General features: G+C 47.5%; 9 protein-coding genes and 1 long non-coding RNA gene across 30 annotated transcripts; 6 read left to right on the top strand and 4 right to left on the bottom strand.

The window, feature by feature from the left end:
* Nucleotides 1-3780: 3780 nt before the first annotated feature.
* METTL17 (methyltransferase like 17) lies at nucleotides 3781-10870 on the top strand. Of its 2 annotated transcripts, XM_047795426.1 has the most exons (14): nucleotides 3782-3900; nucleotides 4052-4205; nucleotides 4293-4427; nucleotides 6041-6122; nucleotides 6399-6480; nucleotides 7347-7420; nucleotides 7881-7975; nucleotides 8335-8405; nucleotides 8583-8690; nucleotides 8961-9029; nucleotides 9739-9789; nucleotides 10053-10145; nucleotides 10367-10551; nucleotides 10627-10870. In XM_047795426.1, exons 1-14 carry the CDS (start codon nucleotides 3820-3822, stop codon nucleotides 10730-10732), a joined length of 1386 nt encoding a protein of 461 aa, XP_047651382.1. In that variant the 5' UTR covers nucleotides 3782-3819; the 3' UTR covers nucleotides 10733-10870. The 2 variants fall into 2 exon arrangements, with proteins under 2 accessions (XP_047651383.1, XP_047651382.1); XM_047795427.1 differs by lacking the exon at nucleotides 10053-10145 and having other exon boundaries at nucleotides 3781-3900.
* A 6195-nt stretch (nucleotides 10871-17065) lies between these two features.
* On the top strand, nucleotides 17066-21474 carry SLC39A2 (solute carrier family 39 member 2). 10 transcript variants are annotated; one of them, XM_047795421.1, is made up of 6 exons: nucleotides 17118-17574; nucleotides 17767-17897; nucleotides 18422-18472; nucleotides 18919-19045; nucleotides 20322-20378; nucleotides 21256-21301. In XM_047795421.1, the coding sequence occupies exons 1-5, from the start codon at nucleotides 17460-17462 to the stop codon at nucleotides 20333-20335; spliced, it is 438 nt and encodes a 145-aa protein (XP_047651377.1). In that variant the 5' UTR covers nucleotides 17118-17459; the 3' UTR covers nucleotides 20336-20378; nucleotides 21256-21301. The 10 variants fall into 10 exon arrangements, with proteins under 10 accessions (XP_047651373.1, XP_047651374.1, XP_047651378.1 ...); XM_047795420.1 differs by lacking the exon at nucleotides 21256-21301 and adding an exon at nucleotides 20733-21250; XM_047795419.1 differs by lacking the exon at nucleotides 21256-21301 and adding an exon at nucleotides 21321-21474 and having other exon boundaries at nucleotides 17120-17574.
* Nucleotides 21475-27864: 6390 nt separating this feature from the next.
* NDRG2 (NDRG family member 2) lies at nucleotides 27865-37248 on the bottom strand. Of its 6 annotated transcripts, none has more exons than XM_047795083.1 (17): nucleotides 37109-37248; nucleotides 35428-35494; nucleotides 34619-34699; nucleotides 34241-34282; nucleotides 33742-33847; nucleotides 33365-33485; nucleotides 33122-33184; nucleotides 32113-32173; nucleotides 31790-31876; nucleotides 31538-31594; nucleotides 31258-31361; nucleotides 30470-30514; nucleotides 29854-29905; nucleotides 29550-29597; nucleotides 29266-29301; nucleotides 29066-29117; nucleotides 27865-28855 (listed from the first exon to the last, which is right to left on the bottom strand). In XM_047795083.1, the coding sequence occupies exons 3-17, from the start codon at nucleotides 34691-34693 to the stop codon at nucleotides 28689-28691; spliced, it is 1116 nt and encodes a 371-aa protein (XP_047651039.1). In that variant the 5' UTR covers nucleotides 34694-34699; nucleotides 35428-35494; nucleotides 37109-37248; the 3' UTR covers nucleotides 27865-28688. The 6 variants fall into 6 exon arrangements, with proteins under 6 accessions (XP_047651039.1, XP_047651038.1, XP_047651040.1 ...); XM_047795082.1 differs by lacking the exon at nucleotides 37109-37248 and adding an exon at nucleotides 36438-36518; XM_047795084.1 differs by lacking the exon at nucleotides 37109-37248 and adding an exon at nucleotides 35608-35678.
* Nucleotides 37249-41235: 3987 nt separating this feature from the next.
* On the top strand, nucleotides 41236-42839 carry TPPP2 (tubulin polymerization promoting protein family member 2). Its single transcript, XM_047797146.1, is given in 5 exon segments — nucleotides 41236-41340; nucleotides 41342-41409; nucleotides 41661-41814; nucleotides 42595-42685; nucleotides 42688-42839. Coding segments are annotated over 5 exon segments (513 nt in total). The 3' UTR covers nucleotides 42783-42839.
* A 974-nt stretch (nucleotides 42840-43813) lies between these two features.
* RNASE13 (ribonuclease A family member 13 (inactive)) lies at nucleotides 43814-46352 on the bottom strand. Its single transcript, XM_047795561.1, has one exon. It carries the CDS (start codon nucleotides 45440-45442, stop codon nucleotides 44855-44857), a length of 588 nt encoding a protein of 195 aa, XP_047651517.1. The 5' UTR covers nucleotides 45443-46352; the 3' UTR covers nucleotides 43814-44854.
* An 8287-nt stretch (nucleotides 46353-54639) lies between these two features.
* Nucleotides 54640-55939, top strand: LOC125136044 (ribonuclease 7-like). Its single transcript, XM_047796639.1, has one exon. It carries the CDS (start codon nucleotides 54728-54730, stop codon nucleotides 55196-55198), a length of 471 nt encoding a protein of 156 aa, XP_047652595.1. The 5' UTR covers nucleotides 54640-54727; the 3' UTR covers nucleotides 55199-55939.
* An 8980-nt stretch (nucleotides 55940-64919) lies between these two features.
* LOC125135694 (uncharacterized) lies at nucleotides 64920-72887 on the bottom strand. Its single transcript, XR_007137031.1, has 3 exons — nucleotides 72847-72887; nucleotides 65872-65943; nucleotides 64920-64951 (listed from the first exon to the last, which is right to left on the bottom strand). It is a non-coding gene; the product is annotated as an uncharacterized LOC125135694 (long non-coding RNA).
* Nucleotides 72888-81681: 8794 nt separating this feature from the next.
* On the top strand, nucleotides 81682-104990 carry ARHGEF40 (Rho guanine nucleotide exchange factor 40). Of its 6 annotated transcripts, XM_047797191.1 has the most exons (24): nucleotides 81683-81830; nucleotides 84390-84587; nucleotides 85212-86457; nucleotides 86605-86772; nucleotides 86909-87029; nucleotides 87652-87748; nucleotides 87876-87956; nucleotides 88086-88202; nucleotides 92590-92685; nucleotides 92780-92895; nucleotides 93590-93716; nucleotides 95694-95816; nucleotides 95922-96065; nucleotides 96796-97406; nucleotides 97537-97771; nucleotides 98134-98220; nucleotides 99346-99561; nucleotides 100259-100429; nucleotides 101795-101972; nucleotides 102710-102814; nucleotides 103055-103198; nucleotides 103692-103834; nucleotides 104256-104301; nucleotides 104567-104990. In XM_047797191.1, exons 1-23 carry the CDS (start codon nucleotides 81828-81830, stop codon nucleotides 104295-104297), a joined length of 4569 nt encoding a protein of 1522 aa, XP_047653147.1. In that variant the 5' UTR covers nucleotides 81683-81827; the 3' UTR covers nucleotides 104298-104301; nucleotides 104567-104990. The 6 variants fall into 6 exon arrangements, with proteins under 6 accessions (XP_047653149.1, XP_047653152.1, XP_047653147.1 ...); XM_047797193.1 differs by having other exon boundaries at nucleotides 81682-81830; nucleotides 103704-103834; nucleotides 104256-104990; XM_047797190.1 differs by having other exon boundaries at nucleotides 104256-104990.
* A 522-nt stretch (nucleotides 104991-105512) lies between these two features.
* On the bottom strand, nucleotides 105513-113821 carry ZNF219 (zinc finger protein 219). The gene is given in 7 exon segments (XM_047797197.1): nucleotides 105513-106336; nucleotides 106338-106582; nucleotides 106860-106991; nucleotides 107299-107966; nucleotides 107968-108707; nucleotides 108992-109083; nucleotides 113729-113821. Coding segments are annotated over 6 exon segments (2151 nt in total). The 5' UTR covers nucleotides 108998-109083; nucleotides 113729-113821; the 3' UTR covers nucleotides 105513-105976.
* Nucleotides 113822-115930: 2109 nt separating this feature from the next.
* Nucleotides 115931-118677, top strand: TMEM253 (transmembrane protein 253). Its single transcript, XM_047797198.1, is given in 7 exon segments — nucleotides 115931-116600; nucleotides 116719-116835; nucleotides 117231-117341; nucleotides 117420-117476; nucleotides 117739-117849; nucleotides 117963-118109; nucleotides 118449-118677. Coding segments are annotated over 6 exon segments (696 nt in total). The 5' UTR covers nucleotides 115931-116600; nucleotides 116719-116754; the 3' UTR covers nucleotides 118638-118677.
* The last annotated feature ends 20515 nt before the right edge of the window (nucleotides 118678-139192 follow it).

The following is a 139192-nucleotide window of genomic DNA, read 5'->3' as shown; positions in this document are numbered from 1 at the left end:
CCTCCCTCTTTCACAGAGGTCAGACCTGCATCAGTCTGACAGATCTTCCTGCCTCTTCTGGCTTCCTCTCTCTTTCCCCTTCATAGGCATTCTTCCAATAAATCTCTTATGGATCTAATTCCATCCCAATATCTGCTTCTCTAAGAACCTAAACTGACACAAATGTGCCCATAAAACAATTTAAAACTGTAAACTATGATTTCAGAACAAGATAAGAAAATAATCCAAGACATGAAAGAACAACATGTATCAAAATTAGAAAAAATTCAGAAAAAAAAGGTGACATATTCGGGAAAGCTACAAATAAAAATAAAAAAAATTTTTTAATGATAAAGACTAACCAAGAAGACCCATGAATGCAAGCAAACACAACGAAAAATGTCTTAAGAGAACAGAAAATTAAAAGGGGGAGAAAGAGTTCCTGTCGTGGCTTACTGGTTAGCGAATCCGACTAGGAACATGAGGTTGGAGGTTCGGTCCCTGGCCTTGCTCAGTGGGTTAAGGATCCAGCGTTGCTGTGAGCTGTGGTGTGGGTCGCAGAAACGGCTCGGATCCTGCGTTGCTGTGGCTCTGGCCTAGGCTGCGGCTACAGCTCCAATTCGACCCCTAGCCTGGGAATCGCCATATGCTGAGGGAGTGGCCCAAGAAATGGCAAAAAGACAAAAGGGGTGGGGGAGAAAGAAACAAAAAGAAACAAAGAAAAAGATAAAAAGGGGTACTATTTGGGTCCTTTGGTGGAAGAATTTCTTTAATTTCCCCAAATACTACTCCAGCTGCTTTATACCTTCATTACTGAGTGTCTCTAAATCTAATTACTATTTCCCTTTTTCACAAACTCATTGAAGACCAGTTGGTCATCATTCATCTCCAACAAAACTATACAAACATTCCTCAAAGAATCTTTATTTTCCTTTACTTAGCTTGAGGGATGGGCTGGGGAGGATTTATCTCTAATATTGTCTAATTCCTGCACATTTATATCTGTTTTTAAAATGTAGAGCCACTAATTGGAAATATTACCTAGGTGTGATCAAAGTGTGATCACTGTTAACATGAAATAATTCATGGGTTAGGTATGAAATGGGTTCATCTATGCTTTATGAATTTGTGACCTGGTCAAATGATGATACTTGGATCCTAATCCTAGTATATCCTGTTGAGATTTTTCCAAGCATGGAAACAAAGAGGTCACATGATTAACATCAAAAAAGTTGATTAAGCATTTTCAGTGTACAAAGAATTGTGTTCACTGTTTTATATATGTTAAAGACATCCCTGATCTGTGAGGAGCTGGTATGGTGGGTTTTGTTTTGTTTTTGTTTTTTTTTTACCACCCACAGCATATGGAGGTTCCTAGGCTAGGGGTCAAATCAGAGCTACAGCTGCTGACCTATGCCACAGCCACAGCAATGCTAGGTTCAAGCCACATCTGCAACCTACACCAAAGCTCATGACAACACCAGATCCTTTAACCCACTGAGCAGGGCCAGGGATTGAACCCACATCCTCATGGATACTAGTTGGGTTTATTTCTGCTGAGCCACAATGGAAACTCTGATGTGTGGAGGGTTTTTTGTTTTGTTTTTATGAAAAATACTTTGGATTAAGAACAGGGACACACAGGAGTTCCCTGGTAGCCTAGTGGTTAAGGATCCAGTGTTGTCACTGCTGAGGCTCAAGTTACTGCTGTGGTGTGGGTTTGATCCCTGGCCCAGGAACTTCTACATGCCATGGGCAAAGACAAAAAAAACAAACAAACATAAATTTAGGACTAAGTCAGCTTTTGAGGTGTTATATTACCAAAAGAAGGGAACAATTCTAAATAGACCAGTGTCAGAATAAAGGAAGTCATATCTATATATTGGTGGTTCAAAAGGAAAAGCAGGAGGGACATTTAGAGGCACCGCCAACCTCTCCGGCTCATTACTTCTCTGTTTCCAGTGCTTTGACTTACTTGGCCCCACGTTAAAGCCTGTCTTAGAAATGAGACCTGAATTCATAATAAAAATTAAAATGTAACTATTCCCGCTTTAAGGTCCCAAAATACATGTGATAACACTTATGATAATAATGGGAACATATTGAGCATTTATTTGGGGCAGACATTATCTCATTACATCCTCACTCCAATAACCCTGTAAGGTAGCAATTGCTATGGTCTTTTTTTTTGGCTATGCCCATGGCATGTAGAAATACCTGGGCCGGGGATCAAACCCATGTCACAGCAGCGACCCAAGCCACTGCAGTGATAACATCAGATCCTTAGTCCACCGACCACAGGAGAACTCCAACAACTATTATTGTCTTGCTGCTCTAGAATTCAAATTCAGACTGCCAGACTCCAGATGCCAAACACTTTATCTCTCTGTTTCGCTACCTCCCTGTGTCAAAAAATAACAGCCAATCTTATGCTAACCTACAGTGAGAGGGATATTTTATCTTGCTAACATTTGAGTCAGAGATCTAAAGTTAAACAAAGTGACACAGGAGATAAGACACAAGAGATGAGAAGTGACAAGAGATGAGAGTGTGGCAGTATGAATCAAAGGGGGGGATGAGGGGTAGAGGAAGTGAACCTGAAAGGAAGGAGAGGGGTGAGTGAGGCACTTACCAAAGCTGTCCTAAGTGCCCCTTAAGTCTTACTCCAGAGTATTCAGATTATTGAAAGGCCTCCATTACTAGAAGCAAAGTTTAATAACCCAAATGAAAATCAGACATTTAACTGTCCAACTGATATAGTTCCCCATATTTTATCCCATAATCACCATATTTGGACTCTGACAGTTACACCACAGACAATACTTCTACACATTCAGTCACCAGATTTCTATCCCAAAAGGTTAATAATATACACCATAGCTGATTAATGAGTGTGCCATAGGAATCACGAGGTTAGAACACAGTAAGTTCTTTTTAATGCTACATGTTAACACTTCAGACCATTGTTCTTAACTAACCTGCTAACTTGCATTCTAAGTGCATTATGAAGTAGGGCATATGTTTAAAGGTGAATCTCAGACTTAGACTGCCATGGTTTAAATCTAGTTGTCACCTAACAAGCTTTGTGATCTTGTGCATAATATTTAAACACCTGAAGACTCAGTTTCCTCAAGTGCAAAATGGGGTTAAAATAATCTACCCCACAGAATTGTGGGAGCTAAATGAGGTAGCATTATGTAAAAGTGCTTGCCACACTATCTGGCACATATGTTCTAATGCTGGCTATTTATCTAAGCCACTTATTTATATTAATATGAAGAGAAACTAACATGCAAAAGAGATTAAATCTATTAACTATAAACTTCTGCTATCTTCAGTCGCCTAAATCTGGCTTTTCTTATTTCCTTTTTTTTTAACGCTTTTTTTTTTTTTTAAGAAATTAAGGTATAGTTGATTTACAGTGTTGTGCTGGTTTTTATTTCATCTCTTCTTTTCACAGTAGGTAAGGACTCCAAGGCTCCAGAGTTCTCCAGAGAGAAAAACGAGCAACACAGGTAGCTAATACACACAGAAACTCCTCGACTTCCCAAAAAAGTGCCCGCCCCTACCTCATCCAGCCTTCTCTATTTCTGGACCTGAGGACAAATCCTAAAGAGTTGAGGCCACCTGTCTTCCGGCTGGTTACTTCTGAACCGAGGGACCTGTGCAGTCTCCAAGGTGATTTACATATCGATTTGTTATTGGCTCCTAGTAACCACTCGCCCTCCTCATTGGCTGATTCTGCCCCGCGTCGACGTTCCACGGAGGGTGCTCACTGGGGCGAGTGAAAGGGCGGGTTATCGGCACCCACATTTCCGCTTCCGGTTTATCTCTGGCACCATGGCGACCGCAGCAGGAGCCGGGTGTCTGCTGACATTACGCGGATGGCGCCTTGGCCTTGGAGTTGCTCCCCGGTGCCGGGTGAGTGCTTACTTTCCCTGCCCTCGGAGAGGCTGTGGATCTTGATAACAGCTCTGCGCCGAGGAGGAGCGCTCTCGGCAACGCCTCCCTTAGCAAGTGCCGGCAACCATCCTTTCTGTCCCCCAGTCAGCTTTTCTTTCCCGGCCTACAGGCGCTCGCTGCCCTCGTACCCGGCGTCTCCCAGGTGGATAACAAGTCCGATTTCCTGGGGAAGAAGTCCCATCGCCGGCACCCTGGCATCCTGCAGTTGTCGCGCGTGCGGCTGCCGCAAGCATTGGTCGATGCAGCGACATTACTACTGCTGGGTGAGTAACGGTGGGAAATGGAAGCTAGAGGAGAAACGTAGACTGGTCTTACATGTAAGTGATTCCGCTTTTCATTTTGGTCCATAGAGAGCTCTATGCCCAATATGGAGAAGCAGGTGCAAGCACTGACCAATTATCTCTGGAGCCGGCATTTACCCATAGAGCCAGAGGAGTTGCAAAGACGGGCTGTACATTTGGAGAAAAAATTCTTGGAAAACGCAGGTAGGGCTCAAGTATTTAATTAACGAGTAGACCAAGTTGAAAAAGTAGTGGGAATTGAAGTGCAAGAAATAATTTCACAGTCTCTTAAATAGATACTGCAGTTTCTATTTTGACTTTCTGACCAGTGCAATTATTACAATAATGCTTTACTAAGAGAAGATAATTTCAGGGATTGCCCTTGGGGCTTGAGTAAAAGTCAGTTAGTGCTTCAGTATCCTGTCAAAATTTAAATCTTTGGGGTTTTAAAAATTATATATTTAAAGCACTCTAATATGTAATAAAATAACAAATATTGAAATATTTTGGATTTCTTTTTGTGTAGATAAGAGAAGAATCTGGGGCATATTTTCCACTGATAGCACACACCAATTAGAATGTTAAATTGTTACACAAAATAATATTTGGATTTTATAACATTGAAAAAGTAAATTTTCCAAAAAGTAAATATCCAGAATGTCTCAACCATGCTTAATGTTTTCCAATATGGAAGTAAATATTAGTTTAATATAAAATAATTATATTTATTATTTCAATTAAGCTAAGTAAAATAACATTTCAGGTCTCCAGTTCTACTAGCCATGTTGCAGGTACACATAGATCTTTATTTTTTTTCCTACAAGTCCATTGGATTAAGATGATCTAAGTTTTTATTCAAGTAAAATAAAGTCCTTGTTCAGTACTGAAACACTCTTCAGGGAAAGAAGAGTACGTATAGTTTGCCAAGTTATTTTCATGATGTGAGTTCCCTCATATTGAAGACCTGCCTTTTATTATCTTGTATTTCCTGAACTTCCTGTAGTACCTTGTTCATAATATTTGCTTGGTAGATAAAATAGTGCTGAACTGAATGCAATCATGAGACTTACGATTTTTCAAGCCCCGTTCCTCCCTATAGGAACATCGGAGACATCACAATATTAAGTTTTGGGGAAATGAGGAAATCCACAAAATACTGTCTTTATTCTATTCCTTAAATCTTTATTACACTTTTTAATATAGATAAAACCTGTTGGGTAGGTTTGGTTGAATTGAATAAACTGCTATTAGAGGCAAAATTCTATCTGCTACACTTTGATGATGGTGGTGGTGGTGTTTGTTATTTTTTTTTTTTAATTACATGATGAATTTATTACATTTATAGTTGTACAATGATCATCACAATCCAATTTTAATAGGATTTCCATCCCACAACCCCAGTGCATCCCCCCACCCCCCGAACTGTCTCCTTTGGAAATCATTGTTTTTCAAAGTCTGTGAGTCAGTATCTGTTCTGCAAAGAAGTTCATTCTGTCCTTTTTTCAGATTCTACATGTCAGTGAAAGCCTTTGATGTTGGTGTCTCATTGTCTGACTGACTTCACTTAGCACGATAATTTCTAGGTCCATCTGTGTTGCTAAAAATGCCAGCATTTCATTCCTTTTAATGGCTGAGTAATATTCCAGGTGTTTGTTATGCTTACTTGAAATTTTTCTCTATGTTTTGGCTTTTCCCTTAAGCATCGGGGCTTTTCCCAGGTGGGAACTGGGGAGAAATAGGCAGGCAGTATACTCAGATATTGGATCTGAGCCCTGTTCTTCCTAGGTCCTTACTTCCAGTCCTTGTTCTCACCCCAGACTCATGTCAGATGGAGGAAAAACTTCATGGAGATGTGCTGCGTGCTCTGCGCAGAACTACCTATCATTGGCAAGAACTGAGGTAAGGGGGACTAGAAGAGCTGCAGAAGAAGGAAAGTTTGACTTTAGAAGGAAAGTTGGGAAAGTTTTAGTAATATTTAGTCATAAATGTTTTTCAAACATTTTAGCTTTTGAATAAGCGACCTGGTTTGTAAGCCTCCCTAGGACTCTTCTGTGTTAAGAAGTGAAAGTGTTGACTGGAGGAGCTGTTTCCAAAGATTTCATTTCCTAAAAGTCTAGAGGGTAGCTATGGGGTAGAGGTTATTTCCCAGTGGTATGATTCTGATTTTTCTGGCAGCTACAATGAGGGACTGAGCCTGTTGTATATGGCAGCAAGACTGGATGGTGGCTTTGCAGCAGTCTCCAGGGCATTCCATGAGGTGAATTTCCATCAACTTTCAACCTGAACCCTTTTAGTATCCCTTTTTATAAAGGAATCTTCTGGATTAGGTTACTTGGGGAATTGCATGTGCATTTTTTTTAAAAACAGACTCTCTTTATCCTCTGAAAGGATTTTTGTGACCCAAGAAAGTTTCTTTGGTTTTTTTTTTTTTGGTTTTTCTTTTTCTTTGTTTTCCTTTTTCTTTTTTTCCTTTTTTTGTCTTTTTCTAGGGCCGCACCTGTGGCATATGGAGGTTCCCAGGCAGGGGTCTGATGGGAGCTGTAGCTGCTGGCCTATACCACAGCCACAGCAACACGGGATCTAAGCCTCGTCTGCTACCTATACCACAGCTCACGGCAACGCCGGATCCTTAACCCACTGAGCGAGGCCAGGATGGAACCTGCAACCTCATGATTCCTAGTCAGATTCATTAACCACTGAGCCACGACAGGAACTCTTTGTTTTTCTTTTTGTAGCCACACCTGCAGCATGTGGAAGTTCCCAGGCTAGGGGTAGAATTGGAGCTGCAGCTGCTAGCCTATACCATAGCCATAGTAACACCAGATCTGAGCTGCATCTGCAACTACAATGCAGCTTGCCGCAGTGCCAGATCCTTAACCCATTAAGGGAGGCTAGGGATCCAGCCCGCATCCTCAGGGACACTGTTGGGTTCTTAACCTGCTGAGCCACAATGGATCTCCTAGACTAGAATCAGTTTTAAAAGGTTTCTATTCTATAAAGCATTTACATTGAATCTTAAAGACATTTGTATTCTCATTTTCTCTTTTGTGGTCCCCTAGCTCATATTTACCAAGATGCTAAATATCTACTTTCCCCACTGTGGGATGTTGTGTATTTCTTCAGATCCAAGCTCGATTTCCAGAGTTCCAGCCACAAACCTTGATGGACTTTGGCTCAGGTACTGGGTCTGTCACCTGGTGAGTATCTTTCTATGTCTCTGTCAGTTGTAACTCTAGGAACCATGCTTACACCATTCCATTATCAAGAGGATGGAGAACCAGAGGGAGAGTAGGAAAGTTGGGGACTGGAATGTTTTTTTCCTCAGATCAGACAAGGCATGAGAAGGTATATGGATTAGGGGCAGAACTTAAAGAAATGTCATGTGACAAAAAGACCCATGTTTAGAAGGATAAAAGGGAAAGGAATTTAGTCCAGGGCATAGGTTTTACCTATCACCAAAACTTTTTTGTGTACAAACAGTTTTTTGAGTCTGCCTTTTTTTAAGAAGTAGTAAAGGAAATAAGAAAATAACATTGTTAGTTTTTCCAACTATTTTTAACATAGCAGTCTATTTCTCCAAGGGTGGGTTGGGGACAGGGGTTTCTTGGAATGACTCTTTGTCATGAGAACTGGCAGTTTATTTTTTTGCCATCTTAGGGCTGCTCATAGTACTTGGGGCCAGAGCCTACGTGAATACATGTGTGTGGACAGCTCAGCTGCCATGTTGGATCTGGCAGAAAAGCTACTGAAAGGTAAGGAAAAAGTATATGGAAGGGCTATTCCAACATCAAAGGGGTTAAAAAAAAGCAAAGGAGTACTAGAAAGAGTCTTTTATTGGGGAAAAGTAGAGAGGGTTAAAAGTTAAAGGTGAGTCTGATCCAGTACTGTGGTCAAGCAGAAGGTGCTAGAGGCCTTTGTTGGACTGTGGGTGGGTTAAGCTTAATAGGACAGGTGACCCAGTATTCTTTCTGCCCTTTTTTATAGTTGTTTATTGGATCCTGCCCTCAGCTGGCATTTTTCTTTATTCTCAGGGCCATGTTTTCTTATTAGGATGTCACTTCATTTTATACTTGTATACTCATAGTTGCCACATCTCTGCTTTCCTCCACAGGTGGTTCAGAATCTGGGCTGCCTTATGTTCCAGGGGTCTTTTTCAGACAGTTTCTACCTGTATCACCCAAGGCAAGTGGCAGCATTTAAAGTATGGTAAATGTGGAGTGTGTAATTTGAAAACTGTGGTCACAGCTTTTAAACCTAGCATCAAACGTTAGAAAATGAAAGCAGAAGAAATTTCCTGGAATAGACCTTTGTTGTACTCTTAGAAGAAGATGCCAGGTTTTTCCCTGTCTTGTGCCCTAGGTACAATTCGATGTAGTGGTATCAGCCTTTTCTCTAAGCGAACTACCCAGCAAGGCTGACCGCAATGATATAGTCCAAACTTTGTGGCGCAAAACAAGTCATTTTCTGGTGAGTGGAAACACCTTTTTCCCTTCAAGTTGTCAAATACTTCCTAGGTTTCTCTGTTTTTCCTTCTCCCCATTGGAGCTTGTCTTCATTTTTGACCATTTTTCTCTTGTATAGATCACTTTGTCCCATTTTTAGGGACTCCATCCTCATGTTATATATAATGCCCACTTCCTTTAGGACCCTGCTCCATCTGGGAATGTTCTTTAAGTGCTCTTGACATTTATATTTTGATGTAATTTAGGGCTTCTTATTTTCCTCTTTTGTAATCAGATATTGGTGGAGAATGGAACAAAAGCTGGACACTCCCTTCTCATGGATGCCAGGGACCTGGTCCTTAATGTAAGGTTCTTTCTGCTTCTTTCATCCTGCCCTCCATCCCTCACCTGTTCTCACCAGTTCTTGGCACTCCCTTGAAAATTGAAGGAACTTTGTCATACAATGGTGAGGACGACTCTCAAGTTGGTAGACATACGAAGTCATCATGATATAGAGTAGTAGTTGGCAAACTACTGCTCAAATCCAGCCTGCCACCTGCAGCTCAAATCCAGCCTGCCACCTGTTTTTGTCTGAGCCACGCTTATTTATGTGTTTATAGTCGTATATCTATTGTCTGTGGCTGTTTTCACATTACAAATAGAAGTTGAATAGTTTCTAAGAAACAGACTTTGCCTACTCTCTGGGCCTTTGAAAAATTTTTTTGCTAATACCTAATCCCGGGCACTGCTGAGCCAAGAACGTTCTGTCTTTGGAATAGTATAAGTCAGTATATAATCGTAAATTTAGTTATCTTGGATGTTTTTGAGAGTGGATGTTGCTGACAATGGAGAGCACCATACTATCTGCCAAGTTCCTGCCTTTCCCCTGCTGCAAAGTGAAAGTTCTTTGTTTGGAGTCTTAGAGAAGTAAGCAGCCAGCCTAACTCAAAGAACTTAGTTAATTACCAGAATTGAATGTTTGAAGAGTCCTCAGTTTATTGAGTGCAGAAATTAAGTTATGAGAATAGACCCCTCAGGCCTAGCCTTATTTTCTTGATTTCCTTTGATTTCAGGAAAAAGAAAAGTCACCTTTGGACCCTCGACCTGGTTTTGTCTTTGCCCCAGTGAGTATTACTTCTACCTTTCCCAGCATGCAAAGAACTGAACTCACCTGTGGCCAGGAAAAGTATGAGGGTAAAGCTAAGCCACCCTCCACTACTTTGCGTCCCTTTCCAGTTTCTTTCTTAGTGATTGCCCTGGCTTTCTCTACCCTCTTCTCTTGTGTTCCTTTATCCCTAAACCTTATGGGCCCAGTCACTCTCAGCTTTTCAGTTTTATGATCTGAGGTTCTTTTATCTTAACTCATGTGTTTTATTTGTGTTCACAGTGTCCCCATGAACTTCAGTGTCCCCAGTTGTCAGCCCCTAAGCCCCTGGCCTGTAGCTTTTCCCAGGCTTACCATCCTATCCCCTTCAGCTGGGTATGTACTCTGGAAATATTGTGACAGGGAGAAAATAGCCTGGGAAAGTACAATGAAAAAGAATCAGAAATGGGAGGAGTTGGAAAATTCAGGGAATGCTTGGAGACTTTAGGGCCTGAATGTGTATGACTTGTGAATATGAAAGGGCTTCAGGAATGAGGTTCAAAAAAATTTTTTCCCATAACTTTTTCTCCCAAACCTCCTCTTTATCCTTATCTTAGAACAAGAAGCCAAAAGAGGAAAAGTTCTCTATGGTAATCCTTGCCCGAGGGTATCCAGAGGAGGCAAGTCGCTGGCCCCGTATTACTCAGCCTGTCCTTAAACGGCCACGCCACGTGCATTGTCACCTGTGCTGTCCAGATGGGCATATGCAGCATGCTGTGATCACAGCCCGCCGACATGGCAGGTATAGAAGGTGTAACCAAAATTAGTGGGAGGTGGCAAGAACCTGCAGCCCTCATTGACCCTCTCTTTTATGTAGGGATTTGTATCGCTGTGCCCGTGTCAGCTCCTGGGGAGATCTTTTACCTGTGACCACGCCGTCTGAGCTTCCTCCATCCTCTGCTCAAGATCCCCCTGAGAGTTGAGAAGGATGTGTAACAAGTGTGTTCTGTCATGCCTGCCAAGGCTGAAACCACCTGGTATCCAGGATGGGAATGCTGGTACCCCTCTATATCTGTGTTTGCATGATGTTTTAATAATAGAAAGTTTTCAAAGACTGGAAATGGATCTTGTGATTCTTAAAGGGTATAGAGGTCTGTTGTCATGGCCTATTCTATAATGAACAGAATCCTCAGATTTTCAGTGCCTATTTTGTAACCAAGCAGGGCCCTGTGGGGCTCCTGGGCACAAAAGCCTTTCTGGGTTCCCCATTTCCCATCTGTTGGGAAATGGGCCTCATTCAGCCTCCCTGGCCTTCCCTGAGTTCCAAGGGGCAGGTTCAGACAGTTGCTGAGCAGGGAAGGAAGGGGATGCAGAGCCAAGGGAGGAACAGTCAAGAAACAATAGTACAGCCTTGGGGCAGGATCCTGGTTCCCTCTCAAGGGATACACACAGTGACACAGGCAACTTACACATCTAAGAGAAAAGTTATATTCCTTATGCCTCTTTTAGAAATGAATACTTAAAAACTGAACAGCTTAGAGCCCTTCCTTGAGCTTCTCCCTAGCTTAATTGCACCCTAAACACAATCGCTCATAAGCTAAAGATTAAGCACCCTGAGCACAATTGTTTGTGGGTTAAAGATTATTAGCACGTGATGTTTTTCAGGAACTTTCCTAGTTTGTCCTAATCTCTGGTCAGTATGCCCTTTTGCAAGTACTGTTATTCTAGGCAGTAACCCAGGAGACCACCACCACGATCATGCCAAGATCTCCCGACACCAGCTTCAATGACTAAGATTCCCCCAAAGAAAGAAGAATGCATGTTTGCCCTAATCCTGATACCTATCTGAAAGCCTGTTTTTCTCCTTTTTGCTATAAAACTCCCTGCAGTTCTTCCCAGTGAAAAATTAAAACAATCTTTAAGGCATTAGCCTTCCATGGCCTGCTTTGCCTGGCAAAGCAAAAAAAGCTGATTTTTTTTTCTCCTTCATCCAAAACTCTGTCTCCACATTTCTATTCAGGCCTGGTGAACAGAGGCTGAGTTTCAGCCACAAATTTTGGGGACTCATCCGAGTTCAACTCATGGGCAGCTGGCCCCATGGGGCCCCTAGGCTTGATCAGATGCTTTGGGGTTTCTCTCTGCCAGCCTCCTGTGGGAATGAAGGGTTGGAGGATGCCTCCAGAGGCCAGATCGCTAGGGATCCCCACCTTAAGGCCTTGAGTTTGTGGCCAGTTACCTAGGTCTAGTGCTTTTGGGTTACCTTGGTGGATTTCTCCTCTCCAAGGCTCTGACTGTGTAGCCCTTAAGAAATTTATTTTATTACTGGGTGGGATTTTCTCACCTGGCCAATTAATAATACCTGCTCTGACCCTGACCATAAATAAGAATTTTCTTTTAGGATCACTCAAAGTCAGAACAGCAAGCTTGGTCTCAATCAAAAACTGTAACCTGTTTTTTAGAAGGGAACATCCCACAATTGTAGGATAGATTTATATAGTTATATATTTATATATTTTTATATTTATATATTAACACCACACTATGGCCGTTTAAGTTTAAAGGCTCCTCTATGTTGGGAACAATTAAATCATACTAAGAATGATCAGCCTAGCCTAGTAACATTAGGAAATTAGACTGGAAATTTTCTGGGTCTCATCTAATGGAACTCAGTGGATTTGTGGTACTAACTTATGGCCTTGGCTTCCACAAAGATGGCTAGAATGTACTCTAGGATTCCGTTGCACTCAAGGCCATATATGTAACAATTTAAAGATGACCCCAATCAATCTACCATTGGTATGAGCCCAATGGTTCAAGAGAGCTATATTCTGCTAGTATGAAAATTTAGCAGGTATTTTTGTACCTTCAGTAGGATTGGAGCTTGTAATCAGCCATATTGAAGACAGGGAAATTCACGCAACAGATTTTAAATGATAGTAACCAAGCTATTAGCCTACTGAATTCTGAGGTCTCTGCTGCTTTTAGTGACCCACTCCCTAGTCCTGACAACATCTTCAAAAAATTGGTTTGACACGGGAAGCTATTGGCTTAAGTATTTACTTATAGTTATTAGCCATATCATGCCCATTACAGATTATTATTTCCTGTATTATCAAATGTGTGACAATCTCCAAAAATAATTATGACTAGATGACTTGTAACAATTGATCAAATATATAGTTGTTTACCAGATCAGTGATGGTAATAGTGTAACTCTTGATATAGGAAGGTGCAATAAGAGGGAATATTTTCCTGGACAATAACAGATTAGTAAGATGGGTGGTCCAGAGACTTTTGGCTACTATTAATAAGGCCTAGTCCAGTAATAGCACATTCAGTGGCCTATCAATGAAATCTTTGCCAGACCTGGGAATGAGCATTCCTAGCAGTGTGGGACAAAATGGTTGTGAGATGCCACCCAAAACTATGGTCGAATATATGACCATGGGGGAGCCCTGCAACTGGAGATGGGCACTTGTCATCTGCCTCTACATGGACTGAATCATAAGCCACTGTAGCTGCTGACCCTCAACACCCCCTGTAAGAGCTCAGGGCAGAGATCAGGAGTGAGGCGCTCTGTGCTCTGGGAAAACTGGCAAAACAGATCTTCAGATAGTTAGATATTTTTAGGAAACAATTTTATGAGCCTAGTTCTTGTACCTCCTTGTATCTAGAAAAGCAGTAAATTCATTAACAGTAATATATGCCTTGAACATTAAGGAAAAATACTATTAAGAGTCAAAACGGAGTAGCTCTGGTTCAGACATCCAAAGTAATGCTAAGTGCTGCTGTATAGCACAGTGAACTATATCTAGTCACTTCTAATGGAACATGATGGAGGATAATGTAAGGAAAAAGAATGTGTATTTGTGTGTGTGTATGACTGAGTCATTTTGCTGTATGTCAGAAATTGACAGAACATTGTAAATCAACTATAATAGAAAAAATAAAAATCTTTTTTATAAAAAGTAGTGCTAAATGGCATTATGATTGTGATTTCAGGCAAGTCCTTCTATTGCTGGGAACTTGAGTTTTCTGAGCTGTGTCAGACTTAGGATGCCAACAGCCATTCTTAAAGAAATGTCTGGAGTTCCTGTCGTGGTGCAGTGGTTAGCGAATCCGACTAGGAACCATGAGGTTGTGGGTTCGATCCCTGGCCTTGCTCAGTGGGTTAAGGATCTGGCGTTGCCTTGAGCTGTGGTGTAGGTTGCAGACGTGGCTCGGATCCTGCGTTGCTATCACTCTGGCGTAGGCTAGCAGCTACAGCTCCGATTGGACCCCTAGCCTGGGAACCTCCATATGCCGTGGGAGTGGCCCAAGAAATGGCAAAAAGACAAAAAAAAAAAAAAAAGTGCTGGCAGCTGGTAGCTGCAACCTCATGGTTTCAAGGTATCCTCTTGTAACTATTAAATTTTCAGACAATGAAATTGTTTTAGATCAGACATTAGCAGAAAAAAGGAGATATGTAATGGCCAGTGGCTCCTGTTACGTATGTGTTAATACCACATTGGAAATTAAAACCTACTTAGATAAAAGTAGACAACTAGCTTCCCATAAGGTCTCCCCAAAGTGAAAGTTCCAGACTGGGTGTCTGGCTAATTCTCCTGAATTCCTCAGGGAATGAGGTCTATTTTGTCTATTAAAGTTCCAGTTGTCATTCCTACTTCTAACTGGGTCTGCTGCATCAAAATGGTCAAGGGATTGAAGTCTTAATCGTAGAAGATTTGGATCCAAGACTTGGAACTCTGGAATATTTTTTTGTTTGTTTGCTTGTTTTTGCGTTTTAGGGCCGCATCATGGCATGTGGAGATTCCCAGGCTAGGGGTCAAATTGGAGCTGTAGCTGCCAGCCTATGCCACAGCCACAGACATGTGGGAGCCAAGCCGAGTCTGCAACCTACACCACAGCTCACGGCAACACTGGATCTTTAACCCACTGAGCAAGGCCAGGGATCGAATCTGCATCCTCATGGATATTAGTCAGATTCGTTAACCACTGAGCCACGATGGGAACTCCTCTGGAATATTTCTACTTCCGTGTCCATTCCCCAAGTTGAGGTAGGACTCTGTCCAGTTTCAGCAGGAAGTAGCAAGAGCAGTTATCACCCTGTTCCCTGGAAAACTTGGGGAAAGATAAAATGAAGTGGGGATTTAAGACCAAGTCCACCTAAAACTGAGTTCCTTTGTTGAGTTTATGATTAACGTCTCTACCCGAAATGCTTATTCACTTTCTTGCCCAAAACCTGTTCTCTTCAAGATTGAGGAGTATCAAAGAAAACGGGGAATCTAACCAAGCAGGGCCCTGTGGGGCTCCTGGGCACAAAAGCCTTTCTGGGTCCCCCATTTCCCATCTGTTGGGAAATGGGCCTCATTCAGCCTCCCTGGCCTTCCCTGAGTTCCAAGGGGCAGGTTCAGACAGTTGCTGAGCAGGGAAGGAAAGGGATGCAGAGCCAAGGGAGGAACAGTCAAGAAACAATAGTACAGCCTTGGGGCAGGATCCTGGTTCCCTCTCAAGGGATACACACAGTGACACAGGCAACTTACACATCTAAGAGAAAAGTTATATTCCTTATGCCTCTTTTAGAAATGAATACTTAAAAACTGAACAGCTTAGAGCCCTTCCTTGAGCTTCTCCCTAGCTTAATTGCACCCTAAACACAATCGCTCATAAGCTAAAGATTAAGCACCCTGAGCACAATTGTTTGTGGGTTAAAGATTATTAGCACGTGATGTTTTTCAGGAACTTTCCTAGTTTGTCCTAATCTCTGGTCAGTATGCCCTTTTGCAAGTACTGTTATTCTAGGCAGTAACCCAGGAGACCACCACCACGATCATGCCAAGATCTCCCGACACCAGCTTCAATGACTAAGATTCCCCCAAAGAAAGAAGAATGCATGTTTGCCCTAATCCTGATACCTATCTGAAAGCCTGTTTTTCTCCTTTTTGCTATAAAACTCCCTGCAATTCTTCCCAGTGGGAAAAAAAAAAAAAAAAAAAAAACAATCTTTAAGGCATTAGCCTTCCATGGCTTAATTGCAGCCTTAATTGCACCCTAAACACAATCGCTCATAAGCTAAAGATTAAGCACCCTGAGCACAATTGCCTGTGGGTTAAAGATTATTAGCACGTGATTTTTTCAGGAACTTTCCTAGTTTGTTCTAATCTCTGGTCAGTATGCCCTTTTGCAAGTACTGTTATTCTAGGCAGTAACCCAGGAGACCACCACCACGATCATGCCAAGATCTCCCGACACCAGCTTCAATGACTAAGATTCCCCCAAAGAAAGAAGAATGCATGTTTGCCCTAATCCTGATACCTATCTGAAAGCCTGTTTTTCTCCTTTTTGCTATAAAACTCCCTGCAGTTCTTCCCAGTGAAAAATTAAAACAATCTTTAAGGCATTAGCCTTCCATGGCCTGCTTTGCCTGGCAAAGCAAAAAAAGCTGATTTTTTTTTCTCCTTCATCCAAAACTCTGTCTCCACATTTCTATTCGGGCCTGGTGGACAGAGGCCGAGTTTCAGTAACAATCTTCCCACATAAATCTCCAGCTCACCCTCTTCTGTGAGAATACTGTAGCTTCTGCTAGAGCCCCCCACTTCCCAGGAAGTCCTGGAGATAATCTGGGGAAGTGAAGAAGGCCTCCCCCAGCTCCCTGAGAACTGGCTCAACAGGTCTCAGGATTGTTATGCAGGCCACCTGAATAGGGGAATCTGCAGCTGCTTGGCTTCTATTTTTTTCTCCCTCCTTCCCCTCCAACTTTCTCAGCTCCCTCAGTTTGTCTTATACATTTCCCTCAAGAATTGGTTCTCCTCAGGCCTGAATCTTCCATCTCCACCCTTGTGGCAGGAGGCAGGAGCCTTCAGTTTACTTGGTTCATTTCTCAGTTTTCCCCTAGATCTTGCTGTTTCAGAGATAGAACAACTTTCTCCATCTTAAAACTCTCAGTCCCTCTCCTAAGATTTATATCAGGGAACAGGCATAGTCAAAAGTCATAACAGTATCAGTGTTGTAATACTAGAAATCTCAATTTTCTTCTAGACATTTCCATGCCTGGAGCTATTTTTCTGGGGTTACCGGAAAGGGGAGTCCTCTCATCTACAGGTTCCCACAGAGTGGTAGCAGCTCCACTTTCCAGCCCCACCTCCTCCTTACCCCAAGTGGCCCCAAATCCCCTCTGAAAGAGTGCAGTTCAGGTATCAGCATGTCAACCTATAAGACTTGAGGTGGGGTAGAGAGGGTACGGAAGGTTTAGATCAAATGTCCTGAGTGAGACAGGACCAGATTGTCCCCGACACAAAATAGCTGTGAAGTAGCTGCCGTAGGCGCCCATTTTGGATTAGAACAGCCCCAGGCGTGAACTAAGACTGTCCGTAGCTCTTGGATTAGTCAGAGCATTGAAGAGGAGAAGACAGAGCACCAGGCTGTGCCTGACAGGGAGTCTGGAGTTTCCGGTTTCTAAATTCTGGGAGGCGTCAGCCAGGGGAGGGGCCTTCATGTAGGGGAAGGATGGGAAGCTGGGGCTGGGCCTCAGTCAGCTATGCAAGGCTGTGCAAGAAGAGGCAACACGGAATAGAAAGAGGATCCCAATAGCTTCCTTGAAACTCAGGAGAGTGGATACTCCGGCTTTGACCACCTAAGACGCCCCTCTTGCTCCAAAGAGTATAACTCCATTCCTTATTCTGAGGCCTCTATTTATCCTGTTCCCCAAGGATGGAGCCACTACTAGGAGTAAAAATTGGCTGCCTGTTTGCCCTGCTGGTTCTCACTCTAATCTGTGGTCTTATTCCCATCTGCTTCAAGTGGTTCCAGACTGATAGAGCCACAGGTACAGCCCTACCACATCTTTGTCCCCATAATTTAAGTCTGACTTCAGCCCTTCACCCTCTCCTGGTATCTTGCTCTGATTCTCTCACCATCCCCAAGCTTGTGATATTAGGTGCTGCCTGTGGCTCTTTAATCACCTGTGTGTATCTCCTCATTGCCAACTGTATTGTAACTCCTGTTTTTTATTTATTAGGTCGTCACCGCCGGATCCTCAGCCTCCTGGGCTGCACTTCTGCAGGTGTTTTCCTGGGAGCAGGGTTCATGCACATGACTGCTGAAGCCTTGGAGGGAATTGAGTCAGAGATCCAGAAGTTGGTGATACAGGTGAGCAGCAGAGTTGCTGAGCTGCATGGTTGTGAAGTCAGAATGATGAACAGAACTAGAGGAAGAAAGCGGGGAAAGGAATGACACGAATGACACGGGTGGAAGGACAAGGAAGATGACAGCTCTTTGTTGTGTGGAATGATGGAAACAAGTCAGACTAAGAATTCCCATTTTGGCTCAGTGGGTTAAGAACCTGACTAGCATCCATGAGGATGTTGGTTTGGTGCCTGGCCTTGATCAGTGGGTTAAGAATCCGGCATTGCCATGAGCTGTGGTGTAGGTTACAGACATGGCTGAGATCCCACGTTGCTGTGGCTGTGACGTAGGCCGGCAGCTGTAGCTCTGATTCAACCCCTAGCCTGGGAACCTCCATATGCCGTGGGTGTAACCCTAAAAAGAAAACAAACAAAAAACAAAAACAGGTTAGATTGGGTTTTAATAAGGAAAGTGGTGGAGCTGGAGGCATAGGACAGGGAGCTGAGCTATTTTTTCTCTTATCTAATTTGTGATTTTTGTCTCCTTAGAACAGGACAAAAAGTAAGGGAAATTCTTCTGATGATGCTGATTCATCTAATGTAAGTATCCTGCCATTCCCTTCTGGAGAGTAGGGAGAACCAGTGACTCCCTTTCATACCTAGACCTTTTTGAAAGGAGTGTTTTTGGAATTCCAGGAACGCTTTCTGTTCCTCAGCTCAGTCATTGCAGAGGAAAGGAGGAGACAGCCCAATCCTTTTGGGCTTATGAGACCCCAGAAGGAGCCCTTGCTTAACTTCCCTTCTTTCTCTGGACCCTTTGACGTGCTTCATATCATTTCCCCATATTTCTAACTCTATTTGTATTGTTTCCCTTAGTCCCTCTGATATTCGTCTTGTTGTATGTCCATGTCCACTCTTGGCTTCATTCCCCTTTTATATGTTCTATTACCACACTTCCCATTCTCTTCAGTCTCCCAAATCTGTGTCCATCCAATGGCATTTCTTCCCTTCCTCTTCATTCTCACAGCCCCTCTTTCTGTTCCTAGGTGGAGTATCCCTATGGAGAGCTCATCATCTCCCTAGGCTTCTTCTTTGTCTTCTTTTTGGAGTCACTGGTATTGCAGTGCTGTCCTGGGGCTTCTGGAAGATCAACAGTGGAGGAGCAAGAATGGGGTATGGGTCCTGGCCTTGAACTCCACAGCCATGGACCTCTACCCTCACCCTCACAGAGTCCCCTTCGAGCCCTCATCCTCTTGCTCTCACTCTCCTTTCACTCCGTGTTTGAAGGTCTAGCAGTGGGGCTGCAGCTAACAGTCGCAGCTACTGTGCAGCTCTGTCTTGCTGTCTTGGCTCACAAGGGGCTCGTGGTGTTTGGTGTGGGACTGAGGCTGATAAAGATAGGCACTGGGTCACGCTGGGCCATTCTCTCCATATTGTCACTAGCTCTCATGTCCCCCCTGGGCCTAGCCCTAGGGCTGGTGGTGTTTCAAGGAGACTCTGAAGGGGGGAAAGGCTTGGCCCAGGCTGTGTTAGAAGGTGTGGCAGCAGGCACCTTCCTATATGTCACCTTCCTAGAAATTCTGCCCCGAGAGCTAGCAAGTCCTGAAGCCCCTCTGGCCAAGTGGGGCTGTGTAGCTGCTGGTTTTGCCTTCATGGCCTTTATTGCCTTGTGGGCCTGAGAGATTCCTAACTTTTCTCATAGACCTAAGATGACCTCCCTACCTCCAAGAGGTGCCTCCCAAATGATTTGAACCCTCAGACGTTTCTTCCCTGAGACAAAGTGACTTTCACCGGGCATCTTTCCCACAAACTGGATCCCAGTTTCTCACTACACAAGATGCCATTTCTCATGCAGGACTGAGAAAATGGATGTTTAGGTTGAGTGCCTTTTAAATGCAGGATTGATATAAAGACCATCACTCCAGATTTGATTCTGGTCCCATTTGTGCTACTGTGTGTAATAAAACGTCCATTTTATCCTTCCCCTTCGGCCATGCTATACTTCATTTCTCCCAGTTACCTAGGAGATGCCTCAGACAGGAGATGGTGGAGTGGGGAATGGGAAGAATGAGTGTGGGATGCAGTCTCATCTTCTGAAACTGGGCCCCTAGCCATTCTCTCAGGGGCAGGCCATGCTCCTCGAGACTTGGGAGCACTGCTGAAGTCCCAACAACCCGCTACCACTTTATGCACAGGTATTGAGAAACAGCGCCAGAATTCTCAGCATTTAGGGAGAAGAGGTTTAAAAACAGAAACCATGGGGATCTAGATTTTATTTTTCTATACTAACCACACCCACTCTACTCCTAGTACCTATTTTCAGCCTCCCACAGACTCTTGAGATAAGGCTAAGTGGAACCTATTTCCACCTGGTTCCTATGTATTGGGCTGAGCCCTGAATGGCTTCAGGGACACTCCAGCTCTTCTCTGAATCTCTGTCTCTTTCCAGCTGCCTCGGGCTGAGGGATTAAGAAGCAGTGTGTTTGAAGAGGAGGAAAGGCGCCAGGTAAATGCCTGGGGTGATTACTTGGCTCTTTCACCACTTGGCGGCTTTCCTTCTGCCTTCCTCACCTGTGGAGGTGGCTCCAGCCCCTCCCCAAGAGACCATCCTTTCTCCTTCTGCTCCTTCTCCTTCATTAGGAGTTTAAGTAACTCATACAAAGTGTTGCTTCTCTTAAAAACTGCTAAGGACAAATAGGAAAACTGGTTATCTGGAGTTGAGGAGAAGCAGGAGGGCTATTGCCTAGCCCCTGACCCATGAGATGGAGGAATATTTCAGACTTAGTGGAGAAATGGGGAAAGAGAAGTTATACCCCATGAGCTCAACCACTCACCAGTTTGCCTCTTCTCATATTTTCAGTGTGGAAGCTCCAGCAACCTTAACAAAGTCAAGGTCTCCTGAGTTTCATTCCTGTCTCAGTTTGTCTTCTGTCCATCCCGTTCCCCTCCCCATCAGTTGAGCTACACCAACCTCCTCAAAAACCCAGCTTGTGCAGGGTTCAGTGAGAAGGTAATAGTATTTCTTAGGCAGGTTAGTAGGTAGCCCAGAGGCCCTTCCAGTTGAGGTTGACTTTTGAAAGGACACGTAGTCATGTACTTATTAATCTTGCTGACGCTGCTAAGACTGCTTGCGGACATTCCATAAACCATAAACAGGGACTATTCTCCTCTGGCTAGTTTCAAGCTGATTGTATCTCAGATGTCTGCCTTGGGAAACCTGAGTTAAAGAGTGTTTAAGGTTTGATTTATCTTTAGAAACCATGAAAAATGTGTATAAAAACTTGCTTTCTGACTCTTGGGGGGTATCTTCCTACCCCTTCTGGTGTCTGTGCCAGGAGCTGTCTCTGTTGCTACCATAAAATTCTCTTTTCCTGGGAACCTAGAGTGGTTCAGGCTGTTTGATTCTGAGAGTGAGAAGATTCCTGAGAAGATTTCATCTCCTCTGCAGGAATCCTGAACTCAGAGTACACCTGCCATGCCTGGCTTCAAAGGCAAACTTCAAGAAAAACTAAATAAAAATATCTGACACAGGAAATAATTTCCCTGAAGCACCACCCCGTTCTGCTTTCTCTTCTGCATTAAATGCCCTCATGTGGAATATACTCATATGTAGTAATAATTGAATTTCTACATTGAGCACCTGGCACCGTGGTACTGCTTTCACATATATTCTCTCACCTTCCCAGTCCTGCCAGGTAGATATTATCCCTATGGTAAGTCTAGGAAAGTGAATTTAGAAAAGTTAATTAACTTTATCACATAGCTAGCTAGGTTTCAAACCCATGTGTCTATGATTCTAAGAAAAAGTACAAGACGTAGATTCTCTTCTCTTCCTTACCTTTCCCTCCCCGTCTTATGTTAGGGTCTTAGAAGAAAGCAGAGGGCACACTGGATAAGTAAGGCAAGTTTAATAAAGGGATTGTATGGAAAGCTGTGGGCAGGCTTAAGACAGAGCAGCAAGGGATGGCGCAATCCCTGGGGCTGAATAATACCAATGCAGGGGAGTTCCCGTCGTGGTGCAGTGGTTAATGAATCCGACTAGGAACCATGAGGTTGTGGGTTCAGTCCCTGGCCTTGCTCAGTGGGTTGAGGATCCGGCGTTGCCATGAGCTGTGGTGTAGGTTGCAGACGTGGCTCAGATCCTGAATTGCTGTGGCTCTGGCCTAAGCCATAGGCTACAGCTCCGATTCGACCCCTAGCCTGGGAACCTCCATAAGCTGTGGGAGTGGCCCTAGAAAAGGCAAAAAGACCAAAAAAAAAATTATATATATATAGCAATGCAGTTACCTAGGAGCAGTCACCAGAAACTAGAGGGCCGACCAATAAGAGCTGTGGCCTTAGTAGAGGGATACAACCAACCTGCAGGGACTCAATCAGGAGGAAGCCAGAGGAGCATCCTCACTCTCCTCTTCTACTCATTGACCTACTGCCAGTGTCTCTTGTTGGCCATTCCCAAAGAGAAGCCAAGAACGAAAATGTCTGCTGGTGCATTACAGATAGCTCAGCCTCATTTGGCATGAGTCAGAAAGAAATCTGGAATTCCTAATGTGGCTCAGCAGGTTAAAAACCCAGCTAGTATCCCCATGAGGATGCAGGTTCGATTCCTGGCCTCGCTCAGTGGGTTAACCTTCTGTCATTGCCTCAAGCCATGGCGTAGGTTGCAGATGTGGCATTGCTGTGGCTGCGGTGTAGCCCCAGCTGCATCTCCAATTCATCCCCTAGCCTGGGAACTTCTATATGCCACAGGCATGGCCCTAAAAAAAGAGAGAGAGAGGAAGGAAGGGAAAGAAAGAGAAAGAAGGAAGGAAGGAAAAGAAAGAAAGAAATCTATAGGGCAAACAGAAGACTTCCCCCACACATTGATTCTCTTCTGCTTTCAGCTCAGGTGACCTTGCCCGGACTTTGGAAGAGGGAATTGGAAGGGACATGATTATATGGAAGTGAGGGAGCTATTTCTGATACAGAGGATTTGTACTATAGGAAGGAGGCTTGAGAAGAAGCACATTAGACTCCAAGGCTCCTCATGTTTCTGGGTCACTGATGCTATCAGCATTTGAGGTCAATGAGGAGAGGCTGGAGATTTCAAGCATGGGTGGGTCATGTACTTTTTATCTCCTCCCACCCCAGGAGCCTTTAGATTCCCCTTTAGCCTACTCTGCTTTCAGCCATCCTTCCAACCACCATTTCTGTTTCTTTTCCCAAGAACCTTACTGACTAGGACAGGAACCATGTTTAGTTTGAACCATGCTGTATCGGTTTAAGAAAGCTAGAGAATGCTGCATAGAGAGAACACTGGGATCAGGGAGAAGAACAATCTTGATCATTTTCAAAAGCTATGAATGCCCATTGAGAAACTTGGGAGGTCTCTAAGGGAGCAGACAGTGAGTGTGATTTCTGAGAGCTTGAAATGGGGAAGAATGGAATAAGACAGGAGCGAGAGCTGAGTTAGCTGGGGCATGGCAACTAGAAGCCAGATTCAGAACTGAACCTTGATTAGCCTTGAGAGATAGGTTGTAACAGAAGAAAATTAGAGTCACGAGAGTTGAAAGATAATAATGGGAGTAAAGATACACAGGTTGGGAAAATGAATAAGAGGAGAAGCAAGTTGGAATAGTCCAAGAGAATGTACATGGAACGGTTTTCAAGTCTTCTAAACTCCTGGGCCTCTTTCCCACCCCTCATTCTCCATCCTACACATGTGTGTATATATATATATATATATATATATATATATATATATATATATATATATATTTGAACAGAAAAAAAAAACAGCAACAAAAATGAGACTTCCATCTGCCTTCCCTCTTTGAGCCGGCTTTCCATTTTTGCACCAATAAATGATTCTCTGAAGCAACATTCTGGAGCTCCACACTTTTCTTTGCTTACAAGCTAGGGATTGGGTTTGGCTATTGCAATTATAAGGTGATAATTTGTGAAGAAAGGCAGATGGGGAACAGCATCAAAGAGAAACCGGAGTTCAGTGAATACCCTAGAATAGGGTGGGAGGCCAGTCAGAGACCAACACACATGAACAAGATATGCTCAGGAACAAAAACCAAAGAGCTCCAGATTAATTTGTGAGAAAATTCATGCCACTTGGCCTTCCCCCGAAGGACAGTTTTCCAGTGTATTACCTCTTTCTCCAGAGGAAATGGTCCCTTGGTCCTGACTCTAGGTGATAGAGTACAAGAAACAGCTGCCAGGGAGTTCCTGTTGCGGTTCAGTGGATTAAGAACCTGACATAGTATCCATGAGGATGCGGGTTTGATCCCTGGCCTCACTCAGTGGGTTAAGGATCTCGCCATTGCCATGAGCTGTGGCATAGGTCACAGATGCAGCTCGGACCCCTCGTTGCTGTGGCTGTGACATAGGCCGGGAGCTGCAGCTCTGATTCAACTCCCTAGCCTGGGAAAAAAGAAAGAAACAAAACAAAACAAAAAGAGTGAAAAGGAGTTCCCATCATGGCTTGGTGGTTAACAAACCCAAGTAGCATCCATGAGGATGCAGGTTGGATCCCTGGCCTTGCTCAGTGGGTTAAGGATCTGGCGCTGTTGTGAGCTGTGGTGTAGGTCGCAGACACAGCTCAGATCCGGCATTGCTATGGCTGTGGCATGAGCCAGCAGCTACAGCTCTGATTCGACCCCTAACCTGGGAACCTCCATATGCCGTGGGTGCAGCCCTAGAAAGACAAAAGACCAAAAATAAAATAAAATTTAAAAAGTGAAAAAAAGAAAGAAATGGTTGTCAGAATTGGAGTGGGTTGGTACATGTTAGTGTCCCAACTAAACAGACACTCTCACATTCCCCCCACTGACCTGAGGGAGGAACCCACAGCCACTAGGAAAAGTGAAGCAAAAGGGGTACATACAGGGTTTACACGCACATCCCAGTCTGAGGAGATGCTTAAAGACACCAGTTGTCAATTATTTCTTTTTCATTTCAATCTTGTTCTGAGTTACTATCTTTAGACTTGTTGAATATCAAAAACAGAAAGCATTCTACTCTTACTGTATGTTTATCCAACTTGGGGAATTCCGATGCTGGTGAGGAGAGAGGGTGTAAACGCCTTAAACTCCAGAAACCGTTTACCCTGACCACACCCCTGGCCTCTGCTCAGAATTGACTCTCATTTTCCAGTTAGTCCAGAAATCTCTCTAGAAAAGTGGCGCCTCCCACTCTGGCGTTTTCCTTTCAGAGGAGGACTCTCTGAAACTTACCATCTAACCCTCCTACTGCAGTTTTGCTGTTTTGAATGCTCCTTTAGAGAATCACCCTTTCATGTCTTTTTACCAGTTCCAGAATTTTCAGACTGACACCACAAGGCTCTCATCACTTCTAGTTGGTGTTTTGTTTTGTTTGTTTGTTTTGCTTTTTAGGACCGCACCCATGGCATATGGAGGTTCCCAGGCTAGGGACAGAATAGAACCTGCAGCTGCCAGCTTACACCACAGCCACAGCAACTCGGGATCGAGATCCGAGTAGGATCTGCAATGTATGCCACAGCTCATGGCAATGCCTGATCCTTAACCCACTAAGCGAGGCCAGGAATTGAACCCACATCCTCATCGGTACTAGTCGGATTCTTAATCTGCTGAGCTACAACGGGAACTCCTGTTCTTCTAGTTTTAATTCACCTCCCATGGCTTGTTTGCTCAGCTATCTTGGGCTTCTGTCCCTAAAGTTAGGGAAATATTCCCTGAGAATGAAAGGAAGAGAGAAACAGAGTCCAAAGCCTGAAGCAGAGACAAAAAGGAGGTCATTTGCGGTTGAGCTTCTGTGAAGTCACCCCACTTCGCCTCCAATCCTCTGAGTTCCAATCTCGAGAATGGGCGGGAGCCACAGATCACTGCTGACACAGATCACTGCTGATGGTGGTATCAGGCCCTTCTACATAGCTACAGCTAGAATCACAAAGAACAATGAGGGGTTTAGGAAGGGACTTGGAGCTGGGAAAAGTTAGGAAGAACCATATCCACCACAGGAGGGCACTATGTCCCCATGGGCTAACCCAGAGTGTGCAGGACCAACAAAGCAGAGAGGTCAGTCAAGGACAGCAAAGCCCTTCTCCCTTGCTCCCAGCAGACAGCATCTCTCCCTCTACCTAACTCTTGGGTTTCTTATAGATACAGAGACATCTGTTGGAGAGGAACACACACAGCCACCATTCACTTCACACACCACCTCCATGACAGATACATGCACAAGCTCTCTCATGAGTACACACAGATATAATTTGCTCCCACTTCCGAAGATCACCCTGCCAACAGTATTATCTTTGTAGGTAAATGTACTGAGACGACCTGCCCTCCTTTCTGTAACAAACATCAGCAGAAATTGCCAGTCAAGGCTGACACGGGTTAGAATTCTTTGCCTTTTCCTCACATTTTGTTTATCTAGGAGCTGATTGGTCCAATGATTCCCATTATGCTATTTCTTTTCTTTAGCATGGCATTTAAGCACTCTTTGCTACCTGCCCTGTGTGTGGTTACCCAATACCTTGCCATCAGTAGCTAGCTCTGTAACCCAGCTGGTCACCTAATACTGCCCTCTTCTGATCCTGGCCTAGGGCATTTAAAATAGACTTGGTCCTGGGAGAGAGAGTGAGGAACTGCTCAAGATGCAGGAACACATTCGATGCCCCAGTTCTATGCCACTGTGTCAGCACCAGACACCAACCTGCATTTGTCCTCAGCTCAGTTCCGCAGAGGGAAGTATAATTGCCTGAGGGGGTTCTATAATCTAGCAAATGACCTTGGAATACTCCATCGACAGTCCTCTTGCCAGTAACACTATATGGTGCCTTCTCATTTGGACTTCCTATGCCCCAAGAGCCCCAAGAATCAGCCTACAACAGCCACAAAATATCTAAAGTCCTCTTGATGATTATTGCTCATACTTGTTGAAAAGCTTCCCAGAGAACCACAAACATAATCTAATTAACTCCCTGAATTCTTGGATTCATAGGGGAGGAGAAATTCCAGAGAGGAAATCCTTTTTGCTGTGATTCTTCTGAAGGCACAGAATTTGTATCAACTATAAGCAACCCAAACATTCTAGTAACTGCATGAGGGTCTGGTCCACGGACTGTATTCAACCATCTAAAATGGCATCTATGGGAGTCCCTGCTGTGGCCCATTGGGCTAAGAATCTGACCCTAGCCACTAGGGTTGCTGCCGAAATGCGGGTTTGATCCCCTGCCCACCACAGTGGGTTAAAGGATCTGGCATCGCTGCAGCTGTGGCTCAGATTCAGTCCGTAGGCGAAATTCCATAGATCATGGGTTTGACCTTAAAAAAAAAAATGTTATCTAGGTGACCCTAAGGAGGGTCCTGCCAGAAAATGGTTCTAAGTTGTGCTTGGACATGTTAGTCAGCTTTCTGCACTTCCTCCTTTGAGATCATGATGTTGATGCCATCTCTGAAATGCCATATGGCGTTTCTCAATGGTCCATTCCGCTGATACAGAAATCTCCTAAGGAAGTCTTCCTAAGGAACATCTGAGTAGCTCCTCCCTTCCCAAACTTGAAAATACTATCAATATCAAGGATAATACCATTCTTTTTTTTTTTTTTTTTGGTTTTGCTTTTTAGGGATGCACCCACAGTATATGGAAGTTCCCAGGCTAGGGGTCAAATTGGAGCTACAGCTGCTGGTGTATGCCACAACCACAGCAATGCAGAATCTGAGCCACATCTGCAACTTACACCACAGCAACACCAGATCCTTAACCCACTGAGCGAGGCCAGGGATCAAACCCACAACCTCATGGTTCCTAGTCAGATTTGTTTCTGCTGCAACACAATGGGAACTCTCAAAGATAATACCATTCTACTGGGGACCAGTGACCATGTAGTCTCATTCTGTGACATGTCTATGCTATATAAACCCTCTCCTGTAGTTTTTGTTACTTCGAGAGGAGAATGTGAGAGCTGGGCAGGGAGAGGGCAAGAAAGGAGGCGGGCACACTCAGACAAAGAAGAAGAATAGTGCTCAGATTCCGCTACAGTTTATTGTTACAGCAGACACTGTGGGAGACAGGAGGGCACCCCCCACACATAACACACTGTGGTCAGAGCCCCAAGGCAGCCCTTCCCACCCCTATGCCAAGCCCCAAGCAGCACTGCCCAGCTTGGCTCCCTCCCCCCTCCCACTCTAGACACACACTGTCTAGGCAGCTACCAAAGTTAGTGCAGCCAATGGCCCCAGGCCCCTTCCTACTGCCCAGCTCCAATCCTTCCCTCACACTTGTTCACTGCCCACCACCTCCCATTCCAACTTCCATTTCCACACCGAATGTTTCTGTCACATCCTGAGGACCACTAAGCCAGCAGCAAGTCTCCCCGGCACACATTCGTGTAGGCCCATACCCTTCAGAGGTCTGAAGGGTTCATGAGAAGCCCTATCAGCTTTGGTGAGTGGTGCCAGCCCCAAGCCCCCTACCCTTGCGATATGGGATAAGGAGAGAGCGTCCAGTGGAGGCACCACGGACAACTACAGCAACCCCTTATCCCTTAGCGACAGACACCTAGATTAGGGAGAAGAGATACGTGCCTTCTCCGCCTTAACACCAAGATGAAGGAGAGGGATCATTTAGGGGCCTGGGTCCCTAAGAAATATTAGGACATCTCTCCCAGGAGCTGAGGGGAATCACAGGTTAGAGGTCAAGGTTAGGGTAGCAATCAGAGATCAAGGTCATCTCCCCACATGATTTGCCCATCTTCCCTTGCTCCCTCTGGCCCAGCGCCCTAGGCACCTCCCAGGTTAGTGCTGGGGGAGGTGAGGGCTGGGTCCCACACCAGGGCAACAAGGGTCATTCAACAGGAGACCTCCATGGTGTGCCCCGGGGGCCCTGAAGGAAGAGTCCCAGACTCGCTGCTCTGGGACAAGGTGCGAGAGCGGGACCGGTTGCCATCAATGGAGGCTGCGCTGGTCAGGGAGGCTGTGCGAGACCGGGATAGGCGAGTCATGCAGGAGGAGGCCACTGTGAAGACAGAGGACAAGCAGACAGTCAGAGAGGTGGGGGGAAGAGCGGCTCGCAACTCAAAGTGGGGCCAGGGGTCAATGAGCTTGATTTAGCAGATGGTGGTAAGTCTAGGAATTCGCCTAAAATGGTTCCTCCCCTTGCGGTGCCCATCCCTCCTCCTTGCAGCAACCCCTGGTCCTCGTGGCATCCTCTGACCCCCATACTCACTATAGCCCATGCCCTGCAGGAAGTACTTGAAGGCCTCGGTCAGTTTGCCTGGCTGTGGAAGTAAAATGAAGAGAGGGAGACAGCAGGATGAGGTGAGAAGCTGAGCTGGAGCCTAAGGCCATGGCAGATGGAGTGTGTGGCAAAGGGGATATAGTTCAGAGCCACTAGCATCCCATCCCGCGGATGACAGAGGTACTCACCTGAGTCAGCTGCGGCTGACCTCCAGAATCAGCCATCTGTTCAGGAGAGAACCATGCAGACAAAGTGATGCACACATTAAAAAATGAGCCATGCTGAGAGGTAGAAAAGGATCTCTCTTCCCTAGGTTCCCCACTCCAGGCCTGTAAGGTGTTTCTTGTTTTTTTCACTCCACCTGCCCACTTGCTTCCATGCAGGTCCCTGGAAGACTTGCATCTGAATCTAAAGAATATGGCTCTGGACAGGGGGCCAGGAATCAGGCTTCGTGTGGAGTAGGGTTACTGACCTTGAGGAAAGAAGTCTGGGTGGGGTCCAGTTTTGAGTTGCATTCCACCTGCAGTAAGTAGGAGACTGAATGAATAAGATCACATTCCCTTCGGCCCCTCCTAACTAAGGGACTCAGAGACCCAGTCCCCAGTTTCCTCTCTTATCAGCCCCCTATCCATTTCTTTCTTACTAGGAATCAACCTCTTGGGTCCCAAAGTTGCTCTTCCTGTCCCAAACAGAGCTTGCCTCTTGCCAAGCTAGCCCTCTGACTGCCCCCCTAGAACTCCAACCCTCCCTCTTCCACCCCCAAATTCTCTACTGACCACTGCATCTTCATGGGGTGCTTGGTCTCCTACCACCAGCATCACAGGGCACCTAGAGGCACAGTGTTGGGGAGCAGGCGGTGAGCCCCTCGCAGTCCCTCCCCCACCTCTTCCCAGAAGAATACCTGGAAAATGTTGGCTCCAAAGAGGAAACAGCCTTCTGAACCCCGCCAATCCCAAGAGGGTTCAAACAGGGAAGACCTAATGGGTGGTGATGTGCTAAATAGGATAAGGTGGGAGGTGACAAGAAAACCCCTTGGCAAAAGACTCCCCTTCTTTTGGGGGGATTTTTTTTTTTCTTTTTAGGGCTGCACCTGCGGCATATGGAAGTTCCCAGACCAGGGGCTGAATCGGAGCTGCAGAGCTGCCGGCCTATGCCACAGCCACAGCATTGTTGGATCTTTAACCCACTGAGCCACATCGGGAACTCCAGATTTCTTTCTGACTCATGCCGAATGAGGCTGACCTATCTGCAGTGCACCAGCAGACATTTTCAGTCTTGGCTTCTCTGTGGGAATGGCCAACAAGAGACACTGGCAGTGGGTCAGTGAATAGAACATAAGCACCTGGGGAAGATCCAGGGAAAGAGGCCAAGCTTTACCCCTTAAAGTCTTACTTGAGAGTGACATCACCTCCGCGCTCAAAGTTCAGGTCTCGGCGGCTAAAGAGGGTTTAAAAAGAGTAGGAGTTTTAGGTGAGCAGTGTTATCCATCCAGATAGAATCCAGCTGCCCTATGAGGAGCCATCTCCCTCCCCAAAATTAGAATCGAATATTGGTGATTTTTAAGTGGGGACTGAAGGAGAAGGTGGCAGGCAGGCCTGAAGCATGAGCCCTGTGGTCATTTGTGCCTGAGGTCCCTGGTCAGGGGGCAGTAAAGGGGACGAAGGGCACAAGGGCACGAGATCATCTTACTCCTGGGAATGCAAAAATCTAAGGAGGTAACAGGAGAGAGGGGGCTGGCTCCTCACGTTTCCCACTGGGTCTGCACCACAGCTGCCCCAGCTGCACAGCAAAGCCTCCACCTTGCATGGCCTGCTTCCCATCTTTCTCTCCTCCCCGGCGACTCCCCGTGACTCCTCCACCCCTCGCTGCTTCTATATTTCTTTTACAAGCCCACACACTAAGGGGTTTTTTAGTTGTTTGTTGAATTTTCTTTTTAGGGCTGCACTTGCAGCACAGGGAAATTCCCAGGCTAGGGGTCAAACTGGAGCTACACCACAGCACATCTACACCACAGCCCCAGCAATGTGGGATCCGAGCCGAGTCTGCGCCCTACACCACAGCTCACAGCAACACCGGATCCTTAACCCACGAAGCAAAGCCAGGGGATCGAACCCCCATTCTCATGGATACTGGTTGGGTTCTTAACCTGCTGAGCCACAACAGGAACTCCAACCACTCACTTGTTGTAGCTGTTCCAGTACAATTCAATGTTTGCCAGGTTGGGGGCATGTGTAATGATATTTCTATACTTTTGTATTAACTCGGAATTTCCAGACAGCTCTTCCTGAAGGAAAGAAGAGGGAAAAAAATTAGGGCGGGGACGAGAAGTCGTCAGTTACTAGATGTGAAGAGTCAAGCCTCCTTCCCTCCCCAGATGCTGGACCAGGTAAGGAAGTCATCCCCAAGTATTCCAGGCCCTGCTGGTCACCTCTACTTCTTTTGTTTTCCACAACCACTTACCTGGCTGAAAAGATGCCCAAGGATCATCTCCGAAATGGAAGAGGTGAGGCCTGTTAGCTAAGAGGAAAAGGCAGGTGAGAAAGCTCAGGACATTATCAGGAGAAGAGACCCAAGCAAAGGGACACAGCTTCTTTCCTGTTCCGTCCCCCGCCTCTTGAAGCTCACAGGCTGATCCATTCTGCTGGTAGGGCCTAAATGGACCCATATAAGGGGAAGCCCGCCCTGGATCTCAGCACACAGGCCCCTCCAAACCTTGTGGGCTGCCCAGTCCATCCAGCCCTTGGCATTGGGATCGATGTTGATGAGGACGAGACCCTCCACAGTATCCGGGTGACTAAGCTGGGGGGCAGCAGAAGGGAGGGTAGTCAAAGGCAGGCATGGCTTTATCCCCTCTGGGCTAAGCTCCACCCACTCCAGGCTGAGCTCCACCCACTCCACGGTCCATGGGGCCTGTCTGCCCCTCCCATTACCCCCCAACTTCCCCCCAAGCACACGCTGATAAATAATACTCTCCTACTTGCTCTGCCTAGGTCTTGGACCCGTCTTTCCCTCGTCTGGGGGTTTTTATTTCTTACAGCATATCGAGAGAGGACGTAGGCTCCAGCTCCAACACCAATTCCAATTATTGAGGAGAAACTGTGAAAGGAAATGGGGGCCTAATGGGTCCTGGTGTCCCAAACTCTGACTCTCCAAACTCCTCACCCTCCTTCCTAAGGCCTCGGACACAAAGGACAGAAAGGGACCTTCCTTTGGGGGATGCCTCAAAAGAAGGTGCCAAGAAGCTAAAAATGGACGCTGGTGGTCCGTGTAGGTCTCCAAAGTCTTTCCCCTCTAGGAGAGTGAGTGTCCCGAAAATGAATATCCATCCGCTGACCAATCAGACACTGTTTCCTACATAGTTCTTTGTCCATTCTCAACTTTCAGGAGCTAGTTCAACTTGTTCTCTTTTAGTTCCTGATTCCTCTAGAGGAACTGGGAAGAAGGGAACTTGAAGCAAGATGTTAAAAACAGATACAACTTAGTGAACAACAGGAAGCATAGTGGGGAAGAGAGCCAAAGAGGTGAACCAGAGCTGCCCAGGGCCCCGGTGCCCAGAAAAAGCCAAGCCAAAGACAGAGCCCAGGCATCGTGCAACACTCAGTGTGCACAACCGAGGCCTCGCCCAGCTTTCTCTTCCTTCTCCCACTCCTCTTAGATGCAGGGCGGGCACCCAGTGCACCAGGTGTGTGTTTGGAGGAGGTAGAGGGAGTGGGAGGGAAAGACAGGTCTGTCTGGTCCCTCCCGGACCATGTCGCCCCCCTCCTCTTCTCTAGCTTCCAGATCAGAGAAGTCCCTCCTCAGCCTAAGGCAGGGCCACGCACCCAGCTTCCTCTTCCTCTCCTCTGTCCCTTAGGGCTACTCCGCTGACTCAAGAGTTTTCCAAATCCACCTGCTTCCTCTGACAATCAGGTGGGGGCATGGAGGAGGGAGGGTATATCTAGGCCAGACAGAATTCACCCAGAGCCTGGGTGGGCACAGGAGTTCTAAGGGCCACCCTGTGCTAGAGAGAGAACTCTGGCTTGGAGGGGCCCCCAAGCCTCTCACTTTAAGTACTGTAGGATGCACGGGATCATGTCTGCAAGCTGGTCCAGAGACGGGTACTGATATCTGGGGAGGAAAGCAATGTTAAGGAAAATACCAACCTTCCCCCAGGCCCCCACCTCAGTGTCCTCCTCATCCTCTCCCAGAATCACCACCACTCCCTTCCCTCCTCCCCTGGTCCAACCCCCAGGTCACACCTGTCGTGGGCCTCACAGTCTGAAGAGGAGGGAAGGAGCTAGTTCTCACCCCAAAGGGAACACGGGAGCCCCCTCTTCCATCCCAGGGGCATCCACATGGACCCGCACAAAGTTCTGAATGATTTCTTGCATATCCCCAAACTGAAACAGCGGCTGGAAACAGGATTTATCTAAAGAGAATCCCCATGACCCCAATAGTAGAATCAGACAGGAGAAATGTCCCCAAGTCACAACCCACCCTCTTCCTCTCCCACCACAGTCAGACTAGGAGAGAACTTGACATGCCACGTGGCTCCCTTCCTGACCCTTCTTCTCACACCAGGGTTGTTTGCTTTAGTTTTTTTTTTTTTCCACACCAGGGTTAACCGCACCCCCCTCCAGGCCTCTTCCCAGAAAGAAATGGAAGGGGAAGGTGAAGGCCCTTACAGTTGAGTCCCACATCATGGTAGGTGAGTATCGCTGGGCGTTTGGGCTTGGGGGTGCCATAGACAGTAAAAGTGACAGAGCCATAAGGTGTCTCCACACTGTGAGTCTGCAGGAAAAGAGGTCACCATCAGGTAGGATTTAGGCTGAGAAGAAAAGAGGCAGAAGAGGAACCTCCACAAAAGTTGGGGCTTTAAGGTGGGGGAGGGGCAAAGAGAGGCGATGGGACCCAAGATTTAGAAATAGCATCAGCAAGAATTTAGTTTAGGTAGATATGACACTGGAGGATGATTTTGAGGGTGGAAAAGCATAATGAAAGATTGGAGAGCATCAGGGAACTCTGCGTAGGGAGGAGAAAGGAAGGTAAGGGGAGCGACGGGGACAGGAGAGGACTGGAAAAGGAGAGGAAGCGAAGAGATGGAAAAGCCAAGAGCCGGGTAGGGGCCCTCTCCTTCCTGGGGAGAGCCCCTCCTCCCACCTGGAGCTGCCCCAAGCTGGTTACCTGTCCCTGGTCCAGGAGGATTCGGGCAGCTAACTCAGCCTCCTGGAGAGAGACACACAGATACACACAGAGACACACAGCCACGTAGGGTCACAGATGGAGAGACAGATACAGATAAAGAGAGGTAGGTAGAGAGACCAAAAGAGACCAAAGACAGAAAAAGGTTGACAAAAAGAGACATGGAGAGGATGAAAGTTAGTGTAGTGACAGGACGAAAGCCTGGGCTCTCGGTGTGGTGTATGGGGAGAGAAACACAGGTAGATGTGGAGAAAGTAGGGGTGCGGGTTAGAATGAGGTCATGAATTTGGGAAGGCAAGAAGTGGGGGGATGCCTGGAGTTCTGGAATTCGGGCCTGGGAGTCAGAGGGTCTCGGATAACCTTGGCCAACTCGGGTGTCTGCCCTGGCAACAGCGGTTTCTCCTCCGTGATCTGCACCTCCTGCAGCTCCGCCATGGTGGCCTGGCAGGGTGAGGAAACACGGAGACTGCGGAGGCTGCCCCCACACTGCCACACCTCCTCCAACGCCTGGCTTCCTCTCTCAGCACTGGACAAAGCAGTGTGCAGAGGGCCCCGGGAGCCAAGGACCTCTCCAGGACACACCGAGAGGCTTGCCTGCCCCCAGCGCTGGAACCAGGCTGCTGGGGGAGAGGGCTTGTGGAAGAGAAATCAGGGTACCACTTCCCCTCAGATTGGCCATCCCCAGCACCCCTCAACACCCACACCTCCAGAGCCTCCTCCCCATCCTGGATGGAAATAATGGGGGTTGGGCAGCAATGCAGCTGTGTGTGGGGGTTTTCAGACTATATTTAGGGGCCACCCCATACTTCTAGTTTGGTAGGGGGTGAAAATAGTGACTGGGTACTCTAAAGATACTAAGGGATGAGTAGTAAAAGTTCACCATTGAATGTGACCTTCAACTAAAGTCCCAAGGTCAGCAGCTCAAAGGAGAGGGGCTAAAAATGATCTGAGAAACATGATTAAGAGGGGGAGGGGGGAAGACAAGAAAAGTAGGACAAGGTACGTCTGTGTCTAGCTGATCCAATGCCTCCCTTCCTCCCAAGATGCTTCCTCTTGACTGCAAAGAAGTTAACATATGTTCAATTTTTGGCGGTTGCCGGGTGAGGAGGGGAGCACCTGTGCAGACCAGCACAGTGAAGGGCCTGCAGCCTGGGGGTGGGGTCACTTACTGGACTCCTATTGGCTGGACGCAGTGGGGTTAGGGGTCAGGGTTCTCACTCCTCCTGGCTCAGGGGTCTGAGAAAACAAGGCAATGAGGTGAATGACATGGGAGACAGACTCTGGGTCTTTTAGGGACAGAAAGCCAAGATCTGGACGACTGGGTCACCAACCCTTGCCCGGTCACTAACCTGCCCTAATCTGTACCCCTGAGTCCAGTGAACAAGCCTTCTCTAGGCTTTCACTAGAATCAATAGCTGGAGGGGCCTACGGGGCAACACAGAGAGCAGGTATCAGTTCAGGCTGGAAGGGGTTGGGGGGCGGGGAGGAGAAAAGGAAGTGCTGATGTGGAGGAAAGAGCATGGCTAGTGTCAGAACCTCTGGATTCTAGTCCCGGCTCTGCCTCTACCAGTGTGACCTTGGCTCAATCTGTCACTGTTCTTGCCCTCAATTTCTTATTTGCAAACTAGTCTGGACTAGGAGATCCCCAAGTTTTGACAGCTCTCAAGCAAAATGAGGGTAGCAGAGCACGACTGGTTCCACCATTAAAATTTTTGTTTGTTTAAACCTTATGCGGTCGCTTTTCTCCGCCGCCCAGTCTCGGTGTGGGTCCCACCAGTTTAGTTTAAGGGGGTGTGGGGAGAGGGATATTCCCACAATCTTTTCCCAGCCTCCCCCAACGACAAGGGTCGAGCACCAGCTGGGAAGGGATGGGCAGGTCGGATGGGACTGCCTGGGCCCAGCCCTCAGGGACCTGTCCCTTCCGTGCTCGTCCGCGTGGGGACTGACACGCTCGCGCGCCTGGCGCTGAGCGCCCTGTACCCTGGACACAGTCTCGCGCACGCCCCAAACACGCCCTGCAGCCCGCGGAGCCTCCGCCTTTGTGCGCAGCGGCCCAGCGGCCCTCCTCGCGGGCCCCTTCCCGCGAGCCTTCAGCTCCAAGGGATTGGGATCAAACTGTCCCAAGGTCCCCGCTGGCGCCAGCCAGGCCCCGAGGCCCCTCGCCGGCCCTTCCCCCTACCTGCTGCCGCAGCGGCCGCTTCCACCTTCACTTGCCTTTGACTCTCTGGCCCGCCCCGGCTTGGGCTCCCCACAGACCCGCCCCCTGCCCGCCCCAGCCCGCCCACGGGCCGCCAGCTCCCCGCGGATCCGCCCCAGACCCCCTGTAAACGCGCCCTCCCACCCCGCCCGAGGCTGCCTGCTGCCCAGGGAGGGACTGTGCTGGGGGCCCGAGGGACGCTCCGAAGAAAGCAATCTGCTGGGTGCTTCCAAGCTCCTCCCGCGCTCCCCATAACATCCGCCCCCCCCCACCCCCTGCAACGCAGCGGCTGTAGGGTGTGCGGGGATCCCTAAGTCCCGAGGGGGATCCCCACGCCTCCTCTCAACACTGCCCCCACCGGTGCCCTGAGTCTGCCTGTGGCACCCTGGCGCCTTCCTTCGCCCCCAGACTCAGTGGTGGGCACGGGTAGAAGTGAGACGAATCCAGGGTGCTGGCACCCATGATTTCGACTCCACCCGCCCGGAAACAGAGCTAGGTTAAGGAGGGATTGCTGCTGAGGAGGCGGAGGTCTAGCTCGCTGGGAGGGGAAAGTGTGACTGCACGGACTGAGGGGTGGGGTGGGGTACGGTGGGGTGGGGCGGGGGGTGGAGGGCCCAGGAGTTCCAGCTCTGGGGCGCCCAAGGTCCTGGTACCTCCTCTCTTTGCTGTGTCCCGACGCCTGCTCTCCGGCTGCTCCCTGAGAAGTTGGAAAACAAGGCGGAGGGGGGGGGGGGCAGGGAATGCGGGGGGCCGCTATAAATAGAGGGAGATCTCAGGAGGGAGGGGAGAGGATGACCAACGGGGACTCCCGGGTCAAGGCCCGGAGGGGGGGGGCGGAGGAGGGGCCAGGGACCCCCAGGGGTTCTGACTCTTGGGTAAACAGGCTCGGGGTGGAGTTAACTCAGTGGAGGTGGAGTAGGGGCTTGGGGAGGACGCAGTGTCCCGGGCCGGGACCCAAGAGACCCTGTGGCTTCAGTGCTAACCCCTTCTAGTCTGGCCCAGAGAAGGAGAGTGAGACCAGCTGGGCCAGGCAGAATCGCATTGCCCAGGGGATGGTTTTTCAGCGACTGACTGCTGCTTGTCTCAGGGACTGGGTGGGTTTGACTTCCCGGACCCCTCACTTGCCGTGCCCTCCTCCCACTTAGATGCACCCTCCCCATGCTCCTAAGAGGGAAGCCACCCGGAATGGGATAATTATGTGGCTAAAGGGATTCAAAGTTGTCTTGAACAATAGGAAATCCAGACTGGATTTCTCCCCACCTGCACCCCTTCCAGCTCTCCTCCCCCTTGGGGTCCCCACCACATCCTCCTTCAGCTCGGTTCCTGAGTTGCCTTTTTGGGGGCTGGGCACCAGGCCATTTGGGAACAATGGCCAATGGAACTGGAGCTGCCAACTACAACACCAGCTCAGACTACCCCCCCCAAGACCCCCAAATTGCCTTCCCCCCTTCTGCCTGAGAACCACCCCCACCCCCACCCCCTCACCACCCACAAACCCCTCCCATCCCAGGAACATCAATGCCCCTTTCATCCCCACTTGGCAGAGTCAATTGGAAAGGAGGGGCCAAGAGGGAGGAGGTGACCCAGAGTAGAACTGGTCAGGACCAAACCCAGTTTTCAATACCCCCAAATCTAAAGGACCCCCCCTATATCCGCCAGTTTGGAGCACCCAAGTTTTCCTCCATTCCCTTCCCCCACACCCTTCATAAATATTTACCCAGAAACTGGCACAGAAGCAAGGCACCCTGGCTCCTCGCCTAGTCCCCTCTCCCCTCTGGATGCCAGAGTTTAACACTCTCCCAGACAAGGAAAAGCCTGGTGGAATTAGGACCATGGATAAAGATGTATAGGACAGGAGAGAGATCTCCCTACCCCCACTGGAGTTGGGGAAGAAAAAGAGACTAGAGCGGGGAACTTCTGCCTGCATCCTCCTCTGATGTGTCTAAAGTAGCCTTACTTGGAGTGGGGGAGGGAAGGACCTGGAGGTTCCAGCATCTAAATTCGTCTCTGGGTCAGGATGACTCAGGGGGAACCTGATAAGGGGCCTACGCAGGGGCGTGGGGCGGGCAGAAGGTGGGAAATTTCCACTGGGATCTGTTTGCTTCCTAGGGTGAAGGCCTAGGGGTCTCAGTCTGCTGCAGGCAGGCTGCTTCTGCTCTAAGATGGGGTTCCTCCTCCCTGTCAGGGAAGGGCTCAGCCTGGCGCAGATGTCTTGGGCCAGAAGCAGCTTCAAACTATACTTCCCAGTAAGCAACAGTTTTAAGTACCTGCTCTGTGCAAGCCACTGTATAGATGGAATTCAAAGAAGTGTGAGGTCTAGTCATACCCTCTCTAGAAGCCTGGGATCCAATCTTTGAGAGAACGTATAAAGATAGAACAAGTTAAGAAGAATGGTGTGTGTAAGATTGATTGTTTAGACAGTAAGTACTTTGGCAATAATTTCCCATTCTTTTCAAGTGGGAGATCAGAGATTTCCACTCCCAAATGATGGTTTGAATATCCCCTGCTAGAGACAAAGCGTAAATTAAAACATACTTTCAAATAAGTATGTATAGTATTCTGATATTCACATATATACCAAATGGGCAAAGCTTATTATTTATTTTTATGTACATATAGATTGCAAGAGGCCCTTGCAGTAATTCAGAAACCCTTGCCCCAGGAGGCTGCAGCCCGCAGGCTGGGAACCGTTATCTTAATATAATTCAGAAGAAGAAAAAAGTTTTGTTTCTAGGGCAAACCATACTATCAGGAGTACAACAATGGAGTACTTGGGTGGAAAGGAGGGGCGTTCTATCCATTAAGAGAGAGATCATGAGGGAAAGTTTGGGGGCAGAAATATCCATGTTACTCTAAAGAATTGAATAGTAGCTACTATGTGCAAGGTAACTGCCATATATTTTCCCCTAATACTATAATGTAAGTATTTTTGTCCTCACTATAGAGATGATGAAATTGAAGCTCAGGGATGTTTAGTGACTTTCACAAGACCACTCAGCTAGTAAATGACCTATCTGGGACTTAAATCTCCAGCCAGATACATTCCACTCCAAGGTTATTCTCTCTCCACTAGGCTTCAGGTACCCTATGAAGCATATAGTTATCAGACCAATGTGGCCCCAGATGAAGAGTAATATTAATGCAAGGTGGGTGATGTTCGGTAAGGTAGGTTGGAGCCAGGTGTGAAGGTCCTTGAGTGACAAGCAAAAAGGTGTGGCATTTCAAAAAGGTTTGAAGACCCATAGAGTGTTCTTGAGCAGGAGAAACTGATAAAAAAAAATTGCTTTGTGAGAATTAATCTGATGGGGAAGGGTGGTAATTAAAAATGGATTAGAGGGTGGGTGAAGGTAAAGCATTTGACTTAGGAAAGAAGTCATTTAGAAGGCAGGATAATCAGCTAGCTAAGACATAACAAGGACTTGCATAAAGTGTGAGAGCAATAGGAGTGGAAAGACAGGAATGGATTTGTAAGACAAGGGAAAGTATAGGAGTTGGTGACAGTTAGATGGGAAGGGGCAGGAAGTCACCAACCCAGCTGCTTTATTTTAGGGGCCCTGAAGTTCATCCATCTATACGGTTTCCAGCTAGAGAAAAGGCCAAAGTGAAACCCCTGAGGAACATCTTTGACCTGTGTTGAAACTTATCTGGAAGATTTTCAGAGTCTGGGGCTCAACCTCACCCTGACCCACTCAGATCTATGACCCTCCAAGAGTCATATTCTTCCCATGTTGGGTCCAACAATGGAAGCCATTTAAGTTCCTGTTGATGAGTTCCCATCGCGGTTCAGTGGCTAAGAAACCCAACTAGCATGCATGAGGATGCAGGTTGGATTCCTGGCCTCATTCAGTGGGTTAAGGATCCGATGTTGCCATGAGCTGTGGTGTAGGTCACAGATGAGGCTTGGATCTGGTGTTGCTGTGGCTCTGGCATGGGCCAATGGCTACAGCTCCAATTGGACCCCTAGCCTGGGAACCTCCATATGCCACAGGTGCGGCCCTAAAAATACAAAATAAAAATAAAGTTCCTGTTGAACTTGGTCTGCCAAAGCCAATGGGATTATCCATGTTGGTCATTAACCTGGGCCTGGAGACAGAAAAAAAGCTCAATGTTGGACTGATGTCAACTTGTTTTCATTAACCCATCCCCTGAGCTCTCCTCAGCTTTTGTTGAAGGGCAGAGTGTAAAACAGTTTGACCAAGACACAGAGGACTGGGTCAAGCAGGGATGAAATGATGAAGGAAGCTTGATCATCTGGAGAGATCAGGAGACTGGTCAGGTCTCAAAGTGACATGCAAGGTAGGGACTTAAGGACCCCTCCCCCAAAGATTAGGGCTATAGATGGGGCTGCAAATGAGTGTCACATAAACACTGCTGAGGTCATAGAAGTTTCCCTCTCCTCCCCTGTCTCCCCACTGCCACACAGTCTCCCAGGCCAGCGGGCTCCCACACATCTGCACACACTTACATCAAAGGCTGGGAAGGGTCAGGACACCATCCAGGCAATTTCAGGTACACAGACATGATGGGGAAGTGGGTGGTGGTGGTGATTACTTCCATATGCAGGTTCACACTAGTAGTTCTCATACTGGGAACAGTAAGATGGGAGGTCAGAGGGAAGGGGAAGAGAGGACAGGGATAGGGGGTTCGTTCCTGTTGCTGATTGGGATTTTATTTTAACCACCATCCTTATTGTTCTTCAGTCCCCTCCCTTCCCCTCCTCCCTTCCCCCTTGAGTCTCTACCCTACCACCCTGCAGTGTCCTCCCTCACCTTGGTTGACCATGGCATCAGAAGCGGAAGGAGAGGAAACGTTCCAGCGGTTTGCTGTCTTTGGAGAATCGTCAAGCAGTGGCACTGAAATGAACAACAAGAACTTCTCCAAGTTGTTGCAAAGACTGTGGCATCATGGACGGCAAGATGGTCACCTCCACTGATGGTGGAATTGTGTTCAGCAAGTCAAGTAAGGGACCTGAGACGGGAGCAGGGGTGGTGAGTGTAACAACAAGGTCATGGGACATGGAAGGGTTTATGTGGCAGAACATTTGTAATGGGTCTCCTGAGCACCTACTGGGTGTCTGGCACTGTGCTAGTCCTTGTCCCCAAGACACTCAGGGTCAAGAGGCCACATCTGAGTAAGGGAAGGGTTGGCCTTGGAAGGTGATGAGTTCATGTTCCAGAGTTTTCTGGATTTCTGTCTGACTACCAGGGCCAAGAATGCCCGAACCATCACCTTCCAGCAGTTCCAGGAGGCAATGAAGGAACTGGGCCAGAAGCGATTCAAGGGGAAGAGCCCAGATGAAGCCTTGGAGAACATTTATAAACTCATGGAGGGCAAGGACCCAGCTACCACCGGTGTTACTGTGAGTGACAGTCTTCATTCCTAACCCTTAACCCTACTTCCCTAAGCCCCCACTGCTCCTGTCTCCCCTCATACATGCCAGGGTTCCTGTCAACAGTAGCACTATGGGGAGACAGGGCACAAAGCCTCTGGCCACTGTTGAGATTGAAATAGACTTTAGAGATCACCTAGTCATTTCACAGGTGAGGAAACTCTGAGAGGAAGTGATTGCCCAAGGTCCACAGCTATTTTAATAGTAAAACTTAGACTCATGCCCAAGTGTCCAGGATCTGAAGGCAACAAGGGCCTGGTGGCTTTTAGAAGACACTGAGTGCAGAGGACTTGGTACCTGATCCCCGTTCCTCTTCCCACTTTTACATAAAATCTAATATCTGGCTTTCTGCCTGTCACCATCCCCTGTTACCCTATTTGTCCCCTGTCTACTAAGAGGTGTCTACTCTAGATTTCAAATAGGGTCTTCCCAGTAGGACTGACCTTGCATTTGAGGTCTAGGGTTGAAGTTCTTTGGTTGCAGCTTAGTCAAAATAGCACCCTGGAAACAGAGAAATACACACACACATACACAGACCCCACTCATTCCCATACACCAGACTCCTTCTTCACAAGTGGATGGCTCAGAGCTCCTGCCCACAGTGCAGCTGGGCCCTAAGCAAGCAGCACCATGCCAAGGGTTGAACAAGAGCTCAGAGAACTAGAGGAATCAAAGGCCACCTTTAGAGAAGGGAAGTGACAGTGGAGGGGAAGGGAAGAGCAGTCAGGTTCACCATCCTCTGACTTTCAGAAAGCAACGACCGTGGGCGGGGTGAGCCGGCTGACGGACACCAGCAAGTACACTGGCACCCACAAGGAGCGCTTTGATGAGAGTGGCAAAGGCAAGGCATTGCAGGACGGGAAGACGTGACAGACAACTCTGGCTATGTGAGTGGCTACAAGGGTGCTGGCACCTATGATAAGAAGGGCAGCACCTAGGGAGTAGGCTCACCTTAGCCTGCCAGCCCTTGACCTTGCATCTTTAACACCAGGGAGCTTGTGAGACAATAAACATCTGTGTGTGCAGCAGCTCACGAGCTCTTTCTTCCACCAGGGTGAGGGACAAGGGGCCCCTTGGTGCAGAGGACAGAGAGGAGCCCAGAAACCCAAGGATGGGTGGTTCCCAGGTCTACCACCCTTTGCTCTACTTGGTCCTCCCCTCCATTAGGTAGCAGCCCCCTCAGTGCCTGCTTCTAAGAACATGGCTGAGGAATATATTTGGAGATAAGATAAACTAGATACAGAGGTAAAAGTTTTACTATGTATGTTGCCCATTATTGGTATTATTCCCCTCAGCCTCCCAAAGGAGAGTAGCAATTCCTGATCTGACATGGTAGGACCCAGACACTAGCAACCTAGACCCTTCCCTGTCCCCCCCACCTTCCTCATCTGTTGCAATCCATATTTTGTTGGGGGAGAAATAGACGCCAGAGAGGGTGAGTCAAGGAATCTACTTAGCCTAACTTCCTCTTATGCATTTGTTCTAGAGCCAAGGGGGAGGGAGAATCCATTTTCAGCACCCAGCCTGGAACTGAGTTTTATCCCACCCCACCTCCATCACAGTAGACATGGAACAGAAGAGCCTACTGATTGTTAAGGTCACCCAGGAAAATGGTGGGAGGTGGATGGCCTTCAGGACTCTGAGAGGAGAAGTTCTGGGACACAGAAATGAGTGAAATCAGGAGTTCCCGTCGTGGCGCAGTGATTAATGAATCCGACTAGGAACCATGAGGTTGCAGGTTCGATCCCCTGGCCTTGCTCAGTGGGTTAAGGATCCGGTGTTGCCGTGAGCTGTGGTGTAGGTTGCAGACGCAGCTCGGATCCCACGTTGCTGTGGCTCTGGCGTAGGCTGGCAGCTACAGCTCCCATTAGGCCCCTAGCCTGGGAACCTCCATATGCCAAGGGAGTGGCCGAAGAAATGGCAAAAAAAAGACAAAAAAAAAAAAAGAAATGAGTGAAATCAGAACTGATTTAGACCGGTTTTTATCTTTTTATTTTGAAATGATTCTTGATTTACAGGAAGATGCAAAAAGCACAGGGAGGTCCCATGTACCCTTCACCCAGTTTCATCCCATGGTTATCTTTTACCTAATTCTCATATGGATTTAAAACCTTCTGTGACTCTGGGTGGTCTACTCCACCCCAGGCTTGTCAGAGGCAGATCTGGAGTTTGGAAGATGTCAGGAGGAGCTTTGGGAAGGAAAGGGATCCAAGAATCTTTGGAGGAACAGGTCAGAGAAGATGACTTGAAACTCCAGTGAGTCAAGGTGAGAAGGATGGAAGGAGAAGAGGTTTAGAGAAAGAATACAGAGTGATTGAAGAGGTTGGAGTATGGGGGGAGAGACCGCACTGGGCTTCATGGTAGAAGAAGGGCGGAAAGGACACGTTATGTGAAGAAGAAATAAATGATTCCATCGAGAAGAGTGCTGGGAACTGAGGGAGTCCCTGGGAAAATGATGCTAATGTGAGTCTGACTCCCAGGGAAGTTCCTATAGCTAGAAATACCTATCTGTGGGTGGGTGAGTAGAGGGGATCATAAGGGAAATGGGGAAGACTGAGAAGGGAAGGGTGATAGGGATGGGGATTTGAGACACAGAACTGGTGCCTGTTGCCATGGTGTGAGCTGAGGCTCTGGGACTCCATCCAGGATTCAGGATCTGGCCCAGCAGATGGACAACTGCTGCCAACTGGACACAGTCAGCTTCTTGGGTGGGTAAAACTGTCTGTGGGAGAGGGAGGATGGTGGCGAGGTGTGTGTGGGGGGTCGGCAGAAGGCAACAAGTTAGAAAGAGGCTACAAGACAGTATGACTTTGCATGGTGGCCAAAGCTCGAGACATTTTTCCTACCTCCCTGGTCTCTTGGGAGGGGACCCTGCCTGCCTTCAAAGTCAGGGAGGAAACCTTGTACCCACGATCAGAGCTTCGGGAGTGGGGACAGGCTGGTCTGTAGCGACAGTAGGGAGAGTCGTTCAAAGTGCAAGCCTCTGTTCTCTAGTAGAGGCCAATGATGTCTATCGGTTCAGCATCATACTTTTGGAGCAGAGCAGATAGAGCCTTTGGTTGGTTAGGGTACTATTGTAGTTGCAACTGGTGGGCGGCTGTTTGGAGTTCAGGGAGCAGATCGTGAGGGGGACAGAGTCCTGGGTGAGTGTACAGTATTCGTTGTAATTCTCACAGAAGCTCTCACTGTTCTTGCAGAACTTCCGGACGACTGTCCAAGGGGCATGCAATACATAATGGATCTTTGGGCAATACCAGCTTTGTTTTTTGCCCCGTACATAGGCCATCAGACCATTACAGTAGCCGTGGAAACCCTTTTCGAAGTCAACCTTGGGAAAGTCGATGTGTAAGGTACGGAAATTCTTGATGGCAAGCTGGAGCTTGAAGTTTTCAACCAAAGCTGGCCCTAGAACAAGCTGGAGGAGCAGGAGCTGGGCCATGGCTGGTGCCATTCCTCCTGCTGGCAGAGTTAAGGTGATTGGCGGCAGAAGTGCACCTGGACTGGCTGGCTGCCCCTTCCCAGAGCCTCCAGTGTGCCCCAGCCTTCCCCGTGTACTTTCCCCTATGCTCTCAAAACCAGACTGTCCCTCAGAGATCATCCAGCCCAGGTCCTCATGCCTCAGAGAGAAGAGACATTTGCCCCAAGGTCACCCAGCTGGTCAGCACCTCCAGCCATCCCTCCTCTCGCTTGGTTACCTTATGGTCTCAGCCTCACCCAGTCCAGGAACTGTAACACTCACAGAATAAGAGGTCCAACTGGCCCTTGGGTGCAAGGCCTTTCCTGGTTATCCCTGGCCAGGTTAATCCTCCTGGTGAAAATGCAGATGATCCAGAAGGAACGGCTCAGCTACACTTCTCTGACTGAGGCTGAGGAAGGACAGTAGCTGGACGGTGGCAGGGCAGGGGTAGGGACTCTTCTTGCTTGAGGCCAAGGATGGCCCAAAGGTGAGAGGAGGGAGTGTCACCTGTGCTGAGGGGGTTGGATGAGGGGGAGGAAAGAGACATTGCTTTCTGGTCTCCTCCCTTCTGGTGTCATCAGAACATTTAGTTCCAACCTCCCCGCCAGAAGTCCCGAAGTTCTTGGGATTCCTTTGATGTCTTCTCTGGTTCAGAGGCCCTGCACCCTCAGAAAGGTGACAAGGAAAGCACTGTCTTGTTTCCAAGGAACAAAGTGCTGCTTATTCCTGACCCTCAGAGAATGGAGGGTCTGCCGCTCTCTCATCCCAGTCACAGGAGCCCAGGAGGCCATGTAGACGAGGGCCTCCCACCTGAGTGCTGGGCTGACAATCAAAGACCGCCATGTGGCCCTCCAGCCCAACCATCCACATCATCAACTTCACTCTAATCATGATCACACCAACACACTCACGTGAAACCTCAGGCCCTCTCAGAGTCAGAGCACTCCTGGGAAATCTGTGCATGACCCCAAAGCCTCAAACTTGTCAGGTTAAGATTAGACAGCATAGGAGTTCCTGTCGTGGCTCATCAGAAACAAATCTGACTAGCATCCATGAGGACATAGGTTCAGTCCCTGGCCTGCCTCAGTGGGTTAAGGATCTAGCATTGCCTCAAGCTCTGGTGTAGGTGGAAGATGGGGCTCAGATCTCACATTGCTGTGGCTGTGGCGTAGGCCAGCTCTACAACTCTGATTCAACCCCTAGCCTGGGAACTTCCACATGCCAAAAAAAAAGCATAGCCTGGACCTGAGGGCTGTCTGAACCCAGCATATCAGATTCTTGTAGTGTGTCATGTTGGGAAAAGGGCTAAGTTCCTAACCCTTTTTCATCAACACCTGCCCCTTCATCAGAACCAAAGAGCTAGCTCCCTAGAGCCTACCAGCCACAGTCCTTGATTTCTTGGCTGCCTCCTCCTTGCAGATGTTGTCCAGGCTGTGGGCTTAGGACAGCTTACCACTGTCTCCCTGGAGAGCTGCAGAGGGGAGTCAGACCAGAGAACCCTGCGTGTGTAGTTCCAAGGCCAGTGTGTAGTTCAGGAGGGGTAGAGGGGAGCAGAGAGAAACACATGAGTGCTCCTCATTCGCAGCCCCCTTAAACTTGTTCTTTCTGAGGCACAAACTAAAGTCCCAAACTGAACCCACCCTTCCCCATCTTGCTTTCCCTTTTGTGTTGTCTGTTTCTTCAGTTACCTATGCAAGAAATCCAAGAGTGGTCATCCACCCTGCCCTGTGCCTAACCTCACTTGTTCCAGGTCTGTACTACATGATGGTTAAGAGCAAACTTTGGGGAGTTCTCAGGTGGCACAGCAGGTCAAGGAGCCAGCGTTGTTACTGTTGTAGCTTGCGTGGCTACTGTGGCACAGGTTTGATCCCTGGCCCTAGAATTTCTGCAATTAAAAAGAAAGAAAGTTTTGAGGAGTTCCCGTCGTGGCGCAGTGGTTAATGAATCCGACTAGGAACCATGAGGATGCAGGTTCAATCCCTGGCCTTGCTCAGTGGGTTAAGGATCTGGCGTTGCCACGAACTGTGGTGTAGGTTGCAGACACGGCTTGAATCCCACGTTGCTGTGGCTCTGGCGTAGGCCGGCAGCTACAGCTCTGATTCAACCCCTAGCCTGGGAACCTCCATATGCCATGGGAGCGGCTCTAGAAAAGGCAAAAAGACAAAAAAAAAAAAAAGTTTTGAGTAAAGCAGACTGGGAATTGGATTCTGGCTTTGCCGCTTCCAGGCTGTGCACCATTGGTCCAAGTTTACTAAACCAGCACAAGCTTCAATTTCTTCATCTTAATGGGGATAATATTCTGTATCTCACAGCAGTATTAAGATTCATTAAGATGTATATCAAGACTCTTAGCCCAGGGCCTGGCACATGGTGAGTACTCATGAGTCCATCAGTCATGCAGCCCTGAAATCATAACTAAAACTTTTTCTGAAACTGTCTCTTCCATTCCTATTTCTTCCCCTGCTCAAGCTCTCCCCTCTCCTGGACACCACACACCCTCCAATTCCAGCAGGACTCTACACCTTATAGGTCAGGCAGCCTCTATGACCTGGCCCCCACCATATCTCCACCTACATCTCCATCCCTGCCTGCTTTCCCCCTTGGTGCCCCACCCACCTCTCACTCATGTTGTCTCCTCTACCCAGAATGCTGCTCTCTCCTCCCACTCTCACCGCCACCAATCTGCTGAGCTAACTCACGCGAAGATCACCCCAGAAGTCCTGTTTAAGAAGTTTCACCTTGGAGAACCTCCCCAGGGAAATATGCATAGCCAAGCAAGAGAAGTTAAAGCCTACACAGGCAGGTGGCTCATCTGTATCCTTCAGGCTAGTCTGTAAGCCAACACCCAGGGTGGTGCCCGAACCTGGCTGACTCAAGTCTTTGTTTTGAGGAAGCCACCACTTTGTGGTCCCAGTCTCAGAGCGTGCTACTTCTTCCCTATTTGCTCAACGTTGCAGCTTCCCTGAGAAGAGGAAAGGGCTTTTTGTCCTCTTCCTTCACTCACTACCCAACCACCACCAGTTGGCTTCCACACACACAATTACAGAAATGGAACAGCACATTGTGGAGGAAAGAGTTTAGGACTTGATGTCAGATAACCCACTGAGCTTCTCTTTTCTCCTCCATAAAATGGGATGATTGCCTTCCTTATGAAGCTGCAAGACTAAATGATGGTATGGAAGGGGCTTTCAGCCATTAAACAATATATAAATGGATAATCGGATATGGGCTTTTAGATACTATACTAACTCACTTTTTTCCCCAACTCATTTACCACCTGCAAAGTCTTATATTTCCCAAATGAGCCAAAAGTCCCCCCACTTCCCCACTCTGCCAATCTAGAACCCTCTTTAACCCCTTACAAATTCTTCTTTACCAAGTTCTCTACTCTTAGTCATGCCCCTTTTTGATGACTTTAAAATTCTGCAATTGTTAAATACTATGTGAAAAGCACTGTGAGGAGTGTTGGGGGAAAATTGAAAAGTAAATAAGATAATTCCAGTCCATATGAAATTTACGATTCAGTAGGAATGACACACATATGTTACAAATGTAACACACATGTTACAAAGGCATGAGCATGGGACCAGGAAAAGTGCTTAGTGTGCGATGGGACTTGGAGTTCCAACCTACGATCCTAGTGGTCTGGTCTTTAAAATCCTGTATCAGAGGAGCTGATCCTTAGGGTTGTTTCATCTGTTCTGACGCCCTTGTTATGGTTTCATTTGCTCCCTAGTCTTGAGATTTGTGGAATTGTTATCCCATTACACTGGACTTTACATATATAAGAATCACCCTGGAGATGAAGTAACTAAGTCAGAGGGAGGAACAGTAGTTGCTTGAGCTCCTATGTCTTGTTCAGTGGTTCTCAATGGGGAGAAATTGGATCACCTCTAGAGACTCATTTTGGTTGTCATACTGGGGGGTGCTGTTATCTAGTGGGTAGAGGCCAGAGATGCTGCTAAACATTCTGCACTGCACAGGACAGCTCCCACAGCAAAGAAGTATCCAGGCAAAAATGTAGATTGTGCTGAGGTTGATAAATTTTGGTCTAATAGAGAATCAGATGTCCTAAAAAGAGCAGAATTATACTCTATATATTGAAAAGGGTAACTATCTAAGACTTGGAAATATTTTTGTTAGACTTTGCTTGTGATGGTGCTGGTCCTTTTACCAGCAAAACGATTCCTGATAGTTCATCGCCGAAACAACTTTTTATTTTTCCTGTGAAAGTGACTCTCCGCACGTAGCCATCTACACATTCTCTTCCTCCTCCCCTCCCCAACAGTAAGCATTTCTAGAACCACCGACTAGAGTGACAGGTGCAAGGATGATTCCCTAAGACTGGGAGAGAGGAGCCCCAAGATTTTGCCTCAAGGGAGCTTACTGCAATCTCAGTGGCATCCCTTTTGTCCCGTCCAGCTCAGATTGTTCAAATAGCATGTGTTCTGGGTTGCCCTTGAACCTAAAGGACTGCTTCAGCCGTTTAAACCTTTTTGTCATAGGTTCACCTCCACATCAGGGTTCAAGTTCAGGAGCTGCGTGGTCTGTTCCTCAACTGGGACTGGGATCATTCAGGTGAGAGCACCTGGGACTGGGATCATTCAAGGGCAGAGGAAATGCCTTCTAGCCTAGAAGTTGAATCACTTAGGGTCATTTACATGCTAGGCACTATGCTACATCCTGTGGGAGGTGCAGAAGAAGTATAACAGATGATCTTTGTCTTCTGGGAATTGACAGTCTAAACTGGAGGAAAACAAATATATATGAAGAAATAACCAGCAATTCAAGGCAGAAAATTATACATCTTGAAGACAGTAAGTACTGTAGGAATTTAGTGGTGAAAGAGATCCCTCTGAATGAGGAGGGTCAGAGAAGGATTTCTGGGGGAAGAGGGGGTCACCTAGGACCTTAGGATGGGTCTAAAAAACAGTGAAGAGTTAAGTGGAGAAAAAGAGGATTATGAAAGTTATGTTTGAAGAAGGAGAAAACCAACCTGGCTGGGGTTGAGGCAATCAGTGGGAGAAAAGTCAGAGATAAAGTTAGAAAGACAGGTTTGCCAGATTGTGGCAGAACTTGACTATCAGGCTAAGGAATGTGTATTTTATTCTGTAGGTAAGTGGGGAGCTGGCAGTGGTATAGGAGGCAGAGTGACCTGATGAGGCCTCTCAACCCCAGACCAGGTTCCCCCACTCCTGCATCCTGGCCTCTCTAAAGCCATTGGTCTGGAAGCCAAGGATTCCAACCTTCCGTCACTGCTGCCTCCTCCAGACCCACAGCTGTTCCAGGAAAGGTCATGAGAATTCAAAGACCCAAACCGAGTCCCACATCTGACCCCAGCTTGGTGTTTGTTTCACTTTCCCCCCATCTACAAAAATGAGCCCATTACCTTTATTTACCCTCGAAGCAACAAAATGAGGATAGCAGAACTTGGATCTGCTCCTGCTTGGAGGGAAACTCTCACGGGCTTTCCATCGGTATCCAGAGGCTGTGTGGAACTCCGGAAGAGAGAGAGGCTGGGCTCTGAAGGGTGGGCACCAATCCAGGCCCTCCTCTCTCCCAACCCCCCCACCCCCTCCCAACGCAGGCTACAGGAAGCAGCAGCTGTTGTCCTGTGGGGAAGACAGGCAGAGGTCCACCTGGCACTGCTGGGATTTTCGCAACACCCACTCCAACAACTTCAAACACCACACACATACACACACACACACACACACACACACACACACACACACACACACACACACACACGCACAGCAGCGGCCTGGGGAGAGCAGATGACTGACACCAAGAGCAGGGACTACGACCCTCCCCTCAAAGGGGAAGGAGGCTGGGCTACCTTATGTCCCTGGATAGAGGCTGCCCTGTGAGGGGCTTTCTTCCTTCCCATCTTCTCTCCCACCATTTTGTCTTCTGCTCTCTCTTCTTTCATTTTTCTCTTCTCCCTTCTGCCAGACTCCCTGGCCTGTTGCCTGACTCCTTTTTGTTCTTCTAACCTTGTTCCCCTTCCTCCAGCCTTTCCTCTCCCCCTGTGAACGCAGTGAAGGAAAAAAGGCTTAATTATCCTACCAAGGGCAAAGCGAAGCAGATCCTAGAAGCTGGATAATTTTGCTGAATAAACAAAATAAATCACCTGCCTTCTCCAAACAGTGGAGATGAAGTAAGGGTTTCAGGTTGACTTGTGCAAATAACAGATTTGTCTTTTCAGTGTTCCCCTGCAACCCTAAACCTTCACTCCCTCTTCCCTTTGACCTGAGACAGCATGGCTGGCTGTCTTTACTTTCACAGAGCACTAAGGCAGCCTTCTGGAGGACCCGGCATAATGAAGTTGAAGAGCAAACTGGGCTAATTATAATGACAGAAAAACACAAGAGCAGAGGGCAGTGCAAGTCGTGGTTTGGAAACATCTCACTCTAGAATAATGAGAAGTGAGGAGGAGTCTGGGCTAGGAATTCAAATGAGCTCTCAGCCTCCCACCCCCCTCCTCTAACCCCAGCCTTGAGGCCAGGGCTGCACTGGACTGGGCTGATCCACATTCTGTCCACAGTCTGCTTTAAACCATAGATTTTATCTCCAAACATTTGCATTTCTACTGCAGCAGAGGCATAATTCTCTACCCACAAGTTCAAACTACAAAGACTCAGGCACCTGAACAAAGCAGTGAATACTGTGCCCACAGCCAAGGCCTCACCCCCAGGGAAAGCAGAGGAGCCAGAGGCCTGTGTGAAACTCTCTCCTGGTTCTCTGTTGCCGCCTAGTGGTGCTTCTCACTCCCACATCACTTTATTCTTCCAGAGATCCTTCATCCTAACCCACAGCTATGCTCTCTCTCTACTAAAATGAAGTCTCCTGACCTCAAAACAACCACCCCACCTTCCTGACTCAGAACTGTAACTTCTGGACCAGAACACAAACTGTGTGACCCAGATAGTTTGCATGACCTCTCTGTAGCCACATCCACCCCAAAGCCAGGGCATCTTTAAACAGCTACTCTTTTACTCCTCTGCTTAGAACCCTTCCAGTGCTCCCCACTGTGTGCACGGCAAAACTCTCAGTCCTTCTAATGGCCTCTGAGGCATCCTGTGATCTGGCCTCTGGTCCCTCTCGGATTCCATCACTCACCTGCTCCAACCATGCAGAACTCCTTACTGTCCCTCCAACGCTGGTGGCATCCATCAGCTTTAGGGCTGTCCTCTCTACTTGGAGCATTCTTCTCTAGACAAGTATAGTTCAGTGTCTCACCTTCAAGTCTTTACTTGAAGGTCACCAGTGTCACATACTCAAAAATTGGAGGAATTCCCACCGTGGCTCAGCGGAAACGAATCCGACTAGGAACCATGAGGTTGCGGGTTTGATCCTTGGCCTCACTCAGTGGGTTAAGGATCCGGCGTTGCCGTGAGCTGTGGTGTAGTTTGCAGATGAGGCTCGGATCTGGCATTTCTGTGGCTCTGGCATAGGCCAGCAGCTGTAGCTCCGATTTGACCCCTAGACTAGGAACCTCCATATGCCACAGGTGCGGCCCTTAAAAAAAAATAAAAATAAAAATGGCTACCCACCAACAAGTCTTGTTCTTTTTTCCTTAGCAATTATCACTTTGAGCAAAGTCTTTTTTACTATCTTTCTGTCAGTGGAATGTAAGGATTCTAAAAGTAAGGATTTTTGTCTCTTTTATTCACTGATATATCCCAAGGACCTTGGCACATAGTACATGCTCAATAAATATTTGTTTGACTATGTTAAAGAACCTGACCCCCCTATTCCAAGAACACCACCTACTTACAGGTGATTCCTGAAAACAAAAACACTGACTCAGTTTTCCAGGGCTTCCCACCCACAGTTAGTGATGCTTCACTTCCTTAATGTCTCAGTTCTTCTGAGTCTCATATGCCAAGCTCACTGGAGCCCCAAGAGCAGCTCTCACCCAGGCTCTCCACTCAGCCATAATTGCCACAACGAACAGGGACTACAAGGGAGAGGAAGGTCTAGGCCGCATGTGGAGCAGCACCACTACCAAATTTTCCAATTTGGACAATGGTCAAGCATTACAATTTTTTGGCCACATCCATGGCATGTTGAAGTTCCCGGGCCAGGGATGAACCCATGCCACAGCAGTGACAATGCCAGATCCTTAAGCTGCTGCGCCACCAGCCATCCTTACTCTTAGTAAAGGAAAGAGTGAAGGATGAGAGGTGCTGGGTGTCATCTCCAGGTAAAGCCAGGTGACCTTGCTTGTCCCCTGGAACTACAGGAACCCAGAGGGATCATTATGAAATAGCTGAGTTATGAATCATGACTGTGATGACTCGTCCACTTCCTTGTTTCCTCCAGCTCCTTCAAGAAATGAGCAGTAAGTCCTGATAACAAGAAGCCATACAAAGTAACTTTCTAGGTTATTCCTGCTATAGCTCAGGCCAGAAAAAAGCAGTCCTTACCACCACAGTGATTGGCTCTTCCCAGAATCAGAACTAGAGGTGTATCTAAGAGATAATAAATGACAACTCCCCCTGAAATTCATTTTGGGTTTATATGTGGGTTAGGTGCTTTATTAGAGTCATTAAAACCATGTGGCTAGGGGCCAGAGCTAGTCTTTGAGTGGGAGGATTAATGCTTCCTCATTGCTGAAGATGTTTAGGCAGGTGTCCTAGCTCCATAGGTATCCACTTATTTGGAACATGTAAGTCGAGAGGCATGACCCTGATTCATTTCCTAATCCAGGCTGTTCCCCAGCCTGCTCCCAAACAGAAGCAACACAGGCCAGGCAAACTCATAAGAAGTTAGTTGTTGAGAAGAGGCCCTCATAAATCCAAGGCCCAGTGGTGAGCAGGTGTGTCCCAAGGAGCAGGAGCCACAGCAGGAGGACTCAGTGAGCAGGTGAGGCACAATGGCATGTGGGTGAGTAGAGAGGAAAGAGAAGGGATGCGTTCTGGCAGATAAGAGGACACTCAGGTGGGTGACAACATGGACAAGGGAGGGACGCAATGTCAAGGGGATGAGGACACACATGGGGAGAGAAGAGAGAGATCCTGGGGGATGGAGGCATAAGGTGGGGATATGGACAAAAGGGTGATGAAGTCATGGAGGGGACGAGACACAGCGAAAGGGATAGGAGCATAGGGACACAAAGGGATAGGATTTGAGGGAGAGGAGATGGAACAAGGCGTGGGAGGCAAGAGGGACAGAATGAAGGAGGATGAGGTTACAAGATGAGCGCGGTGGGGCCATACGGTTGGTGGTAGCCCATAGCATTTGTGGGCACACAGAGGGAAAGGAAGGGACAAGACATAGGGTGAGGGATGAAGAAGACCGTAGAGGAGGGAGACTGGTGATTAGCTAGAAGGAGCAGACTTAGGCAGGCTAATTTCCCCCTTCCTGCTCTCTGTCCCCAGAGACCCCAGCCCTCTGTTCTGACGGTTCCCCCTAGGAGAGATGGCACCAGCCAGAGCAGGATTCTGCCCTCTGCTGCTGCTCCTGCTGCTGGGGCAGTGGGTGGCCAAGGACCCAGTCAGTGCCAAGCCCAGACACATGACTTCAGCTCAGTGGTTTGAAACCCAGCACGTGCAGCCCAGACCTCAGGGATGCAACACTGCGATGGGTGCCATCAACAAGTACTCAAAACGATGCAAAGCCCTCAACACCTTCCTGCATGAATCCTTCTCCAGCGTGGCCACCACTTGTCAGACCTCCATCATAGCCTGCAAGAATGGCCATGAAAACTGCCATCAGAGCCAGAAGCCTGTATCCCTGACCACGTGTATGCTTACCTCGGGGAGGTACCCAGACTGCAGGTACAAAGAAAAGCAACTGGTTGCTCCTTATATTGTAGCCTGTGAACCTCCCCAGAAGGAGGACTCTGGGAAACTCCAGCTGGTTCCTGTCCACTTGGACAAAGTCCTTTAGGTTTCTAGCCTTCTTCGTGCTTGGGCCATGCCTTAATTCCCTCTCCAGGACTCTGGATCACTCTTATGCCCAGAAGGTTCCCTTCTGACATCTCTTGGGGCCCTTCTTAGCTCAGGCTCCTCTGAGGGGTGTGGAGGGTTGAGGCTGATACCTTAGTCGTCTAAACTCCAGAAGAGATGGTGTTTCAACTCTTTGTTGCTGTTTTCCCAGGAGCTTACCCCCAGGAAGCTTAGGGGCGTGGGTTCCTTGGTCTGTGCCTCACACATCTCTCCCCTGCCCCCTCTTCTCATGGCACCATGACAAGAAAAGGAAAGAAATGGAAAAGGAGTGTGTGGGATTTATGGAAAGAGTTATGGCTGTCCCTAAACCAGGCCCCTTTCCCAGCTGTGATGTGGTCGTGAAGTGGCCCGAGTACAGAGAGGCAACCAGAAGGAAAGACGGCCAAGAGTCACCTCTTCATATTGACACAGCATTTCACACCTTTCCCGCTGTGTCCTTTGAGACATAGACTTGACAGGGATCCCTTGCCTTCTTCGCAGATGAGGACGTTGAGACTTCAGAAAGATTGATTAATTAAAAAGCTTGTCAAGTTGTTAGTAGCAGAACCTGGACTTGAAACCAGGTCTCCTGCCTCTAAATACTTTCTTTACTGCTGGGCAAAAAAGGGGGAGACTTCTGCAGGGGCCAGAGGGAAACTAGGTAAGAGTTCATCCGTGAAGAAATGTACCGAGAGCTCTGAAGAGCCGGTTACCCTGTGTTGGCTGCGGGAAAGGCCATTGGCTCTGCAGCCAAGGGACTATTTATGAGGTGCCCCGGGGATCTTAATTCACTCCCCACCCCCCGACCCCCGCCTCTCGGCCCTCCTCCTTCACTAGCCCACTGCTCCCCCACCCTGGGCCCCAGACTTGACTCTGGCTTGACGGTCTAGGACTGAAGGCCTGGTGTCAGGGGAGTGTCCCAGCTTTATCCCCCTGCTCCAGGATCACATTTCCCTTGACCTCAAGGGACTTCCGTGGCTCAGTGCCTGCTTGTCACAAACAAGCTGGTGGGAGCTGCCAGAGCTTCCTTCCTTTCGATAATGATCTCTCCTGCCTCGGTGCTTCCCTGGCTCTCCGCTCTGGCAGTCCGCCCAGGCCGGAGGGGTTGAGATGTGGAGATGCCATCTCTCAGTCCCCCTGGGCTGCAGAAACCACTTCTCCCTCCCTGGTGAGCAGAGCTGGAGAAGCTGTGGCTTTGGGGTGGCTCCATCCTAAGAGCCTCACCCCCTAGCCCTCTGCCTGGCATTGCCTGCAGCCCTGACACACCAGTCCCTTCTCTCTTCCTTAATCTCAGTCCTAGACAAACTGTACCACGCCCATGCCTGCCCCACGCCCACCCTACTTCAGCACCGAAATACTACTTTGTCAGACCTTCCTTTCCCAGATGCAGGGGTCTACTACCCATCCCCGCATCCCCGACCCTCCAGTGTTCCTCTATTCCTTACCAGAGTCGCAGTAAGCTTTGGAACCAGATAAAATTTGGTGTAAATCATGGCTCCCTCCTTTCCGGTTACTGGACCTCCTGAAAACTGCCGAACATTTTTGCTACTATGTTTCCACGTATGGTAGTGATATGACCTACCCAACAGGATTGCAGGAAGATTTAGAAATGACATCTATGAAGCCTTTGTCAGCCCCAGGCACTGGTAGACATTCAATAATGATGGCTAGCAACAGCCCTATCCAGCTATAGATTGCCTTGATAAACATAGACCAAGGCCAACACCCCACTCAGTTCTCCTTGAGGGCTTCCTTCTGCTGGAGTGAGTTTATGAGCAGGTTAGAGTATAAGTCTTCAGGCAGAGTCCTGCTAGGTAGGCTGGATGGTTTGAGATGGTAAGAAGAGAGGTAGGGAAGGGATGATGAAAAGGAAGGGGAGCAGAACATTGAACAATTCGAGCAGAATGTGGGGCCAGTATGTTGATGAGTCTTGAAAGTAGAGGGACAATAAATATACTTTCTGACCAAATGCCAAGTGACTGAATGGAAAATCTATATATCCTGTGGTCCCTTTACTACACATTTATCATCCTAAATAGATGGTTTTCAACTGAGGTACATAAAAAACCAGGATACTTATGGGTAGCTGATTTTTCTTTTCACTGTATACTTTTTTCACAACTCTTTTTATATTCTTTATTGATGATTTTTCTTATGGATATTATGGTCTTAGAAACATCCTCACAAAATTTAAAGTGGCTAAAATTATGCCTTTAATGCATCCTCTCAAAATAAGAAGAATTTCCAAATGTGACTTTTTCTTGAAAGACTCATGATCTAAATAGTATTAAATAACTGAAAAAAATTAAACAAAATTCTAGAGTAATCTATGGTAATAGATGGCCTTGGGGAGTACTAACTGGGAAGGTATAGGAGGTAAGCTGGAAATGTTCTATTCTTGATCTGGATAGATCTAGAACTATACCCTTAAGATATATTCACTTTACTGTATGCAAGTTATACTTCAATTTAAAAATCCTTCTGGGAGTTCCTGTTGTGACTCAGCAGTAACAAATCCAACTAGTATCCATGAGGATGCGGGTTCCCTGGCCCTGCTCAGTGGGTTAAGGATCTCGAGCTGCCATGAGCTACGGTGTAGGTCTCAGACACAACTCATATTCTGCATTGCTGTGACTGTGGCATAGACTGGCAGCTGCAGTCCCAATTCAATCCCTAGTCTGGGAACTTCCACATGCCACAGGAGTGGATCTAAAACAAACAAATAAATAAAATTTTAAAATAACAAAAAAAGGTAAATAAATAGTATTCATATTATTTATTAAATTACTGTAAATACTTTGGGCTCAATGGAGTTCCCTGGTGGCTCAACAGGTTAAGGACCCAGTGTTGTCACTGCTATGGCTCAGATCACTGCTTCAGCTGGGATTCAGTTCCTGGCCTGGGAACTTCTACATGCCTCAGGCACAGCCAAAAAATTTCTAAAGTTGTCCAATTAATTCATGCTGTTCTGTTATTTATATAACTTCAATTATTATTTATTCAACTAGTTTTCCTATTTTTAAACTATGTGAAAATTCTCAATTTTTTCATATAATATAAACTTTCACAACCATTCATTATTACAACATTTTCCTTTAAATAATAAATGGGCATGTATATTTCCATTAACTGATAGAATCTCAACATTTTTAAAGTTCATAAAGAAAATTTCACTTCTGGTTATATTCAAAGTACCCATCAATATTTGAAAGTGATTATTCCAATATTAGCTATGAACCCAAACAAGCTGCCTTGTTTTTATACTGATGTTTTACTGATTTGACAGTCACCCATTCCTTCACATGATCATGATCACAGCCAAGTTCAGGAATGCCAAAAATTATGTTGAAACAAGCATTTGGCTGGTCAGCCTTTCAAAGGCTAAAGTTGAAGTCCAAAACAAATAACAGGTTTGGACCAATTACCAAGGCTGTCTGCATCTTGATGCATTCCTACCTGAAGGCTGAAAAATGGGGAAAAGAAGACTGATTTAGTTATGAGATTTCTGTTGTTGGCGGATGGCAGTTTGGAGAGGGGAGGAGGGTGTCCAGGGGCATGTGGCCCTGCCTTATGTAGATGGCTCTAAAGAAAATCGTTTTACATAGGGAACTATATTAATCATTTGTGTTGGGGCATGATGGAGGATAATGTGAAAAAGAAAAGTATATATGTATAATTGGGTCACTTTGCTGTACAGCAGAAATTGATGGAACATTGTAAATCAACTATAATAAAAAAAAAGAAAAGAAAAGAAAATTGTTTCAACCTGGACCTAAGGAGCAGAATTGGAGTTCAGTAGGGAAAGTAACCCAAGAACTGGAGCTAGTGTGAGCTTGCTTTCCTAGGAGTGAGACTAACTGCGATAGACTAGGTAGGAAACCTCTACATGACCCTAGTTCATGTCCCCAGAGTCTCCATGCTCTGAAGAAAATGACCCATAGACACTATGAAGAGGGCCAGCTGAGTCAATGTGAAGAGAAGGGTCCTAATCTTTTTTTAACTCTTGGCTGTTCCCATGGCATGTGGAAGACCCCAGGCCAGGGATCCAACCCGCACCACAGCAGCAACTTGAGCCGCTGCAGTGACAATGTCAAATGCTTAACTCACTTTACCACAAGAGAACTCCAAAAGGGTCCTTATCTCAAGGGCAGGGTGTAAGATGAAGAAATGCCCTTTAGGCTAGGACCCTTTTCCTCCCATTGAATCAAATGGCCCTTTTTGTAGTGTCTATGGTTCTAGGGGATGACCCTAGAGCTATAGCAGCAGAAAACATACCAATGGCAACAACATCCAGGGAGCCTTCTCTTTAAGAACCTTGGCCCATTTCATCACATTTATCCTATGCTCCTGTACAACTGGGCCTCCAAAAGGGCTCTGAAGTCTTCAGATCCTAATTTTAAGTCCTCCTCCTACCCTCATTCCACCATAGAGGGGTAGAGAGAGCAGTCACAGCTCTTACCAGAATGTTTTGCTGTGCAGGACTCCAGAGCCAGTTAGTTTGGGAGCATCCTTGAGGCCACGAGGGCATAAGAAAACATTGCTAATGAGGCCTTCTAGGAAGTCCATAGTTCACAAGAGGGGAGGTAAGAAAGGCTATCTGCCCATCATGGAAATACATATCATGATGGAAAATCCTCTTGACTTAGAGAGATTGGAATTTCCTCATCTATATAAAGGTCACCTATTTCATTGAGTATTATGTAGATTAAGTGTGACAACATATGTAAAGCACTTAGTACCATGGCTGGCGTGTAGGAAAAGCTTGAGAGATGCAATCATTTATATTTATTACTGTGATGTCAAATGTCGAGTGGCCAATTTGTGATGGATAGAACTGGCCTAGTGAGCTGCCTAGTTTCCATGATGGAAGAACAAAGGGTTTAAACAAAGGAGGCCAGACTCCTCAGCCTTCCCTTGCCAAAGAAAATTTCCTGGCTAAGAGTAAATCAGGTAAAGTTCAAGGTCAGACGAAAAGAACAGTATGCATTAATTCCTCTAGGTAAAGTCATTTGGAGTGGGCTGGGGTGGGGGCAATGCATTCAGTTAGAGCCAAAAAAAAAAAAAAAAAAGGCTATTGAGTATTTCTGTTAAGACTACTTAAGTGTTTTGCTTAAAAAAAAAAAAATCATCTCTACCCTCCATGAATCCAAAGACATGAAGAGAAGGCAGAGGATCTAGGGCCGCTAAAATGTGAAAGTGTCCTCCTTACTAGCTCCTCTCCAAAGGGTTCAATTATCACAGCAGTTGATGGAGAGAGGGCTCTCATGACATTTCCAACCTCCCCTCCTGAGACATTTAGACAAGTCCTTGGGTAAACTTCCTGTCCCCTCACCTCCTCATGGAAGACCTCTTATACTTCTCCCACCCTCTGATTCAACTCCATTTCCTAGTTTGTCTTCCATTAACCAAAACCATCACCAATGGTCCTCCACTGTTTTCCAATGGATTGGTTACCATGGGAAAACATTACAATTGTTACTTTCTGTGGCTTCACATAGAAGCTTAGTTGAAGTTACACATTTAAAACATAAATTGTACACCTGAAACTAACACAATATTGTAAGTCAACTATTCTTCAATAAAAACAAAAACATAAAACCATCAACTGACCTAGTGTGAATCAGTTCAAATTCCTGCTTGGGCCATGGCATTTACACAAGACAGAACTTCCCACCTGCATAGTTTTAGGCTCTTTCAGTAGAATTCATAAAATCATGTTACAAGCAATTACATCCAGTGACCTCAGAGATCATCTAGTCCTGCTCTCTGCATTTTACAAATGAGAGAAATAGGACCCAGGGGACCCAAGATCACATGGCTAGTTTAAGCAAAAATTCAGGTTTCTTGAACCAGTCAGGTGATGTTGACAAAGCAGCATTCTAGTTAATGGTCCCGAATAGATCCCAGACATCCTCCAAGGTCAAACTCACTGTAGATGGCTGGCAAATCAATCTGCAAATGGGCAGATTCCCAAGACTGAAACAAAAGCATGTTCATCCAAAAGAGTGTTCAGTGCCCATGATCCTGACATGTTTACATTTCTGCCTTTCAGTGCGGACCACATCCCCTTTACCTGAATGCTCACATTGTATCAGTGAGATGGGGAAAAAGAACAGCACCCAAGAACTTGATGGTAAACTAGTCAACCATATCCCTGGGCCATGCCATTGGCTCTTGGAAACATAAATAAGGACACACAGCAAGCAAAGATTTTCACTTCCCATCTGCTGTTTGGGGCCAGGGTGAAAATATTGCACAGATCCCATTTAGTGGACCTCCAGATGGGCCTGAAACATCTGAAATATTTTATCTTTGGTAAGGGTCATCATTCTTTACCCTCAAAGTTGGCACATCCAGGGCTGGGTTTTCATGGTCAGCTAGAGCCTGTAGAACAGCATTTCTCAGGCTTTTCCCTGAAGTGCTAGTCATGGCAGAGGAGAATTGGTTAAAAGATCCAAAGTTGTGCCCAGCAGGCATGACCTTTCTCTGAAGCCTCTTTCTTTCACTTAACTAATATTTATAAAATAGCCAAGTGCATAGATGCTTTATATGTTATCTTAAAATTTCATTTGTGATAATAATGGATCAATATTAATTTACTGATTTGGATGGCTGTGCTGTGGTTATGTAGGCAAGGGTACTTGTAATTAGGACACAGTTGTTTTTGTATGAAGGAGGAATGAAGCAGTATGTCTGTAACTTATTCTTAAATATTTCAAAAATGTTAATAATTAGGGAATCTAGGTGAAGTATGTGGAGGAGCTCTTTATACTATTTCTGAAACGTATATATTTGAAATTATTTCAAAGCAGAAACATTTTAAATTATTTTTATAAGAAATTTACTTGGGAGTTCTCTTGAGGTACAGTGGGTTAGGAGTTAAGGATGTGGTGTGGGTTTGATTCCTGGCATGGGAATTTCACAAGCCACAGGCTCAGCCAAAAAAAAAAAAAAAAGGTAATTTATTTGAATTTTTCAATATACTCTATCATAGTTTTATTTTATGTAAAAACAATGCTTTAAATTACTTCCTTTCCCCCCTAAAATAGTTTTGGTAAAACTGGGAAAGAAGACATGTATCTTGTGGTTTTGTGTACACTTTGCACATATCTGTATTCAACCTAGAGTAGAAGTGGAGTTCCCATCGTGGCTCAGTGGTTAACGAATGCGACTAGGAACTTGATGGTAAACTAGTCAAGCATGTCACAGCAACCCAGGATCTGAGCCGAGTCTGCGACCTACACCACAGCTCACAGCAACGCCAGATCCTTAACCCACTGAGCAAGGCCAGGTATCGAACCCACAACCTCATGGTTCCTAATCGGATTAATTTCCGCTGAGCCACGATGGGAACTCCAGACCAATATACTTCTACTCAAGGTTGTATTTTTTTTTTTTTTGTGCCATTTCTTGGGCCTCTCCTGTGGCACATGGAGGTTCCTAGGCTAGGGGTCTAATTGGAGCTGCAGCTGCCAGAGCCACTGCAACTCGGGATCCGAGCTGCGTCTGCAACCTACACCACAGCTCACGGCAATGCCAGATCCTTAACCCACTGAGCAAGGCCAGGGATCGAACCCACATCCTTAGGGAGATAATATCCAGTTCCTAAGCCGCTGAGGGACAACAGGAACTCCCATCTGATTGTTTTTATCATTGATGCCATCCTCCCTGGAGGATCCGAACGCTGAACACAGACTTGAAGAAAGTTGAAAGCCGCAAAACCATGTGAGGGGAGCCACATGCCTCCACTCTGGCTGGGCTGAAGCCTACGTCCTCCCCTTCTTGAGGATGGATCCTATAGTCAGGATCAAAGGGAGGCAGTCCACCCACAGAGGCAAGATCGTGGTGGCTCTGTGCTCCCCAAGAAGGTCCCAAAGAACTACACAGTAAAGAAAAACAGACCTGGAAAGAGGCAGGGTCAGCTGCTGGGAACAGAAGGAGGCTTCCCAGGGAGGTCCCATTGTGGCTCAGAGCAGGTTACAAACCTGAATAGTAACCATGAGGATGCAGGTTTGATCCCTGGCCCCACCCAGTGGGTTCAGGATCCGGCATTGCTGTGAGCAGTGGTGTAGGTTGAAGACACTGCTTGGATCTGGCATTGCTGTGGCTGTCGTGGGCAGCTTCAGCTCCAATTCGACCCCTATTGTGGGAACATCCCGGCACGGGCCTAAAAAAGAGAAGAAGAAAAAAGAAGAAGGAGAAGGCTTCCTGGAAGGAGTGCAGCAGCCAAGTTTCCTGCGATAGTGTTCTGAGACTCAGAGTTTAGAAATCAGGACCCAGGATATCTCATGGCCACAGGTCTTCAGAGCCAGGGACCCTTCTTGAAGGAGAATCCCTCTTAGAGAGGTTCCCTGTGGAAGCTTCTGGCCAGGCTCCTGCCTTCATCTGAGACTAACCCAACTCCTCTGGCCTGGCTGTGGACTCGCTGCCAAGACCCCAGGTCCCAGCGAGCAGACCAAGGAGGTTGTTCAGAGAAGCAGGGACAAGGTAGTCCTGCTGTCTTCCAGAGCTGCTCTGGAGCAGGATGCTGCCCTGCAGGCTGCTCATCCTTCTTGCTTTCCTCTGGGCTTTGCCAGCCTGAGCTTGTCTCTACCCAGCTTCCTGGACTTTCATTCTATTTGAATTTTTCTCTTTTCCCTCTTTTCTCTCTCCTGGGGATATCTTTATATATACTCACAAAGTAATTGAAGAGCTGAATATTCACAATCTCAGTCTTCTTTTTTGAGTTCGCATCGCAGTAGTGTTTCACAGCAGAGCTCATCCAATGTCTGGGCGGCAGGGCATCCATGGTTGGGAGTAAGTGCTGCTTCCAGTCACCTGTCCTGGCCCCAGATGGTCCTCATGGATGTATGAGCTGTTTGGCCGAAAGTCAGCAGAACATCTTCTATGCTGTGCCCAGAGAAAAATACTCTCTGCAGCCACCTGCTTCCTGAAGCTAATGTTATACCTTCATTCAGCTTGTCTCTTGGTGAATTTTATTCCAAGGTGTCAGCACCCCAGTCCGTCAGTGTTGGCACCTACAGAAAGTGGTGTCAGCACCAGCTCTTCTCACACCCCGTAAGTAACTCATCAGAGCAGCGGAGCTTCCAGCTGGTTACTCATAGCTGAACCTGTCCTCGGACACAACGTCTATGAACAGATCCCACCAGTGCCCTCTGCTGAGGAGCCTGAACCAGTTCTGGATATTCTCATACAGGACCCAAGCAGGGGATCAGAAATTGTATAGCCCATTCTCCTCTTCGCCAGTGTTGGTCATTTGTAGTGGCCCCCCGCCCCTACAGAGCCCTGCTCTTCCAGAACCCTCTTCTTCCTAAAGAGGCTGCCTCTTGCCTCCAGGAGGCTGCTTGCAGGGAGGAGCCTGACAGCTGTACTGGAAGTGGTCCTTTTAGTTCAAAGACTATTTCAAGCCAGCATATCAGGGGGACTTTTCTGGTCCCCTCACCTGTGCCTCCAGGTCTATCCTGAAAACACTGGTCTCCACAGGATCATTGATTCTTTTTTCTCTTCTTTTCTTTTCTTTTTCTTTTCTTTTCTTTTTTCTTTCTTTCTTTCTTCTTTCTTTCTTTCTTTCTTTCTTTCTTTCTTTCTTTCTTTCTTTCTTTCTTTCTTTCTTTCTTTCTTCCTTTCTTCCTTTCTTCCTTTCTTCCTTTCTTCCTTTCTTCCTTTCTTCCTTTCTTCCTTTCTTCCTTTCTTTCTTTCTTTTTGATGGCTGGACCTGCAGCATACAGAAGTGCAGCAGTCAAAATGGAGCTGCAGCTGAGACCTATACCACAGCAACACCGGATCCAAGCCACATCTGCAACCTATACCACAGTTTACAGCAACACCGGATCCTTAACCCACTGAGCAAGGCTGGGATGGAACCCACATCCTCACAGGCATGATGTCAGGTTCTTAACCCACTAAGCCACAATGGGAACTCCTCTACTCCCCTTCTTTTGAGCTACCTTCAGGGTCTTCCTACAGGGCCTCCCCTCACATTCCAGAATAGCTGCTAACACTTAGATGTTTCCTCTTACTTCATACTGTTAGAACTAGGGGGGCTTATTGGAAATTACTTCACTGAAACTCTTTGGGTTACAAATATGAGGAGACTGGGAGGACCAGAGTGATGATTCTATTCAACACACAGTTCCCAAGTGTCCCTCTGAGTTATTCATATGCCTGGCACTCTAGAGATAGAGAAGCACAAAAGGACCCGATGCCTGTCCCATGAGTCCACTATCTATTTGAGGAGACCAGATACACATGTAAGAGTTGAATAACAAGAAAAGTGGTACATGATTGGGCACCCAAATGAGTGGTACCAGGGGTTAATGCTGAAGGAGGTTATTTTCAGGAGGGATACACCTGAAGTGGAATTGTACAGGAGGTTCATGCATGTGGTCATGAGCAAGCTCGTAGGATCAAGCTGAGCTCTGAAGGATGAGTAACATTTGAGGGAGGGCTCTTGGGGGAGAGAGAAAACAAAACAAAACAGTATTAAATTTGAAGAAAGCAAAACACAGCCAGGAGAAAAAGAGACCAGTCTATTAGAACAGAATTTGGTCACAAGGTGACGGTCAGTCCATAAGGTAACTATCAGGAAAGCAGTGAAGCAGAGAGGGAACAACATAACTTTGGCACCAGACCTACCTCATTTTCAATCCTGGGTCTGCCACTTACTGCATCTGTGACTTTAACCTCTCCAAGCCTTAGTTTCCTTTTCTATAAAATGGAGATAACAACATGGAACACATGATATTGTTTTGCACATAGAATTGCATATAAAGCACAAGGCCTTGGCACACAGTAAGCACCTTTTAAGTGATGACCATAATCCTTAACAAAGTACCTAGCCCTGTGCCAAGCACACATTACATGTCCAGTAAATGGTGGTTAGTAGTATTCCTTTCCTCCTATTGCTGTGCTAACCCAGCCCTAAAGTAACCTATCTTGTGTTATCCTGGCTGACTTTAGGAAAGTAGTAAATGATACACTCAAGGAAACTGGCCCTGCAATGTCAAGGAAAATATTTAATACCCCCACACCACAGTAGCCATTTTAACATCTCATCATACTGCATTGAATATATAATATATATGCATTTCTCATTCAATTTCATTCTTGCAGAAATGTATCTGAAATGATTTTAAAACTTTTACTTCTGGGAGTTCCCGTCGTGGCGCAGCGGAAATGAATCTGACTAAGAGCCATGAGGTTGGGGGTTCGATCCTTGGCCTTGCCTATCGGGTTGCCATGAGCTGTGGTGCAGGTTGCAGACTCGGCTCCACCTGGCATTGCTGTGGCTCTGGCGTAGGCCGGCAGCAGCAGCTCCAATTAGACTCCTAGCCTGGGAACCTCCACATGTCATGGGTGTGGCCTTAAAAAAGACAAAAAACAAAAACAAAAAACTTTTACTTCTGAAATTATTTGATTCCAAGGACTTTGGCATTGGCACTTCCCCTTCTGCCACCATGGTGTCGGGCATTCCTGTAAAATGAGAAAAATCTAACCTAAGATAATGTCCCAATGTAATAAACTTCTTATGGGGGCCAAATTCCAAAATAAGTGACATCAACTTTATGTTACTGTGGTAGCAGGTAAGTAAATATTTTAAATTTGATTTTATATTTGACTTTTCCTATATTGGAGCCAATGTGTTTTTTTCCTAGTCTCAAATATCGTAGGCCCTTGAAAACCTCCCAGATCCTAGACACTGGGCTTCTGGTGCCTAATGGATAAACAGCCCTGAGACTGTGGCAGTTGGGAAGACTTGTGATAAATAACTAGGGTCAACTATACAATAGGAGGAACCCCTTCCCCAGGCCTCCCTGAGTGGGGTGGCCAGCTGCAGGGTCAGCACCTACTTGAGGAAAAGCATGTTTGCAATTTAATTGGATTCAGAGCTTGCAAAGTCTGTGGTCAGTCATCTTTGTCGGCATGAAATGTTTATGCCAACCCAGGGCTCCTGTTGCTATCCCTACCCTCTCACAAAAAAAGCCCAGAGGCTTAGGTCTGCAACTGTTAATGAATAATCGCATGGTAATCCTTCCATCCCAACGGAAAAGGCTTAGATGAGGGCCTGCAAAAGAGAAATGACTTCCTGGATTAAATATGTGTGTGTGTGTGTATTTATATATAAATATATATATATATATATTTGCTCTCTGAGGCCCAAGTCAACTGCTTGCTGGACAATGTTCTCCTGGGTTCAAAAATCAATGTTTTATTAGTTTTATGGAGAGAAGTTCAGGAAAAGATCCCCACTATGAAAAGAGTGAGCTCTGTGGATAAGCCAGGCTCCACCTTGGATCTAAAGGGGCAGACATCTCAGAAGCTTCCCATCTGGCAATGCAGATCATAGGCGCCTAAGTGATTTTTGCCGCTTTGAAGAGCATTTGATCTCAAAGGTAGTGACACTGCACAGAGGTTAATGTGCTGGGTAGGGCTCAGCACAGGCTGGAGAGGCTGTAGCCAAAGAAAGATGCCCCACTTCAATTGTTTGTTTCCGGGAGTTCCCATCGTGGCGCAGTGGTTAACAAATCCGACTAGCAACCATGAGGTTGCGGCTTCGATCCCTGGCCTTGCTCAGTGGGTTAAGGATCTGGCGTTGCCGTGAGCTGTGGTGTGGGTTGCAGACACGGCTCAGATCCTGCGTTGCTGTGGCTATGGCATAGGCCAGTGGCTACAGCTCTGATTAGACCCGCAGGAAGCAGCCCTTAGAGAAGGCAAAGAGACAAAAATAAATAAATAAATAAAATTTTTAAAAAAAATTGTTTGCTTCCTCCCTTGACAACTGTTGCAATACTGCCAGTATTATAATTCACTAAATATATATGTATGCACTTAGTTCAAATCTTTCTTTGAAAATGAAACTAACATCACATTTCAAACAATACCAGGGTCACCTAATAAACAGAAGTAAAAATAAATTGAATGAAAGTCATCTAATCTTCAAAAATTCTATCCAGATCTAGCTCTCAGCTGAAAACTCAGCCTGAGGTCTGAGGTGTCTCCTAGGAAAGGGGGGAGAAAAGAAAAGAATTTACTTTCTTGTTCTAAATTTCTTGCTCTGACTTTCTTCTAAATGTCAGAAGGATTATAAAAGATTATTTTATTTTATTTTATTTTTTGCCACAGCCGAGGCATGTAGAGGTTCCTGGGCCAGGAATCAAACCTACGCTGCAACTGAGACCTGCACCACAGCTGTGGCAATGCCAGATCCTTAGCCAGCTTTGCCAAAAGGGAGTTTCCTAGAAGAGAATTATTGAAGGTGATGTTAGGTAACACTTAAATCACAGACACATTCAATATGCCCTGCCTCTGTGGCAAACACTTTCTCCTTCCCTTTTCAGCCTGGCACTAGACCAAAGGGACGGTTTGAGAGTCAGGAAGACCCAGCCCCTACTCTGCCACCCATTTGGTGGCCTTGGGAAGGGTACTTGCTCTTTTAGGACCTCTAGCTCTTTCATCTGTAGAATAGAGTTGATTGAAATGGTCTCAAAAGAATTTTCTGCTCTGACCCTCTATCATTCCAAGATTTTCTCCACTAGGGCTATCAGCCTTGGAAAGAACCCAACACATCATGCTGCTTTGCTGGCTGGAGCAGTGAAAGTGATGGTTTTTCTAGCTTTGGTGTGAAACTGGACCACAGAACAGAGACGAATTAGCCTGACAGCACCACCTTAATACTGTCTTTCAGAGGAGTTCCCGTCGTGGCTCAGTGGTAACAAACCTGACTAGTATCCATGAGGACTCCGATTTAATCCCTGGCCTCACTCAATGGGTTAAGGATCTGGCATTGCTGTCAGCTGTGGTGTAGGTCATAGATGAGGCTCAGATCTGGTATGGCTATGGTGTAGGCCGGCAGCTGCCTACTTAGCCTGGGACCCCTACTTAGCCTGGGAACTTCCATATGCCACGGGTGTGGCCCTAAAAAGCAAATAGATATATATATACTCACTTTCAGGAATGACTGAGCTAGCCTGGGAGAGCAGGGTATGGATCCTTTGCCAACTCTTCTTCCAAGATTAGTTTCCTTTTGTGTTCTGACTTCTCAGAGTTTCAAACAAGAAACACAGGATTGTGGAAAGAATAGGGGCTTGAGAAGCATTGATTAAAATCCTGCGTTTGACAATCTGTGTGATGATGGGCAATTTCCTTAACTTTTCTGAGTTTCAGTTTGCTCATGTATAAAAAATTAATCTTACCTCATGAAACTCTTGTGAGGGAAAAACAATATCAGTATTTATTGGGGGCATAAGAATGTGCAGTATCTGCTGGGACCAAAGAATAAAATGCCAGTAGTGTTCTTAAATATCTGAGGCTGCAGGGGCCTGGCAATAATGGACTTAAGGTATGAAATTCTTAGACAGGCTATCAGGGTGTCCCTATGGTGACATACTCACCCACCTCCCACTTCCTTTGTGTCATCATGCCCCTTGGGAGAGATGGCACCAGCCAGAGCAGGATTCTGGTCTTGGCTTCTGCTGCTCCAGCTGCTGGGGCAGCGGGTGGCCAAGGACCCAGTCAGTGCCAAGCCCGGACACATGACCTCAGCTCAGTGGTTTGAAACCCAGCACATGCAGCCCAGGCCTCAGAGTTGCAAAGGAAAGAGGGCAGGAGAATCTGTGCTGAGTTCCTTGTACTGGAGCAAAAGAATGTGTCTGATTTTGCTTTGATAAAAGACCTGCTTTCCTGATTTGTGTGTTACTTTTCAGGGAAATTATGGAGGTTTGGAAACCCCTCCTTATCTCTAAGAAGCCTCAGCATCACGTGTCCTTAGGTAGAAGGGAGGGTAGCACCCTTGAGCAGCCTGGTGCCTCCTGCCTTCCTGCCCCCTTGAGAACCGCCTTTTGGCCCCATGTCACATGAAGGGGAGCAAGGCTGAGCCCCGGGATGCCAGTCAGACCCGATGCTAGAGCCCCTTGTTTATGCTCATGACCTAACCTCATGCCTTAATGGTATGGCCCACAGCAGAACTTCAGACTTCTGAAGTGGATTTCCCTGCACAGGACCTTCTAAGAATCTTGAAGGAGCTGTGCTGAAGGAGCATTTTTTTTTTTTTTTGCCTTTCTTTTTAGGGCTGTGCTTCCCGGGCTAGGAGTCAATCAGAGCTACAGCTGCCGACCTATGCCACAGCCACAGGGACGCAGGATCCAAATCACATCTGTAACCTATGCCACAGCTTGTGGCAATGAACCTGCATCCTCATGGATACTAGTTGGGTTCTTAACCTGCTGGGCCACAATGGGAACTCCAAGGAGCAACTTTATATGCATCTGCCATTTCTTGGGCCTCTCCTGTGGCATACGGAGGTTCCCAGGCTAGGGGTCTAATCGGAGCTGTAGCCGCTGGCCTACGCCAGAGCCACAGCAACGCAGGATCGGAGCCACGTCTGCGACCTACACCACAGCTCACGGCAACGCCGGATCGTTAACCCACTGAGCAAGGGCAGGGATCGAACCCACAACCTCATGGTTCCTAGTCAGATTCATTAACCACTGCGCCACGACAGGAACTCCCCAAATTTTTTATTATTAGATTCAATGATCATAAAATCAGTGTATCAAGTTGGAATAAATTTTCTCAATGCTTCCTCTCAATTTTCTCAATGCCTCCTCTCAATTCCTATACTTGTCATGACAGATATACAGAGGAGAATATACACATATAAGTTAAATGTTAACATATGACATACATGCCCATACACCCACACACACACAGAGGGACACATACTCACACATGTGCATGTGTGCACATAGCACAAACACACATATACAAGTGCACACCCTCAACAATAAAGCAGCCACTCTCCTTCCCTCTTCTGACTCTGCCTCCCCCATACACCTCCCTTCTTATATTTAGAAAGATATTTTCCTGCACAGACTAAGGAAAGGAGGATTGGTAAAATGTGAAGTGGCAGGAAGAGCAGAGAATCCCAAAATTCCAACTCCCAGACCCTTCTCTGCTTTCTAGAAAGAGATCCAAGGTAGAGTTTCCTGTTACCTACCACACCCACACTATCCTACCCTAAATATAGCTTCCCCCACAGCATCGAGGCAGCCCTGCCATCCCACGCTCTGCCCATCACTATCACTATCTTGCCCACCCTGTGTTTCTAACCAAGGAATGCATGGTCAGAAATGAGAGGGAAACAACATCCTTTTTCCCCTCTGGCTTCTCCCCAGAGACGTGGGCAGGCTCCACTTCCTCTGTCTGCACCTTAAATTATGGTGTTTCTCAGGGTCCTTTTCTTAGCTTTCTTTTCTTCTCATGCTGCACTGGCTTGATACAGTTGCATTGCTTCAACTGTCATTTACCTTCTCCCCAAAGCATCTCTCCAACCCTGGTCTCCCAAGTACCAGGCACATATATTCACCTCCCTACTGCTATTAGCCCACTCAGTGTCCTGCAGACATCTTAACAAAAATACTCAGAACCAGGATCAGATCTGCTTGGCTGCCAAACTTGCCCTTCTTCCTGCCATCTCTTGGTCTTATTTGTGTGTGTGTGTGTGTGTGTGTCTTTTTAGGCATATGGAGGTTCCCAGGCTAGGGGTCAAATTAGAGCTGTACACCACAGCCACAGCAACGCAGGATCCAAGCCGCATCTGCAACCTGCACCACAGCTCACAGCAACACCAGATCCTTAACCCACTGAGCGAGGCCAGGGATTGAACCTGAGTCCTCATGGATGCTAGTCATGTTAGTTAACCACTGCGCCATGATGTGAACTCCTCTCAGTCTTAATTAGGGGAAACATCACAGCCAATCATTCAAAGTCCTAATCTAAGAGACACCTGTGTCTATTCATTCTTCTTAGCTTGCTTGTGCTCCAATAATTCTCCATCTATTCCAGGTACCACCTTAAGAGGGCATACAGGGAGTTCCCGTCGTGGCGCAGTGGTTGACGAATCCGACTAGGAACCATGAGGTTTCGGGTTCGGTCCCTGCCCTTGCTCAGTGGGTTAAGGATATGGCATTGCCATGAGCTGTGGTGTAGGTTGCAGACGCGGCTCGGATCCCGCGTTGCTGTGGCTGTGGGGTAGGCCGGTGGCTACAGCTCCGATTCAACCCCTAGCCTGGGAACTTCCATATGCCGCGGGAGCGGCCCAAGAAATAGCAACAACAACAACAAAAAGACAAAAGACAAAAGACAAAAAAAAAAAAAAAAAGAGGGCATACAAGTTCTTGGGTTTTCTTTTTCCCAAATATCATTTGGTTCCTAACATGGGTCCAACACACATTATGGCTATGGAGGGGCTGTGATTTGAGGCTAAACAAATCAAGTGGTTGTAAAATCAATGATTTACTAGCTTAGGAGGGGAAAAAAAGCATTCCTTTAAAACACAATAAAACAACAACAGAAGAGTATAAGGAATCAATTGATCCTGTAACATTTTTCTCTAATATCCCCCAGGGTTTCATTCATCCTAACCTAAAGTTTGTTCTCTGTTAAATGTTAATATTGGCAATACATGTCTCTGACATAATATTATATCTGTGACCAGAGTCAGGCAACACCAAGAGAAATTAAACCACTCAATATCTGTAAGAGTCTGTGGCTCCAGAAGATGGGAAGAGTGTGGAAAGAGGGAGTTTCCATTGTAGCTCAGTGTCAACAAACCTGACTAATATCCATGAGGATGCAGGTTCAATCCCTGGCCTCGCTCATTGGGTTAAGGATCCAGCGTTGCCGTGAGCTGTGGTGTAGGCCAGCTGCAGCTCTGATTCGACCCATATGCCATGGGTGCAACCCTAAAAAGACAAAAACAAAAACAGCATAGAAAGAATACAGACTAGAATGGATCCTTAAACAGATTAATTATATCCACACAAGTGGTATAGCAACCTGGGTAGGAGTTTCTGACTTCCGTGTGTAGGCTGAAGAATTAGATGGAGTGTAACTTGAATCTAGGAGCCATGGCCCATCCACATCACCCATAAAACAGGGCCCAGTGGGAGAGTTGGGGGCCTGAGAAGAGCTTCCCAAAAGGCTTGGGACAAAAATCCCTGCTGGTTATACTCTCTGAGCCACTGAGAATGTGTTTCCAAAAAGTCACTCAGGAGGGAACTCCTCAGATATTTAGGATGACATAGTTATTTCCTGGTGGGTAAGTTTGTTTTAGTATCTATAAAAGATTTTAATTAAGTATAGAAATATTTAAGAGAATCAAATACATAGCATTAATATGTTTCTATTAAGGAATTTGTAGATATTTGGTATTTTAGATATTTGCAATATTTAAGAGCATTTAGTCTGTTATAGAAACCAGTTGAACTTGTGATTCTGTTAAAATGTGCAATTAATTTACATGTGTGGTTTGAAATAGAATTTTCTTTTAAAACCAGTTTTGGAACATTTAAGAAAACCTAGAAATTGAATCACCATCTTCAAATATTATCAGATTTCTAAGAGTTGTTTTAGGTATTCAGGCATGTGTTGTTGGTTACCTCAGATGATCAAATTACTTTGCAAGGACATGGAATATGTTAAATTTATAAGGTATATTTTTTAATATTAAAGGAGTCTTATTAACCATTTATAAATGGTACCAAATAGTCATCAAATACAACCATTTAAAGTGATTATTAAAATATACTTGTTTGTAAGTTAAACATAAAAGCCTAAGGAAGAACTGAGCTTCTGATTTGCATCTTTAACATAAGAACATAAATTTTAAAAAAACTAAAGTAGCCCTCCAAATTTTTTTTCTGGGCATAAAGAAGCCATTTCAAAAATTTACATTGACATTGCAAGACCAGTCCATTTTCTGCACTGTTTTCACCTACACAACACGTAGTAGCTTTGGTGATAGTGTTTCCTGGTGTTCCCTGTTTGCTGGTTTTACTGAGCCTTCAAAAGGGAGAGTGGCCTCTGATGATGAAAGAGTCTCAGGCTACAAGCACCAGGCTAGCAGTGGTAGCACCGGATCTCAACCCAGAATGTCTCTCTCCTCAGCCTCCTCCTTCCTCTGCATTGTGCCCTCTCCAGGGAGGTTATTTGCTGTCTTGAAGAAGGTTTCCCACTGCACTCTGGAGGAACTGAGAAAGGGGAGCAGGGATTCCCTGAGGACAGTGTGTTAGTGACAGAGGAATTCAGCAAAGTATACTTCAGGTCAAAGTAAAACTCAAAAGACTGTGTAGCCAAGTCTCTATTACTCAATAGGGACTTTTCCTCCTTGGCCAAACTTGTAGTTTTGAGCCTACATACTTCCAAGTAAGGTGGCTTAAAAAAACAAAAAACAACAAACAACAGATTGTTAAGCAACTGGTTCCTCCAATATATCAGGCTGCTTGCCTAGAAGTGTGTGTGTGTGTGTGTGTGTGTGTGTGTGTGTGTGTGTGTGTAAACACACATATGTTCATGGTGGGGAGGAGAGGTTATGTTAGTGGAATTAGGAGTGCTATATTCCACCAATTACAGATTCTTTGGGGACCACATGAAGTACGAATACCTTTTGGCAGAAATGAAAAACAAGATAATATAACAAGTACTTGGAATCGATCACCTAGGTGCTGTGTTTGGCTCTGGAGCATCCCATTGCATAGGATAGAGTGTTGAACGTTTTGTAATAAAGGTCATGAGAACTGGTGGAATATGGGCAGAGAAGTGAAAGTAGAAAATGAACACAGAAAACAAGATGTCAAGGAACTAGAGTTTGTACCCACCTGCTTAGCAGTTCTAAAGATTGGGGGGTTGGGGTTGGGGTTGGGGATGGAGGTATGACTTCATGCTGCTGTAATTCCCAGATTGCCTGCCCCTGGAGGCCCTGCTGGGAGTCTGCCAATGAGAGCTCCAGCTGCCACTAGATATACCTGGCACATTTAGGTCTTAGTAAATGTAATTGAACAAAGTTTGTTCTCAAGAGCAAACGAATGGGGCAAGGAAAACATACAGATCACAACTCTGGAGAGATTATAAAACAATTTATTTTAAAACTCTCTCATTATACTTTAAAATTTCCAGAGAGGGGGTATTTACAACCTATGGAGATGGTCTGTGCCATTTTCTGGCAGCTCTAAATATCAAAAATTCTCCTATATAGAACCTAATCTATATATCTGTCACTGAGGCAATCCACTGATGCCCTATCACTTTGAGCCACCATTCAGAATAAATCCAATTCCTCTTCATGTTCAACTTTTTAAATATTTTCAGTGTTTTATGACCCTAGCCCTCCAAAAGTGCATCATCATACAATAACATGGGCTATAAAATGGCTCCTACTGTTTGATCCAATAATTCCACTTGGTAAAATATGCTAAACAGAAATAACTCAAAGTGAGGAGGAGTACTTTTGGGCAATGTGTTTACACTTTTCTTTGTGTAACCAAAAAAGTTTAGAAATAATACAAATTCCCCAAAATTGAGAGTGACTAAACAAATGATGGGGCAACTACTGATAGTGCTTTAACTAAAGCATCAAGTCACCACTTAAACTGAAGACAAACATACAAAAATTATATTCACGTATGGAAATGTGTGTGGGCAATGCTACATGAAAGAAAGAGAACATAAAACTGTATTTTCAGGAGTTCCTATGGAGTTCTACTCTATTGGCAACTTTCAAATAATCAATACAGTATTATTAACTATAGTTTTCATGCTGTATGTTGTATCCTCATGACTTGTTTATTTTATACCTGGAAGTTTGTATCTTGTGATACTTTTCACCCATTTCACTCCCTGCCTCTGGCAAGGAAACCAGCAATCTGTTCTCTGTACCTATTAGCTTAAAAAAAAAAAAAAAATCCAGAAGTTCCCATTGTGGCTTAGTAAGTTAAGAACCTGACAAATGTCTGTGAGGATGTAGGTTCGATCTCTGGCCTCAGTGGGTTAAGGATCCAGCGTTGCCACAGATGCAGCTCAGTAGGCCTTCAGCTAAAGCTCAGATTCAATCCCTAGCCTGGGAAATTCCCTATGCCACTGGTGCAGCCCTAAAAAGGAAAAAAAAAACCAAAAAAACCACATATAAGTGAGATCTCATGGTATTTGTCTTTCTCTGACTTGATACACTTAGCATAATGCCCTCAAGATCCATCCTGTGCTGCTGCAAACAGTTAAGATTTCATTCTCTTTATGGCTGAATAATAGTTCATTATATATACACACCACATTTTCTTTGTCCATTCATCTGTCAATGAACTGTTTCTGTAGCTTGGCTTATTGTAAATAATACTGCAATAAACATGGAGATACATATATCTTTTTGAACTATTGTTCTCATTTTCTTTGGACAAATACCCAGAAGTGGAACTGCTGGATCATATGGAAGTTCTAATTTTTTGAAGAACCTCCATATTGTTTTCCATAGGAGCTGCCCCCTATGTTTGCCTTTAATTCCGCGCTGTGTATTTTCCACTTGCAAGTTTCCACTGACAGAGAAAGAACTTGTGAGGGCTAAGTCCAGGAAAAAAGGAAAACTAAGCAGAGGAGTCCACACCTTGACCTTCCCATCCCCTCCTCATTTCTACCTCTCACTTGTTCCCATCACCATTTCTATTATATGGGGATTTCTGCTCTCCTTGCAGTCTTCACCTGGATTGGTGACATCTTCTGTGACCTAGTTAGACACTATCTAGGATACAACAGCGACCAAACAGACAAGGTCCTTGACTTCATGGAGCTTATTTTCAAACAATGTGTGTGGCAGAAGTGGGCCTATTATGAGAGAAAGGAAGTAGTAACCAAAGAAATGAATATATAATCAAACAGACATGAACCTTGTGAGGAAAACAAAACAAAAAGCATACATTGTTGGGAGGAACAACAGGTAAAAGACCACTTTAAATCATGCTGGGTCAGGGAAGGCATTCAAGAATGTAGCACTTTAGGAGTTCCCGTCATGGCTCAGTGGTTAACGAATCTGACTAGGAACCATGAGGTTGCGGGTTCAATCCTTGCCCTTGCTCAGTGGGTTAAGGATCCGGCGTTGCTGTGAGCTGTGATATAGGATATAGCAGGCATTCCTGTGACTCTGGCGTAGGCCGGTGGCTACAGCTCCGATTCGACCCCTAGCCTGGGAACCTCCATATGCCGAGGGAGCGGCCCTAGAAATGGCAAAAAGACAAAAAAAAAAAAAAAAAAAAAAGAATGCAGCACTTTAGCTGAGACCTGAAGGATGAGCCACTCTCTAGAACTGTGAAGTGAAGCCTCTAGGCAAAAGGAAGAGAGTAAGAAGGCCTCAAATTGGGAATAAGCAAGGCCTGTGTGAAAACTAGAAGATGGCCACCATGGCTGGAGGATCACTAGTGGCTTCTCACATTAGGGGAGTGGTAAGAGGTGAGGCCGGAGAGACAGGAGTAAAGGAGTCACAATGCAAATGGGAGTCCATTAGAAGGGGTTGATGTGATTGGTGTTTTTAGATTATTCTGGCAAGGGTGCAGAGAATGTCTTCTCAGGTGGCCAGAGTGGAGCACGTAGATCAGTATGGAAACTAATGCACTAATGCATTCTGTGCTGGCAAGATGGTGGTGGTATGGGCTTTGGTAACAGCTAGTTCAGAGAAGACAAGCTGTAAATGCTTAAAGGAATATTAATAAAACCAAAACTAAGGGGAAATTTTAAAAATAGAAAATATATGTATATAAAACACACAGATTTCTTATCCTAAAATAACTAAGGTTTGCAGTTCTCGCGGTGGCTTAGCAGGTTAAGGACCCAACTAGTATCCATATGGATGCAGGTTCAATCCCTGGCCTTGCTCAGTGGGTTAGGGATCCCATGTTGCTGCAAGCTGCAGCTTAGGTCACAGATGCTGCTCAGATCTGGCAGCTGTTGCTGTGGTGTAGGCTGGCAGCTACAGCTCTGATTGGACCCCTAGTCTGGAAACTTCCATATGCTACAGGTACAGCCCTAAAAAATAAATATTAAAATAACTCAGGTTTGTCCCCCACTTTCCTTGGAAGGCATGAGTAACAAGAACATGTTTTCTCAAGTCTGTCCCTTCCTGTACCCCAAATTCCCCTTTGTGGTCCTTACCTTGAGGCATGGAGCTCAGCAGAGCCCTAGTCTCTGCTACTTTCCAAGGCGACAATTAGTGAGCTGTCTAAAGCTTCAACCCTATATGGAATGGCTATTACATCTCTTGGTGCACATAAGCCAGGTAATAAACATTACAGACACAAATGTTTCTTTCACCATCTCTCATGTTGATATTACACTATTTCTCCATGAGAACCATATTGGAAGTTTCCTGGGGATTATTTTAACTGTTACTTATTCTAGAACAAATCTAGGGGGAAATGGTTTCAATTTCTGACCTGTAGTGACATATTTATCACTTTTAAAACTCTTTTAGCACTGGCTACTATGAAAATAAAGTTAACACTTTTTAACATGATGGGTAGGTGGTGGAAAAGGTGATGTAGTGTTCAAAGCACTTCTTTAATGGACTCTTGACAGCTTAAATGAAACCCTATAACATGGTTGTTGAGAATGAAGGCTCTGGTGTCAGACAGCTTGGGTTTAAATCCTGGCTTCTCCACTCACTGTGTAGTTTACAGCAAGTTTTTAAATTTCTGTTTTTTTCCGCCTTTTTTCTTTCTTTCTTTCTTTTTTTTTTTTTAGGGCTGCACTCGCAGCATATGGAACTTCCCAAGCTAGTTGTCCAATCAGAGCTGCAGCTGCCGGCCTACACTACAGCCACAGCAACACTGTGGGTCCCTAGCCACGTCTGTAGACTACACCACAGCCTATGGTAACGTCTGATCCTTAACCCACTGAGCAAGGCCAGGGATGAAACCCTCATCCTCATGAATACTAGTTGGTTCATTGCCACTGAGTCATGACAGGAAACTCCATGTTTTTAAATTTTGATAAGCCAGAATTTCGGAGTCGTGGCCAGTGGTTAACGAATCTGGCTAGCATCCATGAGGATGCAGGTTCCATCCCTGGCTTTCCTTGCTCAGTGGGTTAAGGATCCAGCATTGCTGTGAGCTGTGGTGTAGGTCACAGACACGGCTCAGATCTGATGTTGCTGTGGCTGTGGTGTAGGCCAACGGCTACAGATCCAATTCAACCTCTAGCCTGAAAAAAGAGTCAGAATTTCATCTGTCAAATGGGAGTTTAATAAACTCCAAAGAATCTGAAGTTGGTGAAATATAGTGAGAACTGTTTGTGAATGCACAAGAGAACTTCTAAGCCTGCTCTATTCCCAGCCTCTAATCTCTCCATTATAATCTGTCCACTTCATATCTCCCCCAAATGAACACATCAACACACACTCCCTTGTAGAGACACACACACCAACCACACCCACACACACATCCACGCTTAGGTAAGGACTTGCATTCTTGGAGAAACTAGCATTTAACCACTATAAACTACCTTACTTAACAAAATAAACCTTTCTAACTTAGCACAGATTAAAACTCCCAGAAAGGAATAACTGGATCCCAGATCCCGAATCCAAAATCCCTCACCCCATAAGCTCAAAAACTTTCAATGACTCCCTTTTTCCCAATGGGGGGAAAAAAAGCTCCACTCCTTTTCCCCCCAGGAGTTACTCCTATAGCCAGCTTAATTTATATGCCACTTCCCAATTGTGGGTACCTTTGATTCTACCACCTGTTCCCCAATTTGCTTGAGTATAAAGAATGTAAGACTTGGTGAGGTAAGGTTCAGATTTTCAGTCAACACGGGTAGTGGATGAGCTGTGTTTCAAACAAGTGAATAAAGTTGATAATATATCCTCAAGAAAGTTTCCTAAATTCTGGCCTCAGTAACCAGCCTCTGGGCAGCATTTACAGAGCGGACACCAGGGGGTAGCAAAATCTCACTCTCACGGTTCTCAGCACTAATTATAAGGAAGCTGGAGAGTCTGGAGGACTAGAGGGCCCATAAACCATTGATGGAAAAGAGCTCCAGCTCCCTGCCTCTAACTCTGCTGGGAAGATGGTCACTGAGGTTTGCTGCCCTAGATTATTTTTTGACGCTGCGGAGCAAAGGAAGCTTCTTGCTTTCAAGAAGAATGAACACTTTCTCTCTCTTCTTTTCCAGACCCCGTGGAGTGGAGAAAGGGTGGAGGTTAGCATCCTGAGGAGGTGAGAGAAGAAGCCCAACACCTGGGCGACCCCCGCCCCTTTCCCCCAATTCCACTCCCCCCCACCCCACCCCCACCCCTGCCTCTCCAAAGACTGCCCTGAGGCTCTGGCCTCCTGGCTTCGTAGGAACTACTGTATCCACTGCACGACGTTTTCCAAACGTCACCCTCCAGCCCCGCAGCGGCACTTGCCTTCAAGTCCACTGCGGAGTCTATTTGGCTTTCCGATCTTCTCAAATGTCCACCCTTTGGAAGCGCCCCTCCCCATGTTCCCCACCCTTGCAGGGCTTCCCGTTGCCAGCTCAGAGGAGAGGCAAGGCATCTCCCTCCTATGCCTAAGGCTCCCCTAGGCCTCCTGGGGGACCCTCGCCAGGGCTTCGTTTCCCATCCAGACGCAGCGGAGGATGGGTGAAGCTAGAACTTTCTTAACTAGCCTACTCCTTTGTCTACTGCGTCAGATAGCCATCCCCATCGCCCGGAGCCCTAGCGGCCTTGGGAAACTCTCTAACGCCACCCCACAAGAAGGAAGGGTCTGGCATCCAGTATCGGATCACGGGGCTGAATGAGGATCCGGTGGCTTCCCTCTGCTAGCTAAGGGAGAGATCAGGGATGTGGAGGGCAAGGGGCAGCGAGGAAAGAACTCAGAAAACGTCCCCCGAAGTGCACGCCTTAAGTGGAGGATCCTGATCCTGGGACCCTGCGCGCATTCAGCCTGGACGTCCACTCCCCTCCCCAAGTCTTCACCCCAAGCCTTCACCGCTCCCAAATTCCCCCACGCCCCCGCCCTCCCCAGGCAGCACAGAGGAGCCCATTGTCGGAGCCCGAAGGCTCGAGGCTGGAGGAGATGGGAGGGGAAGGAGGAGGGCGGACAAGTCCCTGGAGAGTGGGAGGAATCCCCCGATTTTCCTGTCCTCTGTTCCACCGGAGGCGGGCAGGGGCCTGGGGGATGGGAGAGGGGGGTCTCTTCTGAGCTCCAGGAGCTGCCGAAGTCTGGCAACGGAGGGGAGAGGAGATTCCCGGGCGAGTTAGAATCTAGAGGCTTCCGGCCACCAAAAGGCTCCAGGCCTAGGCTGGGGACCCCAGGGAATTCACGCACGCTCCAGCCTTTGGACTGTCCCTTGGGGAGACTAAACTGATCCCTTAGGGAGCGCGGCGGTGGCGGGAAGAGGGGCATCCTCGGCGGGACGGGCCTCCGAGGGTCAGGGTCCGGGCTACGGGCTGGAGGGCGGGGCGGAGGAGGAAGAGAGTTGCGGGAGAGCGGTGCAGATCGGCTGGGGGCGTCGGGGGAGAGGCCAGAAGCTCCGCGCGGGAGTGGCAGTCCCGACAGGGGGTCCAGCGCGGAGGCAGAGGCGGGCACTGAAGGGCGGGGCGGGGAGGGGCGGCCGTCTCGACCCTCCCTGGCGGGGCCCCGCGGCCTGGGAGCGCGAGCGGGCCGAGCCGCCACCGCGGCCGGAGCTGTCCCCTAGCCAGACCCGGCGAGACGCGAGCGGCGGGAGGGAGGCGGCGGCGCGCCCGGCCCCGCCCGCCCGCCCCAGCGTCGGACGCGGTCCGGAGCCGAGCCATGGTGAGTCCCCCGTCGCAACCCTGTGTCCCCTCCGCCTTCGCGCAGCCCGCTCGGGATCACCAGTCCCCTGCTTGGTGCCTCTTGCTCCTTCTTGGAACTCTTGAGCGCCCTGGGACTCTCCTCCCTCCCATCCCCCCTTCTTTTCTTTGATCTGTCTGCCCCACTGTCTGGCTCTGTCCCCACTGGGTATTGCCCTCACTCCTTTCTTCCTCCTTTTCTCCGCCCCTCCCCCAACCTTCTATAGGTCTCTCCCCCTAAATCCACACACCTCCTTTCGCCCTCTTCGGTCCTGACCTGTGCCTTCCTTTGCAGGATCTTCCCTCCCCCTCCCGGTCCCAGCTCCTTACCCGCGGGGGACCCGTGCGGGTTCGTGCTGCAGCGGCCCTAGAAGGGGCCCGGCCTCGGGTCATGAGAACTGACCTGCTTGGAACCACCATTTTCCATCCCAGTCCCCAGGCCCGGTGAGCCGGGCCCACCCATCCGGCCCTGGGGACCGCCACAGCTGTGGCTGGGCTGGGGCCAGGGACCTGGCCAAAAAGGGAAATTCCCGCGGAGAAAGCGAGGCTGCCTCAGAACAGTGGACAGAATGGGGAGGGGGGCTCACAGTGCCAGGGGGCGTGACGCTGCCAGATCAGACAAGAGATGCGGTGGGGGCGAGGAGTTGCCCCTGAGCTCACGCGGCAGGGAACCGAAGCGCTGTCTCCAGGCGTCGCAGCTGCAGAGGGAAGGGAGAACTGACGGGAGCTCCCTGCAGCCAGCTGGGGACCCAGGCAACAGCAACTCAGGGCACAGGAATCAGGAGAGCCCTGTTAAGGGAAGCCCATACGAACCGGAGTGGACACTATCCTGTGAACTTTCACTCCAAAAGTACTCTCTGAAGAGTCACTGCAGGTGTGGGCACTGCCAGGGAGAGCGCCCACTGCGGGAGGGATGGGGGGGCGCGGCCAAAGGGGCGCTCACAGCAGGGAGTGGAGCGGGGGAGGCCCTGCCAGGGGGCGCTCATCGAAGGGAGTGGAGGAGGGGGAGGAGCACTACCCCGGCTGCTTCTTTACAGAAGGAAGGGCACCCCCTGGCCGAGAGGCTGGAATGAGAAGAAAGAGGAACCGAGCCAGGGAGAGCTGACTCAGTCTCTCTGGTCTCCTCTTTGGTCCCGGCCGGCTGAAGGCCCGGTCTCTGAGCTCCTGCCCGCCGCCTCCCACCCCGACCCCTCCTCCCCTCCTGCCGCTGCCGTTTCCTGTGGCTGAGACTCTCGCTCAGCCATGAGCTCACCGCCCCTAATGGGTTGCAGCTGCCTCGCTGCTCCAGCTCTAGCTCCCCCTTCCAGGCCTCCAAGCGGACGGCCCACTCTGCCTCACCCCCCGCCCATCTCCACTCTCCCCCCCACCCACGCTCCCAGCCCTGGCCGTGTCCCCGGAACACTGGGGGGTCTGTCTGCTCGCCCACACACCTTGGGGCCGGGTCTCTGTGCTGACGCAATGACTGTCGGTCTCTGGACTGGCCGCCTCGCTTCTCAGTCGGTCTGAAAAGGCAGGCAACACTCTGGGCTGGAGGGACTCAAAGGAAAACGTGCAGTTTTGTCCTGAAGGCAAAGGCGGCGGACGGACGGCGGGGTGGGGGTGGGGAGCAAAAGGGAGTAGAGAACTAGATAAACACTTCACTGGGCAGTTAGAGCAAAGAAATCTGATAAAAGGAATTTCAAAGCCACCTTGTAAGAGAAATAAGTTTGCAAAGGAATAGCCTGAGGGGTGGTTGTTTAGGGTGTGAGATGGAGAAAGATATCCAGTTGTTTCACTTAGGGAAGTGAGTCTGGAGGAAGCAAGGCTGACTTTTGAGAGGGTGGCTCCCAGTGCAGGTTGGCAGAGAGGCCCTACAGAAATCAGAAAATGTTTCAGTTCTAATACTTACCAGCAAGCCCTTCTCCTCCCTTTCCTACAAGTTCCTTTTGTGACTTTCTCCTCTTTCAACTGTTCCCACCCACCCAGGTCTTTGTAACCCAATCCCACATGCTCTGGGAATGGGTGATTGCTTTAGAGCTGGTCTGGAGAGGGAGGGGGGGTGCTAGAAAGACTCGAGGCAGATAGCCCTTCAGTCCACCTTCTTCCCACCCAATGACCATCTCTAGCATGTGATTGTTCATGGGTGATGACATCTTCCCTTAAAATGGGGGTTCCTGGATGGTAGGCCCTGTGAGCAGGGACTTACTTGTAGGATGGCTATAAAAAAGGGCTCCACCCTCCCGAGCTGAGACATCAGTGACTGTCCTGATGGCGAGGGGCCTATTTCTTCCTGAGGAGGGCCTAGGCAATCGCTCCAATTTACAAGAAACAGGTTCGGCCCAGATCAGACACATTCACAAAAAAGTCTCCTCAGATCTCCAAAGCCAAGGTCTCCGAGCTGACTGGCTCAGCCCCAGTCTCATCAGCCAGCATTTCCTGCCTGCTGTCTCTCTCCACATACTTTCTATGCAATGGGGCCCCAGGAGGACTCAGCCAGCCTCCAAGGAGCCATGCATGCTTGGGTGATCTCTAGGGATCTGCAGCCTCGTCTTGTCTCTCTTAGGAGCCTGAGCCAGTGGAGGACTGTGTGCAGAGTACTCTGGCCGCCCTATACCCTCCCTTTGAGGCAACAGCTCCCACACTGTTGGGCCAGGTGTTCCAGGTGGTGGAGAGGACTTTTCGGGAGGATGCGCTGAGGTATACACTGGACTTCCTGGTGCCCGCCAAGCACCTGCTTGCCAAGGTCCAACAGGAAGCCTGTGTGAGTGAATGCATCTCTATTTCATCTCCCCTAAGATCCACTGCCTCACCCCAGACACCAGTCAGACCGACTAATTCCCCCCCCCCCCCCAACCGAGATACTGCCTCCCCTCATACTGATCTCCTCAGAGACACTCACCATTCAGATACTAACAGAGACACTCATCGTCCACAGATATTAACCTCTAAGAAATGTAAACTCCCAAAGACCCTCACCCTCTGGGCCCATTCCAGATATTTCCCCCCTTATATTAGCTTTTCAAATTACTGACTCTCCCAGATATGACTCAACAGAGTCAATTCCACAGATATAAAGACCTCCTAAGAGTCTCTGGCTCCTCCAAGATGATGGCATCTGCTGTCCATGTCTTTGTAATGACACAGTTCTTACCCTCCCCCTCATGGAACTAACTTCCTAGAGAAGCTTTCTACCACCAGAAAATGTATCTGTCCCAATCCTTTCCTCTATCACATGCACACCCCAAGATCTCTCCTCCTGTCCTCCTGGGATTTTAACCCACCAGGCATAAGGCCACTCTTGCCCAGGGTATTCTCATTCTAACTTTCCCTTCCTGCTGGTTTCATCAGCAGGGTTCTGAGCGCAGCCTGCCACCTCTCTCCCCAGGCCCAGTACAGCGGTTTCCTCTTCTTCCATGAGGGCTGGCCCCTCTGCCTGCACGAGCAGGTGGTGGTGCAGCTCGCAGCCCTACCCTGGCAGCTGCTGCGCCCAGGAGACTTCTACCTGCAAGTGGTGCCTTCAGCAGCCCAAGCACCCCGCCTGGCACTCAAGTGCCTGGCCCCAGGGGGTGGGCGGGTGCAGGAGCTGCCTGTGCCCAATGAGGCCTGTGCTTACCTGTTCACACCCGAGTGGCTGCAAGGCATCAATAAGGACCGGCCAACAGGTCGCCTCAGCACCTGTCTGCTATCTGCACCCTCTGGGATTCAGCGGCTGCCCTGGGCTGAGCTCATCTGCCCTCGATTTGTACACAAAGGGGGCCTCATGGTTGGACATCGGCCAAGCACATTACCCCCAGAACTTCCCCCCGGACCTCCAGGGCTCCCCAGCCCTCCACTCCCTGAGGAGGCCCTGGGCACCCGGAGTCCTGGGGATGGGCACAATGCCCCTGCGGAAGGACCTGAGGGTGAGTACGTGGAACTACTGGAGGTGACACTGCCTGCAAGGGGGAGCCCCATGGATGCTGAAGGCTCCTCAGGCCTCTCCAGGACCCGAACGGTACCCACACGCAAGGGTGCTGGAGGAAAGGGCCGACACCGGAGACACCGGGCGTGGATGCACCAGAAGGGTCTGGTGTCTCGGGACCAGGATGGAGCACGCCCACCTGGTGAAGGGAGCAGCACTGGAGCCTCGCCTGGGTCTCCCCCAGGAGCTGAGGCTCTCCCAGAGGCAGCAGCCCTGGAGCTATCTGAGCCCCCAGAAGAGACAATGGGGGAAGCCTCTGAGTCTTGCCCCCTGAAGCCAGGGGAGGTCGGAGGAGGAGCAGGCCAGGGGGCTGAAGGGCCACCTGGCACCCCTCGGAGAACAGGCAAAGGAAACAGGAGAAAGAAGCGAGCTGCCGGCAGAGGGGCTCTCAACCGAGGAGGAGACAGTGCCCCACTGAGTCCTGGGGACAAAGAAGAGACTAGCCACCAGGAAGCTCTTGTCAGTCTGTCCCCACCAAATGAACACGAGCTTCCAGGATGCAACCCAGTTAAGGAAGAGCAGGAAGGCTCAGGGAAGCCAGAGTCTGAGCCAAAAGAGGAGCTCAAACCAGCAGAGGAAAAAGAGCCTCGGCCCCTGGAAGCCTGTGGGCCTGTAGAAGAGAGGACCAGAGAGAGAGAGCAGGAGGGACCCAGCCTGGTGTGTGTGGCAGGTGAGATGACACCAAGGCCAGTAGGGCAAGGGCTGGGGTAGCAGGGGGCCCAGGGAAAGGGGCTGAAGGAAGAGCAGAGGTGAGCCTGAGAGCAGAACAGCCAGACCCATCCTCAACCCAGGCCCATAGCTCTGCTTGTGTCTTCAGGACCCACCGATCCAGAAGGGCTCCCGTCTGACCCGCCAGCATCATCCCTCGAGACTGTGCAGGAAGTAAAAGGGGACAGCATCCCAGAAGAGGCTCCTCCAGGCTCCATCTCTGATGACCCTGGTGTAGCTTGGGACTTGATGGCCTCTGGATTCCTCATCCTGACTGGTCAGTGGGCAGCAATGGCTGAAGGGAGCTGAGGAAAGAGAGGCCTCTGGAGTGGGCTGTGGAGGGAGGCGGGGTGGACAGGAGGTAGCCAAGGCCTGCCCCCAGCCAGGATAGCCTGGCCATTTTGTGTCCTCAGGAGGGGTGGACCAGAGTGGGCGAGCCCTGCTGACCATTACCCCACCGTGCTCTCCTGAGGAACCCCCACCCTCCCAAGAGGCGCTGAGCACTGCTCTTCATTACCTGCACTCACTGCTCAGGTAACCGAGGCCCAGCGCTAGCACCCTGCACAATAACTACGGACCATGAGGACTACTAAGGTCCTCTCTCCTCAGGACACTGACCTCTAAGACACCTACTTCTTCAACCCTCAGATTTGCAAGTCATTGATATCTGACCTACTGACCCCTGACTTGCAGAATATCTTCATCAGTCCTCCAAATCAACAGTGCTAACTCAATATTCTAAGACACTATTTAGATGATCAGAACGTTGATTTACTCATTCAATGACTACTTGAGCACCAGAACCTACTAGGCAGCATGTGCAGCAATGGCAGCTACGTGCTGGCATTGAATTCATACCCTTCCAGAGCACAGAATTCCTAACTTCTTAAACCCTGATCCCATGACCCAGTAGCCATGTGATTATAGACTCCCGATTGCTAGGTCACCACCTCTTGGACACACATCCCAGACTTTGGCCCTTTGCCCATTGCCAGGAACTAACTTCTCCTGAGGATGAATAACACTCAAACCAGATTCTATGCTGTTATCCCCTCAACATGCACATGCACACACAAACACACACACACACAGACACACACACACACACACACACACACCTTCCTTGGCTCTTCCTTGGCTCTTCCTTCCCCCACAGGCCTGATCTACAGATACTGGGGCTCTCCGTCCTGCTGGACCTTCGCAAGGCACCCCCACTGCCTCCAGCACTCATTTCTGTCCTGAGTCGACTTCAGGTAATCAACCCTTTGAGACAGTGACTTCTGGATCTTCATCAGTCCTCTTCCTTAGTGACTCTTCCTTAGTGGTCATTCCAGGCCACCCAGTTGCCCCACAGTTTAGGGTTATTCTTATCTGCCTCAGGACTCAGGAGATCCTCCCCTCATTCATCGGCTGCTGCTTCTCACTCATGATAACCCTCCAACTGAACTCCATGGACTTCAGGTTTGAGCCCCTCCCTCCCACCTAGTGCTAATCAGTAGCAGAGAGAGAAGAGGGTGGTTGGGGCCCCAGGCCAGTCCCCAAGTCCCTGTGTGCCCAGGCCAGAACTCCCCTGCCTTTACATGTCTACAGGGTGCTGAGCTGCTGTCAGAGAGTGATCTGAAAAGAGTGGCCAGGCCAGAGGAGCTGCAGTGGGACTTGGGAGGTCACAGGGAGCCCTCTCCAAGCCACTGGGTAGAGACACATCAGGTAAGCTTCACCTCCCCAACCCAGGACACAGGGAACAGACCTGACCCACCAGAGGACATTCTAGGAGAGAGGGCCAATCTGAGACATAACCAAGGAGTTGAGAAAAGTGGTTTCCCTTCCATTCAATTCAGCCAGTATTGGAGTTCCCTGGTGACTCAGTGAGTTAAAGATCCAGCACTGTCACTGCAGCAGCTCAGGTCAGTGCTGTGGCGAGGGTTGGATCTCTGGCCCAAGAACTTTCACATGCCACAGGTATGGCCAAAAAAACTCCCCCAAAACAAAACAAACAAGCAATAAAACCAAACAAGTATTTATGAACAAAGTATTTATACATGTACCCTGAGCTACTGGGAAGATGGGAGAGGTATGTTAAATAAGTTCTTTTTTCTCCCTCTGGTTTTAAGATATAATTGACATACAGCACTGAACAAGTTTAAGGTGTAGAGCATAATGATTTGACTCAACATGTATCATTAAGTGAGTACCACAGTTAGTTTAGTAAATTTCCGTCATGTGTAGATACAAAATTAAAAGAATAGAAAAAAAGTTTTCTTTCTGATGAGAACTCTTAGAATTTACTCTTAACAACTTTCATATATAACATACAGGAATCTCAATTATATTTATCATGTTGTACATCACAGCCCTAGTACTTATTTATCTTGTAACTGGAAGTTTATGCCTTTTTGACTCTCTTCATTCAATTCTTCCTCCCCCTCATTCCCCACCTCTGGTAATCACGAATTTGATCTCTTTTTGATGAATTTGTTTCATTTGTTTTTAAAGTATAATTGACTTACAACACTATGTTAGTTCCTGTTGTGTTAGGAAACAAATAGCGATTTGATATTTCTAAACATTTCAAAATTATCACCATGATGTCCAGTTGTCATCTGTCACCATACAAAGATATTAATAATTATTGATTATATTCTTCACACTGTACATTTTGTACCCATGACTCATTTATTTTGCAATTTGAAATTTGTACCTCGTACTCGTCCTCTCCTGTTTCCTTCTCTCCCTACCCACTTCCCCTCTGGCAACCAACTGTTCTCTGTATTTATAACTCTGTTTCTGTTTTGTTATGTTTGTTCATTTGTTTTGTTTTTAAGATTCTACATATAAGTGAAATCATACAGTTTTTGTCTTTCTCTGTCTGACTTATTTCACTTAGCAGAATATTCTCTAGGTCCATCTATGTTGTGACAAATGGCAAGATTTCATCCTTTTTGTGGCTGAGTAATATTCCTTTGTATGTATGTACCACATAGTTTTTTGCCATTCATCTATTGATGGGAACTTAAGTTCCTTACATATCTTGGCTCTTATAAATAATGTTATTAACATAGAGGTGCATCTATCTCCTCTAATTAGTGTCTTCATCCTCTTTGCATAAATACTAAGTAGTGGAATTGCTGGATCATATGGTAGTTCATTTTTAATTTTTTGAGGAATCTCTCCACTGCACCAACAGTACATGATTCCCTTTCCTGCACATTCTCACCTACACTTGTTATTCTGATAGATGTGAGATGATATTTCATTGTGGCTTTTTTGTTTTTCAGGGGTTTTTTTTGTTTTTTTGTTTTGTTTTGTTTTGTTTTGTTTTGTTTGCCATACCTGAGGCATACGGAAGTTCCTGGGCCAGGGATTCAATCCGAGCCATAGCTGCAATCTATGCCACAACTGGATCCTTAACACACTGCACCGGGCCAAGGATTGAACCCTTCATCCTCGCAGCAATCTGAGGTGATGCAGTCGGATCCTTAACCCACTGTGCCATGGCATGAACTCCTTATTGTGGTTTTGATTTGCATTTTCATGATGATTTATAACATTAGGTATCTTTTCATGTGTCTGTTGGCCTCTGTATGCCTTCTTTGGAAAAAATGTCTATTCAGATCCTCTCTCCATTTCTTAATTGGGTTGTTTGTTCTTTTGATGTTGAGTTGTATGAGTTCTTTGTATATTTTGGATATGAACCACTTATAGGATATATTGTTTGCAAGTGTTTTTTCCCATTTAGTAGGTGGTCTTTTAGTTTTGTTGATTATTTTCTTCACTGTGCAAAAGCATTTTAGTTTGATATAGTCCCATTTGCCTATTTTTGTTTTTGTTTCCCTTGTTAAGGAGATGTATCCAAAAAAATGTGACATTCCCTGGTAGCTCAGTGGGTTAAAGATCCCGCTTTGTCACTTATGTGGCTTGGGTCACTGTTGTGGCTCAGGTTCAATCCTTGGCTCAGGAAGTTCCACATGCTGTGGGCACCACAAAAAAAAATAATGATACTAGGGCAGATGTCAAAGAGCATATTGCTTATGTTTTCTTCTAGAAGTTTTATGGTTTCAGATCTTATATTCAAGTCTTTACTTCATTTAGAATTTAGCTTTGTGCATGGCATAAGAGAGTAGTCCAGTTTGATTCTTTCGTGTGTAGTTATCCAGTATTCCCAGCACCATTTATTGTAGAAGCAGTCTTTTCCCATTGTATATTCTTGCCTCCTTTGTCATAGATTAATTGACCATATGTGTGTGGATTTATTTCTGGGCTTTCTATTCTGTTCCATTGATCTTTGTGTCTCTTTTCATGCCAGTATCATATTGTTTTGATTACTGTAGCTTTGGAGTATAGTTTGAAATCAAGGAGCATGATATTTCCAACATTCTTCTTGCTCAAGATTGTTTTGGCTATTCAGGGTCTTTTGTATTTCCTTACAAATTTTAGAATTATGTGTTCTACTTCTGTGAAAAATGCCATTGGTATTTTAATAGGGATTTCCTTGAATCTGTAAATTGTCTTGGGGAGTATGGTCATTTTACAATATTAATTCCTCCAATCCATGAGCATGGTTTATCTTTCCATTTGTTTGTGTCATCTTCAGTTTCTTTCATTAGTGTCTTATAGTTTTCCAAGTATAGGTCTTTCACCACCTTCATTAGATTTATTCCTAGGTATTTTATTCTTTTTGATGCAATCATAAATGAAATCGTTTTCTTAATTCTTTCTCATAGTTTAGTGTATAAAAATGTAATGATCTTTGTTTATTAATTTTGTATCCTACAACTTAACTGAATTCTTTAGTGAGTCCTACTAGTTTTTTGGTGGTGTCTCTAGGATTGTCTATGTATAGTATCATATAATCTCAAATGGTGACCACTTTATTTCTTCCTTTTCATTTTGGATGGCTTGTATTTCTTTGTCTTTTCTGATTGCTGTGGCTAGGATTTCCAAAACTATTTTTAATAAAAGTGGCAAGAGTGGGCATCCTTGTCTTCTTCCTGATCTTAGAGGAGATGTGTTCAGCTTTTTGTCATTGAGTATGTTAGTTGTGGGTTTGTCATAAGTGGCCTTTATTATGTTGAGGTACTTTCCCTCTTATTTTGTTGAGTTTTTATCATAAGTGGCTGTTGAATTTTTTGAAAAATTGTTCCCACATCAATTGAAATGATCACATGATTTTTTTCCTTAATTTCGTTAACATGGTCTATCATGTTGATTGATTTGCAGATGAACCACCCTTGCATCCCTGGAATAAATCCCACCTGATCATGGCATATGACTCATTTAATGTATTGTTGGATTTGGTTTGCTAATATTTTGTTGAGTGTTTTTGCATCTATGCTCACCAGTGATGTTGGCTTGTAATTTTCTACTTTTGCTTCTTAATAAGTGGCATATTTTTGGTGGGAGATAAGTCAGAAACAACCAGAGAAGAGTGCAAAATAGTGTCACTGAAGTTTTAGAAGGAACTGAGAGTCAAGAAAGGTTGTTTCTGGTTCCACGTGAACTTGAACAAGCTATTGTAATTTATTTCTGGAGATGGTGCCTTTCTGTACCTGCTCCCTGCACCAACATTCCAGCCTCAAGATCCTCAACCGTGAAGTATACTAATTGTGATATAATCTCCTATCCTATGAATCTAAATGCTGTGAAGTATTCAAGAAAAAAGATATGAATATGGCCTGACCTGAGTATTAAAACTGGTTTATAACATGGTCTCTAAACTGTGGCTCAAAAGGGAACTGAATCTGAATAGGCAGGGAGGAGAGTTTTATAGGGTGAAGATCAAGTGCAAATGAGGGAAAGGAGATTCATGTTTACTACGCTGTAAAATGTGCCAGGCCTAGCTAGCTGCTTACCTAGCATCATCTCTTTAAACCTTGAAATCTGGTGTCTCATCATGACTTTACAATTGAGGAAACCGAGGTTCAGGTAGGTTTCTGGACCTGCCCAAGGTCATACAGTTAGCAAGAAACAAAGTAAAGAATTGAATCCAGCTTTGGCCCCATAAAAAATCTCTGGGGCTGCCGCACCTCCAGCCTAGGGCTTCAGCTCTTTATCCTAAACTCTGTCCCTGGACCCCACCCCTGTGTGTTTGTTTCAGGAAGTGGCAAGGCTGTGCCGCCTGTGCCAAGGTGTGCTGGGCTCTATACGGCAAGCCATTGAGGAGCTGGAGGGAGCAGCAGAGCCAGAGGGAGAAGTATGAAATGAGATGGGATGTGTTGGGGATGGGTTGGGCTGAGCTGAGGGCTTTCTGGTGGAATCCCAACTGTCAATTTCTCCCTGTCCCCCAGGAGGTGGTAGGAATGCCTGAGCCCTTACAGAAGGTGCTGGCAGATCCCCGGCTGACAGAGCTGCAGAGGGATGGGGGAGCTATCCTGATGAGGCTGCGCTCCACCCACAGCAGCAAGTATGAGGGGTGGTGTGTGAGGGCATGTGGATGTGGGAGATGGAGACACAGCAGAGGGCTGCCAATATACCTTAGCTGCCAGATAATTCTTACTAAGCATGTATCTGGATAAGTATCATGCTTTCCCACTTATCTCATAACCCTCACGACATCCCCAGGTGCCAGTTACAATTACAGATGGGAACTGGGGTGGAAGGTCCTGTGTAGTGCAGCAGGTTAAGGATGGTTGCATTGTCACAGCTGTACGCAGGTTACAACTATGGCCTGGGTTCAGTCCCTGGCCTGGGAACTTCCACGTGCCACAAGTGAAGCTAAAAAAAAAAAAAAAAAAAGACAAAAAATAGATGTTGATTTGGAGGGTCAGAAATGTTCAGGAGTTCCCTTCATGGCTCAGTGGTTAACAAACCTGACTAGTATCCATGAGGATGTGCATTTGATCCCTGGGCTTCCTCAGTGGGTTAAGGATCTGGCATTCTGATTCAACCCCTAGCTGGGAAACCTCTATATGCCGCATGTGCAGCCCTCAAAAGACAAAAGAAAAAAAGAAAATTTCAAGGTCTTGGCCAAGGCTAGTCAGTAAATGAAAGAGTCAGGACTCAAATCCAGGCACATACTCTCATGTATCCAAGATGGGATGGGGTTTAGGGGAGGCTTGACAAGGGAAGGGGTTCATTCTAGCCCCTTCCTTCCCCAGGCTGGAGGGCCCAGGCCCAGCTACACTGTATCAAGAGGTGGATGAAGCCATTCATCAGCTCGTGCGCCTCTCCAACCTACATGTGCAACAGCAGGAGCAGCGACAACGCTTGCACCAACTCCAGCAGGTAAGTCAGAACCCCCCCATGCTTCTTACTCAGACTGGGGGCCTGGCCTCCAGCACCCTCTTTCCCACTGATACTTAGAGTTGATGGTGTTCTCCTAACGTGGCTTTGTTGAATGACCTTCCTTTTCTCCTCATCTTCCCTAGAGGTTGATCATGATCCATGTTAGATTCAATAATAGGGAGCTAGCATCTCAGTATGAGCAAAGAGAGGCCATATCTCCCCCTCCCACAGTTTTTTGTTTGTTTGTTTGTTTTTTGGGTTTTTTTGTTGTTGTTGTTGTTGTTGTTTTTAAGAGCTGCACCTGCGGTGTATGGAAGTTTCCAGGCTAGGGGTTGAATTAGAGCTGCAGCAGCCAGATCTGCCACAGCAGCTCAGAATCTGAGCCACACACGCAACCTATTCCACAGCCCATGGCAATGCTGGATGCTTAACCCACTAAGCAAGGTCAGGGATCGAACCTGCATCCTCATAGACACTAGTCAGGTTGGTTACCACTGAGCCACAATGGGAACTCCTCCCCTTCCCACTGTTGATGTTGATCAAGGATCCTTAGAAATTGTGAGAGATGCTCAGTACCCCAGGGGATTCTAGGAAGAGCCGACTGATTCTGAGTACCTACCTCTTTAGCTTAAAAATAACAAACATCTATTGATACCAGCTCCCTCCACCACTTATGCAATCTAATACCCAAACCTGAGGCTGGAAAGATCCCACACTCCTCCACATTGGAAGGAGAGGACAGTGGAAGTCACTAAATGTCTTGGAAACCAAGGCCTCTTTGTGGGGAAGATTGAAGGATAAGGTTGGCTTTTCTGAACCTTGGTTCTTCTCTCTTGGGTTATGAGCTCCATAGGGATTTGCTCTCCACCCTACCTTGTGGGGTAGAGGGGCCTTTGAAATCTGACTGCTCCTCCACAGCTTCTAAGTGAGGCGAGTGAACACCTCATGGGCCTGCGTGTGGGCTCAGGTGAAGGGTCATCTCAGGGTCAATGTCAAAGGGGATAAGGGCAGAGATCTCTGTTCATGAGATTTCTGCATAGTGGCTTCCTCCTACTCAGCACCCAAGGGTTTGTATCTCCTATTGTTTGTTTGTTTGCTTACTTACTTGCTTATTAGCTGTATTCCTCTTATTTAAAAACTGTCAGCACACAGGATTTAGCATCTCAGGTGTTCAGCTTGAGTTCTGCTCTGCTAGGAGTGAGATGTTGGTCAAATATTGAAGCATCTCTGAGTTCCCAAGACCTCATCTGCAAAATGGGGATGATAGTAAGGCTTACCTCACAAGGGTGTTAAAATGATCAAATGAGTTCAGCAAAGGATTGTAGAAGTGGTTTGTTGTTGGCACAGGTTATTGGGAACATTCTCAGACTTCTTGTCCTCAGGCTGTCTTTCCCTAGCTTCCAGCCTTTCTTCAGAGTAAAGTCTTACCATCCCTTTTTGGTCAAACATCTCAGAACCAACATGACAGTTCCTCGAGCCCCATAATAGGCAACTAGAGCTAGACACACACACACTCACACACACACACACACACACACACATGCACGCATACGCATGTCCTGGGCTGTCCAGGCTTGATCCTTGGGACCCCTGCCCACCAGTTACTAGGCTCTATGAATGTGAAATTTTTCCTGGCCCTCGGTATCCAAACCACCCTCACCCCTTCATCCTGCATCTGGCTCACACCACTTTTATCTATTTCACCTCCAGGCATAGCCCTAAAATGCTCAGGGCTTCCTACCAGCCCAGCCTCCCCTTCATTGGTGCTTTGCAGAGATCTCTTACTCACTTTCTCACTTGACCTTTGTGGAAACTACCACCATTCACTGTTACCATTTCACCTTACACCTGAGATGAAATGGTTCACCCAGGTTCTACAGATTGTGATGCTGGGTTTGAGCTGGATCTCAGCTTTTCTTTCCACTGCACAGCCCCCTTCACCCTCATGGCTCTGTTTTCCCACCTTGTCTGCCTCAGGTGCTGCAGTGGCTCTCAGGCCCAGGGGAGGAGCAGCTGGCCAGCTTCACTGTACCCGGGGACTCCCTGTCTGCCCTGCAGGAGTCAGAGCTGCGATTTCGGGCTTTCAGCGCTGAGGTTCAGGTGAGAAGGGGGAGAGGGGTGATGGGGGGGATACTTGGGGAGGGAGGGGAGACTGACTGTGACTTGGGTAGGGGGGCAGGTCTGAGTGCAGCCTCCCTTCTCCAGGAGCGCCTGGCTCAGGCACGGGAGGCCCTGACCCTGGAGGAGGACACTGCCTCCCAGAGGGTTCTGGATATTTTTGAACAGCGCCTAGAGCAGGCTGAGAGTGGCCTCCATCGGGCTCTGCGGCTACAGCGCTTCTTCCAGCAGGTATGTGCTGAACCTCTTCCTTCTATGCCCACCACTACCTTTCTTCTGCCTGGAGAAGCTGATCAGGTAGTTGTTAAGAGCAGGGACTTGGAGGAGTTCCTGTCATGGCTCAGTGATAAGGAACCTGACTAGTATCCATGAGGATGTGGGTTCCATCCCTGGCCTTGGTCAGTGGGTTAAGGATTTGGCATTGCCATGAGCTGTGGTATAGGTCATAGACGAGGCTCAGCTCCTATGTTGCTGTGGCTGTGGCTGTAGCTGTGGCCAGAGCTGCAGCTCCAATTAGACCCCTAACCTGGGAACCTCCATGTCTCAGGTGCAGCCCTAAAAAGACATGGGGGGGGGGGACCTGGGAAGCCATCTCCTGGGCCTTGACCCTCGGCTCTGTCACCTACCTGATGAATGACCTGGAACAAGATGTGAAATCTTGTGGCACCTACCTTACAGGGCTGAGTGTGGATTATGTAAGCAGTATATAAAAAGTACTTAACACAGAGCCTGCCACTTGTACATTCTGTGTATTTTATCCAGGCCTCTGTGTCTCCAGACCAGCTGAGAATGACGTGTGATGCTGGGACAGTGAGGGGAGGTGTTCTGAGAGGACTGGGGGGTGATGGTCCTTGGGAAGCCATCAGCAAAGGAGGACAGGAACTGTCATCAGGCAGTGTGTGGGAGCAACTCAGGACCTCACTCCCTCCTCTCCCCATTTTCAACCTCTTTGGCCTTATAGGCACATGAATGGGTGGACGAAGGTTCCGCGAGGCTAGCAGGAGCAGGGCCAGGGCGGGAGGCAGTACTGGCAGCCCTGGCCCTGCGGCGGGCCCCAGAGCCCAGCGCTGGCACCTTCCAGGAGATGCGGGCCCTGGCACTGGACCTGGGCAGCCCGGCAGCCCTACGAGAATGGGGCCGCTGCCGGGCCCGCTGCCAGGAGCTGGAGAGGAGGATTCAGCAACTGCTGGGAGAGGAGGCGAGTCCACGGGGCCACCGACGACGACGGGCAGACAGCGCCAGCAGCGGAGGGGCCCAGCGGGGCCCCCACAGCCCCTCACCCAGTCTCAGCTCCCTGCTGCTCCCCAGCAGTCCTGGGCCACGGGCAGCCCCGTCCCACTGCTCCCTGGCCCCCTGTGGGGAGGACTATGAGGAAGAGGGCCCTGAGCTGACTCCAGATGCAGAGGGCAGACCGATGAGGACCGTGCTGATCCGGGGCCTGGAGGTCACCAGTACCGAGGTGGTAGACAGGACGTGCTCACCCCGGGAACATGTGCTGCTGGGCCGGGCCGGGGCGCCAGAAGGGCCCTGGGGAGTAGGCACCCCCCGGATGGAGCGCAAGCGAAGCATCAGGTGAGGAGACTCAGCCTCGCTGGTGCCCAAGAGGCAGCCCCAGCTGCCCAGCAGGGAAAGCATATGACATTTTTGGGGTGGTGACTTCCTCTCATACCCAACCCACTGTCACTCCTTGTTGTGCTTGCAGCGCCCAGCAGCGCCTGGTGTCTGAGCTGATTGCCTGCGAGCAGGAGTACGTGGGCACCTTGAGTGAGCCTGTGCCACCCCCTGGGCCTGAACTGACCCCTGAACTGCGGGGCACCTGGGCCGCTGCCCTGAGTGCCCGGGAGAGGCTCCGCAGTTTCCACCGGACACACTTTCTGCGGGAGCTTCAGGGGTGTGCCACACACCCCCTGCGCATTGGGGCCTGCTTCCTTCGCCATGTGAGTGAGCCTCTAAGACACCTTCCAGGGCTTCTGCCTTCACATGTCTCAGCCCCATCCTCTTGTCTCTCCTTCCCAGGATCCGTCCCCCAATCCCACCCCCCACCAAAATGCGTGGTCCAAGAAGCTGGGGCCTAGTGCTATTTGCTGGGCTCCTCTGGATCTACTCAGCCACTGTGTTCCTGATGTCAAATGCTGCCTGGCTTGCGCTCTCTCCATGGGAGCCTGTCCTTCTCCAGGCAGATTGAGTGCTCCCTGGTGGCCTGTCCCTCCTTTGGGCTGCACAGGATGTGCAGGAGGAAAGGGAGAGGCTTGTCTGTGTGGCCTCACCAGGGATGACTTACTGCTTCCTACCGGTACAGGGGGACCAGTTCAGCCTTTACGCCCAGTACGTGAAGCACCGGCACAAGTTGGAGAATGGTCTGGCTGCCCTTGGCCCCCCAACCAAGGTAACCTTTTCTCCATCCCTCATGAGAACGAAGGGGCCAGGAAGACCTGAAATCCACCCAACCTCAAAATCTCTCAGGGTGAAGAAGCTTTCCTGGGAGTTCCCGTTGTGGCTCAGTGGTAATGGACCCGACTATTATCTATGAGGCTGCGGGTTCAATCCCTGGCCTCACTCAGTGGGTTAAGGATCTGGCATTGCTGTGTGCTGCATAGTAGGTCACAGACGTGGCCCAGATCCCACGTTGCTGTGGCTATGGCTATGGCTGTGGCCAGCAACTGCAGCTCCAATTCAACCCCCAGCCTGAGAAATTCCATATGCTGTGGGTGCAGCCCTAAAAAGTGAAAAAATAAAGCTTCCCTTGGTGGATGTGCCCAGAAATATCACCTACCAATAATCTCCCAGAGTTGCTGAGGGTGGGACAAGCATTAGACTGTGAACCAAGTGAACCTGGGTTCTCATCCAATCCACCTAAGGGACTCTGCACAAGAATCTTGATTCCTCTGGGCCTCTGCTTTCTAGTAAATGGGGGCAGTATTCACTATATCTAACTAAGTGCTCTGAGGATCCAGACACCACATCAAAAGATGTAAAAGGGACTTCAGAAGTTAAAAGTCAGAGAATACAAAGGATTATTTGTATTCTTCCATTCTTCAAAAAATAGGGAGTCATGGCTCAGTGGTTAACGAATCTGACTGGGAACCATGAGGTTGGGGGTTCGATCCCTGGCCTTACTCAGTGGGTTAAGGATCTGGCAATGCCATGAGCTGTGGTGTAGGTTGCAGATACGGCTTGGATCTCGAGTTGCTGTGGCTCTGGCGTAGGCTGGCAGCTACAGCTCCGATTAGACCCCTAGCCTGGGAACCTCCATATGCCGTGGGTGCAGCCCTAGAAAAGACAGAAAGACAAAAAAGAAAAAAAAGAAAAAAAAAAAAAGCAGATGGTTGACTCCTCGGCAGGCCTCCTACCTCCTTTCTTTCTGGGGGAAGGTTTCTCACCTTACATTTGGGTGTATCAGGGCTAGATCTGCCCCTAAAAACCAAAAGGACCACCCATCTTCCCCAAAGAGCTCATCTCCTACCAGCTCCATCCCCTCCCCTCATTCCTACCTGTTTCCTCCTCAAACTAGGGCTCCGTGGAGGGAGGCCCTCACCTGCCCCGGGCCCTGCAGCAGCCCCTGGAGCAGCTGGCCAAGTATGGGCGGCTCCTGGAGGAGCTCCTAAGGGAAGCTGGGCCTGAACCAAGTTCTGAGCGCCAAGCTCTTGGAGCTGCCGTGCAGCTGCTCCGAGAACAAGAGACCCGTGGCAAAGACCTGCTGGCTGTGGAGGCGGTGCGTGGCTGTGAGGTGAGGCTGTGGTTCCTGTTACTCCAGCTCATGCTGTCTATCCCTGTGACCTCAGAAGCAGTGTAGGCTGGTGACCAGACAAGTAGACTCAAGGTCAGAGGGCCCCAGGCTATAATTTCTAACCACCTGGATAGCATTGATCAAGAACTTCACAGGGCCTCAATTTCCTCATCTATACATAAAGAAGCTGTGTCCTGCCCAGCATTCCATAATCCTGTATCTGCCTGTGTTTTCCTGTTCTTTTCCTAATTCTTATCACTATCTACCCTGAACTTTATCCTATATCTCAGTCCTTAATACATACCTTATTCTCCTCTCCTTAGTCTCTTTCCTGCCCCGAGGTTCCAGAAGAGGTTGGAAACCTACCTCCTCTGGGACTGACCTCTCTCCTTTAATTCTTTGCTGATTCTCCTCCTGGGGCAAAATGGTACCTTGGTCCCCAGCATTGCAAAGGCTTACCCATTAAGGCTGTAAATCCTACTATGTGATGTACTCTCCGTCTTCAGAGGGAGGGCTGTGTTGCTGGGGCCAGGTGTGCCATGCATGGATTCTAGGCTGAAGTCTCTGATTTCCTGACTTTGCCTGAGAACCAGTGGATTAGGCCCCTTGTGCTATAAATCCCGTCTTCACTCCCTGTGTAATAGACACAGAGGGCCCTGTAGCCAATGACCTTTTCTCTTCCTTTTTCTTTTCCCAGATAGATCTGAAGGAGCAGGGGCAACTCCTGCATCGGGACCCTTTCACAGTCATCTGTGGCCGGAAAAAGTGCCTTCGCCATGTCTTTCTTTTTGAGCATCTCCTTCTGTTCAGCAAGCTCAAGGGTCCTGAAGGGGGGCCAGAGACTTTTGTTTACAAGCAGGCCTTTAAGGTACAGTGCCTAAGGGCAGGGGTGGGAGGAGCCACAGGGATGGGATAAGAAGTCATATTCTTTTGTTGGTTTGTTTTTCTGCCTTTTCTAGGGCCACTCCTGAGGCATATGGAGGTTTCCAGGCCAGGGGTCTAATCGGAGCTGTAGCCACCAGCCTACACCAGAGCCACAGCAACTTGGGATCTGAGCTCCGTCTGCGACCCACACCACAGCTCACGGCAGCACTGGATCCTTAACCCACTGAGCAAGGCCAGGGATTGAACCCGCAACCTCATGGTTCCTAGTCGGATTCATTAACCACTGGGCCACGACAGGAACTCCAGGAAGTCATATTCTTCTTGGAAACTCAGGATGTTCTAAAAATTCAGTCCCAACCCAGCTTCAGAATCTGTATCATCTACAACAGGCTCTGGCATGTAATCAAACGTCAGGTTAGAATGTGAGGTGACAGAAGTCCTTGTCATTAGTCTACTCCATGGGGTTTTCCTTGTCATTCATGCAGGAGATTCATGAGGCATTCTAAGCCAGAAAGGAGGAGGATCTTTTCCATTAAGAACACACATGTCAGAGTTCCCACTGTGGCTTAGTGGTAACGAACCCGACTAGTATCCATGAGGATGAGGGTTCGATCCCTGGTCTCACTCAGTGGGTTAAGGATATGATGTTGCCATGAACTGTGGTGTAGGTCACAGATGCGGCTTGAATACCGTATTGCTATTGCTGTGGCTATGGCTGTGGCTGTGGCTGGCAGCTATAGCTCCGATTCAACCCCTAGCCTGGGAACCTCCATGTGCCATAGGTGGGGCCCTAAAAAAAAAGAGAGAGAGAGACAGAACACACATGCCTTCTGAGTTAGGAATGTCCTTGGGGGGTAAAGGACACTATAAACATAGCTTAACGTGATGGAACTAAAGAACCCAAGAGAGGGAGGCCTTGCTTTCGAGAAACAGCTTTGCTATCCAGATAAACATCACCAGCAGTCTAGTCCTAGATCAGCCAGTGTGGTATGAACATCAACAGTGCAAGGGTTTCTAGACTCTGTACCTCTGTACTAGTCACAGCAGTCCTAGTATAAAGAAAAAAGCCTAGGTTTGGAATAATATAGCCTTGGGTTTAAACTCTCCTTCTCTGCTAAGCTTTGATAAGCCCTTGGACAAGTTGCTTTGTGTGTCTGGGCACAGCCCCCCTTCTGTAAATCATGGTTGTTATGAAAACTAAATGTAGAGTACTTGGCACATGGTAGGTGTTGAGCAAACATTTACGGAGCATCTACCAGATGCCAGGCTAAGTGGAGAGCTTTTCCACGTGGTACCATCCTGCCAGGATGCACTCCATCTTCACCCACTCTCCTCTGCTCTTTCTCAGACTGCCGACATGGGACTAACAGAAAACATCGGGGACAGTGGGCTCTGCTTTGAGTTGTGGTTTCGGCGACGTCGTGCACGAGAGGCGTACACTTTGCAGGCAGCCTCACCAGAGATCAAACTCAAGTGGACGAGTTCCATTGCTCAGCTGCTGTGGAGACAGGCAGCCCACAACAAGGGTACTGGGACAGAGCTGGACAGAGTGTGCTCGGGGTCAAGGTTACGGCAGAAGTTTAGCTGGAGAGTGTGGAGACTGCCCAGGAAGACAGGGTGTAGGATGGACAATGACTTCTAAGAAGATTCAGAATCTGATTTGAGAGAGATTGCTGAGATAGAAATTAATCTAAGATGCATCAAAATGGGAAAGGAAACCAGCAAATTTCAGGGTGGTAAGAGCAAATGGCTGGGCAAGAGAGAGTGAGAGGGTGCTCCTTGGACCCACCTGCCAGACCTTACTTGTTGTATTACCAGGACTTGTTTGTTAGTTTTGTTTTGGGGGAGGTTTTTTGCTAGTCTTTGTTTTGCTTTTAATTCTCTGAATCCCATTCCACTCATTTGAAAAATGGAAAGCAACATCTATACCTCAGTGTGATAGGGAGGATTAAATAAGGTGATATATATGGAAGCAGTTGATAAACTGTAAAGGTATGTAAAAATGTGGGTTTTGCTCTTAATGCCCAAGCTAAAGAGAAGAAGGTGAGTATCAGAAGAGAAACTGGGTGGCTGGAATGCCAGATGGGCAGGATACAGCATATAGGAGAGAAGAGACAGAAGTGAGGGGCAAGTCGAGGACCACCGTCACCATCCACGTCCTAACAGTCAACAGGAAGAGTAACAAGGGAGACCAGAGGAATGAGCGGGAAGAATGAGAGTTCGAAGGAACAAAGGGGTTGGTAACAGGGTCTCTGTTCCCTAGAGCTCCGAGTGCAGCAGATGGTCTCCATGGGCATTGGGAACAAACCCTTCCTGGACATCAAAGCCCTTGGGGAGCGGACGCTGAGTGCCCTGCTCACTGGAAGAGGTGAGGGCCAGAGTGCTGGGGGATGGCCCCAGAGGTCAAAGCCTTGAGAGTGAGGGCACAGTGCAGAGGCGTGGTGGAAAGTGAGGAAGGGTCATGAGTGGATATGTCTTCCCAGCAAGTGTGGGACTGACTGGGAGGCCCTCTATGAGATGAGGGTCATTTCAGGGAGCCAGGCCCTCTATGAAATGAGGGTCATTTCCCACACCAGCACCCCACCCCTCAACCCCCCACTCTCTGCAGCCGCCCGCACCCGGGCCTCGGTGGCCGTGTCTTCCTTTGAGCATGCCGGCCCCTCCCTTCCCGGTCTCTCCCCGGGAGCCTGCTCCCTGCCTGCCCGCGTCGAGGAGGAGGCCTGGGATCTGGACGTCAAGCAAATTTCCCTGGGTGAGGCACCTCTCAAGGGGTGGCTCCCAACAGCTGGGTCATCATGGTGATGTTCAGGCTGCTTGCTGCTGAGCAATTCCTTTCTCTAGCCAAGTAGCCCAGTTGCCATGACAACTATGTACAGCTTCCCCATTGCTAAAAGAGCCTTCCATTTGGTTGCTAGGGTAATGCTTACAGCAGCCTGTTGCTAAGAAGCACTTCCTCTGTACCTCTCTCTCTAGCTCTTCTTGGGTTTCTATGGAAACTGCTTCAGCTTCCTGTTGTACCCTCCTGGTTCACCACGGCAATCTTTATAGTTTCCTGTCGCTTCTTCCCTGGTTGCTCTAATGATGCCGCTGACAATTTCCTGCCTCTTGGTAGGGGGGTTCTCTTGCAACTGGATTGCTATGGTGACTTACAGCTTCCTGTTGCTATGGAGCTTTTCCTTCCCTGATGGAGCAGCCTGGTTGCTTAAGGTAATCTAGAGGGGTTCTATACCCTGCTCTCACCGTAGCTTCCCCTCCAGCACCAGAAACACTTGACTCTTCTGGAGATGTGTCCCCAGGACCAAGAAACAGCCCCAGCCTGCAACCCCCACACCCTGGGAGCAGCACTCCCACTCTGGCCAGTGGAGGGATCTTAGGGCTATCCCGGCAGGTGAGTCCTCTGCAACAGGGCTGAAAATGGGGTGGTCTCTTGGGCCACTTTTGGCGGGCGGGCTCTTCTGATCATTCAATCCATAAGGGGCAGGAGGACCAGTGAACCTGTGCTCCCAGCAATGCTAAAGGCTGGATGGATATCCTGTCTGGTCTGCCTTTCTCCTCTCCCCCAGGCCTGGCTGAGAGAGATCAAGGTTAGAAGTAAAAAGGAATGTTTAATAAGGAGCGTAATGCAAGGGTGCTAGAAAGGGGAGAATGCCAACAGCCTGGTTTGGACTTAGATTAAATCAGCAATATTCAAGAACTCTGGGGAAGAAAGCAGGGCAATTTAATGGAGAGGCTTGGGAGTGGGAGAGAGGTTATATATGGAAGAGAATATTTCTTATCCTTTACATTCACTGCAGTTTCTCTTCCCTTAGAGTCATGCCCGAGCCCTGAGTGACCCCACCACGCCTCTGTGACTGGGTGAGTCGGTGCCCTCTTTCTGCAACATCCAGCATCCTTCCCTCCTGCATGTACCATCCTTCCTTCCCCCAGCTGCTTGGGAGTCAGCTTCTTCCCTCTCCCAGCCCATCTCCCTCTTCTCTCCCGACTTCTAAAGAAGATCCAGAACTTGGCTACAGCCCCTCCTCTCAGCACACTTTAGGCTGGGATGGTGGGGAGGTGGGGCGGGGGGACATAGTAAAGGACTGGATGCACATTGAGTTCCTTCCCTCTGCTTCCTGGACAGAGAGGAGGTCAAAGGACCAGTGTGTTCCCCTGCTACTGCTATCTCTAGCTCTCCCCAGCCAGGTGCCTTCCTGCAGGAACCAGAGTGACCACACTTGCTTGTCTTCATACCCTGGAGGTGGGGAATGTATCCCCCGTTCAGTCCTTCCCCATCCTGGGCCACTACCGACTCCCAGGACACCGTTCCGTGTCAGCCCTTCCCTGACGGCCTGTGTTCTCCCTTGGGTCCCGCCCCCGACTCTCCCTGAGAAGACTCATCTCTGCCAGGTCAACTTTAGTTCCTGGTGACTCCATTCCGGGGTGTCATAGGAAACGAAGCTATGCAAACCATTACAGAAGAGTGGGGCAGGGAACTGCAAACTTTTATATATGTAATTACTGTTATTATTATAATACTATTGATATATTAAATATATTTACTCACACTTTGTCTCCAAAGAGCTAGAGCAGAACTCGGGGTTGAGGTGATACCACTTACTTGAATACTTCCCTTCACCCACCCATTAACTATAACACAGAAAATAAAATCAAGGCTGCAAGGTACCCTGTACCCCTTACCCACCAAAAGCTGGGCCTGGGCCTGGGCCAATGTGTACCCTTCCAGACGAGTGGCCCCAGAGGCTCAATGCACCTGCTGAAAGTCCTCCTTTCATGCTGAACCCACTTATTGAGACCAGGCTGGTCACAGTCAAGCTTGGGTCCAGCACTGTCCAGCAGTTCTCAAAATGAGGCCTTTGGCCACAGTATCTGAGAATCCCCTAGAGTACTTGTTAAATGCTAATATCTGGGACCCACCCCAGAGCTACTGAAGCTGAAGCCTGGGAGTAAAGCCCAAGTTTCTGCATTTTCTACCAAGCTCTTTGGGTGACAAAAAGCGCCTGAAGAGATTACTGTTTTCTGGACACAGTGGCCCAAGGAGAGCAGGACATAGGCAGACACACACAGTGCCCTGTGCCTCAAGACACCTGTTTATTGGGGACACAACTCTGCGACAGGGATGACAGGAATCGTACCAAAAATAGCAACGTCTACAGGGCCCCTGAAGGGGCCAGAAGGGTACAGCGCCCCCCACCCCCACCCATTGTACAAAAATAAACTCTCACGCCTATGGACCAGCAAAGACTGGCAGAGCTGCCCCTCAACAGGAACACTCCTCTCTGCCAGCCCTGGGACCCCGTTCTTTGATCCTCACCCCTGCCACTTCTAAGGCACTGTGACTCTCCCCTGGGCTGGGTGGGTACGGCCCGCCCACCCTCCTAACGCCCTCGGGCCCCCCTCCACCTCTGGTCCGCCTGGGGCTGGGATATGGGTCCCACGCTGCCCCCTGCTGGCTGCTCTACCCAACTACCTCTAGCGCTCCCCCGCTCCTGCGGGGTAAACTCACTAAGCTAATGGCCCCTAAGAGGGCTCCCTACCTTTCTTGTCCCCCTAGGCCAGCCTCTCCAGATCTCAACAGCCCAGGGCCCTCTTCCCCTTCCTGCGGAGGACTAGGAGGGGTTTCCCCTGACGGTGGTCGGGCATAGGGCGGGGATGCATCGGCCTGGGGAGGCCTGCGGCCTCGAGCCCGGCGGCTGTGGTGTACTTGCAGGTGCAAGGCCATGAGCTCAGGGGCTCCAGTGGCGAAAGGGCAGAAGAGGCATCGGTGGAGGGCACCCCCCGGCCCAGCCTCGCCTCCCGGCCCTGCCCGCAGGGACAGGTCCAGGGGTTCGGCCTCACCGCCTCGCCCGTTGCGCAGGGTCCTCCCAGGGCTAGTGGGCTTCCGACGGGACCCCCGGCGCGGCGCCTCTTGATGGAGGCCGGGGACTCGCCGTGCCCTCCACCCAGGTCGCAGGCTGCGAAGCCGGCTTAGGTCCCGACGACTGGGCCGAACCCCGCTGGGAGGAGGGCGGCGGCTCGGGGGGCGGCCCAGGGCCGGCCCCGCTCTTCTGCTCCCGGTGGTGACGCTGCAGGTGGTACTTGAGCGAGCCGGATTGGGTGCCCGCATAGTCGCAGTGTGGACACTTGTAGGGGCGCTCGCCTGGAAAGAGGGGGGGGGGGCGGAGGCGGTGGGTGACAGGGACAGAGAGGATCACTGCCCGCCCCAACTCGCATTTCCCTTCATCTTCAGACCGCTGGACCAGGAAAAAACAAACAAACAAACAAAAAAAAAACAAAACACTGCTTCTCTCATCCCCTCTGATTTAATAAAAATCTAAAGGCTGTCGAACGTTATCTCCCAACGTTCCCAGGAGGCCTCTCACCACCCCCTTCTTCCTGCCCTCCAGTCCCCTCCCCACCTCAGTCTGCCCCCTCACCTGTGTGCACTCGCAGGTGCACTTTGAGGTGATGCGCTGAGCGGAAGGATTTTCCGCAGAACGGGCAATCCTTGCCGGTGGCCCCTCGGCCTCCTTCAGGCCGGGTCCCTCCAACTAACAGCCCATTCTCTTCTGCAATACACACATAAGGGAAATCAAAGGGACTTTGCTCTAACCGTATCTGGGTCATGTGCCCCTACATCCACTCCACAGGACCGCTTCCCCTCCGCGCCCAGGGGGACACAGTATGTTAGCAGAAACCTGAAGGGTTGGATTTGTTGGGAGTTGAGCTGTACCCTCAAAGGAGATAAAGCTGGGAGGGGGGAATGAAGGGAGAAATAAAAGGTCCTTTCTTAAAAGGGGGGACAAAAGGGCGGTGGTGGCATAGGAGTGGGCCCAGGATGCAGAAAACCTTGCAGAGAGGAGACCCCTTACTTACCCTGCGTGGTCGTGGACCTTGCCTGGGCCCCCGCAGCAGGCGCATTGTGCCCTGAGCCCTCACCTGGGCGCGGAGGCAGTGAGGCCAGAGGACCCAGCGCCCTGCTCCGGGCCCAGGTCTCTTCCTCTGTCTCCACCATCTCCTCTTCCTCTTCTGGCTCCTCAGTGCGGTGCCGGCGAGCCCGGGCCGGGAGAGCAGAGGGAAGTGGGCGGAAACCTCCAAAGCTGCGGCCAGCCCCAGGCTCAGCGCCCTCACCATTTGGCCGGGCCTCACCGGCTCGCAGACTCAGGTAGCCCAGGAGGCTTGGAGGCTCGCGGCGCTCAGCCGGTGTGGGCGCTGGGGCCAAGAGGAGCGCAGGGCCCAGAGGCTCATAGGCCAGCAGGCCCAGGTCAGGAGGCTGGGGGGCCCGGGCAGGCCCAGAACCAGGCCCCGGGGCACGCAGTGGGCCCAACTTGCTTGCGTGCACCTTCATGTGGTTCTTAAGGAACCAGGGCTCCTTGAAGCAGCGGCCACACACAGGACACGCATGATCGAAGGAGGCCTTGTGCTTGCGCATGTGGCCCTTGAGAAACCAGGACTGCGTAAAGCTCTGGCCGCACACTTGACAGCGGAACTCCGGAGGCGCTGGGGGCTCCTCGGGAGCAGCAGGAGCAGGGGCGGGTGTTGCCCTCACGTTCTGGCTCCGGGTCGGGCTCCGGGACGCATCTAGGTTCAGGCTGGGGTGGAGGCTGAAGCTGGGGCGCAGCCGAGGTGGCCGCCAGGGGGCGATCAGGAGCTCCGTGGGCCGTCAGGCTATGGTGCAGCAGCTCCTCCTCCTGGCTGGAGCCGAAACTGCACAGGCCGCACTTCCAGGGCCTGTGCAGTATGTGCAGGTGGCGTTCGCGCTCCGCCGCGGTGCGAAACTTGCCCTTGCAGAAGGGGCAACGGAAGGCGGACGATGAAGGAGCCTGGGGCCGCCCCAGGGCCTCAGTGGCAGGGGTGGCCTGCAGGCCCCCTGAGCTTCGGGGTCTCCCCAGCCGGGCCTCCCGCAGTAGCGCCCGCTCCTCCAACTCCAGCAACAGGCGAGCGGCGGGGCTACGCGGACGCTCGGGCTGGTGCGTGCGCAAGTGCGAGCGCAGCAGGGCCCGCTGCGCCGCGCGGTGCCCGCAATGCGGGCACTGGAAGGCCTGGGCGCCTGGGTGCGCCCGCAGGTGCAAAGCCAGGATAGAGTTGAATCGGAAGCGCTTCCCGCATACAGGGCAGGGAAATCGCCGTTCGCCCGCGCGACTCTCAGACCAGCCCACTGCTCCCATCCCCGGAGACCCGGAGCTCACGCCTGGCCCGTTGGAATAGCGCTGCAGATCCAGTTCGCCGTCGAAGGCCGGTGGCGACGGCGCTAGGTGGCCGCCCGGGGCGCGGGGACGTGAACCCTGTGGAGAAAGATGTGAGTAGGGCAAAAAAGTGGAGAATGGAGCGCAGTGGGGGAAGCAAGGGCATGGAGAGCCAAAAGAACCCCAGGGAGGGTGGGTCGGGGCCTGAACCAGGAACACCGGGTGCCCCTCCCACTCACCTCAGGGAAGTTGGGGGATGACTGGGAATTGAGCTGTTGGAGCCACAGAAATAACTTCTAATAATGGGAGGCCAGAGAGAGAGGTAGGGAGGGGAGGAAGCATAGTTGCAGGTACTTATAGGTTCAGGCCCCTGCTTCACTCACCTCCATGGACCCCCTTCACATTCTTTGGTTCTGGGGAGTGCAGGGAAGAGGAGGAGGAAAAGCTGCTAGTGAAGGCAACAGGTGCTGAAGAGCTAAAGCAAGAGAGACAGATTTGGAGGAAAAGATGAGCCCTGATTTTCAGCAGTGGAAAGAGTCACTCCCAACCCCAGACTCTTAGCACGCTGAAACCTATCCCTTCTTCCTGACATCCTGAGACAGGAGGGGGCTGCTATCTTCAAAACTTGTGCTCCTTTATTTGCCCACAAAGCTCCCTGATAACCCAGATTTCTTCCCCCAAATTATTCCTTTTTAAATGCCTTGTCCAGAACAACCACCATCATCACCACCACCATCACAACCCACCCCCACCCCAACCCCACCGGGGTGGTGGGGGAGACCATCACAGTATACCCTTCTCTTATTTAGGTTGGGCTGTGCAGCTTGAAGAGCAAATGGGGTAGGCTTGCCAGGCTCCTCAGTTATCCAAGCGGGACCAGTTGCTCTCAGACCCCTAACTGACCAGCCAGCCAAACATTCTTCCAGACTCCACAGTTCTTCCTTCTGCCTTTACCCTGTCTTTCTGTCTTTCCCCCTCATTCTTCCTCCCTCTGCCTGGATTCCTGATCCATTCATTTCCATTCATTACAGAGACTCATTCATGCATGGGAGAGAAACACCTCCCAGCAGCAGAGTCTGGAGACAGACAGAGGGGGAGGGGCATGAAGGGGGAGAGAGCCAGAGGAAGAGGGAATGAAGAGAGAGTTGGGGGAGGAGTGGAAGTTAAGGGGCGCTGCAGGCCTTGGGAAGGGGTTAAAAACTGCAAATACCGGACAGGATTCATCCCCTTGTTTCAAAACCTTGGAGCCTGCAGTTTGATGGGGCATCTCAGCCCCTTTGTCCAGGGCTGTTCCGAAGCAGGCTTTCCTCCTCTCTGCAGGGGAGAGGCTCCCTCACACAAGAGGAGGATTACACTGGCTCTGAGCTCAAGAGGCTGGAGTGAGGGACGGGGGGCGGGGCTGGGCCATCTGCACAGATAGGGGCTCAGCACATGCTCTGAGCAGGAAAGGGTTAACATTCTCCAGGCTAAAATTCCCTGGGCCTGGGATGTGCAGAGCTCCAGGTCTGAGGAAGGACAAGAGCACTGAGAGGAAAAGGACTGGGGGGGTGGGGGGGCAGATCTCCTGATTCTAAGCTGCAGAGGAGGTTAGCATTAAGACTGAGAAGCAACCCCAGAATTAAGGTTTATGGAAATAGGCCTAGGAGAATGACCAGAAGTAGTCCAGTCTACCTTTCTTGCCTACATACAGAATTGTATCTGGTCAAGGCTAGGCAAATGTGGGCCTAACCTTTTTTTTTTTTTTCCCTGAGATAGAATATTTGAGATATAAAGAACTTCCTTATAATAGGCATTGTGAAACTGAAATAGGTTACTGAAAAAGAAAAGGACTCAGCATTACTTTGCTTAAGGATCTTTAATACAAGAGAACTGAGTCAGGAGACAGCCCTGCAAAAAGAAAAGGCTCTGGAGGTCCAAGGCTTCTTTAATTTTTGACATTTCATAGATGGAGATATGACTCCATGAAGGGGCATGGAACCTGTTACATGTGGAATCCGGGTTACGGGAATTTTATTAGCAGGAGATTACAAAATGTCTTTGTTCGAGGGTCACTAAACAAACGCCGCCACTACGTTTAATATCTATATTTCTGCAGCTCCAAATTAGGGCATCCACTCTCATTTTCTGGATCCCCAAATAAACCCCTTGCCTGGGGCCAAGAGCTTAGCCGGGTTCACTGAGCAGTATCATGAAAGATGAATTAGGGAAGGACTGAGGGGTGCAAGACTATAATGGGCCTAGTCAGACCATCAATAGCCCTGCAACCTTCATTAAGTCATTTAACCTCCCGCTGTACTCATCTGTAAAATAAGGGGGTTGGACTAATTTATACTGATGGTCCCTTCCAGTTTGAAACTTTTGTGGTTCTGAGTCATAGGACTCTTCTGGACCCCTGAGAGACATTAAAACAAATGGTCATTCCTTCAGTACCATGGAGAGTGCAGTGGGCTACCAGAGGAGCCACTTTGGCCACCTCAGTACCATAGATAGAGCTATGAAGTGCTAGAGGGGCCACATTTGCCATTTTAGAGCCACAGATAAGGCACTGAGAAACGTCACAGGATTTTTAAAAATTCCTATCTGAAAACCACAGCAGGAGAAAAAAGCAGAGGTGCCAGAGGAATTATTTTGGCCTTTTGGATGTCACCAAAGATAGATAGATGTAATGGAAAATAGATGTAACTAGAAGAATTTTAATTAGCTATAAGGAGTGCCCTGACAGTTACAGTTTGTACATCCTGGAATGAGTTACTGAGGCATCGTATTTGGGTCCATCACATTCTGTTGCTCTCCTGGGGATTCCCGGAACATCCTGGTGTACAGCCAATCTGGTATATTCAGAGGAAGCAGATGGTGGGGGAGGAGGGGGGAGGCTGGGAATATTGCATGGTCATAGCTGACTAACCTATGGGCACATACTCTGATTCTGAGAAGATTCTAGGGCTCCGAACACTGCCTATAGGATCATAAACAAAATACCTCATGGAAGGCTGACCTCATATTGGAGTCGAGCAGAGTAGGAATTGGGCAAAGCTTTCTCCCCCCAAACAAAACAAAAACCAAAAAAGTGCTTTGCACATAGCAGTTTCCAGGATGGAAAGACAGCGACATACAAAAAGGCCCAAATTGAAGCTGAATTCCCGAGCAGGGAAAGTTTCCCCAGAGGGTAGCCTCAAATCAACAAAATGCATTGAAAGACCTTTCTGGGTCCAGTCAAAATCTCTTGAATCATTTCCTCACTAAACTGGGTCCCAAGAATCTGATTTCTTGAGTTTTTCTCAATAGGAGAATACACTGACAGAGCCCCAGGTTTTATGAACTGACCTGGAACCCAGGTCATGCATGTATTGCCTGTGAGCAATAATTAGAGTTTTCTATAGTCAGGCCCTAAACACCAGCCACGAGACTTAGCCAGACAGTAGTGCTGACCTACTTTCTACCCTCAGTGGGAATCAAGGGTTATTGTGCCCTTATTTGGGTTCTATAGGAATGCAGGGCCAGGGATAGGGATTCGAAATCTTTCCAAAGCAACAGGCCAATTCCCTTTAGGTGCTAGGAGAGCTGATGGGGAAAAGGATGTGGACCATCAAACCTTACTGAGTAGGGAAGGACAGAAAGGTTGGTGAGAAGACTCTTAGGAACAATAGGGACAGGTACATAGACGCATCTGCCGAATGGAGGACCATGAAGATTGTCTCAAGCTTTGTGGTTCAAAAGTTTTTTCAGGTCAAAGTGTAAGGGGCGAGGGTTCAGGAATTCTGAAGTATGCTTGTGACTAGGCTTCTGTCTCTGGTCAGCTCTAATACTTGATGTTTTTCCCTGAGAATCCTTACATCTTCCAAGTCTCCTAACAACGACTAATGCTGCACTAGATGGGGTTAAAAGGAAAGGGAACTCCTTAGGTGGTCTAGAGTCAAGACCACCTTTATCACACAGACATGCCAGTAGTTCCCTTTTATGGTCTCTTCTCCATGGCCCTCTGAACCTCACTACTCAAGTGGCTACTTCAAAGTGACCCCACATCGCAGCCTCCCCACCTTATAGATTGAGTTCTTGGTAAAGCCTCCTTCCTTCCATCCTCACTGCCCTGAGCTGGGGTTACAGACCTCGTCATGGATGCCAAATGTACAGCATGAGGCGAGACAAGGTACACCTGCTCACCTACTGCCACCCCACCATGGTGAATCATCCCAGAGGCATGTCCCTACTTGACCCCTCTTCTGAAAGTTCTGGAGGACCTGGATTTGGGGGAGGGGGCCTGAAGCCAGCCCTAAACCCCCTTAGCTGGAACTGACCCTAGAAAGGTCAGAGTCTTAGCACCCATATGAGCTTCAGTTCTCAGATTAAGGGGTGGGGAGTGAGAAGGAGAGCCTCTGGGAAAATCTCCCTCCCAGAAGTAGGTTGGCAAGTAGTGCAAGACCTTTGATCCTGCACAAGAGGTTCTTCCAGCAGCACCGCAGACCCCTCCCGGGGGAAGATAAACCAGAAGGATGATGGGGGGCAGGGTTGGGAGATTGGGAGGCCAGGGCTCAGCTACCCGGGCCCGGGAGAACAAAAGCTGAGTTGCAGCCGCCTCCGCTGCTGCCGCCGGCCGAGCTCTTTGTGACACTTTGTTTGGGACGCAGAGAGGGAAGCACCCCCCATCCTCTCCCCTCCCCCACCCCTGCTCCCGGAGAGTTTAGGTCCCTTCCTCCTCCTGCATCAGCCCTACCTGGGCCGGGGGGCACTCATCCCCTCAGACTCCCAGCTCCGCCGCCCCGCACCCCCAGGCCCCTCGCGCCCTGCCTTCGGGCCCCTACAAAGACGGCCGCCCCCCCCCACCCCCGCTGGCCTTTCCCCTTTGGTGTCCGCTTTCTCGGCTCCCCCACCTGCCCCCCCTCCCTAGAGGCCCCCCTAGCTCTCCAGGCTTCTGCAGCCGCCGCCCCCACCCCGCCCCCCCAGGAGCTCTGGGCGAAGTTTGCTTGGGGCCGAGCCGGCGCCCCTCCCCCGCCCCCGCCCCCTGCACCTGCTCCGAGCCGGGCGCGCGTAGAGGGCCCCCCCTCCGTGAGGGGGGGCGGGGGCCGGGGGCGGGGGCCGGGTGGCGGAGGGGGGGGCCGGGAGTGGGGGGAGCGGCTACTCACGAGCCCCGGGCGGGCGGCGGCGGAGCGGGCGGCGGCGGCGGCGGCGGCGGCGGGCGGCGGGCCGGCGGCGCGGGCGTCAGCGTTACGTGGGGCCGGGGGAGATGCGCCGGGCCCCGGCCCCCCCGCCCCCGGCCCGGCCCCCGCCCCCTCCCCGGTCCCCCGCCCCCGGCCCTGGCCCGCATTGTGTGCGGCGGGAGGCGGCCCGGCCATTAGCATGCGGGGGGCGGCGCGGCGGGGCTAGGAGCCGCGCGGGAGCGGGAGCGGGAGCGGGGCTCTGGCTCCGGGGACAGGGAGCTGGGGACCCCGGGAGCCGCGAGAGGCGGCCGCCAGGGGCGGGGTGCGGGCCGTTTGGAGACTGGGGGCGCTGTCGGAGGGAGGGAGGGAGGGAGCGGGGGGTGGGGCACACAGATGATTCCAACAGGAGACTGGAAGAGATTTTGAAAGGTCATCTCGTCCTTCCCCCAGCCTCCAAGCAGGACTGCCCCTCCCACCCTAAACCCGGACATACCAGGGAAGGAGCTGGCTCTGCCGCTCTTTCTGCCCCAACATGCACAGACTCGGGAAGTTCTTCCTGGGGTTTTATCTCAAAGCCTCTCCCTTACAATTTCTGTCTCTCTTTTGGGGGAGGAGGAGGAGGGGCGATTATAGAGATAGTTAATGTCTGCCGTATAAGAAACATTATTAAAGTTACTCTACGGTCCTTTCTGTTCTTGATAAACAATTCCTGCTCCTTGCTCTCGAATTCTATTTTCCATTCCTTAAGTCACTTTAATGGCTCTTCAATACAACAAATATTTTCTGAGTGCTTACTAAGTACCAGGCACTATGTTCAGCGCCCTGGGAGATGAACAGATGAGGGGAATAGAGTAGCCTCCCCCGAGGAGATTGTAATCTAGACAGGGGCTACAAATTTGTAAGTAGGTTACTTAGATTTAACCAATTTTTAGCGAATGCCTGTTCACATATTAGTAGTACATAATTCTTGCAATAACACTCTGAAATATAATTAGTCTGCATTTACAGGTAAAGAAAATGAAGATAAAGAGACTTTCCACTGGCCTACCAGTTAAGCAAGCCAAACATCTCACATTCTATCAGGCCTTAGCCACAAAATAAAATTTATGCACATGGGGATGGAGGAGGGAGTAGACATACAACAGTTCTCAGAATCTCTTTAATTTCCCAGTCCCCAGGAAAGAAGAGTGGGCACAATGCTCCAGTGAGGGTTAGCCCAGCACTGAGCAGAGCAGAAGTGGTTTACAAAGAAGGCCACTTGCCTCCCAGGACCCTGTCTCTAATACTAACTCCTCGGGCACTTCTGGCTCAGTCTTCTTCTGTCATCAGTAATAATAATGATGACAGCTACTAACGTTTATGGAGCATGTATTGAATTGGTTTGTATGCATTTTGTCTTTTAATACTTAAGGCAATCCCTTAAGATTGGTATTAAACTCCCTTTATTGACAAAGAAACAGAGAGATTAACTAACTTGCCCAAGGTCACCCAGGTAGATCTGGGATTTGAACATAGGACTGCTTGCCTCTGGACTTCTGACTGGCTCTGCACCAGGATGGACTTTTCCTATTTTTGATATATAGACTATATAATTGGGCCCAGATGGTTCTGCTTCTTATTGTAAGAATAAATGACCCCAGCTTAGCTTCTGAATAAGCCCCTTAGTATATGGGCATCAGGCACATCAGTATGACCTCATCAGCACCATTAATGGTTATTATTCACCCAGCCTGAGTCAACAACCCTTCACAGCCATAGTATTAGCCCCCTTTTTATCACTCAGTTTCAACAAACTGAGATTTGAATTAGTATAATAATGTATCCAAGGTCATCATATAGCTGGGAAAGTGGCAAAGCTGATTCTAGTCCAGGTCTGCCTGGCTACAAGGCGACTCCTGTGCTTCAAAAATATTAATTGCTGGAGTTGCGGTCATGGCACAGTGGTTAACGAATCCAACTAGGAACCATGAGGTTGTGGGTTCGATCCCTACCCTTGCTCAGTGGGTTAAGGATCTGGCGTTGCCGTGAGCTGTGGTGTGGGTTGCAGACGCGGCTCGGATCCCACGTTGCTGTGGCTCTGGCATAGGTCAGCGGCTACATCTCTGATTAAACCCCTAGCCTGGGAGCCTCCATGTGCCGCAGGAAGCAGCCCTAGAAAAGGCAAAAAGACAAAAGAAAAAGAAATTTAATTGCTTCAATAGTGTCCTTCCCAAGGCTGACCATTTAAGGACCATCTTCTATACATGTCTAGTTGTGGGTTATCACTGAGTCAAAAACAATCCCCACTATAAATAGAGCTCTCCATCCACTTAGTCAGTGTCCAATCCAGAGTAAATCCTTCAAGAAAGGAATGAGAGAGGAGAAACTGTCCAGAAAGTGAGAGACAGGAAGCCAGGTCTTGGCACAAATCTTTAAGAAGTAATGACAGGACTAATCCAGAGAGTAATGTAAGATTTCTGTAGGGAATAGCAAATAATTTCAGGAGGAATCTTCCCCTGCAAAAGGAGAAACATGAGATGAAAATAGGGGGAAACTGAGGCCCAGGATGGTAGTGTTCATGCAGATGAGGTGAGTGATCAGAAGAGGAACCCAGGATGGGCAGAGATGGGGACAATAGGAAACAAGAACAGAATGAGACAAGGCTGGTTGTCTCGAGGAGAGAACTGAGGCTGGTGCCTGCTAACTGCCACTCCCTGGATCCTTAGGTCCTCATAGGGACCTTTACCCCACCACACCCCAATCCTGATAGCCTGTCTCTGCCAGGACAAGTTCGTTGGCTGCTCTGAGCTACCAAGCCCCGCTAGGAGCTCCAGGCTCAGCTGGGACCCATCCCTTTGGAGCAGCTGCTTCAGACTAGGTAGGTGTGAGGACCTGAGCCTCAACTCCCTGGATACTGGAAGTGGGCAGAGGGGTAGCTGAAAGAGATGCTGCTGTATATCCTCTCCTGATAGGTGCCATAATACATTTTTTCCCAGGCTGGGAAGTACCGAGCTCTCGTGGTCAAGGAAGCCATGGAGGAGAGAGCTGGTCGTCTGGAAAAGCTACAGCACTGGGCGAGGCACAGGCAGAGTGGGCACCTCTTGGTGCTGGCGGTGAGGCCAGGCTGCTCCATCCCAAGCTTCAGCATGTTCACTTCTACCCCAGTTCAATTCCATCCATGTTTAGTGAGAACCCATCATGTTCCTGAAACAGTGCTAGGCTCTGAGTGGGAGGAGGGTGGAGGAAGCATAGACTAAACAAGGCAAGACCCTTAATTTCCATGTAGATTCTTCCATCATGTGAGGAAAACACACAGGTAAGTGACTGAACTATGACATGAGACAGAAAAAAATTAAAGGATTTCCCCTTCTTTCAACAGCCCTTAGTTGACTACTTTCTGCCACTACACTTTCCTCCCAATTGCTGATCTCTAAAAGAGGCAGGGGCTGGGAGAAAGGAAGGGAATCCCTGACAGTTCCCCTTCACCTACCCTTCATCTGGTCTCCAGGTGAGCCAGCTATGGCTGGCAGTGGCTGTGGTGCCCTTTGCTATCTCAGTTGCCTGCCTGAACTCTGCTTGTCACATGGCCACAGCACTGCCGCTTGGGCCTGGAGTACTGGTAAGAACTACCATATGGGAGGGTGGAAGGAAGGTCCTGAGGGGTCAGAGCTCACCACGTGCCTTTCTCATCACTCAGGGTTTCCTCACTGGGATTGTTACCCTTGAGCTGCGCAGAGCACCCCGTCTCTGGAAGGTGAGAGGAGAAGAGAACTATTCTGTCCCCCTCCTACACACACACCCCTCAGCCCAGGAAGTGGATTTCTAACTGTCGACTGTCAGCTCTCTGCTCTCTGCCCATGAATGGCCTAAAAGACTGAGGAAGGAAGACATTTAGATGGCCCTGTTTGGAGGTGGAGGAATAGGAACTGAGTTTGGTTTTCAGCTAGGCTGCAGGTGGGGCTTGGGGTTGCACTGAGTCCCCCAGGCTGGGCAGAGCTGAACTGACTCACTGGCAGGTGCGTGCCATGATGATATTCAACCTCTTCAATCTGATCTTGGGCTTCATCGCGTTGGTGATTGAGGTGATGAAGACAGCCTTGATGTCTGCCCCAAATGTCCCCTCCCAGGTACAAGTGAATAAAAGAGAAGGTGGGACGATGAGGAGACAAGAGGAGGGGGAAGGGCAGGGGCAAATAGGTGCAGGGTCCTTTGCAGCATCCTCAGCCCTTTCTACCTACAGCTAGAGGGCTTGCTGGTGCTTGAGCTCAGCGCTGAAGCCTTCACTCTAGGGGGAGTGCTGGTCTCAGCATACTCCCTGATCCTGCTGAGCCAGAGGAAGCGAGGATGCTGCAGGAGCCAGAGTCTGCACTACCAGGAACTGCAAGAGGTACTGAATGAACGCAGGGAGGAAAATATTTTTTTCACTGGCTATCCTCGTTGGTGGTACTTAAGGGAAAACAATGGGACAGGGCAGAAAGAAGGGGTACTAGGCTGAAAGTGATTGGTTTTCTGGCTTTGGACATTTCTCCTCTAGAGGTGGGGAAGAGGGAATTGGGTATCTAAATGGTTGGGGTTAGAAATGTGAGAAGCAATAGAAATCTGCCTAAATATTGGAAGGGCTATGGGAACATGGGGAAAAAATGGCAGAGGACAAAGTTGCATCTGTCTGGGATTCTTCCTTTCTCACCCCTTCGGTTTGCATTCCTCACACCTGTCTGGTTTTCAGGGTCTCTCAGAGTTGGAGGAAGTTCCTGATTTGGAGAATGGTCCCACCATGACTAGCACAGCAAACAGAACGAATGAGTGAACTGGCAAGGGGAAGAGTACAGGTGCTGCTCTCCTACCCTACAGAAGCGTTCTCCAGACACTCCTGCACCCCATCCCCATAGAACTCAAACTAGATGGAGTCCCTTAAGACCTAAAAAGGAGTTCCTTTGGTGGCTCAGCAGTTAACGAACCCAACTAGGATCCACGAGGATGCGGGTTTGATCCCTGGCCTTTCTCAGTGGGTTAAGGATCTGGTGTTGCCATAAACTGTGATGTAGGCCCGTATGTGGCTGGGATCCCACATTGCTGTGGCTGTGGCCTAGGACCGCAGCTGTAGCTCCGATTCTACCCCTAGCCTGGGAACTTACATATGCTGCTGGTGCGGCCCTAAAAAAAAAAAAAAAAAAAAAAAAAAAGACCTACAAGACGTTTGGTGGAGTGCCTTCAATTTTCAGTCAGACCAGGGCCCCATTCTTTTCCCTTCCCTTCTGGAGACAGCAATACCCAGACCATGTCTTCCATCACCTCACTACCCTAAAATCTGCCCGCCTGCAAGATATCTTTAAACAGCTATCAGCTAGACTGATTTCCTCCCATCTGTCCTTACCCTCCTTCCAACTTTTCCTTCCTTCCCACTGCCTCCCAGTACAGCTTCACATTTGCCTCATCTCACTATTTCCAAGATTTCCAACTTTCACAGTCCCAACCACTCCAAACCCGGGTTTCCGTACACGCCTACTCTCCGAAGTCAATTCACTCGTGCTTTAGTTCTCTGTCAGAGGCGGTTCCTTTCTACTCTAGCGGAGACTACAAGTCCCAGGATGCCCCGCTGCCCCGTGGCCTGCTGGGAAATAAAGAGCCTTTCCTCCGCGGTGGGGGCGCTGTGCATCTGCTGAGTGACGCCAAGCGCTGGAAGTCAGGGCCTAGCCGAGAGTTTCCTCGGACGCGACCACTGGCCCCGTGTGCAGGGAGGAGCCGGGCGGGCTATTCTGAGCGGGGCCGCCACCACCCCAATCTCGGTAACTGAGAGTTGACCGTGGGTCCACAGTCCTCCCTCTGACAGCTTCGGAGACGGGCAGGGGCGGAGGGCTGGCCCTCAGCAGAGCTGGGGTTTCCACAGATGTTGTCGCCGTGCCCCCTCCCACAGTGCCCAGGTCCAAAGTCCTGAGACTTGGAGCGCGCGCGAGAAAGGGGTTGGAGATGATGAGTCAGAAGCCCAGGGCCCTTTTCATCCCCCTCCCCCCGGGCCTAGGCGCCTGAGGAGGACGGGCTGGCCAGACGGGGTGGATGGGGCAGGAAGAGGAGGGACACGGCGACCCGACCTAAGGCTTTCCCGCCTCTTGCGAGCACGCCGGTGTAACAAGCCCGCGTCGCCGTCACCCTTTCTCTCCAAGGCGGGAGCGGGACTGCGCAGGCTCAGCCTCTCAGCAGCCCCGCCGACCTTCGATCCCGGCTGCTGAGGTGCGGTTGCTGAAGCTCTGGTTGCGCTCAACCCCCACCGTTTATGACCTTTGCAAATGTGCAAAGATGACGAGCTCAGGTGGGCTTGAGAAAAGCCCAGGAAAACTGGGAGCACCCAGTTGTACCAGCCCGACAGCTTACTAGCCGCTAGAGAAACTAGAAGTTGACCAGAGCTGCATTACTATGAGAACTCACCCCAAATTCACAAAGTGCCCAGGATGGGTGTGCGCCTCACACTCATTTTTGTTCCCACTTGAGAAGGCTTCTTTCCCTAGAGAATGCTGCTTCTCCGGGCTTAGACAAGCCCAAGCACCAGTAAGGAAAGAGCGCAGCCTGGCTGCCTTGCCCTGACATTGCAGTGGCGCCAGGGGCAGCTCCTTTCTGTTTGTGACACCTTGGGAGTGGTAATAGTCGCCCTATGACAAGATTGTGTGAGTATTTGTGGGTGGGGACAGTGCTGGGATTAGGTTCTGAAATGGAGAAAACAAGATCTGGGCCTCCCCCTTCGCCGCCTCCTCCCAATCTAGAATAATGGAGAGCTCATGTGTGAAGGACTCAAAATAATTTTCTTAAAACTCAGAAGGTGATATTAGATGAGGAAGCTGAGGGTAAAAATCAGCAATTCATTCCAAATAGAAGCAGCAGCTTTTAGTGATACAATCAGATGTCTAGGAGTTGCATTTTAGTTCTTGGAGAAGTCAGTCACCATGCAGATGAACCTTGTATCAGTCAGGTTTGGTGAGATTATGATGTGGTAACAATGCCAAAATTTCAGTGCCGTGAAACCTAAAGCCCCAAAGGTTTAGGGAGTCTGGCAGGGTACTCTGAACATTGTAAGTTACGCAGGTACCCAAGCCCATGGAGCACTACCATTTTGAGATCCTACCATGACACCATGAGACTAATCCCCCTCACCACCACCAGCTTGCCCAGTTGTGAAGTAAGCATGAAGAATTGTTCATAGGCTTTTAAATGTTTCTGCCTCAGAGGGATATATATCACTTCTGCTCACACTTTATTGGCCAAAGCAAGCCATATAGCCATATCCAACTTCAAGATGGCCAGAAGGGCAATCTTTACATATTCCTGGAAGGGGAAGGGAAGCAGAAATACTTCATTAAAGGAAGAGGAGGTAGCCATTTGCAGTGATTTGTTGAACAGCTTAGCAGTTGGCATTCATCTGTTCCAGCAGTTATGCGCATATCTACTTTGGTTTTGTTCTTTGGTTTTGTTCCACTAAATGAAGTTCTTAATAGAAACTTTCCCCCACCAGGATAATGGTAAGACTGGGAGTCAGGAAATTTGATGTGTGAGTTTGGGCAAGTCAGATCTCTATGAACTACATTTTGCTTAAATGGAGGTTATAGTATTTACCCTCAACCTAACTGGAGGACCAAGGCTCAAATAAAATAACACATGAAAAGAAAAAAAAAAAAAACTTTAAAACTGTTAAACACTTTGGAGGTTTTTCCGATAGGGAAGAGGAGTGAAGCAGATTAGGTATGAGTTAATAGGGAGTCATAGGAACTATGGAAAACTAGAGGAGCCCACATTCTATTTAAAGACTTTAACCCAATTCTACCCAATTATTCCCATGTGGGACTGGGGGCTTGGTATTGCCATTGTTCCAATTTTCCTATAAAGGTCAGAAATTCTGACTTTTTAAATGTGAAATCATCTGATTTTAAAATGTTGAGGCAGTTCCTTTTGTATATGAACCTGACTGATATCCATGAAGATGTGGGTTCGATCTCTGGCCTTTTTGCTCATTGGGTTAAGGATCCATCGTCGCCTTGAGCTGTGGTATAGGTCAAAAATGCGGCTTGGATCTCACGTGGTTGTGGTATAGGTTGGCAGCTGCAGCTCCAATTGACTCCTAGCCTGGGAACTTGCATATGTCGGAGGTGCAGCTCTAAAAAAAAAAAAAAATGTAAATAAAATGATGATTACAATTTTAAAAATCGACAGATTCGGCCTATGGTCCTTCAGTTATTGTCTCTCCATTATACAAAAATAAGCTATAAATTCAGGTTTTGGATGTGCAGTTCTCCTTGGCCCTCGAGGCTTCTAAAATTCAAATCTTGAAGAGATTTAACATTAGGTTCTCATATTGGTTATCAGGGAGAGAGTATTTTGCCCCCCAGGGTTTATTTGGCAGTTTTTGGTAGTAACACCTTCAGGGTAGGAGGAATATGTAAGCAAAGGAGAATCAGATGATAAGTTGGAAGATCAGAGATTCAGTCCCAAAGCTCCTAATGCTCCTTTCCTGTGCATTATCCTCTGCCGGCTGCTACTGAAGACTGTGAAGCTTGTCCTGTGGTCCTCATTATACACCACGCACACACACAGCCAGAGTTCCTGGCTGCTCCATGAAATCATTCTGCTTTGCTATAATGCTTCCCAGCAATCATTGCATCTACCCCTTCATCAGTTTGGCAGCCTCTGTGGAAGTCACTCATATTTTACTTGAATTGCTGCCCGTTGAAACGTCACAGAAAGAAGTGACTGGGACAAGGTTACTGCTGACGTCAGTTTTTAAAGGTCTTGACCCCTATCCCTTGCTGTAAGCACTGGAGAAATATGTGGTTTTGTATGCAGCTGAATTCTGTGGTGGTTGGGAAATTCTCCATGTTGATGAATTTTACCCTCATTTCTTTGAAATTCAGTCATTTATTCTGGCCTCAAATACATGATTATGGACAACTGATGACATTTCCCAAATGGAATATCTGCTTTTGCAGATGGTTCAGGTTTTGTGCCCTGGGCTGTGTCCTCTGCTGCCATCTTGTGGTCCCTTTGCTGCCCTAGTGGCGGTCTCACAAAGAGCCTTCTCACAAGGTAATGGTGTATGCCAGTGGCTTAGTTGGAGAAAGAATCAATGCTTGCTCAGGGGCACGCCCCAAATCCCTTCCCTGCCAAGAGTCCACCCAGGCGGTAGCACACGGGCTTGGTGCTTCCACGAGCAGGCAGGAGTCACAGGTCCCTTCAGGGTCAATCTCAGCCCCTTGGGCCTCTATGTGTTATGCAATCCTGGATTGGAGCCACCAAAATCAGTAAACTCAACTACTCAGGAATAATTGGAGCTGACCTCGCCTGCTTGGCCCAATGAATGCCCCTTGCCACACAGGCCTGGGATGTTCTTCATCTCAGTGAGAGGAGATGGTTACTCCTTCAGGTTTCTGGATTTCATTTTTCTTGTCTAGGCCCATTTGGTGTTTCTCTGTGTCCACGCCCTTTATTCTTGTCTTGCCCTGCTGGTGCTGCCCAAGTTTGATATTTGATTGATGAATTGAACAGAACAGTGGCAGGGTGTCACTATGAGTCAGTGTTTCCTATAAATACGGCAGGATCTGAGCACTGTAGTGTCAGAGGTCTGCCTCCAGGGCACAGGAAATCTGGGAGACTTCCCTGAACTGGGCTACTGGTGACTAAGAAGTGAGTGACTCATGCAGAGGTGAAGGCAGGAAAATTTTTAATTGGTGCTAATTTTTTTTTTCCCATTATAATAATGTGTTTAAAACCTTCCATCTGGAATTCCTGTTGTAGTGTAATGGGATGGGCAGCATCTTAGGAGCGCTGAAACGCAAGTTCGATCCCTGGTGGCACAGTGGGTTAAAGGATCTTGCATTGCCGCAGCTGCTCTTAGGTCACAACCGCCACTTGGATCTGATCCCCTGCAGGGGAACTCCATATGCTGCCAGGCGGCCAAAACAGAACAAACCAAAATACCTTCCACTTGCTAAAGTAAATGTGTAGAACTACCTCAGTTGTTAGCCCATCCTGTATGCTTTAAAATGTCCCATCTTTTTGGAGAGCCCCCAATTCTACCATGTCTACATTACCCCTGACTCCAGAAGTAGAGGAGGAAGAGAGAAGGAGAAAAAGCAGGGGGACAGAGAGGAGAAACCACTACCTTTGGTGTTTGTTTTTAATTTGTGTAAAAATTTAGGGAGAAGGGCCTCCCGATATAATTTCCTAGGCTACTAAACTGATGCTACTCTCTAAAGTTCAAATGCCATTTATTTAATGGAGTTGTCCTGTGTTTCTTTCATTTTACCCTTCTTTGCCTACATTTTTTTTCAGCCTGATTTCATTTATTTATTTATTTATTTATTTTTGTCTTTTTGCCTTTTTTCTAGCCGCTTCCTGCGGCATATGGAGGTTCCCAGGCTAGGGGTTGAATTGGAGCTGTAGCCACTGGCCTACACCAGAGCCACAGCAACGCAGGATCTGAGCCGCATCTGCAACCTACACCACAGCTCATGGCAACACCGGATCCCTAACCCACTGAGCAAGACCAGGGATTGAACCCACAACCTCATGGTTCCTAGTCGGATTCGCTAACCACTGCACCAACAACGGGAACTCCTCATTTATATTTTATGTTGCATGTTATTCCTGATTCTATTTATCATCTGAATCTTTGGTTTATTTTTCTTATCAGAAATGTTTCCTATGTTCTGTCCAGAGTGAATGAGTTGTCTTTGTTGATTCTTGTCTGTTTTTCCTTGCCTTTGTAAAGCTTTCTTGTTTAAAATATTTTCCACAAGTCTAAGCTCCCCAGACAAGCTTTGGTTTGTTTTGCTTCTTTATAACTATGTGCTCATTTTATGTACAAAGAAAATGTTCTAGGTGTTCCCTTGTGGTGCAGTGGGCTAAGGATCAGGCATCACCGCAGCAGCTTGGGTCTCTGCTGTAGCTCAGGTTCAATCCCTGGCCCTGAAACCTCCACATGCTACGGGCACAGCCAAAAAGAAGAAAAGAAAAATGCTCTGCACCCACTCTTATACTTTAGGTAAAGTGAAGGAAGTCATGGCATACGAGAAACAGGATTGATGTCTTTGTGACTCTCACAGATAATTATGAGGAAGAGAAACTGTTCTTTGTGAACCTAAGTAGTGAAACTGGGTTCAGTGGTTACATATTAGAGAGGCAGTTTTACTTTTTTTTTTCCGCTTTTTAGGGCCGCACCTGCAGCACATGGAAGTTCGCAGGCTAGGGGTCATATCAGAGCTGTAGCTGTCAGCCTACACCACAGCCACAGCAATGCTGGATCTGAGCCGCATCTGTGACCTACACCACAGCTCACTGCAATGTCAGATCCCTGACCCACTGAGCAAGGCCAGGTATGGAACCCTGTCCTCATGGATCCTAGTTGGATTCATTTCCACTGTGCCACAATGGGAACTCCTAGAGAGGCAGTTTTACACCAAAAAAAAAAAAAGAGAAACCGAACACCTTTCTAAAGATGAGCTACTTTGGGAGTTTCTGTTGTGGTTCAGTGGTAATGAACCCAACTAATAACCATGAGATTTCAGATTGATCCATCGTCTCAGTCAGTAGGTTAGGGATTAGACATTGCAGTGAGCTGTGAGCTGTGGTGTAGATCACAGATGCCGCTGGGATCTGGTGTGGCTGTGGCCAGCAGCTGCAGCTCCGATTAGTCCCCTAGCTCAGGAAACTCCATATGCTGTGAGTGCAGCCCTAAAAAAAAAAAAAAAAAAAAAAAGATAAACTGCTTAACTACTTTGAGGTTAGGCTCTCGAATTCTGGATATTTTGTTTTTGTTTTTGTCTTTATAGGGCCACACCCGCGGCATATGGAGGTTCCCAGGCTAGGGGTCTAATCGGAGCTGCAGCTGCCAGCCTACACCAGAGCCACAGCAAGGCAGGATCCGAGCCGAATCTGCGACCTACACCACAGCTCACAGCAATGCCGAATCCTTTAACCCACTGAACAAGGCCAGGGATGGAACCCGCAACCTCATGGTTCCTAGTCGGATTCGTTAATCACCGAGCCACGACAGGAATTCCCGAAATAGATGACTTTTAATTTCTTCTCCAATACTAAGATTTGGTTTCTTAGCAGTGGTGATTTTTTTTTAACAGACCATACTCTCTAATCTGAATGACTAGCCCCAAGCAAAAGTATAAAGTATTCCTCTAGTCCCTAAACAGTGTTTATCGATTATGGCACTACTGACATTTGGCCAGATAACTCTTTGTTGTGGAAGGCTGTCCCTTGCATTGTAGCATGCTTAGCAGCATCCCTGGTCTCCAACCGCTAAACACCAGTAGCACTCCTCCCTCTAATTGTAAACGAAAATATCTCCAGGAGTTCCTGTCGTTGCGCAGTGGTTAGCGAATCTGACTAGGAACCATGAGGTTGTGGGTTCCATCCCTGCCCTTGCTCAGTGGGTTAAAGGATCCGGCGTTGCCGTGAGCTGTGGTGTAGGTTGCAGATGCGGCTCGGATGTCGCGTTGCTGTTGCTCTGGTGTGTAGGCTGGTGGATACAGTGCGGATTCGACCCCTAGCCTGGGAACCTCCGTATGCCGAGGGAGTGGCTCAAGGAAAACACCAAAAAAAGACAAAAAAAAAATCTCCAGACATTGCCAAATGTTCCCCAGGGAGCAAAATAGCCCCCTCATAGGGCAGAAAACCAATGCCCTAGAGAAATATGATTAGAAAGTTTTCAAGAATTTAATGTTTAACTTCTCCAAGATTCTTATATTTAAAAAGAGCCTACAAAGACCTGCAAGAGCCACACTGCACATCCAAAACCTGAAATCCTCTCCTTGTGCCCGCATTCTCCCTTCTGAATTGTCTGTCTTACCTGGTGATATGGCTTGGTCACACAAACTGAATGCTAACCTCCTCTCCCTCATTTCCTGTAGCCAAATGCTCACCCTAAAATCTATACATTGTGTATAGATTTTCCTCCTTCTCTTGAATCAATCCTCTTCTCCACCTCACCTCCACCCCTGCCCTAGTTCAGGCCCTCACTTCTTACCTACCACAGAAAAGCTTCCTAAATAGTTTCTGTACCTCCAGAATTATCATCCTGGAAGATCCTTCACATAACCACATCAAAGTGACCAAATAGCTTCCCACCTTAAAAGCCCTTTAGTATCTCTATCTAAAGATCAGGTCCAAGCTATTTTAAATCGTGCAGTGACCTCAGTGATCTGGCCTCTGCCTTTCCAGTGTCATCTCCCACATCCCCTTCCTTGCAGTACACTCTTCAGTGACAGCAATCTGAGGAAGGTGGCATTGGCATGCAGCCTTACATTTTTTTTAATTTTTTTTTTGTCTTTTTGCTATTTCTTTGGGCCGCTCCCGCGGCATATGGAGGTTCCCAGGCTAGGGGTCGAATCGGAGCTGTAGCCACTGGCCTATGCCAGAGCCACAGCAACTCGGGATCCGAGCCGCGTCTGCAACCTACACCACAGCTCACGGCAACGCCGGATTGTTCACCCACTGAGCAAGGGCAGGGACCGAACCCGCAACCTTGTGGTTCCTAGTCAGATTTGTTAACCACTGTGCCACGATGGGAACTCCAAATTATTAATATGTATGATAAACATCCCCACTCCATCTTTGAGCTTTACCTTTTCCCTCTTTTTTTTTTTTCTTTTTTTTGATTAGCCCAAGGATCATGATGATGACAGCAGTGACTCAGTCATGGGTGGGATGGGGGTCAGGGCTTTTTCTTGCGCACATTAATGAGAAGTCAGAACAATTAAAACATCAAGAGGAAGTCAAAGCCATATCATGTCAAAAGAGTTAAGTGAAAACATCTCACTTCGGCACATGTTTCTTACTTCCATGCCTTATTCAAGCTGTTGTATCGGGGCCTAGCCCCATATTGCTAACTGCTACTGATTCTTTAAGACTCAGCTTAGTTCACCTACTTCAGCTACTTCGGGAAGCTTCCCTGATCTCTCCCATTGCCACTCAAACTGTACTTTTACAGTGCTCTACACATAGTTCTATGCTTATTGTGAAGCGTATCAGAATGTGCCACCCCAAGATGTGCCTCATTGGCATGGGGTTGTTTTGAACTGGAAGCAAATAAGAAGCAGTAGACTCAGAAAGAGCTTTCTGCCCTCCTCTTGTCTGCCTAAAAGTGGAATATAAATTTCCTTTTGTGAAGGTCTTCCCTCTCCCCTCTCTTGTAGCAGGAGGAAGAAAAACAACCATTTCACTGCTGAAAGACAGTCAGCACCATGATGGGTCTAGACAAACAAACCTTACAAAAAATTATCCTTATCGTCCATCAGTTTTCCCCATATACTTACTTTCCTGCAATCTACTGCCCCTAGAAACTCGAAATGCTTTTCCTTTGTCTTGTCACGTCTCTACAATTTCTCACCCTTTGTTAAAATGGTATATAATCCCCTGTGTCTAATCACCTCTTTGGGTCTTCATTTCTTTTCTATGAAGTTCCTCTGTGCATATAAAAATTGAAATAGTAACATCAAGTAAGATGTAGTATGCCTTTTCTCCTGTTAGTTTGGCTTCTGTTAATTTATTATTTGCAAGCTCCAGCTACTAAACCTAACAGGATAAAGAAGAGGTTTTTGTTTTTGTTTTTAAATAAGAGGTTGTTTTTTTCTCCCATACAGTTGAAATTATCACTTATGTACCCACTTTTGAAGCAAGAATTGTGTTTTATTCATCTTTATAACCCCAGAACCTAGCTAAGTGAATGGTATGTAGGAGACATTCAATACATGTTTACTGAATGAATGAATAAACAGACTAAGTCAGAAGGAAATTTAGAAGTGATTGGATGTCAGAACATAGAAACTCCTGTGCAATATTTCTGACAATCATTTGATCTCTGCTAAAACATTAACAATAATGGTGCCACTGGGGGAAATTATTCAAACATACAGCACATGCCACAACAAACTCATGATCCCAAACTACAACTAGAGCCTAAAGGCAATGGCCTAATACTACTATTGGCAGTTCTCAATCTCCACAAATGCTGCTTCAAGTTTTTTTTTGTTTGTTTTTCATTTTGTTTTCAATAGTTAGTCTAAAGTTCATCTAGAAGAATAAATAGAAGATAATGAAAGAAAAAGGAAGGAAGGAAGAAGGAAAGAAAGAAGGAAGAAAGGGTTTCTAACAAGAAGAATAATAAGGTAAGACTTGGCCTATCAGCTATTAACGTATATTATAAAAATAAAAAATTAAAACTGTGGTATTGACATCAGAATAGACAGATAGGTGAAGGGAACAGAATAGAGTCAAAAATGGCTCAAGTACACTGTAAACCAACTATAATAGAAAAAATAAAAATCATTTAAAAAAAGGTTTAAGTATATACAAAGATTTAATGTAATATATTTTAATGGCACTATTTCTTATCAGACAGTTAATCATAAACTGATTTTTATCAATAAATTATTGGAAAAACTGCATAGCTGCTTGTAAATTAAGTTACACTTCTATCATACATCATACCAAAATACACCAAAATTAATTCTAGACTTAACTTTTAAAAATTAAAGAGGAGTTCTTGTTGTGGCTCAGTGGTAATGAACCCAACTAGTATCAATGAGTGGGTTCAATCACTGGCCCTCCTCAGTGCGTTAAGGATCTGGCATTGCTGTGAGCTGCGGTGTAGGTCGCAGATACAGCTTGGATCCTGTGCTGCTGTGGTGCAGGCAAGCAGCTGCAGCTCCAATTAGACCCCTAGCCTGGGAACTTTCATATGCCATAAGCGAGGCCCTAAAAATAAATAAATAAACAAATAAATACAAAAAAAATTAACGACTTAAATGGAAAAATCACAATCATAAAAGTGTGAGAATGTAGGTAAATATTTACATGACATGAGGCAGATTCTAATTATAACACCAGTAGCAGAAACTAAAAAGAAAAAGAGTGATTTTACATTAAAAAATTTAAACTTTCTATCCAAAAAATCACAATAAATAAAGGTAAATTTCTTTCTTTTTTTTTGTCTCTTTTTAGCTATTTCTTGGGCCGCTTCCACGGCATATGGAGGTTCCCAGGCTAGGGGTCGAATCGGCACTGTAGCCACCGGCCTACGCCAGAGCCACAGCAATGCGGGATCCAAGCCGCGTCTGCAACCTACACCACAGCTCACGGCAATGCCGGATCGTTAACCCACTGAGCAAGGGCAGGTACCGAACCCACAACCTCATGGTTCCTAGTCAGATTCGTTAACCACGGCACCACGACAGGAACTCCCAATAAAGGTAAATTTCAAAGGAAAAGTTAAGAAAGGATGTTACTTATGTATAAGTAACATATAACTAAAAGATTGTTAGTATTAATATTGACTCTTTTCTTATAGAAATATTGATAAAGATAAAACAACCAATTTACCAAAAATAAATTAAGAAATTTAAATGGCCAATAAATCTATGAAAGATGATTTATATTCATAGTAGTTAAATAAGTGCAATTTAAAATAGTAAGATTGTGGGAGTTCCTACTGTGGTGCAGCAGAAACAAATCCAACTAGTATCCATGAGGATGTGGGTTTGATCCCTGGCCTCACTCAGTGGGTTAAGGATCCAGTGGCCCTAAAAAAGACCAAGAAAAAAAAAAATAAAACAATAAGATGCCATTTTGTGCCAATTGTGTTGTTATCATTTTAAAGTGCATAAAACCCATCAGTGATGAGTATGCAAGGAAATAGGTACTTCCTTATACCTCTGGTAGAACTCTGAATTGGTACAACTGTAATGGAAAGCAACTTATCATCTTGTATCTACAGGTTAAAAATTGCCTACCCTTGGCCCAGCAATTCTTTTTCTAGGAATTTTTTGCAGTAGTTGTATAAGGAGTTATCTATTGAAATGTTCATTACAGCATTAATTTTAAAAGTGCAAGCAGCTCTAGGAGTTCCCGTAGTGACTCAATGGTTAAAGAACTCGACTAGCATCCATGAGGATTTTGGTTCAATCTCTGGCCTCAGTTATTGGGTTAAGGATCTGGCATTGCCATGAGCTGTGGTCTAGGTCACAGCCGAAGCTCAGATACTGCTGTTGCTGTGGCTATGGCGTAGGCCAGTGGCTACAGCTTCAATTTGACCCCTAGCCTGGAAACCTCTATATGCCATGGGAGCAGCCCTAAAAAGACAAAAAAAAAAAAAAAGTGCAAGCAGTTCTAAATGTCTAATAGTAAGGTAGTTAAAGTATAATAAACCTAGAGAATGAAATATTATACTGCATTATCCTGGCAAAAAAAGAGTAAAAGATGTCCATGGTATATTTCTAAGTTACAAAAAAAAAAAGCAGATTGCATCCAAGTGAAAAAATGACAAAAGACTGGAATAGATATTTTCTCAAAAAAATTGCAAGTGGCCAATATGCACATGAAAATGATGTTGAGCATCATTAGTTATTAGGGAAATACAATTCAAAACCACAATGAGCTACCTACCACTTTACCACTTCACACCTTCTGGGATAGCTATAAAACCAACAGCAAGAAACAGAAAATAACAGGTGTTGGCAAGGATGTGGAGAAGTTGGAATGCTCATGTATTGCTGTTAGGAACATAAATGCTGCTGTGGAAAAGAGCTTGGCTGTTCCTCAATAGGTGAAACATAGGATTACCATGTAAGTCAGAAATTCCACTCTTAGGTAAAAAATTACACATGAATGTTCATAGCCAAAAGATGGAAACAACTTAAATGTCCATCAGGTGATAAATGGATAAACAAAATGTGGTATATATGGAGTTCCCGTCGTGGTGCAGTGGTTAACGAATCCGACTAGGAACCATGAGGTTGCGGGTTTGGTCCCTGCCCTTGCTCAGTGGGTTAACCATCTGGCGTTGCCGTGAGCTGTGGTGTAGGTTGCAGATGCGGCTCGGATCCTGCGTTGCTGTGGCTCTGGCGTAGGCCAGTGGCGACAGCTCCGATTCGACCCCTAGCCTGGGAACCTCCATATGCTGCGGGAGCGGCCCAAAGAAATAGCAAAGAAAGAGACAAAAAAAATTAAAATAAAAAAATATATAAAAAATAATAAAAAAAAGATTGAGAAAGCTGAGCCAGACTAAAACAAATGATTTTTTTAAAAAATGTGGTATATATATCCATATGATGGAACACTTCTTATTCCACTGTGCTACAACATGGATGAACCCAGCAAATATGCTTAGTGAAAGAAGCCCGACACAAAAGGCCTGTATTGTATGATTATGTTCATCTGAAATATCCAGAATAGGCAAATCCATAGAAATAGAAAGCATATTCATAGTTGCCATGGGCTGGGAGAAGGAGAGAAATGGGCATGACTGCTTAAAGATTATGAAGTTTCCTTTTGTGATGCTGAAAGTGTTCTGGAATTAGATAGTGGTGAAGATTACACAGTACTGTGAACGTACTAAATGCCACTGAATTGTACACTTTAAAATAGTTAAAATGATGAAATTTATGTTATGTGAATTTTACCATAATAAAAAAGCACATTACAAAATAATAGGTATAGTTAGTTTTGTTTTTCCAGATGTATATGCATAGGAAGAAAAGTGAGAAGGATAAATATCAATCTACTCTGTTTGTTTATGGTGTCATTTAGGACTAATGTTCTAATTTTTCTACAATAATCCTAGATTACTTGAGCCCTTTTAAAAGCATGCTCTAGAGTTAAGGATCCAGCATTGCCAAGGTGTAGGTCGCAGATGTGGCTTAGATCCAGTGTTGCCATGGCTGTGGTGTAGACCTGTAGCTGCAGCTCCGATTTGACCCCTAGCCCAAGAACTTCCATATGCCACAGGTGCAGCCATAAAAACAAAACAAAACAAAACATGCTGTAGAACAATATTTAATGAAATAGAGGAATGTTCATCATATATTCATATATTATTTAATCAAACCAGTATACTTGTTTTTTAAAAACACTCAATTTTTTAAGAGCAATTTTAGGTTTACCACAAACCAAGAGGGAGGTACAGAGGTTTCCCATATACTCCCTGCCCAACACATGCATAGCTTCCTCCATTATTAACATCATTCACCAGAATGGTACTTTTTTTTAATGGTGACAGATGCTAACTAGATTTGTTGTGATCATTTAGCAATATATACAAATATTGAATCATTATGCTGTACAGCTGTAACTAATATATTGTTATGTCAGTTATACCTCAAATTCTTTCTTATTTTTAATTTTCATTTATTTTTAAAAGGAATTTATTTTCTTTTTTCTTTTTTTTAGGGCTGCACCTGCAGCATTTGGAGGTTCCCGGGCTAGGAATCGAATTGGAGCCATAGCCGCTGGCCTATGCCACAGCCATGGCAACATCAAATCCCAGCCACATCTGTCATCTACACTACAGCTAGTGGCAATGCCAGATCCTTTAACCCACTGAGCAAGGCTGGGGATTGAACCCACATCCTTGTGGATACTAGTTGGGTTATTAACCCACTGAGGCACAATGGGAATTAGATGGGAATTCCTTTTTTATTGAAGTATAATTGATGTATAATACTATATAAATTATAAGTGTACAATATAGTAATTTACAATTTGAAAGTTTATATTCTATTTATAGTTACTATAAAATATTGTCAATATTCCCTGTGTAGTACAATATGACCTTGTATTTTATACCTAATAGTTTGTACCTCTTAATCCCCTAACCTTTCTTGCCCCTCTCCTCTTCCCTCTCCCTGTGGTAATTCCTAGTTTGTTTTCCATGTCTGTGAGTCTGGTTCTTTTCTGTTATTTTTACTACTTTTGTTGTATTTTTTAGATTCCACATATAAATAATATCATGCAGTATTTATCTTTCTCTGCTTGACTTATTTCACTCAGCATAATGCCCTCCAAATCCATTCGTGTTGCAGCAAATGGCAATTTTTTATTTTATTTTTTATGGCTGAATAGTATCCCATTATATATATCACATCTTTATCCATTCATCTGTTGATGGACACTTAGTTTGCTTCTGTATCTTGGAAATTACAAATAATGCTGCTATGAACATTAGGATGCATCCAAACCAGCATATTTGAATGATCCCAATTTTATTGTAAAAACGCATATACTGCATGGGACAAAAACCAATTGGAAGTATATATGTCAACATATTAATGGCTTAATGGCTATACTTCAATGGGGTGATTATAGGTGAATTTCACTTACTTTTCTTTTTTGGCCATCGCATGGCATATGGAATTCATGGGATAGGAAGAACAGATCCAAGCCACAGCTGTGGCAACTTGGGATCCTTAACCCACTGTGCTGGGCCAGGGATAGGACCTGCGTCGCAGCACTCCAGAGATGCTGCCGATCCCATTGTGCCACAGTAGGAACTCCAATTTTATTAACTTTTTAAAAACACATTTTCAAAATTCTTCCAGTAAATATACATGTAAAATCTTCACAATCTGGGTTTTAAGTAGAACTTTAACATTTTCCTGCAGGAGACATGAGCATCACGGTAGTATGATAAGCTCCCTTTGTCTCTCCCCTTCAATCTATAACTAGTAAAACATCCATAACTCAAGAAAAGTTCCCCACCCAACACACCAGGATGATGGAGATATCTACACATCTGTACATGTGAAGGCAGATTGTCTTGGAACACAATGAGGAGGTGGAAGGGGAGAGAAACAGCAGAGGCTGTGCGTATATTCCTAGCCCCCTAGCTGCAGCAGCTAAACTTGGAATTCCAGAGAACCCAGTGGCAGGAGGAGAAGCAGCAGACATGACTTCAGCCTCCTGGCCACATCAGTACCTATGGGCATAGGAAACTGGCCAGCTGCACTGATGTGACCAAGACTTCAGAACCTCTAACTGTGGTGGTACCCACAACACTCTTCCCCAGTTCATCCACCGTAGCAGAGCCTGAAGGCCAGACACGGTGGAGGTGCCCATGACCCTGGCTGCCCCAACCCATTCCCTCCCCTCACTGCAGTGACAATGCCTGCAACCCAGGCAACCTTGGATATGGCAAAGGTGCCCACCATCCCAGGGCCCCTGCTGGCTACTCTAGCAACAGCAGCATCACCAGCAGCAGCAAGGCACCAATAATCCCAGGAATGCAATCCGCTATATAACAAGGTCTCAAATGATACCTCTGGCAGAGGCAGTGGAGGATGGAAGGTGCTGATTCTTAAATATAGCCACAGCAGCTCAGGTAAGAGAAACCAAAAACTTGTACTATAGCTCCACCTACTGAAAAATAAAAGAAAGGTCTTCTAGTGATCAATCTGTTAAATTGTTAAAATCGAAGTAAACAAAGCTTTACCTAAATAAGCAAGGTGTTCACTACTTTAAATGCACTAGTAGAGACCAAATCATCAAGCACCATTTAAAAAATGGTAACCCAGTATCACAAAAGAAAATGACAATTGTACAGAAACTAAAGTCACAGAAGATTGTAATCTGTTAGAGAACTCAAAATAGCTGCTGTGAAGAAACTCAACAAGCTACAAGAAAACACAGGAAAGGGAGTTCCCATCATGGTGCAGTGGTTAACGAATCCGACTAGGAACCATGAGGTTGCAGGTTCCATCCCTGGCCTCACTCAGTGGGTTAAGGATCTGGCATTGCTGTGAGCTGTGGTGTTAGGTTGCAGACACAGCTAGGATCTGGTGTTTCTGTGCCTGTGGCGTAGGCCAGCAGCTACAGCTCTAATTAGACCCCAGCCTGGAAACCTCCGTATGCCATGGGAGTGGCCCTACAAAAGGCAAAAAGACAAAAAAAAAAAAAAAAAAGGTCCAGGGCATGATGGCCTCTCTGGTGAATTCTACCAAACATTCAAAGGAGATTTAATACCAGTCCTTCTCAAACTATTCCAAAAAATTGAAGAAGAGGCAATACTTCCTAACTTATTTTATGAGGCCATTATGCTGATACCAAAAGTGGACAAAGGCAACACAAAAAAGAAAGTTCTAGGCCAACATCATTGATGAATATAGATATAAAAATCCTCAACAAAACATTAGCAAACCAAATACAATACTACATTTTAAGGATCATAAAGATGATCAATTAGGGTTTATTCCAGGTAGGTAAGGATGGCTCAACATCTGCAAATCAATCAATGTGATAACCTCCTTAATAAAATGTAGGATAAAAACCATATGATCATCTCAATAGATGTAGAAAAAGCATTCTACAAGATTCAACATCCCATTTATGATTAAAAAACTCTCAATCACATGGGTGCAGAGGGAACACACCTCAACATAATAAAGGTCGTTTATGACAAGTCCACAGCTAATATCATACTCGACAGTGAAAAACTCAAAGCTAGTCCTCTAAGATCAGGAAAAAGACAAGGATACAACCATTTTTATTCAAAGTATTATTGTAAGTCGTAGCCAGAGCAGTTTTACAAGAAGGAGAAATAAAAAAGTATTCAAATTGGAAAGGAAGAAATAAAACTGTCACTGTTAACAAATGACGTGATTTTATATATAGAAATCCTAAAGATTCCATCAAAAACTAGTAAAATAATGAACACAGTAAAATTGCAGGGTACAAAGACAAAATACAAAAATGAGCTCCATTTCTATACACTAACAATGAATTATTAGAAAAAGAAATTAAGAAAACAATCACATTTACAATTACAACAAAAAGAATGATACATAGGAATAAATTCAACCAAGGAGGTGAAAATCTGTACACCCACAGCTCTAGGACATTTTTGAAACTGAAACTGAAACAGACACAAAGAAATGGAAACTACTCATGGATTGAAGAACTAACATTGTTTAAATGATCATATTACCTAAAACATATCTACAGGAGTTCCCGTCGTGGCCCAGTGGTTAACGAATTCGACTAGGAACCATGAGGTTGCGGGTTCGGTCCCTGCCCTTGCTCGGCAGGTTAACAATCCGGCGTTGCTGTGAGCTGTGGTGTAGGTTGCAGACGCGGTTCGGATCCCACGTTGCTGTGGCTCTGGCGTCGGCCAGCAGCTACAGCTCCGATTAGACCCCTAGCCTGGGAACCTCCATATGCTGCGAAAGAGGCCCAAAGAAATAGCAAAAAGACCAAAAAAAAAAAAAAAAAACCCCAAACCAAAAAACAAACAAAAAAACCCCAGATATCTACAGATTCAATGCAATCCTTTCAAAAATCCCAATGACATTTTTCACAGAAATAGGACAAAAAATTCTAAAATTTATATAGCATCACAAAAAGCCTCAAATAGCCAAAGCAATACTGAGAAAAAAGAACAAAGCTGGAGGTATCATACTCTCTATTTCATATTATACTACAAAGCTAGAGTAATCAAAACAGCATGGTACTAGCAGAGAAACAGACATATGGATCAATGGAACAGAATTTAGAACCTAGAATAAACCCACATGGGTGTGGACAACTGATTTGTGACAAAGAAGCCAAGAACATACAATGGAGAAAGGAAAGTCCTCTTCGATAAATGGTGTTGGGAAAAACCACACGGTCACATGAAAAAGAGTGAAATTAGACCACCCTCTTACACCATACCCAAAAATTAACTCAAAATGGATTAAAGACTTGAATGTAAGACCTGAAATCATAAAACTCCTAAAAGAAAACATGGGAAAAATGCTCTTTAACATTGGTCTTAGTAATATTTTTTTGGATATGTCTTCTCAGGCAAGGGAAACAAACTTAAAAATAAACAAATGGGACTGCATCAAACTAAAGAGCTTCTGCACAGCAAAGGAAACCATCAGCAAAACAAAGGCAGTCTAACTGAAGGGGAGAAGACATTTGCAACTCAAATATCTGATAAAGGGTTAATATTCAAAACATAAAAAACACATACAGCTCAACAACAACAAAAACAACACAGAGCCACGAACTCTCTTTCCCTAAACCCCCAGCTCAGTATGATGGAAAGTCCATTCCAAGCAGGTTTTGCTGGTAAGACAAAGCACCATCTACCCCCAGATCCCAGCCAAGAGCTATATCTCTCTGGGAAGCAGGCCATCAGCAGTTCTCATCTCTCCAAATTCCATGTTGTGGAGGCTAAATTTGAGGCAAATGTGGCCAAGACATCAAAGTCTCCCTTCTTCCACCTAGTTCCCACTCATTGAGCAGAGGTTCTACCTAAGGCATGGCAGGCTGAGAATACTGGGGTCCCAATTACCCTTACCCCAGTGTGCTCAAAAGGTTGTGTTAGGATGGAATTCCATACCAAGAGAGGAAAGCCAAGAAAACCAGAGATTACCGCCCTACTGACACTGCTCACAAAGCAGGGGATTCTTCCCAAGAGAAGCAGGCTACCATCTCCACCCAAGTTCTGAAGCTGACGCTGAGATTTTTCTCAGTGGCAGAGTTGGTTTTTCTTTTTTCTTTTTTTTTTTAGTTGTATAATGATCATAACAATCTAATTTCACAGGATTTCCATCCCACAGCCCAAGCACATCCCCCCACCCCCCAAACTGTCTCCTCCGGAGACCATAAGTTTTTCAATGTCTCTGAGTCAGCATCTGTTCTGCAAAGAAGTTCAGTCTGTCCTTTTTTCAGATCCACATGTCAGTGAAAGCATTTGATGTTGGTGTCTCATTGTGTGGCTGACTTCACTTAGCATGATAATTTCTAGGTCCATCCATGTTGCTAAAATGCCGGTATCTCGTTCTTTTTAATGGCCGAGTAATATTCCATTGTGAATATGTACCACATCTTGATCCACTCCTCTGCCAATGGACATTTAGGTTGTTTCCATGTTTTGGCTATTGTAAATAGTGCTGAAATGAACATTGGAGTACATGTGTCTTTGCGAGGCATGGTTTCTCTGGATAGATGCCCAGGAGTGGGATTGCTGGATCAAATGGTAGTTTCTATGTTTAGTTTTCTGAGGAATCTTCATACTGCTTTCCACAGTGGTTGCACCAATTTACAATCCACCAACAGTGTACTAGTGTTCCTTTTTCTCCACACTCTCTCCAGCACTTATTGTTTGTAGACTTTTGGATGATGGCCATGCTGCGGTTGTAAGGTGGTACCTCATCATAGTTTTGATTTGCATTTCTCTAATAATGAGTGATGTTGAACATCTTTCATGTGTTTTTTGGCTATCTGTATGTCTTCTTTGGAGAACTGTCTGTTTAGATCTTCTTCCCATTTTTTGATGGGGTTGTTTATTTTTTTGGTATGGAGCTGCAGAAGGTATTTATAAATTTTGGAGATTAATCCCTTGTCAGTTGATTCATTTGCAAAGATTTTCTCCCATTCTGTGGATTGTCTTTTCGTTTTGTTTAGGGTTCCTTTGTTGTGCAGAAACTTTTAAGTTTGATTAGGTCCCATTTGTTTATTTTTGTTTTTATTGTCATTACTCCAAGAGGTGGATCTGAGAAGATGTTGCTGTGGTTTATGTCAGAGAGTGTTTGGCCTATGTTTCCTCTAAGAGTTTTATAGTGTCTGGTCTTATATCTAGGTCTTTAATCCATTTGGAGTTTATTTTTGTGTATGGTGTTAGGGAGTGTTCTAATCTCATTCTTTTCCATGTGGCTGTCCAGT

This window comes from Phacochoerus africanus, chromosome 9 (assembly GCF_016906955.1).
Source record: "Phacochoerus africanus isolate WHEZ1 chromosome 9, ROS_Pafr_v1, whole genome shotgun sequence".
NCBI lineage: Eukaryota > Metazoa > Chordata > Mammalia > Artiodactyla > Suidae > Phacochoerus > Phacochoerus africanus.
This window is presented reverse-complemented; position numbering and strand designations above follow the sequence as displayed.

What these genes read in the sequence shown, in the direction of transcription:
- METTL17 (XM_047795426.1), top strand. Translation starts at nt 3,820, where the DNA reads ATGGCGACCGCAGCAGGAGCCGGGTGTCTGCTGACATTACGCGGATGG. An exon ending in GAGTTGCTCCCCGGTGCCGG is followed by an intron (nt 3,901 to 4,051) that starts GTGAGTGCTTAC and finishes CCCGGCCTACAG; the next exon opens with GCGCTCGCTGCCCTCGTACC. An exon ending in AAAATTCTTGGAAAACGCAG is followed by an intron (nt 4,428 to 6,040) that starts GTAGGGCTCAAG and finishes TTCTCACCCCAG; the next exon opens with ACTCATGTCAGATGGAGGAA.
- SLC39A2 (XM_047795416.1), top strand. Translation starts at nt 17,460, where the DNA reads ATGGAGCCACTACTAGGAGTAAAAATTGGCTGCCTGTTTGCCCTGCTG. An exon ending in CCAGACTGATAGAGCCACAG is followed by an intron (nt 17,575 to 17,766) that starts GTACAGCCCTAC and finishes TTTATTTATTAG; the next exon opens with GTCGTCACCGCCGGATCCTC. An exon ending in ATGATGCTGATTCATCTAAT is followed by an intron (nt 18,473 to 18,918) that starts GTAAGTATCCTG and finishes TTCTGTTCCTAG; the next exon opens with GTGGAGTATCCCTATGGAGA.
- NDRG2 (XM_047795083.1), bottom strand. Translation starts at nt 34,693, where the DNA reads ATGGCGGAGCTGCAGGAGGTGCAGATCACGGAGGAGAAACCGCTGTTG. An exon ending in AGACACCCGAGTTGGCCAAG is followed by an intron (nt 34,283 to 34,618) that starts GTTATCCGAGAC and finishes GTCTCTCTCCAG; the next exon opens with GAGGCTGAGTTAGCTGCCCG. An exon ending in GTCAGCCGCAGCTGACTCAG is followed by an intron (nt 29,118 to 29,265) that starts GTGAGTACCTCT and finishes TTACTTCCACAG; the next exon opens with CCAGGCAAACTGACCGAGGC.
- RNASE13 (XM_047795561.1), bottom strand. Translation starts at nt 45,442, where the DNA reads ATGATCTCTGAGGGACAGTCTGGTTTTGAGAGCATAGGGGAAAGTACA.
- LOC125136044 (XM_047796639.1), top strand. Translation starts at nt 54,728, where the DNA reads ATGGCACCAGCCAGAGCAGGATTCTGCCCTCTGCTGCTGCTCCTGCTG.
- ARHGEF40 (XM_047797191.1), top strand. An exon ending in CGCTCCACCCACAGCAGCAA is followed by an intron (nt 92,896 to 93,589) that starts GTATGAGGGGTG and finishes TTCCTTCCCCAG; the next exon opens with GCTGGAGGGCCCAGGCCCAG. An exon ending in CCCTTGGCCCCCCAACCAAG is followed by an intron (nt 98,221 to 99,345) that starts GTAACCTTTTCT and finishes TCCTCAAACTAG; the next exon opens with GGCTCCGTGGAGGGAGGCCC.